This window comes from Mytilus trossulus, chromosome 1, assembly GCF_036588685.1.
Source record: "Mytilus trossulus isolate FHL-02 chromosome 1, PNRI_Mtr1.1.1.hap1, whole genome shotgun sequence".
In the NCBI taxonomy this organism is placed as follows: Eukaryota; Metazoa; Mollusca; class Bivalvia; order Mytilida; family Mytilidae; genus Mytilus; species Mytilus trossulus.
Genome location: NC_086373.1, coordinates 58,150,220 through 58,281,701, shown reverse-complemented (window position 1 = coordinate 58,281,701; position 131,482 = coordinate 58,150,220). Strand labels below are relative to the sequence as shown.

General features: G+C 31.8%; 5 protein-coding genes across 7 annotated transcripts; 1 reads left to right on the top strand and 4 right to left on the bottom strand.

The window, feature by feature from the left end:
• Positions 1-9,492: 9,492 nt before the first annotated feature.
• LOC134709137 (uncharacterized) lies at positions 9,493-13,216 on the bottom strand. Its single transcript, XM_063569340.1, has 2 exons — positions 11,769-13,216; positions 9,493-9,567 (listed from the first exon to the last, which is right to left on the bottom strand). Exon 1 carries the CDS (start codon positions 13,144-13,146, stop codon positions 11,896-11,898), a length of 1,251 nt encoding a protein of 416 aa, XP_063425410.1. The 5' UTR covers positions 13,147-13,216; the 3' UTR covers positions 9,493-9,567; positions 11,769-11,895.
• A 16,410-nt stretch (positions 13,217-29,626) lies between these two features.
• LOC134681339 (uncharacterized) lies at positions 29,627-63,620 on the bottom strand. The gene is made up of 21 exons (XM_063540962.1): positions 63,601-63,620; positions 62,886-63,009; positions 62,103-62,201; positions 61,294-61,392; positions 60,534-60,632; positions 59,948-60,046; positions 58,373-58,474; positions 57,335-57,433; positions 56,602-56,700; positions 55,526-55,627; positions 54,022-54,111; positions 51,615-51,639; positions 50,439-50,678; positions 47,649-48,206; positions 46,890-46,996; positions 43,846-44,299; positions 37,819-38,597; positions 37,058-37,088; positions 36,506-36,774; positions 31,005-31,032; positions 29,627-30,542 (listed from the first exon to the last, which is right to left on the bottom strand). Exons 1-21 carry the CDS (start codon positions 63,618-63,620, stop codon positions 30,133-30,135), a joined length of 3,933 nt encoding a protein of 1,310 aa, XP_063397032.1. The 3' UTR covers positions 29,627-30,132.
• A 7,545-nt stretch (positions 63,621-71,165) lies between these two features.
• Positions 71,166-92,228, bottom strand: LOC134681259 (uncharacterized). The gene is made up of 19 exons (XM_063540839.1): positions 92,209-92,228; positions 91,718-91,810; positions 89,675-89,822; positions 88,889-89,067; positions 87,894-88,056; positions 87,411-87,601; positions 86,357-86,440; positions 85,623-85,776; positions 85,057-85,217; positions 83,588-83,732; positions 82,441-82,715; positions 81,582-81,732; positions 80,970-81,130; positions 80,008-80,167; positions 79,075-79,241; positions 73,304-73,388; positions 72,492-72,689; positions 71,989-72,097; positions 71,166-71,554 (listed from the first exon to the last, which is right to left on the bottom strand). Exons 1-19 carry the CDS (start codon positions 92,226-92,228, stop codon positions 71,481-71,483), a joined length of 2,718 nt encoding a protein of 905 aa, XP_063396909.1. The 3' UTR covers positions 71,166-71,480.
• Positions 92,229-93,247: 1,019 nt separating this feature from the next.
• On the top strand, positions 93,248-99,369 carry LOC134728154 (uncharacterized). Of its 3 annotated transcripts, none has more exons than XM_063592647.1 (3): positions 93,248-93,359; positions 93,601-94,050; positions 96,470-99,369. In XM_063592647.1, exons 2-3 carry the CDS (start codon positions 93,640-93,642, stop codon positions 97,022-97,024), a joined length of 966 nt encoding a protein of 321 aa, XP_063448717.1. In that variant the 5' UTR covers positions 93,248-93,359; positions 93,601-93,639; the 3' UTR covers positions 97,025-99,369. The 3 variants fall into 3 exon arrangements, with proteins under 3 accessions (XP_063448717.1, XP_063448708.1, XP_063448700.1); XM_063592638.1 differs by having other exon boundaries at positions 93,271-93,392; XM_063592630.1 differs by having other exon boundaries at positions 93,342-93,471.
• Positions 99,370-101,261: 1,892 nt separating this feature from the next.
• On the bottom strand, positions 101,262-127,999 carry LOC134681187 (VWFA and cache domain-containing protein 1-like). Its single transcript, XM_063540723.1, has 25 exons — positions 127,830-127,999; positions 125,054-125,231; positions 123,655-123,781; positions 122,733-122,803; positions 121,267-121,377; positions 120,540-120,698; positions 119,076-119,253; positions 118,425-118,577; positions 117,244-117,395; positions 116,491-116,631; positions 116,025-116,156; positions 114,856-114,976; positions 111,787-111,868; positions 111,055-111,252; positions 109,750-109,863; positions 109,375-109,480; positions 108,488-108,670; positions 107,015-107,074; positions 106,126-106,207; positions 105,819-105,903; positions 105,116-105,217; positions 104,524-104,665; positions 103,876-104,012; positions 101,895-102,051; positions 101,262-101,459 (listed from the first exon to the last, which is right to left on the bottom strand). The coding sequence occupies exons 1-25, from the start codon at positions 127,997-127,999 to the stop codon at positions 101,262-101,264; spliced, it is 3,339 nt and encodes a 1,112-aa protein (XP_063396793.1).
• Between the last annotated feature and the right edge of the window lie 3,483 nt (positions 128,000-131,482).

Sequence of the window (131,482 nt, the reverse complement as noted above, 5' to 3'; positions counted from 1 at the left end):
CAGTTCCATTGTTATGATGCAATTTGGGTACATCACTATATATCTAGTTAATTTTGTTCCCTCAGATTTTATTATTTATACTGTTTACGATGTTTAGTTGTTACATTTTTCTAACCCAATTTCTGCTAACTTGTATTTTTTCTCTCATCTGTGACACAAATATGTCATAATACATTTAAACAAAGAAGCTTTGGCCAATTCAGTATAGAGAGTATACATGTGTCATTGTTTGTGTTAACCCCATTATCTGAAATAATCTTTGACTGAATCTCTAAGGTTAATCTTAAGTCTAGTTTTCGTCTTATGAATTGCATTCATTATATTTTGAACAGTTTGGTTTCAATATTTTGCAGAGAAATGATGTTGCTATTGGTAAGATTACAAGTTATAAGATGACGAACACAATTGTAAATGAAAGGAGTCACTTACGGGGATTGCGTCTTTGTCTTCAATATGAAGGTCCATCAACACCTGTTTGTTGTTGAAAGTTTAGTTGCAATATATAAAAGTCAACCCTAACTTAACACTCCAATCTACATCTACAAGGGAAATCCGATGTGAGTTGGTCGCCTCATCACATGAAAATGTTGAAATAAAAGTTGTGGTGTCCTCCATTATGTGTTCTTCTAAAAGGTGTACAGGTGTTTAACATATATTCATGTGTCAGTGCACCTAAAACATATGTGGTGATTTTTTATGAATATAAGTGTGCTAAAAGGTTGGTCTTGAATGCAAGATCAGAATCTGACAAATCATCATTATGTATTCTGGGATTGGGATTGAAATAGTTGGTGGATCACTTTTTGTAAAAGATTAAGACGCGATGTTTTTCGTCTCTCCTATAATTGTGGTAGTTGAAGGTCCTCTAATAAAGCTGTTACTATGTCTAGATCTCAAGCATACTCGTGCCTGATGAATCTGGTTACCCCCTTTATACCATTTCCAGTTGTTATATGTGGTTTTTGAGGTGTAGGTCCAAAACACTGCTTGCGTTATATAATGTGTTGGTTTCACGAGGGTTATATATGCCTGACGCATTATATTTATTGGGCATTTATCAATATTCCATTATAAAAAGCCTACATTTCTGTTTGCCTTTGTAGTGAAATTTTTTATAAACTTACAGAGGGTCTAACTACTGTATTTGTGGTTTCGATATAAGTGACGACAAACAACTAATGAAACAAATCATGCATCTCAGACTAAAAAATCAATAAATTTAGATAAGTTGAAAAGGGCAGTTCAGGAAAAGGGTTTCGACAACGAAAGTGGATAAGGGATTTCCACATATTTCTTCGTTTCTGTGTGTGTTACATTTTAACGTTGCGTCGTTTGTTTACACTTATTTTTTAGTGTAAATTCACATTGCGGCGTGTCACGGTACTTGTCTATCCCAAATTCATGTATTTGGTTTTCATGTTATATTTGTTATTCTCGTGGGATTTTGTCTGATGCTCGGTCCGTGTCTGTGTGTGTTACATTTTAGTGCTATTTCGTTGGTCTTCTCTTATATTTAATGCGTTTCCCTCGGTTTTAGTTTGTTACCCCGATTTTGTTTTTGTCCATAGATTTATGAGTTTTGAACAGCGGTATACTACTGTTGCCTTTATTGAGTATATGTTATGTATACATAAGGGCTTGGAAATACATGACTGATAACGTGTCTCGCTGATTTTAGCTTTAGTTAAGGAAATGAGAAACAAATTACTAAATTCGTAATTTTACAATCTGTTTGTTCGGAATTCACCATGACAAATAAGTGGATGGTCGATAAATGGCCCAGACTCTCTACTTTCAAGTAAAATTTAACTTTTGTTGGTAATGCTGGTCCATACAGGCTTCAAATATAATGAAGCGCTATTCAGGCAACTTGAAACAAACGATTAGACCGACAACAAAATACCTCGTCTATGATCGTGCATAGTTCTTGTTATTCACCATTTTTATTTATGCTACTGTATTTAGAAGAGGGACGAAAGATACCAAAGTGACAGTCAAACTCATAAATCTAAAACAAACTGACAACGCCATGGCTAAAAATGAAAAAGTCAAACAGACAAACAATAGTATACATGACACAACATAGAAAACCAAAGAATAAACAACACGAACCATAGGTTTATACATCTAATATAAGTACGAAAAACATGCTACTTTGACAGATGCTGATGATGTTTTTTTTATTCATGAAAAATGTGGTTTATTTCTAAGATGAATTAATGATGTGGCTTTGTACCAGCTTTCAGTCCCCTTTAATACTCTAAAATTGGCATTTTCTTATACATTTTTTTTAACAATACAGATAATAAATATCTGTAAAAATTAATTGTAGAATACCCGCCTTATTCATATGCAATTGATTTGTACAGATGTGTGCTTTTATATTGTTATCCTAGGTAAGGAGGAGGATTTTCATTAGTAAGAAAATTTATCCACGTCACGTCACCTTTGTACCTGATGAAAGCCAAAAACCTGAAGTCTAATAATGCTTTGCTTATGCTAAAAAAAACAAATATTTAAGCTACTGCAAAATGAACAACAATAGAGACTTATATTTTGAATAATATTTTTTGATAAATAAATTCATGAAATGAAACATTATATGAATTATTTCCTACCAAAGCTTCAATACTAACACATAGTGTAGTTGAATTTTGATTTAAATAATTTAGTTTTTTTAGTTGACGACATATGTTACATTTCCTTTTCACAGACATAAAGTATTCGTTCATTACAAAGACAGTCGTTCCATCCATCAATTCTCATGTATGCACAGTCTTCACCACCGTTGTCATCATTTGGTTCCCCCTTTCTCCATGCAGTGTATGGCAAACTAGTACCATCTGAGTAACTTATCCAATGACCCTCATGCCACTTGTCAATTGCATCTATCCAAACGGCATCTAAAATATAATGATAGTAAAAATATAAATTGCAAAACAGTCTGAACAGATGATAAGATCTTTTTGTTCTTATATTTACAGATATACCGTGAACGGCGTCTAGTATTAAAAGCATCGTACTCAAATGAATGTAGGTGTTATCTTCCATTTGATGGAGATTATGAGTTTACACTCAAATCGTAATACCGCAATGTAACTGTTAAATGTAGGAATGTACTTAAAAGGCCTTTTTAATAATTAATGCACCATTTCGTTTCAGTCCCACATGAATCCAGGTTAAAAACATTAATTGATTTTACAGTAGACGTGTCCTTTAGCAGTTCTAAATATTCATGTTTAGATTATTTCAAACAAGAAACAATACAGCTTTATATAGGTTTCTCTAATTCTATGGAAATTTATCTTTTTCCGAACCCACTGTATAAAAAAATTCAATCAACAGGTGGTTGCTGGTGATCTCAAAAGATCATTGGATGATTTTAAGGGTCATGACCTTCTTAGCTAACTGGATGAATCAAAATATGCGTACAGGTGTTAATGAAATTGACAACTTCGTGTAATGTGAAAGGCAATCGATGGGATTTTCGGTTAAAAAAAAAAGAAAATGTATTTTTAATTATTAGAGAAACAGATTCTTACATAGTTACGTGTGGATTATCGGATTTATCCAGTCTCGATAGTTAAATTATTAATTTCAAAGTCCGAGCCACCTCGGCTAGATAATTTAACTATCTCGATTGAATAAATCCGATAATCCACTGGTATCAGTGTAAGAATCTATATATATCATAAATATATACATATGTATCATAACAGAAAATTTTGAATAAAATCGGAGGCAAGACTACATAGTATAAATTATTCAGAGGATTGTCATGAACATTTTGTATCTGTGGCGTATTTCAAATACAACTTCATCGAACTAAACTGATTGAAGGTTGGCAGAGACAAAATACTTTCACTTTCTTCGTTATTTTTGTTCTCGTTACCTTTCCCCCCCTTATTGCTGTACCCCACCTATGATAGCTAATGTGCATTTTGTTTCCGGTCTATTGGTCCTTTTGTTCGTTCGTTCGTCCGATTGTTCGTTCGTCCGTCTGTCCCGCTTCAGGTTAAAACATTTGGTCAACGTAGTTTTTCATGAAGTCGAAATCCAATCAAATTGAAACGATGATAATGATATGATATTCAGTGTTCACCGAAGAAAGACTTTGAAAGTACGAGTGAGGCATCCGTGTAGTATGGTCACATTCTTGTTTTCAGTCCATACGTTTTTGTTTTAACAGAGTCTACAAAAAAGTGTAATTTCTTGTTAATATAATTACAACTTTATTAGTTACAAATTTACTTTTTTATTAGTGTATCTTTCGAATACAGATATTATTCTGCAAGGGACCACATTAAAAAATCATGGTACACCCAGTTATGGTTGTAAAGGATACTACAGATACAGTTAAGTCGGCTTCATATCTTGACTTACATCTAGAAATTGACAATGAGGGTCGGTTGAAAACAAAACTTTACGACAAAAGAGATGATTTCAGCTTTCCAATTGTGAACTTTCCATTTCTAAGTAGCAACATTCCAGCAGCACCTGCATACGGGGTATATATCTCCCAATTGATACGATATTTCCGTGCTTGCATTTCCTATCATGATTTTCTTGATAGAGGGTTACTGCTGACAAGGAAGCTATTAAACCAAGAGTTCCAAATGGTGAAGTTGAAATCATCCCTTCGTAAATTTTACAGACGCCATTACGAGTTGGTTGACCGTTATGGAATAACCGTTTCACAAATGATATCGGATATGTTCCTTTCGTCGTAACTGCAATGCCCTTCCCTTTCATGAATGTGACCTACCGAATTAGACTATTTCCCGGATTTGTAATCACATAAGCAACACGACGGGTGCCACATGTGGAGCAGGATCTGCTTACCCTTCCGGAGCAACTGAGATCACCCCTAGTTTTTGGTGGGTTTCGTGTTGTTTATTCTTTAGTTTTCTATGTTGTGTCATGTGTACTATTGTTTTTCTGTTTGTCTTTTTCATTTTTAGCCATGGCGTTGTCAGTTTGTTTTAGATTTATGAGTTTGACTGTCCCTTTGATATCTTTCGTCCCTCTTTGGTTCTCATACAAATATCCACGGATTTGTACTGACGTTAGTGGAATTTAAGGTACAGTGTATGTAGCATGGTAAACTTATTTCAAAGAAACACATGAGAAAATCCCCGATTTTTTTCATTTTATGTTTTGTGTTTAATGTACTGCTTTTTGGCTTTTTCGTCGATATTATTTAGTTTTTTCTATTTTGTCCGACTTTGTCCCCTTTCCCCTTTGTATCTTCTTATTTGTCTATCATGAGCAATTGATTTCGCAAAATGTACAATCCATTTACTACTCACTATTTTCATTGAATTGTAAATGAAATTAAAACTAATATGCATTCAGTAATTCGGCAGAGTCATTTGTAACAATGGAAGCTTTGTGTAATGTTTAGTATTATGCCAAATATTATTTCATCAATCATTGAATTGTTAATTTGATTTTTGTATATGCACATTGGTCTCTTCAACTATCTTGACGAATGATATTTTAACCCTGCTGTATGCCCTATCACAACAACTAAAGACATTGCAAAATAAATAAGTGGTTTCACATTTTAGATAACATAGTATTTTTATTGCTGTCTTTTTTTGTAAAGAAAGAAAATGAAGAGAATATATCTCCAAAATGAATTTATAGAGGTATCTTTTACTGAAACAAATATTTCGTTTGAACTCATTTCTTATCTTTTTTTGTTAAAAGATAAGGTAGTCCTGAGAATGGATTGCAAATATTTATTTTAAAACAAATAAAATCATTCACGCGCCATTGAGATCCATAAAACTATCATTGATTATCCTTAGCATTATATACCGTTTTCAATGTTAGTCTGTACCCATACATCTTCAGCTCTGTTGTTAACTTTGACTAAATGACTACCTTTCTTTGAACATTCATTCTGAATAACAAACATTGATGCAACTTATTATTGAAAAAACTGCAAACAGGATAGTGGGAAACTTTTTAATGAATGTTGGAAATTTTCACACGGCTTTAACCGTTATATGACAATTATATCACAAGCAGATCAAAGTAACTGGTCAGGTCATGCGGAAATGATAATAAATCAATGGCAGGTATACGTTATTTCTAATCTGATAGGATACCGTATACACCGATTAACACATCTGCGACCAAGTTCATCTATGATCCCCTCATTTGCTCCTCACGATAGGCTGCCTAACTTGGTTTTACATATTTGTGTAACCTTTACACAGGTCCGGACCACTACTTTATATGGAAATGCATAAATTAGCATACTTATGTTCTCGCAAATGTAATTGTTTATTTTCATGTGACGCAATTTATTTTTACATAGGTTTTTGACCAATCCACTAAATGAGTCACAATGCATGATGGACTACTAAGTGTTTACAATAAACCAAAAACACGTGTTATTTACTGAAATACAATACATTTTTTCGTGCAATGCGGGATTCGCAATTTCGCTTAGTTTTTTTATTTTGTGTATCCTCATTTATAGTTCGTGATATAAAGTATTACTTCGATGCTCAGATTAACGAAGAGTTGTTTCTATGCGAAGAAAAAAGGGTTTGCATTACTCGATATAAAGCCATTAGCATGTTTGATGATGGCATAGAGATTTCATGTATTTGTCCACCAGACAGCAACGAAACAACAGCGAAAAAACACAATTACCCATGAGATAAACTAACCAGTGTAACGTAAGCCGTCGATAACACCCGGTGCTGAAATTCACGAGTACAACAATTTTCGTATAGATAATTAAAGGCAAATGTGTGACCTCACGGCCCAGTCATTATCACTATCTTAGTCAATACCACTGTTCTGTGGGCAGTCCATATATCACGATAATGACCAGTTTTTCAAGAACTGTTATATAAATATGTAACACATCAACAAACGACAACCACTAAAATATAGTCTCCTATACAATATATTTTTTTTTGAAGGGATAGATTTCTTCTCCTTTTATATATTTAATTGGGCCGGGTTTTTTTGTGTGTGTGTGTGTGTTTTGAATGTTTTACACAAGTAATTTTTTGGGTATTGTAAAGCTTACTTTTCAGCATTGAACCTATGACTGCTTACTTTACTAAATTTTTGTTGGAAAGATGTCTCATTTGGCACTCATACCTCATATTCTTATTTCTATATACAAAGCACGTTTTAGAAAGAAAAAAAAAGGTAATATGGCACCCACTATGATCCAGAGACTTTTAATATTGGAGATTATGTCAACAGGACAGCAGCCAAACGATAAATAACCTCAGGTATATTTTGTGATAAAATTAGCAACAAACGGATATTATCGATCATGGATGAAACTATAAAAAAAGTATTGAGCTATATACCGTACCCGCTCAATAACGGATCAAGGGGGTGGGGGTGCGGGGGATGGACCCCCTTTCTTTGGACGGTCAGTGCATTTGGATGGGGACATGTAGTTGGAACCCCCTCCCCTTTAGTCCAGGGTTAGGACCCCCCTTTTTAAAATGGCTGGATCCGCCACTTATTCTTAGCAAACTGAATATTATGATGTTCTTAAGTTCAGGTCCTGATAAAAAAAAAATACACATTCAGTACAGAAAGAAGTGTTTCAATGAAATTTTATGTGTTTTTCTAGACAGAACTGATTTTGGAATGACATTATACCGGTTTAAAAAAGCTCAATTGATTTTCCTACTGGACAGCGGTCACTTCATTTGATATTTCACTGTTTCATGTCGTGAAATTAATTAATTAAATTAAAGGTTCAATTCATAACAATGCACAAAACCGGTTCAACTACTTTTGCCAGGCGAAAAAGAAAGTCGAATCGTGAAGCCAGTTAACAATATTTTCTTAATCTGAGCATGCAAATTGAAGAATGCGTTATATATTTTACATTAAATATATTTGCAAAATACAAACATTGGTAATGAGAGTCCCAGGCAATATATATTAGTTGACTGTTTTCCCACTAATTCCATGTATTTTAAGTAGTGGTTTACCCGTAGTAGCCCACAATGCATTGTAGTTCATTGAGTCGATTGGTCAGTTTTTCAAGGCCATATTAGCCTTGTGTTTTGGAAATTACTATGCAAATATATTCTGACGTCAGAAAATCTAGAGTTCTCGACCTGGTACATGCACTTCTAAAAATGTTCGTGACTTGGTTCGTTCCTTTGTTACATTCAATTTTCTTTTACTTTCCTTTCCTATGTTAACATTAATTCTTCATTTACAAAATTGTATCGTCCTACATATTTAAGCGCCCTGTTAAACGATTTCACCATTTAGAAAAAGGACCATTGTATCTCGACGCAGACCAGTACACATCATTGTGATCATATCTTTATACATATTATCTTATTTGACATACTCCTTACCTTAGCCTGGTCCCATTCTCACGCATTCTGTAAACTAAAGAAGTAACAATGTCGTTTGTATAATTTCCAACCACGAGGACAGCTTTCTGTAAATATAAATTTAATTGCATGTTACGCTCAGAGTTCACATATTCTACTCTTGTAGGTTTAATACCACCTAATCATAGTATTCACATCCGATTGCATACGAAAAACGGTCGAACAAATATTCTCTTGAATATGGCGTACCGACCGTGCAAGGGCTGTATAGCCAGTCAAGGTCGTTAAAAACTTCCATTTGTTGTTGAATATGACAGTTGAAGGAAATTGATCCTACATTTCATTGCAATAAAACATATCTGTGTCATAGAAAGATATCTTGAGTTTATCAAACCATCATTATTTTGTATTGGGTGTTAGTATAGAATATTTTGGAAACTTGCGGTTACTTAAGATTATACAAATGGAAGAAAAGGGTTGAACATTTGATTGATTAACTTTCATTGATGTTTATTTTCTTAAATGCATTGAAATATTATAATCCTGGACAGGATAAAAATTGATTCATGCCAAGTATTTTTTTCTTTGAAATAAAGATAAATTCTGCAAATTTTTTTGGAAATGTGCAAATTTAACAAAGACTAATAAGTAGAAAATCACTAGTGGTGCTACACCTAAAGTATAAATTGTGTATGTACATGTGCATTTCGACTGAAAAAAGACTCATACGTGACTTTCTTATAAACAAAGTTTAAAAAGGGCTAAATAAAGTAAGAAGTTGAAGAGAGTGGAGATACCTTAAAAATACAATTAAACCAAAAAAAGAATAAAAGCCAGTTTTTCATTGAATGATTGAAGGTCTATCTACATGATATTGGTAAATACTAAAGGTATGCAAAAATAGGTATCAGATACACCGATTCTGAAAATTTTTAGTTTCTGTGTGTATACGACAGTTGTTGTCCATTCGTTTGATGGTTAGGGACTTGCCGTTTTGAATTTTGCTCGAAGTTAAACTTTTTCATATCTTAATATTTGTCTGCGCCATAGTTCTATACCACACGTCTGTTAAGGTCCTGGTATTACTAAGTTTATATCACATTTAATAATATAATGTGTTTAAAGGGAATGCTAACAGATACACTTATACCTGTTAGTTCATTTTCAGCTTTCTTTTTGGTTAGCTCATGTGTCTTTTGATTCGAATCTTTGATTTGCTGGTTTTCTGCAATAGATTAATTTATAAACTGTCATTCAATTAACATTCATATAAAGATACAACTAAACGAAATTCTTAGAATAAATCTCTGATAAAGTAGAATTACAGCAATATAGATATAGAAAGATGAGGTATGAGTGTAAATGAGACTACTCTCCATCCAAGCAATAATTTATAAAAGTATTAAACCGTTATAGGTCGGGAACGGCCTTCAACATGTAACCTTGGCTCACATCGAACAGCAAGCTATTAAGGACCCCAAAAAATTAGGTCTATTTGACTTTGCCACATGTCTTAAAGTCAACTCAAAACATTTTTTATCTGACATTAAACTTTTTAATCAGAGCGAAATATGGCCCTTCCCGAACATACACCTTTGATATGGATTTGAAAATACTTAGGTAAATATTTTTCAACGCATATATATTTCGCAATTGTATAATATTACTTCGAAAATATTATAATAAAATTTGGATCAGATTGTTATCTTAAGAATTGAAAGGCCAGCTAATTCTCAAAAATTTATGATTTTATAAACAATTTGATTGCAAAAAAAGTGCATTTCTGACAAAATTTTGAAAATAACCGCTTAACACTTGTTTGATTTAAAAAAAGTATACTAAACACAAGGGCTAAAAAGATTTCTCACTGATTAGTTTACCTGTACTTTATTTAAGGAATGACTATAATATTGTGTCTGTCTATGAAGAAGTAACATAAAAAATGTGGTGCACACTAAATAACCTGCGTAACAGGTTAATTTCAAGTGTGCACCACATTTTTTTATGTTATTTCGAATACACCGACAAAATATTACCGTCATTTCTTATAATTTAATTCTAAATTAAAAAAAAAAACGGAGTAAATACAGAAAAAAACATTGATGACATCAAGGTCACATGACGAAACTATGTCTATGAGCTGATAGACAAACACTGTCAGCCAATCAGAAGACAAGTTAGACACAAAATTAAATTATTGCAACATATATATAAAACAACTACTTTGGGAATTCCAAGTTCTCCTGATAGAGGAAGGCATTACAGGAGGTATTAGGGTAACCGAAAAACTACATGTGATATATACTATAAGTATCGGTACTAGATTCGATGCGAAACTTGTTAATTATTGGTAATATTAATTATATGGAATACAAAAGGCATCGGAATGGTGCAATTTTTAAACAACACCAATTGTCATATATAATTAGTTATCAAAGGTACCAGGATTATAATTTAATACGCCAGATGCGCGTTTCGTCTTCATAAGACTCATCAGTGACGCTCATATCAAAATATAAGTAACATTTAAAGTTCATGATCAGTTGATTTGTTGTATTTACGTCTTTACGAAATGCTGGCTCACCTTGTTATTTTGGTGGTATAAATATTTAAAAAGTATGTAATTCGTAATACTAAGGATTTTCTTATCCCAGGCAGAGAATACCTTAGCCGTATTTGACATTTTTTTTTTTGAATTTTTGGTCGTCAATGCTCTTTTTAGTTCATACTTGTTTAAACTATTTTGATCTGAGCGTCACTGATGAGTCTTATGTAAACGAAACGTGCGTCTAGTGTATCAATTATAAGTCTGGTACCTTTAATGTCTATTAATGTTTTAAACAAATACTAAGTAAGTAATACATTAAAGGAATAAAAGTACTGTAGTTGAAGAGTTGCCACCGTCAATTGTAGATTTGACGGTCGCAAATGTAGTTTTACTGGCGACGCGTAGCGGAGACAGTAAAACGGAGATTTGAGACAGTCAAATCAAAATTGACGGTGGCAACTCTTCCAGTACAGTACTGTTATTCCGATTCTTATGCATTACAAAAAGAAAAAAATACGATAAAACTTGAAAAATTGTCTTAATTTGACAAATAGATAAAAATTCGCGGAACCTCATGAATGATTTTGGCACAAAGACGTCATGGCTAAACGTGACGTCATACAAATGACAACTTACAAACTGGATGTGGTTACGTTACTTGTACGCTTCAAATTCAGATAAAATAACATTAAAACGGCAAATTCGAGGTAGGTGTTGTTTTTTTATCGACTATATAGTAGTAATCGGACATTTATTGATTCAATCAATTCGAAATGGTGGCCCCTCCTTAGTTACACCTGGTATACTGTGGATTTGACGGCAACTTTTAGCCAATGAAAAAAGTTGTTACATCCAAATTGCATTAGAATTTTACATACCATTCTTCAAACTGATAACCAATGCTATTACGGTTATCATCATTATAGACAAAATACCAACTACAAAAACTTGAAAAATCTGTTTTCTTTTCCTTCTTATATAAAATTGTTCGTTTTCATCAAAATCTTAAAATCTGTATTCTGGCAAACTGTTTTCGTCTTGGATTCTTTCATAAATTGCTTCATTGTCTTCGATAAGATAAACTTGACCATCACTGTTCTCTTCATTGACTTCATCAAAACTATTTGTAATACTAACATCCGAAATTTCACATTCAACTTCATTGTTTTCGATCGCCGTGTGATTTGTAATAGATTTTAATTCGGTTAAATGATATGATTCATCGTTATTCTCGCGTTGTCTTCTTTCATCTTCGATATCGTCGAAACTGTTTCTCATTCCGTAATATTCCTCCAAATTCGTTCTGTCCAAACCTTGTTTGAATTTCGTTTCTGGATGAACGTCATTCTTAGTCTTATTATAAATGTGTTCACGATCTTCCAATGCTCTGCCAATTTTATCTAACAAATAATATTTATGTTCTTCGTTGTCCGTAGAATCTGTTTTAATGGTTTTATAAACTTGTTCAGGATCTTTCAATGCTCCATCATTTGTGTCAAATGAACAGCATTGGATTTCTACATTTTCAGCCGTAATATTTGCCAGGGTATTCGTTTTTATCTTCTTTTTCTTTTCGATGTTTCTACTTTCAGAATTGATTTCATTTCCTCTATTGTCACTCTCCAAAGTTATTTGATTAACATATTTCTTTATCGTTAATCCCTCGAAAAGGTTCATATTGCCAAATTTGTTTACAGCGTCACTCTCCTCAGTGATTTGAATGTTGGCTTTCTCATCTTTTACTGCGAAGGTTTCACATGTATTAGTTTCAGGCCGGATTTCATGTTGTCCAACAGCTCTGTCCAATTGTCCTTTTATTTTCTTTGAAATGTTATTTTCAGTATGAATAAGGCTTGAATCTCTTGTGTCCGCTGAGTCATCATCTGTGAACTCATCTTGCTCATTCAATATACTTGTCTTTTTAATTTTATCATTATTGTCTAGAATCACGAGTTCTAGTTTTTCATCTACATGGTATTCACTGCCGATATTCTGACATTCCGTTGCATCAAAGTTCCGTTTATTGCACGAAAACTTCGAATCTTGAATACATCCATGTACATCCTCATTTACTTTTGGTTCTTCTTCCGTATTTTCCCCCTCATTACAACTACTGTAACAACTTCCACGTATTGCGTTAGAGTTATTGGTTTGACCCTCTGTTTTGTGGTTGTTTAAAAGAGGTTTACATGATCCTTTAGATTGTTCTAATACTTCATCCTCAGATATGTTGATGAATGCATTATTTCTCTCCATTATGAGTTAAACTATATTGAATCTGTTATGTTGTACAGCAACTTTCCATTGATATAGTTTTTTCATGGGGGTTTATATCAATAATAGAAAACAGGAAAAAGACTTTTAAACATATACATTTATTTTGTTTATTTGTACTTGTTCTCTTATCAACATAAATATTACACAATACATGTGCTGTATGTCAATGACACATACTTCATTTTTCTTAGATAGACAAGACGAAATTACGAACAAATTTGACAAAATCTGAAAGATTTGGATAGAATTTTTTTTTTAAATTGAAAAGATAAATTGATTGTTTTGGTTTTGACCAATTTTCAACACTATTGACGATTTCGTGATGTCTAGTTTTTGTCTGCGGAAGAAACCAGATTACCCCTCGAAAACTGCACACTTTTTTAATTTTAACGACGTCGGTGTCCTGCAAACTTAACCTTCGATAACGAATGTTAATTTGGGATCTTGGTCAATATTCTAGTTGGTACTATCTACCTTATTTGAAAGAATGGAAGTTTTATAATAATAACTATATTACCATCCTGCCATATTACAAATGCAGAAAATAACAGTGACAAACAAATCCAAAATATTTGACTTCCTTTTATATATTTTCATCTTTTTTAAATAATGACAAATTCTTTCTTTGCAGTCTAGAACTACGATCTTATATTCAAGGATATTTGTCAGTGGTTAACGTTGAATATTTCTTTCGAAATGTATGTGCAGGAAATTTTTCTTGTATTTACACAAGAACTTCAGTGTTCAGATTCAAGTGGAAATCACTTATTGAACGGAAGAAAAAACACCCAGCCTATTCAGGTGCACTTTATTTTACCAAGGATGTAGTTAAACCTTCCGTTTTACACTTGTTCGCGCTTTCCCGGCATTTGTGATAGTAGGACAAAAGTCTTTGTATTACTCCTTTTGTTATTTTAAAATTATTTCAGAAGTTTTCCTTGTTATGGATTCAACAAAAAACTAATTGCGTAACTGACGCTAAATATTTAATTGAAAAAATATTCTCCTAGCGTCATCTTCCCTTTCTGAACACAACTGGTCTTGTAATAAACTTTTTTCCTTGTCTTGTTTAACATTAATTCTCAACTCAAGTAACTATTTTTGCAAAATTCACATTGTAGATGATACTGTCCAGCACTTGCCTTGAACACTCTACGTCACTGCAAGATCAGTCGAAAAACAAATGATCTACTATAAACACACGACATGATTATCGTCACTGTGTTGAGCAAACTCAAAAGGAGAATACCAAAAAAATTCAATCGAATAAACAAATAAATCTTATACTGAAAGTGTACATTAACTACGCAGGACAAAACTATAGGCTCTAAAGAGCCTGTGTCGCTCACCATGGTCTATGTGCATATTAAAAAAAGAAACAGATGGATTCATGACAAAATTGTGTTTTGGTGATGGTGATGTGTTTGAAGTTCTTCATTGAACATTCTTGCTGCTTTCAATTATATTTATACTGAACTTTGCCCATTAGTAACAGAGCAAATTATTTGGTAAAAGTTTACAAAAATTTACCAAATCAATGAAAATTGTTAAAAATTGACAATAAAGGGCAATTACTCCTTAAGGGGTCATCTAACCATTTTGGTCATACTGACTTATTTGTAGATCTTACTTTGCTGAACATTATTGCTGTTAACAGTTTATCTCTATCTATAATAGTATTCGAGATAATAACCAAAAACGGCAAAATTTTTAAAAATTACCAATTGGGAACAACAACCCATCAACTGGTTGTCTAATTCATCTGAAAATTTCAGGACAGATAGATCTTGACCTGATAAACAATTTAACCCCCTGTCAGATTTGCTTTGAATGCTTTGGTTTCAGAGTTATAAACCAAAATCTACATTTTACTCCTATGTTCTATTTTTAGCCATGGCGGCCATCTTGGTTAGTTGGCCTGATCAACGGACACATTTTTTAAACAAGATACCCTAAAGATAATTGTAGCCAAGTTTCGTTGAATTTGGCCCTGTTGTTTCAGAGGAGAAGATTTTTGTAAAAGATTACAAAAAATTATGAAAAATTGGTAAAAAATTACTATAAAGGGTAATAACTCCTTAGGGTTCAACTGACCATTTTGGTCATTTTGACTTATAATTAGATCTTACTTTGCTGAACATTATTGCTGTTAACAGTTTATCTCTATCTATAATATCATACAAGATAATAACCGAAAACCACAAAATTTCGTTAAAATTACCAATTCAGGGGCAGCAACCCAACAACCAGTTGTTCGATTGGTTTAAAAATTTTAGAGCAGACAGATCTTCACCTAATAAACAATTTAACCCCGTCATATTTGCTCTAAATGCTTTATTTTCAGAGTTAGAAGCCAAAATCTACATTTTAACCCTTTGTTCTATTTTCAGCCATAGCGGCCAATTTTGTTGGTTGGCCGGGTCACCGGACACATTTTTTAACTAGATACCCCAATGATGATTGTGGCCAAGTGTGGTTAAATTTGGTTCCGTAGTTTCAGAGGGAAAGATTTTTGTAAAAAATAACGACGAACGCCAAGTGATGAGAAAAGCTCACTTGGCCCTTTGGGCCAGGTAAGCTAAAAATGTGAACGCTAGATGCACGTTTAGAAGAAAGCAAATATGACAATGACTTCAAGAAACGTGTACGTCGTTGAAAGTACAACCCAAATATACTGTACACTTTCTCGACAAAATAAATATTTAAGTTAACAAAAAAGAAACAAAACTTTATACAATCTATAGTCATACACCCGAAGGCGTGATGCATTAATTTCGAGTCACATCAAAAGATATACGACAAGTGTGGAGTACGCTTAATATTTATCTTTTGTTTTTCTTTGTTGAAAAGTTGCTTGTTTTTAAAGGGATTAAAATAATAACACAATGTTCAGTACTGTTTTACAAATTTTTGATATTTTTACTTATTATGTGTGTTTATTTTGTTCACAAATAGTTTTCAAATTATTGAAATTTAATAAGACTGTCATACACGGGAGAGGTTAAACTGGATTAAACAACCGACCATTTTCTACAATGTCTGTACCAATTTTGAGTATAACAGTTGTTATCCATTCGATAGATGTGTTTAAGCTTTTGATTTTCCTTGCAGTTCAGTATTTTACTTTTTTTTTTAAATATAATAGTGATAACCCTAACCCAGTTTCTGCGCATTTTTCAGTTTCTGACATTTTCTTAATTACGGTAATATTCAAAAAGACTCTTTATTTGTATCGGGTGATATCAATATCCTTATTCTAATATTTTTCAGTTCATGAGTTGTCTATATATTTTCATTTTGATTGAGCTTGACGCCCTTAGTGTTTTATTTCAGCTAATTTGGAAACATCTTCTTCAAAGATAGTGAAAAATTATCGTAGATACCAGACTTATATTTTGCACGCAAGACACAAGACTTTTAGATAAGACCACCAGTGACTATCAAATCAAAATAGTTGCAAAGCCATCTACAAAATTACGATTTTGAATAATGGAGCGGTCCGAAAACCAAATTAAAAAACGAGTACTCTAAGTGTCCTTTGTCAGTTTGCCATTCAGTTATTATGCTTTCTGAGTCTATATCAAACCACTGAGCTACAAAAAGATAATATATATGCATTTGACCGCTTGTTACATGAACCATGTGTTGTTTTAATAACACTGGTTTAATCGTGAAGGGAAAACTTTTAGAAAAAAAACAGACTGTTATTCTGAAGATCATCGATCTCTACAAACTGAAATGAATATTGTCGTATAATGATCCAGTTTATATGCACATTATTTTTTGTATACATTTTTGATTTAGAAGAAATAACCGACATTGTTAGAAAATAAAAGTAATATTACCATAACAAACACAATTCAATCATAATATTCTTTTCTGACATGGTTAAAAAAAGAAAAACATAGAATAACACCACTATTAACGCAATTCCACTTTTATATTCTTGAACGTGTCTATTGTAATTTTAGAAATCTAAATGTGATAATAAAAATGTCACTTTCGTTTTTGTTGAACCATTCACGTGACGTACAGTTTACGGTTTCTTTACTTATACATCATCGGATTTCGAATGTTTGGTTTTGAGTTTCCCGATGAAGTTAAATCCAGAAAAGCGCGTCGGACGCAAGAAATTGATAACGTGTTGTTTACGATATTTTATCTTTCCTTTGTGGTTAAGTATGGCAGTTGTTATCTACATCCCGTCACTCTGTTTTCTGGCGTTTGCTTTTGTTGTAGTTCAGAGTTTCCGTATTCCATTGTTTTCCTCTTTGTGTTTCCCGATGTTAGTTTGTTACACGTTTTGTTTTTTTGCACAATCGAAATTAGACTATTGAACAGCGGTATATTACTGTTATCTTTACATTTCATACCTTATTCACGGGTGTCGTTCGGTTTATCGAGAGAAATGATCGTGAAAGAATATCTAACGGCGGTCAAGTATTGAGAGACGATCGTGTAAGTTCTGTTAACGGATCGTGAAAGACATTTAATCGAGAAGACATATTCTAATTTAATTAATTACAGAGACAAATTTGCGACAAAGTAAAACTGTCTGTCAAAATGGTTCAACATTATGATCAGTATGTGAGAATATCCAGTTTTAAAAGTACATAGTTATTACAAAACAACAAAAGGCAGATTGCTTCTCGACATTTCAGTGACATAAAAAATGTAAACAAACATGATTTTTTCACAAATTCGACTAGAAAAACATCTTTATTATGAATAAGGGCATTCTGTTTGAATTAATCAAATTGTTCTCATAGTTATTTTGTATAAACATAATCTGAAACTTGGTAGATAAAGAACAATTTACAGAAAAAATGATTTTGAAAAATCACGTACCGCATTTTTGAAGATCGTGAAAAGGATCGTGAAAGATCTGATGCTACGAAGACGTTCAAATTATTCTTCAATTATATCATAATTAAAATTTGTTATTTATATTGAGAAAAGCTATATAGGTCAACATCCCAAATAGGTTTAAGCTTTTCAAAATATTAATATTTTCAGAAAATGAAATGTAAAATAGTTGGATGATTTTAGGATGAAGCTTTTTACTGTCATGTGAAGTTATTACGAGTTATATGATACCCACATTTTGTATATTGGATCCTATAAACTACATGTCCATCAGGCAGGATTCACCTGACCCCGAATTTGCCTTATTTCTTGATTGAAGATTCAATTTTGTGGTCAATCCGTATCGCGGATTCTTAAAGCTTTAGGATGACTGTCTGTTGTTATGATTGTGAGGCGTACATTTCCGACTTCTGCAAGGTTTCAAATAACATCGAACTCATTATCATGCATCATTCGGCAATGCTCGTTTCATGTTGTCTAGCCTTTTGGATATATACCTGTATGCTATAGCGCCATGGTATTTCGTGTATGGTGTACATGTATGTCTGCATGTTTCATATATGACCATGATGACGTCAATTGTATTTGATATATTGAATGATAGTAAGATGTCTATGTCTGGCTGTCGGTCAGGGTTCATATACTTTTGACCTTATGTTTCGAATTAATTTGCCAAGCATAACTTTTACATTTGTCAGTTTCTAAGGCACTGTAACAAACGGAACACATGTATTTGGTCTACGGGATTTTTGTAGAGATCTGTTTGTCTTGGTTCATCTGACCTTGCACTCTTTTTATGAACCATTGACAATCATAATTTAGAAAAAAAGAAGATGTGATATGATTGCCAAAGAGACAACTATCCACAAAGAAACCAAAATGACACAGACATTAACAATTATAAGTCACCGTATAGCCTTCAACAATTAGCAAAGCCCATACCGCATAGTCAGCTATAAAAGGCCCTGATATGACAATGTAAAACAATTCAAACGAGAAAACTAACTTTATTTGAATAAAAAAGAATAAACGAAAAACAAATATGTAACACATACACAAACGACAACCACTGAATTACAGGCTCCTGACTTTGGACAGACACATTAATAAATGCTGTGGCAGGGTTAGACATGTTAGCGGGATCCCAACCCTCCCCTAACCTGAGACAGTGGTATAACAGTAAAACATAAGAACGAACTATAAAAATCATTTGAAAAGGCGTAACTCATCAGATGGCAAAAAAAAATTAAGCGCATTTGACACTTCTAGTAAGAACCCTTGATATTATAGACGTTCCAAACATTAACTATCATAAGTAAAGCAGACGAGACATTACAGCATTTGCGCTCTGGTACTCTATAGTCTGTAGTATACAGTTAAACCAATCCACATCTGCGAAGAAAGAAAGTACTGTTGCACAAAATGTTGGTTATCGTTCAATCTCAAACTACTCATGAAAGATGCTGTTTTGCTGTAATTTTTTGTTTGATGGATATCATTTTGCATATCCATATTATTGGCTAAATAGTGTCGGTCTGCCTTAATTGCACATGGCCGATTCTCAGAGCTGAATCTTTCAAACTTATTTAGAGACGTTTTTAGTTGTTGGGTTTTTTTTTTTAACTTTCGAGGTATTAAAAGTGTTATATTAAAACAAAATTAGCTTTAATGTTCATCCTTATCAAAATAGTTACAGGCTTCAACCAGTTGCAGGTTTATCAAATGTTAAAAGAAATACTGATTTCTGATTACTAGTAATAAGTCTGGTCACGCATTTTCTTTCACGATCAAAATAATGCGTTGCCTAATCTTTCACGATCAAGTTTGATGGATATTCAACAAATTCAAGCTTTTCATATACAAATTAATGCTTTTAAGAGAAGACCATACCTTAATTTTACTGTACTATCAGATACACCAAAGATTAAATTTCAAATATATTCCGATAAACTGAAATATGACCATTATAGGTACAAAAAGCGTGTTATATGTAATTAATTTCATAGACACGCATTGCGCCTTTTGTGTTTTTTCAAAAAGTACTTCATATTGTCTTTATCTTCTTTCACAGTTATGTTGAGGAAGTTAAACCATTTTGACAGACACATTTGTTTGTTCGGATTTGTTCCGCGTTTTGAAAATTAAGCGATTTTTTCAAAGATTCTGAACTAGAATGTACATTAAATGTCTTTCACGATCCGTTACCAGAACTTTCACGATCGTCTCTCAATACTTGACCGCCGTTAGATATTCTTTCACGATCATTTCTCTCGATAAACCGAATGACACCCGTGTTATTAACTGTTCTGTTCAAAAGTGTATTGATAGTGTTTTAGTTATAAATTATTCATTGATGTACTTTTTGTTTGTAATTTAAAACTTTTAAAAAAAAGAAACTGGAAAATTATTCAGAAACGTGGTAATCTTATTGTATACAACGGTTAATACACTTTCGGAATTAAAAATTGGTGTATCCAAATATCGGTTTCCGAATACAACAGGAAGAAGACTGGATTCGATAACTGGGAACTGCGACACCCTATGTTTTCAAAGACTAAACTGATGTTATTTGTTTGCTATATAGAATTACTGCATCACGCATTCAATGAGGTTCTAGTTTTAACCTCCTTTGACCAGTTTCGAAGCAAGAGTCTGAAGGGGAAAACACTTAAAATGTAATGCATGGCAATTTCAACTAGTGCTTTCTTACAGCTTAGTTGTTTCTTGCTTCGTGCACTAGTTAATAAATATTAGTTTAAAACGAATACAATGATATGTTACAAACGTGAAGATTTCAATTTGTCAGCATAAATATATCGTCTGCTTCATCGTTTGCTGTTTACATATTTCATATGCGGTATGCTCATGCATTTACACATTGTACGAACTTTCTAAACAGGTACAACATGTGCTGCGCTGACAGATACTGCTTAAATGGATTTATTCGGACGAATGACTGAAATCGACATAACATCAGAATAATCACGATTATGTTCTTTTCAATGATCCATCGGACTTTCAACAAAAATTTATAATTTTCACGAGGTCTTAGAAGAGAGAGACAAAAGATAACAAAATTGATATCCAAACACAAACGTCAAAAATGATCTTACAATGCCATACTGCAACTGAAGTTGTTTAAATAATATATATCTAAGTGTCATAGAGTTCTTTTTATTTGTCATTGTATATACTATTTTACCTTTACGTTTTATTCAATGTTTGGTAATATTACGGATTACAAATGTGTCGAGGTTTGTTATTGGATAACAACACAAAGCTGTCAGTATATATTCAGGAAACTGCCGGGGTATATAAGACGTTTTCGCCCGAATTGAAACCTCAAAAATGTCATCATAACTCCGGTTAATATGTGTCGTATTTAAAAGCTATACAGAACACTACGGAATGGCAGAGGCTAACAGAGGGAAAACAATGACGTGTGTCAGTCGATAATATATTTTTAATACAAAATCACGCAATTTACACTTTAAATACTTAAATATAATGCTAAAAGTGTTATAATAAATTATTACATTACACGATAAAATTATTACACAGCACTTAACAACAAATCCTTCTTGTATGTCGAAAAAATCAATTTGGGTTTTTCAATAGATGTGTATTATAAAATACAAGCCAAGAACACATACATACACAAAATATCAAATCTAAAATAAATATTAAAAAAAAGTCACCTTTAAACATTTTCAAAAAATTAATCATGAACATTTAAAGCCATCTAAGAGGTTAGCAATATCCTTTGACTTTACGTTCCGCTATATAGATGATGTTCTCTCACTAATTCTAATATGACGTTCTTCTTTAGCTTTGGGTACAAAGCCATATTCTAATTTGAATAAAACATGTGCTGCACGTGATTGACGTCACAATTGAAATTACAACGTCAGATGAATTTTAAACAACGCCTGAGATCCAAATGGACATTTTTGTTGGTGTTGCTCTCTAGGAAATTAAATAAAAACATTCTAAAAGTAAGTTTAAATGTTTCTGTTCTTTTTTTATTGATAAACTGTTGATTTTTCTATAACGTTTTTGTTCATCAAATCAAAATTGCGACATTTCGAGCGTCTACTATAAGTCCGCTTCGAATTACAAAGTTCAAAATATTCCTATTAGAACCGAAATAATTCTATCATGCTCTATGCTTATTTTAACATGGTTAGGCATTATATTTGTAAACATTTTATAGATGTTCTCTTACTAACTAATACAAAATTTGGTTACTATGTTGAGCGAATCTTTCCCATCGAACTAGAGATAAAAGATACTACATATACAGTTAAGTCTGCCTCATATCCTGACTTACATCTAGAAATTGACAATGAGGCTCGGTTAAAAACAAAACTTTACGACAAAAGAGATGATTTCAGCTTCCCACTTGTGAACTTTCTATTTCTATATAGCAACATTCCAGCAGCACCGGCATACGGAGTATATATCTCCCAATTAATACGATATTCCCGGCTTGAATTTCCTATTATAATTTCCTTAATAGGGGATTGCTGCTCACAAGAAAGCTATTAAACCAACAGTTTCAAATGGTGAAGTTTAAATCATCCCTCCGTAAATTTTACGGACGCCATCACGAGTTGGTTGACCGTTATGGAAAAACCGTTGCGCAGAAGATATCGGATATGTTCCTTATATCGTAACTACAATACCCTTTCCTTTCTACTAATGTGACCTATCGAATTACACTAGTAACCGGATTTGTAATAACGCAAGCAACATGATGGGTGCCACATGTGGAGCAAGATCTGCTTTCCCTTCCGGAGAACCTGAGATCACCCCCAATTGTTGGTGGGTTCGTATTGCTTAGTCTTTAGTTTTCTATACTGTGTCTTGTATACTATTATTTGTCTGTTTGTCTGCGGTTTTTTTTAGCCATGGTGTTGTCAGTTTATTTTCAATCTGAGTTTAACTGCCCCTCTGGTATCTTTCGTTCCTCTTTTGAAAGCTTCATTTGAAAAGGAAAAAAAATAATGTTTAAAAATTGGTCTATCAAAGTTTAAGAAAACCTCTGTCCGTCATACCTATTATTGCCATTGTATTTTCACTAGATATTCTAAAAATAACTACTTAGATAGATTTCAAAGCATGGATAGTGATCGATTGCAAAGTACAAATGACGTTTATGTTTCAGTTTGGTCTGGACTTGTTCATAAACAGATCTCTTTCCACACCAAAAGAATTGGTTTTATTAAAAAGTAGAAAATATTGCATTCTTTTTTTTAATAACATGCACTCTTTGAAAGAATGTATATATATCAAATCTGAAAATTGAATGTTAGTAGCTCAAATAACTAGTGACGGGATGATCCTATTCCAGAAAAGTTTGTACTTTGGCTACTCCTTCAATTTTTAAAGAATTTACCTGTAGTGTTACATGTATGTATGATGTTGGATTTAAAGGAAATTAAACAAAATATGATTATAACTGAATTATTTCATAACACTTCAGTTAAATATCATGAAGGGATAAATTAGTGTCAATATACAATTATTACAGATTAACAGTTCTATTTTGTCTTTGTTGTGTTATTCGCCTCGTGATTTCACTAAATAATTGAAATGCACGGTATGAATAACCAGTTTAATTCTTTTAATTCTGTTGAATGATAATACAAGAGGACGAAAACCACATTATTAATGGTTCAAATTCCCCTACATTTACAAAGAAAAGGATTATGATGGTGTAAGCTTTTGGTTATATAACACCAGCTTAACAGTTTTGGTGCTTTTTCTTCTTCTTAAAAGGATTCATTTTTTTCAAGAATGTTTTTTCTTTTCCTTTTTTCTCCACTTCAACTTCCTCCTCTTCAAGGGTATATTTCTTCACTCCTTTACTTTTAATTATCTCCTCTAAACACTGAGAACCTTTCCCGACATTAACCAAAGCATTGTGTAACACTTCTATGGTTGGTCTTACTCTTAGATCTTTTCGCCATTCAAATAATATCGCTTTACATTGTGCCACTAAATCCCGTCCATTGTTGTGCTGTATTATGTCTAGTGATGTGATCGATAACCCTAATTCTACACCCAGTTGGAAGGATACTACACCTATTACTTGTGCCAGTTCATCTAGTATTTCATCGGTTGGAATGAAATCCATGTATTCCTCCCTGCTGTCTGTAATAATTAGCAAGCACATGTATATTAAACATGACTCTGCAGTAAGATGAAAGACTGCAATTTTTCGCCTTAGAAACATTTAATCATAAATGCACGAGTTCTTGCAAAATAAAACTCAATGTGAATAAATATGAAAAGACTACTGAAGTGGCCTGATCCAATGGATAAAATTTTTAAATTCTCAAAAATAAATAAAAAAGTGAAGTGTGTTCTATAACATATCATATGAACTAATTATCGAAGAGACACGGTGACTTGTTGTAAAAACCAAAATGTGTTTCACTGGTTATATGTTATTGATAAGTTATGTTTAACTATAAAAGAACACATATACCTTGCACTAGTTACAATAGATGAACCATTGTTACTGTTACAAGTTCTTTTATATACGTTAATGACCTGATGACATTTAAACATCAGTAATTATCTATTGTTTAATATAAATAGAAATATACGTACGGCATCGTTCTATTCTGATTCTTTTTACCTGCAATGATTATTTAACATAAAATGAAACAAATCTTATTAGTTTCAGTGTCATTGGGTTGCTTTCAAACATATATCTAACTTAAGTATACATAATGTAATATGTTATTCAGGTCTCAGACAGGGCATATACTGTGACATTTCTGGCTTAGAGTTTATATCCCCTGAGCCGAAGGCGAAGGGGATATAAGACCTAAGCCGGGAATGTCACAGTATATACCCTTTCTGAAACCTGAATTACACATATATTACGGATTACCCCTGACTTAATGTTATTTGCCAGTGCAGGTATTTGTTGACAATACATATCAGTTGAAAAACCCAACCTGATATGTTTGGCATACGTGAAAGATTTTCTAATTTGCTGTGAACATAATTTTATCGTGTATGTAATAATTTATAATAACACTTTTAACATTAAATTTAAGTATTAAAAGTGTATATCGCGTGATTTTGTATCAAAAATGTATTATTGACTGAAGCAAGTTATAATTTTCCCTCTGTGAGCCTTTGCCATTCTGATGGCTTTTGACTACGTCACATAGTTACCGGTTTAATGATGACGTTTATGAGGTTCCAATTGGGGATAAAAACGTCGTATATACCCCGGCAGTTTCCTAAATATATACTGACATCTCTGTGTTGTTATCCAATCACAAACTTCGACACATTTGTAATCCGTAATATATTCTGATATTATACTTACGTACAAATAAGTTGTATAGGACTACTACACAGTGTAGCATGATACCACTGTGGTGTGTACTAAACTCACACTTGAACCATTGTTTCATTGAATCATACTCAACATGCTATAGATGGCAGGGTTAGACATGTTAGCGGGATCCCAACCCTCCCCTAACCTGAGACAGTGGTATAACAGTAAAACATAAGACGAACTATAAAAATCATTTGAAAAGGCGTAACTCATCAGATGGACCGTGGCAAAAAAAAATTAAGCGCATTTGACACTTCTAGTAAAAACCCTTGATATTATAGACGTTCCAAACATTAACTATCATAAGTAAAGCAGACGAGACATTACAGCATTTGCGCTCTGGTACTCTATAGTCTGTAGTATACAGTTAAACCAATCCACATCTGCGAAGAAAGAAAGTACTGTTGCACAAAATGTTGGTTATCGTTCAATCTCAAACTACTCATGAAAGATGCTGTTTTGCTGTAATTTTTTGTTTGATGGATATCATTTTGCATATCCATATTATTGGCTAAATAGTGTCGGTCTGCCTTAATTGCACATGGCCGATTCTCAGAGCTGAATCTTTCAAACTTATTTAGAGACGTTTTTAGTTGTTGGTTTTTTTTTTTTAACTTTCGAGGTATTAAAAGTGTTATATTAAAACAAAATTAGCTTTAATGTTCATCCTTATCAAAATAGTTACAGGCTTCAACCAGTTGCAGGTTTATCAAATGTTAAAAGAAATACTGATTTCTGATTACTAGTAATAAGTCTGGTCACGCATTTTCTTTCACGATCAAAATAATGCGTTGCCTAATCTTTCACGATCAAGTTTGATGGATATTCAACAAATTCAAGCTTTTCATATACAAATTAATGCTTTTAAGAGAAGACCATACCTTAATTTTACTGTATTATCAGATACACCAAAGATTAAATTTCAAATATATTCCGATAAACTGAAATATGACCATTATAGGTACAAAAAGCGTGTTATATGTAATTAATTTCATAGACACGCATTGCGCCTTTTGTGTTTTTTCAAAAAGTACTTCATATTGTCTTTATCTTCTTTCACAGTTATGTTGAGGAAGTTAAACCATTTTGACAGACACATTTGTTTGTTCGGATTTGTTCCGCGTTTTGAAAATTAAGCGATTTTTTCAAAGATTCTGAACTAGAATGTACATTAAATGTCTTTCACGATCCGTTACCAGAACTTTCACGATCGTCTCTCAATACTTGACCGCCGTTAGATATTCTTTCACGATCATTTCTCTCGATAAACCGAATGACACCCGTGTTATTAACTGTTCTGTTCAAAAGTGTATTGATAGTGTTTTAGTTATAAATTATTCATTGATGTACTTTTTGTTTGTAATTTAAAACTTTAAAAAAAAGAAACTGGAAAATTATTCAGAAACGTGGTAATCTTATTGTATACAACGGTTAATACACTTTCGGAATTAAAAATTGGTGTATCCAAATATCGGTTTCCGAATACAACAGGAAGAAGACTGGATTCGATAACTGGGAACTGCGACACCCTATGTTTTCAAAGACTAAACTGATGTTATGTGTTTGCTATATAGAATTACTGCATCACGCATTCAATGAGGTTCTAGTTTTAACCTCCTTTGACCAGTTTCGAAGCAAGAGTCTGAAGGGGAAAACACTTAAAATGTAATGCATGGCAATTTCAACTAGTGCTTTCTTACAGCTTAGTTGTTTCTTGCTTCGTGCACTAGTTAATAAATATTAGTTTAAAACGAATACAATGATATGTTACAAACGTGAAGATTTCAATTTGTCAGCATAAATATATCGTCTGCTTCATCGTTTGCTGTTTACATATTTCATATGCGGTATGCTCATGCATTTACGCATTGTACGAACTTTCTAAACAGGTACAACATGTGCTGCGCTGACAGATACTGCTTAAATGGATTTATTCGGACGAATGACTGAAATCGACATAACATCAGAATAATCACGATTATGTTCTTTTCAATGATCCATCGGACTTTCAACAAAAATTTATAATTTTCACGAGGTCTTAGAAGAGAGAGACAAAAGATAACAAAATTGATATAAAAACACAAACGTCAAAAATGATCTTACAATGCCATACTGCAACTGAAGTTGTTTAAATAATATATATCTAAGTGTCATAGAGTTCTTTTTATTTGTCATTGTATATACTATTTTACCTTTACGTTTTATTCAATGTTTGGTAATATTACGGATTACAAATGTGTCGAGGTTTGTTATTGGATAACAACACAAAGCTGTCAGTATATATTCAGGAAACTGCCGGGGTATATAACACGTTTTCGCCCGAATTGAAACCTCAAAAATGTCATCATAACTCCGGTTAATATGTGTCATATTTAAAAGCTATACAGAACACTACGGAATGGCAGAGGCTAACAGAGGGAAAACAATGACGTGTGCCAGTCGATAATATATTTTTAATACAAAATCACGCAATTTACACTTTAAATACTTAAATATAATGCTAAAAGTGTTATAATAAATTATTACATTACACGATAAAATTATTACACAGCACTTAACAACAAATCCTTCTTGTATGTCGAAAAAATCAATTTGGGTTTTTCAATAGATGTGTATTATAAAATACAAGCCAAGAACACATACATACACAAAATATCAAATCTAAAATAAATATTAAAAAAAAAGTCACCTTTAAACATTTTCAAAAAATTAATCATGAACATTTAAAGCCATCTAAGAGGTTAGCAATATCCTTTGACTTTACGTTCCGCTATATAGATGATGTTCTCTCACTAATTCTAATATGACGTTCTTCTTTAGCTTTGGGTACAAAGCCATATTCTAATTTGAATAAAACATGTGCTGCACGTGATTGACGTCACAATTGAAATTACAACGTCAGATGAATTTAAACAACGCCTGAGATCCAAATGGACATTTTTGTTGGTGTTGCTCTCTAGGAAATTAAATAAAAACATTCTAAAAGTAAGTTTAAATGTTTCTGTTCTTTTTTTATTGATAAACTGTTGATTTTTCTATAACGTTTTTGTTCATCAAATCAAAATTGCGACATTTCGAGCGTCTACTATAAGTCCGCTTCGAATTACAAAGTTCAAAATATTCCTATTAGAACCGAAATAATTCTATCATGCTCTATGCTTATTTTAACATGGTTAGGCATTATATTTGTAAACATTTTATAGATGTTCTCTTACTAACTAATACAAAATTTGGTTACTATGTTGAGCGAATCTTTCCCATCGAACTAGAGATAAAAGATACTACATATACAGTTAAGTCTGCCTCATATCCTGACTTACATCTAGAAATTGACAATGAGGCTCGGTTAAAAACAAAACTTTACGACAAAAGAGATGATTTCAGCTTCCCACTTGTGAACTTTCTATTTCTATATAGCAACATTCCAGCAGCGCCGGCATACGGAGTATATATCTCCCAATTAATACGATATTCCCGGCTTGAATTTCCTATTATAATTTCCTTAATAGGGGATTGCTGCTCACAAGAAAGCTATTAAACCAACAGTTTCAAATGGTGAAGTTTAAATCATCCCTCCGTAAATTTTACGGACGCCATCACGAGTTGGTTGACCGTTATGGAAAAACCGTTGCGCAGAAGATATCGGATATGTTCCTTATATCGTAACTACAATACCCTTTCCTTTCTACTAATGTGACCTATCGAATTACACTAGTAACCGGATTTGTAATAACGCAAGCAACATGATGGGTGCCACATGTGGAGCAAGATCTGCTTACCCTTCCGGAGAACCTGAGATCACCCCCAATTGTTGGTGGGTTCGTATTGCTTAGTCTTTAGTTTTCTATACTGTGTCTTGTATACTATTATTTGTCTGTTTGTCTGCGGTTTTTTTTAGCCATGGTGTTGTCAGTTTATTTTCAATCTGAGTTTAACTGCCCCTCTGGTATCTTTCGTTCCTCTTTTGAAAGCTTCATTTGAAAAGGAAAAAAAATAATGTTTAAAAATTGGTCTATCAAAGTTTAAGAAAACCTCTGTCCGTCATACCTATTATTGCCATTGTATTTTCACTAGATATTCTAAAAATAACTACTTAGATAGATTTCAAAGCATGGATAGTGTTCGATTGCAAAGTACAAATGACGTTTATGTTTCAGTTTGGTCTGGACTTGTTCATAAACTGATCTCTTTCCACACCGAAAGAATTGGTTTTATTAAAAAGTAGAAAATATTGCATTCTTTTTTTTAATAACATGCACTCTTTGAAAGAATGTATATATATCAAATCTGAAAATTGAATGTTAGTAGCTCAAATAACTAGTGACGGGATGATCCTATTCCAGAAAAGTTTGTACTTTGGCTACTCCTTCAATTTTTAAAGAATTTACCTGTAGTGTTACATGTATGTATGATGTTGGATTTAAAGGAAATTAAACAAAATATGATTATAACTGAATTATTTCATAACACTTCAGTTAAATATCATGAAGGGATAAATTAGTGTCAATATACAATTATTACAGATTAACAGTTCTATTTTGTCTTTGTTGTGTTATTCGCCTCGTGATTTCACTAAATAATTGAAATGCACGGTATGAATAACCAGTTTAGTTCTTTTAATTCTGTTGAATGATAATACAAGAGGACGAAAACCACATTATTAATGGTTCAAATTCCCCTACATTTACAAAGAAAAGGATTATGATGGTGTAAGCTTTTGGTTATATAACACCAGCTTAACAGTTTTGGTGCTTTTTCTTCTTCTTAAAAGGATTCATTTTTTTCAAGAATGTTTTTTCTTTTCCTTTTTTCTCCACTTCAACTTCCTCCTCTTCAAGGGTATATTTCTTCACTCCTTTACTTTTAATTATCTCCTCTAAACACTGAGAACCTTTCCCGACATTAACCAAAGCATTGTGTAACACTTCTATGGTTGGTCTTACTCTTAGATCTTTTCGCCATTCAAATAATATCGCTTTACATTGTGCCACTAAATCCCGTCCATTGTTGTGCTGTATTATGTCTAGTGATGTGATCGATAACCCTAATTCTACACCCAGTTGGAAGGATACTACACCTATTACTTGTGCCAGTTCATCTAGTATTTCATCGGTTGGAATGAAATCCATGTATTCCTCCCTGCTGTCTGTAATAATTAGCAAGCACATGTATATTAAACATGACTCTGCAGTAAGATGAAAGACTGCAATTTTTCGCCTTAGAAACATTTAATCATAAATGCACGAGTTCTTGCAAAATAAAACTCAATGTGAATAAATATGAAAAGACTACTGAAGTGGCCTGATCCAATGGATAAAATTTTTAAATTCTCAAAAATAAATAAAAAAGTGAAGTGTGTTCTATAACATATCATATGAACTAATTATCGAAGAGACACGGTAACTTGTTGTAAAAACCAAAATGTGTTTCACTGGTTATATGTTATTGATAAGTTATGTTTAACTATAAAAGAACACATATACCTTGCACTAGTTACAATAGATGAACCATTGTTACTGTTACAAGTTCTTTTATATACGTTAATGACCTGATGACATTTAAACATCAGTAATTATCTATTGTTTAATATAAATAGAAATATACGTACGGCATCGTTCTATTCTGATTCTTTTTACCTGCAATGATTATTTAACATAAAATGAAACAAATCTTATTAGTTTCAGTGTCATTGGGTTGCTTTCAAACATATATCTAACTTAAGTATACATAATGTAATATGTTATTCAGGTCTCAGACAGGGCATATACTGTGACATTTCTGGCTTAGAGTTTATATCCCCTGAGCCGAAGGCGAAGGGGATATAAGACCTAAGCCGGGAATGTCACAGTATATACCCTTTCTGAAACCTGAATTACACATATATTACGGATTACCCCTGACTTAATGTTATTTGCCAGTGCAGGTATTTGTTGACAATACATATCAGTTGAAAAACCCAACCTGATATGTTTAGCATACGTGAAAGATTTTCTAATTTGCTGTGAAAATAATTTTATCGTGTATGTAATAATTTATAATAACACTTTTAACATTAAATTTAAGTATTAAAAGTGTATATCGTGTGATTTTGTATCAAAAATGTATTATTGACTGAAGCAAGTTATAATTTTCCCTCTGTGAGCCTTTGCCATTCTGATGGCTTTTGACTACGTCACATAGTTACCGGTTTAATGATGACGTTTATGAGGTTCCAATTGGGGATAAAAAAAACGTCGTATATACCCCGGCAGTTTCCTAAATATATACTGACATCTCTGTGTTGTTATCCAATCACAAACTTCGACACATTTGTAATCCGTAATATATTCTGATATTATACTTACGTACAATTATTTAAGGACGTAAGTTGCATAGGACTACTACACAGTGTAGCATGATACCACTGTGGTGTGTACTAAACTCACACTTGAACCATTGTTTCATTGAATCATACTCAACATGCTATAGATGTTTCTTTCCAACTGATTTTTATAGATTGTTCTTAAATTGTGCTTTTTGATTGGGTAAGGTTGAACAAAACAAATCTTTATGTTCCTGTCCCAAGTCATGAGCTTATATTTCAGTGATTATCTTTGCTGCATGTCTGTCGTAAATTACGTAAATTGTTTTGTTATAAATTAGCTAGTTACGTTTTTTTTAAATAAATTATTCAAAGAACCTATTACAAGACAAAGCAATTTCCATGAAGCCTGCCAACAAAATTAAGGAAGGTTTCATAAGTAGCTCCGTATATAGAAAGGGTGATATTTTTAAGCATGTGTTTTAGTTATATAATAGTTCGCTAAACAGGAAGATGACGAAACTAACACCGTGTCACACAGCATAGCAAACTAAAATGACATCATGTAAAACAGTTCAGAAAGCTCTGAAAAATGTTGTTCCTTAGTAAAGTATAACGATAGTTGGCTATTATCTTTAGAATGTAGAAGTAGTCCATGAACGATGAAATAGAAATGCGTCATACGGTTGTGCATGCTGACATGAAGTCATATAACAAATTCAGGAGGCTCTGATTTGAAGTTTCTGAGAAATATGCGACGAAAATGACAAACATGACTTATATGTTAAAAACATATTTGTATTCGGTAAACAGAACAAAGATGCACAGTGAGTCTAAAACCGCGGCACAAATGTTAGTATGTTAACCTTAAAACATATCACAAATTTCAACCCGCTTTCATTTGTACTCTTTGAAGAATATGTGACAACAATTGCAAACACGGCTTTATATCTATGGTATTTAAGTATTCATTCAACAGGAAGTTGATGGCCGATGACTCTGAAACCTCGTCGCAAATGTAATTTATTATAACTTGGTTTCATTCAAAGTCAGTATTACATAAAAAGCAGTGCATTCATCTATTAAAATGTACTAATACTGAGCAAAACTGAGCAAAACCTGCATGTGAAGATTTTTTTGTTCAATATCAACCAAATTATTTCTATTGTAAAAAATATGTAAGTTGTTTAGTGGGTTTAAAATTATCCTTGGGAAATGTTGACTGAATTGCTTTATGAGCCTATATATTACAGTGTTTTATCACTATAAAACCAAACTACATCATTAGAGGTTATGCAATGGCCTTATGTGCTTACAACTATATCATTTGGTCTCTGGGGGATCGTTGTTTAATTTGCACGTCTCCTTATTTTATTTTGATATAACCTATTTCTCAAAAAGGTTTGCTACAGCTTTTTATTTACTGATCAAATGAATTTAAAATGCGTCCCTCAGTTGTTTATCATTAACGGTAAATAGTAGTTATTTCCCAATGCCCTTACACAGTGAGTAATTTTTCAGTATTGGTATTTACTGGAATATTTTTTTATAATAAATAAACTATTGTTTTTTTTTACATAGAAATTTTAAGGATCTCATTGACAGAAAACTATAGCTGTTATGTATATGTAATTTGACAATTCATGCTGCAACAATTTGAATGCTCATACGGATAGGTACCTCTTTTGGTGATAGGTTTAATTTTATCTCGTTAAATTCTTCTTATATAATGGATTTCTTAATCATCTGCAAGGTTAACCTGTACACGGCCCATATTTACTTTTGAATGTATGTCCTCAAAAGCCTTAAACTAGAAATGTTTTTATTAAAGGTAACGTTGTACAGTTTAGTTTACGTGTCAAAGATACTATCATCACTTCAAGTTATTCTTAATGCGTACACGGCCAAGAACATTTTTTCATATCGATATAGACATTTTTCAGAGTTATTCTGTATAATCCAAAAGGAAAAACATGTTACAAGCTTCAACAGATAAACTTTTATATTCTCTATCAGAGAATTATCAAGATCAATAATTCATTCAACAAGAAATATTTACACAGCAAGGAAATAATATAACTTGTCAAATAAGTATCGGAACATATGACATTAAATAAATGCAACAGTAGTATACTGCTATTCGAAAGTCATAAACCGATTCAGAGAAACTAAATCCGGGTTACAAACTAAAACCTAGGGAGATCTATCAACTTTAAGAAAAGAAAAAAAAACAGAAACAATTAAAAACCAATTGTTCAGAGAACAATTGAAAGTCTTTCCACAACAAAGAAATTTGGATAAGAAGGTAGTTTCTTCATACTGTAAGATAAATAATGGTTTAATTATCTTTTTTAGTGATTTAAGGGAGATAATATGCTACTCCCGGTCTCATATGATAGCTTCTTTCACACTGATCCAAAAATATATAGTTTCTGTATACTTTTGCATGTAGAATGGGAGATACTTGGTTACTTCCGGTTTGTTGGAAGTCATTTTTAGTCTTCAGTAATCAGTTTATGTATCTTTATGACAAAATATATGGATCCTGAGAACTTGTATGTGAAAAAACTGCAAAAAAAGCTACTTCCGGTTTTCTCAAGGTCACTTCCGGTAGCCATTTTTCAAGGTCATTTGTCACTTAACCGTTTGTATAAGGTCAAATGTCTTTATAATGAACTTAGTTGAAGTTATAATCAAATAACCTCATATCAAGACATTTCAGGGGCAACAACTCCTATAAGATGCCATCTAATTGTATAAGACTAAATGTAGCATATCTTGATTACAATGAGGCAGACATTTTGCACTTGTTCTTTTATATGTATCTCTCAAAGTGTCAGAGAAAATGCAAAAACAAGCAAAAGTCACAATTGAGAACTTGACCTTGACCTTTGACTTTGACCTCATTTTCTAAGTTAGGACCTAGGGGACTCAAATGAAAACATTCCAGGGTTATACGGTTAACTGTTTGAGAGTTAAAAAAACATACCGACAAATTTATTCAGTAAAGGTAGATAACTCCTATAAAATTTCATCGAACCGCTTCGATCCAAATACGCCAAAAAATACTGAGGATGTAACGAACAATTTGTAAAAAGAATTTTGTCGTTATCTTTTTTTGTTACAAAGGAGATGCACACAGATGGTAAACAGTGAATAGGGAGATAACTCTTACAAAGAAAATGGTTCGCCTTAGCAGGGTAAAATTTAAAAGCGCATAAACTATACGATACCATATGAGAAATATCTAAGCGACATATTGCGAAACCAACATTTATCGCAAGAACAAAATGTGGCGGAAAAAAAAATTAATAATAATCAGAACAAAAACAATAAGTCTTTCCACAGAAAAGTGGAAAGACTTAATAAAGTGGGAAAAAACGACTATGCAACACACAAAGAAGCGAATTTTAGGATAACAACTGTGAACTTCCTGACTTGGTACAGTACATGAGAAAAAAATGATGGGTTGAACCTGGTTTTGTAGCTTACCAAACCTCGCGCTTTTATGGCAATGTTAAATATAACACTAAAATGACAACGTTACATGACAGGAATGGAGTACAAATATATGCAAGAACATTCAGGACAAAGACATACACAAATAAACCATTCAATAGTACATATCGACATTCTAACAACAGAATAAAAACAACACGTAAACCAACATAGAATAGCACACAAAATCAGAACAGCAGAACCACGGACTGTCTGTCACAGACAATTAAACCAATATCAAATAAATTATATTCCGTTATAGTATATTTTGAATAATAAATATTATGGTGTTGGGTTTTTTTAACAAAATAAATGTTTATTTTGGTATGTCATATTTTGACACTGTGTGTCCATATCATATTCGGATGACAGTTGACAACATTGTTCAGTATAAGTAATTAATAATAAAAAAAACAACAGGTCATGTTTACTTATTTTAAGATCTTACTTTAATGTCATTATTGCTGTTTACAGTTTATCTTTATCTATAATAATATTCCAGATAATAACCAAAAGCTGTAAAATTTTCTTAAAATTGCCAATTCAGGGGGAGCAACCCAACAACCGATTGCCTGAATGGTCTAAACATTTGAGGGCAGATATATTTAGACCAAATGAACAATTTTATTATGTCAGACTTGCTCTTAATGCTTTGCTTTCAGAGATATGAGCAAAAAAACTGCATTTTACCCTATATACTTTTTTTTGCCATGTCAGCCATCTTGGTTATCGGGCTGGGTCATCGGACACAATTTTTAAACAAAATACATCAATGATGATTGTTGCCAAGTTAAATTAAATTTATTCCAGAGAGGATTTTTGTAAAAGTTATCGACGACAGACGACGACGGACCTCGGACGACAATGGATTAGAAAAGCTCGATGGCCCTGTGGCCTAGGTGAGGTAAACATAAGGTAATACTTGATTGCAATTTATTTGGCGAGCAAAGATATATTCAAGTTTAAATTTTATAAATTAAGTCTTGCTTCAATGATATTAATTTGACAACACAAGTAAGAAAGGTATTTAATCGCACTGTGTCATCAATTTACCCTGCTAATTAAAAAAGTTGTAAAAAATTATTTTGATTTTAGTTAAGGAGAATCTTGAAAAAGGTAAAATAACAAAAATACTGCACTCCGAGGAAAATCCGATAGTAAAGTCCCTAATCAAGTTTATATTTTGGTCAATTTACCATTTTTTGTGTTAACTATCGGCACTTTCATCTCAGAAATCAAATAATCCAAAATATGACTTCTACACAATTATTCAAATTAACAGCTAGGGTACTTAATATCCAGATACTTACCCGACAAAGCATATGGAGATTGCATTTCATATCGCTTAAAGCTTTTTCGATGTCGCTAAATTTTCCCTTATATCTATCTCTCCAGTTTACCAATATTCTACATTTAACAATCTCAATCCGATCATAATTTTCTCTGAGCTCTTCCCACTCCTTTAAAGTCATACCAAGATGTATGGCTAATTCGTATACTGTAGTAACATCACATGGTGAAACAAACCGTTGAAGTTCGATATCAGTTGGTTTCTGACCCAAGGCACCCTCATTTAAACCTAAATGAGTATAAAAGAATAATTGATAATATTACAGTGAACTCAATGTATTAAGTGAAAGATGGAGTATATGCTCGCTTGGTGCTTGGATAAATATGCATTGCCAAAACGAATTATAATGATGCCAAACTTGAAGATGTTTACCAAGTATAATTAATTCCCTGCGTACAAAACTGTTTGCCTATTTGAGGATTGAAGAACAAATAACTTTATTAATACTCATCACCTCTGGAGTAATCAACAGTAATAAACAGTTTAAGGTTATCTCATTTAAGATATTTACCTTGACAGTTCTCTTCACAATGTTCCTTTCTCTGAAAGAAAATATTGCTCAAAATAAATATACGATTCTCAAAATTGGTTATAAGATGATTTCTGCCCTGGTTGTTCCGATCAGAAGTGCTGATTGTACTGTTCTCAGCAAAAAGATAGACAAATCGTAATGCATTTAATACATTTAATGGGAATTAGATGTCAAAATCATCACATCTATTTCACCCAAATTCTCATATTTGTTTTATATCAAACTAAAAAGTGTATTTAAATTATAAATTTTCGATATAATGTATCAGGATTGATTCAGCTCATTCCTTGGTTTTCTGTGTAATGTTTCTTTTATACGGTGATTTTTTTTCCTTTTTTGGTAATTTTATTGCACGGTGTTGTCGGTTTTCCTTACACTGATATATGTATATATCACTTTGGTATATATGATTTTTGAAAGAATATACAGACATGTCAATTTCTTTTATAGCATTCAGTTTTCTAAATCCAGATGAAGATATTCACACAGATATTTTTTTAAGTCTAAATTGTTTACAAGATGTTTTAAGTAAGGTCCTTCTTAAACTGTTATCAACAAGACAGTTTCTTTCTTACCTATTCTGACCTCTACATCGAATGTCGTTTTAATGGGTTTTTGTTATCAAAAATCAGTTTGTTTTTTCTTGCCTATCTTGATCAGTACATAATATGTTCCTTATCTTACATTGTCTTCAACTAAAGATTTAAAACATATTTTGAATTATCTCATTTTATATATACCTGCTTTTGATTCCAAATATTCCACTTTTCTTTAGTATGTAAAAGCCTATGTTTATCACAGATCCATTCATCAGTTGTCAATGCTGCCTCTTCTGTGATGAAACACTCCAACTCCGAGCATGAATATTCAATGTGGAATGGTAGCTTTTGACTGTAAGGGGAGGCATGAATTGCTGATTGGTAAAACTCTGAAATTCTCTCTAATGCAGTAAACATGGTTTCCTTGATTCCAGTGGCAATATCTGGTACGATAAGTCCGTTAGAAGTTTGATGGACTATGTAAAGCAGAATCTTGTTGCCTTCAACGCATACCACAATATCATGTGCCTTATCAAATGATAATCCAATGAATCCTGAAAACAAGAGTTGTTTCCCTCCATAAGTCTTCACGGTCCACATACTGAGGCATGCGCTGATAAGACGATTTGGCAAGGCAGGTGGTATAATTGTCCCTTTAAACCTAAATGCAAGATTGATAGCTTTCTCTGGTGTGCATTCCTTTGTCATGAAACTTGTTTCATTTCTTTGTGTTAGCATACAGGGAACAAAGAAGTTTTCCACTGGTAGCCGCCTCCCTGTATCAATATCATATCTACGCTGCTCTGATATGATATCAAGATGGGTGAGCATATCAAATATGAACTCTTTATAAGGTAATATTTTATCGAAGTGCGTTTGCTTCCAAATATGATATAGATCTTTTCTTTTAATTATTCCATTTTCGGACATCTTTTCAAATGTATTTCTTATGTGACCTTTGTTTGGCCAAAAGGTTATGTCTGTAAAATAAATTGAAAGAAGAAAGTTTAGATGGTCTGCTATTATTAGTAGCCTATCATGTAAACTAATTTCAGTACACTATTTCCTACAAAGTACAAAGATAACGTTTAAATTTATTTGCAACAATTAATGCAGAGATGGATATAACTAGAACAATGACAATGCCAGGTTGGTCCCTGCTAGCACATTTTCGTATGTAGTACATAATCAAATAACAAACACATTTGATACCATCACATATATACATACGTGTCAAGTTACATAAGTGTGTGAACAAAAGTGAAAAAAAAAATGATAAAAAAAAATCCTTAGTAAATATTAAATATTAAGTTTAATAAAATCTGAAGTGACTATGATTTTGGATATAATCTGGCAGTATACTCAAGTATACTTTCCATACATATGATGATTTTAAACATATGAAATGAATTGAGAGTATCAACAGATATATTTACATTGACATTTTTGCAAAGAAAGTAGTTTCTTTTTAAAAATGTGCTTTTTAGACGACCCCTTATAAAATTACTTTTATTGCCAGAATTCGTTTGTTTAAAGCAGATATCAATTTGAAGCAGACTGTTCAACCAGCAAAACGGTTTTCATTGAAATCCGAGCACAAACATATATTACTTATTAGTGATTTTTCGCAAAACTTTTTGCATACATAATTTCATATTATGCACAACAACTATGCAAAATTTCATTGACAATGTATGCGATAAAACTTCAAAATATTGACCTCCTACCAACACTATTGGATTTTTTCTTTTGCAAAGTATTTGTAATTGGAAACAAATTTAATAAGTTTACCGAGTTTTCAACAACAAAAAGTTATATGCACATCTACATTGATGCACAGTGCGAATATGATCAGTTTAAAAAATCTACAAAGATTAATCGTTCAATTTTGAAATCATACCACTTGTGGACACTTTAAAAATATAAAAAAAGATACAATTTTTTCGTCTCTAAATGTGTTTGTAACTTTATTTTATTGGGTTGCTGTCGAAAAAATGATATTCATCCTGCATTTACTCTTATCTATAGCTTATAGTTATATACTGAGGATAAAAATTATTCATTATATACAAATGTTTATGCATTTCGTCGGTATAAATAATTCATGAAAAAAATATTCAATGAAGTGCGAATTTTCTTAAGGCTTGTGTAGAAACATTGATAAATCTACGAAAACAAATAAACAAAACTACAAATTTTATCAATCAACAAAATTGTTATTCATAAAAATTAATTAATCTAAAGTTCACTTAATATTTTCACAATTATACCATAGGCCTTATTTACCATTTGGAGAGTCTATTCCTATCATGTTGATTTTAAACCGGTGTCAACAGCGGATGGACAGTTTTTGGCCATGTTCACTTACTTGCAGCACACGAAATCCCTCTCAGTTTTTAGTTTGGTTTGTGTAGCACAATCTCCAGCTTTCTATGCTGTTTTTTTTTGTTCGTATTGAAACCATATCTGGATACCAAATGATTGGTACTTGAAACATGAAAGCGGGACCATTGTGACAAGAACTTAAATATGTTTAAGTTACTCCTCATGCATAAAGTGTACGTGCATCCACATTTCAGGACTTATTTCGCATAGTTTTTGGGGTTCGTGTTGTTTATTCTTTAGTTTTCTATGTTGTGTCATGTGTCCTATTGTTTTTCTGTTTGTCTTTTTCATTTTTAGCCATGGCGTTGTCAGTTTGTTTTAGATTTACGAGTTTGACTGTCCCTTAGGTATCTTTCGTCCCTCTTTTATCATATTCAATTAAGGAACCTTAGTGAGCACGCTCACATACCCCACGTCCCACATTGTCATTGGAGAAATAAAATATGTGTAAGAAAAACAAATTGCATCATAATTTCCTGTCAATATGCAAATCTGCATAGTATTTCCTTAATGTCTACAAAGTTTCATAAAATTATGTTGTGTGGTTTGATAGGGTTGCGATGACAAACTGTTGCAGTAGTACATTAAAGGAAATAAGTTCAAAGAGGCGTAACTCCTAGAAAAAAAATTGAAACGCAATTTCCCGTCAATATGCACAACTACATAGTATGTCCTTATTATCTGAAAAGGTTTCGTGAAATTCTGTTGTGTGGTTTGAGAGGAGTTGCGATGACAAACTGTTGCAGTAGTAAATTAAAGTAAATAAGTTCAAAGAGGCGAACTCCTAGAAAAAAAATTGAATCGCAATTTCCCGTGGATATGCACAACTACATAGTATGTCCTTACTATCTGAAAAGGTTTCGTGAAATTCTGTTGTGTGGTTTGAGAGGAGTTGCGATGACAAACTGTTGCAGTAGAACATTAAAGTAAATAAGTTCAAAGGGACGTAACTCCTAGAAAAAAAATTGAATCGCAATTTCCCGTCGATATGCACAACTACATAGAACAACATAGTATGTCCTTATTATCTGAAAAGGTTTCGTGAAATTCTGTTGTGTGGTTTGAGAGGGGTTGCGATGACAAACTGTTGCAGTAGTACATTAAAGTAAATAAGTTCAAAGAGGCGTAACTCCTAGAAAAAAAATTGAAACGCAATTTCCCGTCGATATGCACAACTACATAGTATGTCCTTACTATCTGAAAAGGTTTCGTGAAATTCTGTTGTGTGGTTTGAGAGGAGTTGCGATGACAAACTGTTGCAGTAGTACATTGAAGTAAATAAGTTCAAAGGGACGTAACTCCTAGAAAAAAAATTGAATCGCAATTTCCCGTCGATATACACAACTACATAGAACATTATAGTATGTCCTTATTATCTGAAAAGGTTTCGTGAAATTCTGTTGTGTGGTTTGAGAGGGGTTGCGATGACAAACTGTTGCAGTAGTACATTAAAGTAAATAAGTTCAAAGAGGCGTAACGCCTAGATAAAAAATTGAAACGCAATTTCCCGTCGATATGCACAACTACATAGTATGTCCTTACTATCTGAAAAGGTTTCGTGAAATTCTGTTGTGTGGTTTGAGAGGAGTTGCGATGACAAACTGTTGCAGTAGTACATTAAAGTAAATAAGTTCAAAGGGACGTAACTCCTAGAAAAAAAATTGAATCGCAATTTCCCGTCGATATGCACAACTACATAGAACAACATAGTATGTCCTTATTATCTGAAAAGGTTTCGTGAAATTCTGTTGTGTGGTTTGAGAGGGGTTGCGATGACAAACTGTTGCAGTAGTACATTAAAGTAAATAAGTTCAAAGAGGCGTAACTCCTAGATAAAAAAAATGAAACGCAATTTCCCGTCGATATGCACAACTACATAGAACAACATAGTATGTCCTTTAATATCTGAAAAGGTTTCGTGAAATTCTGTTGTGTGGTTTGAGAGGAGTTGCGATGACAAACTGTTGCAGTTTTACAATAAAGTAAATAAGTTCAAAGAGGCGTAACTCCTAGAAAAAAAATTGAAACGCAATTTCCCGTCGATATGCACAACTTCATAGTATGTCCTTCTTATCTGAAAAGTTTTCGTGAAATTCTGTTGTGTGGTTTGAGAGGGGTTGCGATGACAAACTGTTGCAGTAGTACATTAAAGTAAATAAGTTCAAAGGGACGTAACTCCTAGAAAAAAAATTGAATCACAATTTTCCGTCGATATGCATAACTACATAGAAAAACATAGTATGTCCTTATTATCTGAAAAGGTTTCGTGAAATTCTGTTGTGTGGATTGAGAGGGGTTGCGATGACAAACTGTTGCAGTAGTACATTAAAGTAAATAAGTTCAAAGAGGCGTAACTCCTAGATAAAAAATTGAAACGCAATTTCCCGTCGATATGCACAACTACATAGTATGTCCTTACTATCTGAAAAGGTTTCGTGAAATTCTGTTGTGTGGTTTGAGAGGAGTTGCGATGACAAACTGTTGCAGTAGTACATTAAAGTAAATAAGTTCAAAGGGACGTAACTCCTAGAAAAAAAATTGAATCGCAATTTCCCGTCGATATGCACAACTACATAGAAAAACATAGTATGTCCTTATTATCTGAAAAGGTTTCGTGAAATTCTGTTGTGTGGTTTGAGAGGGGTTGCGATGACAAACTGTTGCAGTAGTACATTAAAGTAAATAAGTTCAAAGAGGCGTAACTCCTAGATAAAAAAAATGTAACGCAATTTCCCGTCGATATGCACAACTACATAGTATGTCCTTACTATCTGAAAAGGTTTCGTGAAATTCTGTTGTGTGGTTTGAGAGGAGTTGCGATGACAAACTGTTGCAGTAGTACATTAAAGTAAATAAGTTCAAAGGGACGTAACTCCTAGAAAAAAAATTGAATCGCAATTTCCCGTCGATATGCACAACTACATAGAACAACATAGTATGTCCTTATTATCTGAAAAGGTTTCGTGAAATTCTGTTGTGTGGTTTGAGAGGGGTTGCGATGACAAACTGTTGCAGTAGTACATTAAAGTAAATAAGTGCAAAGAGGCGTAACTCCTAGATAAAAAATTGAAACGCAATTTCCCGTCGATATGCACAACTACATAGAACAACATAGTATGTCCTTTAATATCTGAAAAGGTTTCGTGAAATTCTGTTGTGTGGTTTGAGAGGAGTTGCGATGACAAACTGTTGCAGTTTTACAATAAAGTAAATAAGTTCAAAGAGGCGTAACTCCTAGAAAAAAAATTGAATCGCAATTTCCCGTCGATATGCACAACTTCATAGTATGTCCTTATTATCTGAAAAGGTTTCGTGAAATTCTGTTGTGTGGTTTGAGAGGAGTTGCGATGACAAACTGTTGCAGTAGTAAATTAAAGTGAATAAGTTCAAAGAGGCGTAACTCCTAGAAAAAAAAATTGAATCGCAATTTCCCGTCGATATGCACAACTACATAGTATGTCCTTATTATCTGAAAAGGTTTCGTGAAATTCTGTTGTGTGGTTTGAGAGGAGTTGCGATGACAAACTGTTGCAGTAGTAAATTAAAGTGAATAAGTTCAAAGAGGCGTAACTCCTAGAAAAAAAATTGAATCGCAATTTCCCGTCGATATGCACAACTACATAGTATGTCCTTATTATCTGAAAAGGTTTCGTGAAATTCTGTTGTGTGGTTTGAGAGGAGTTGCGATGACGAGAAAAGGACTGACGGACGGCCTGACGGACGGACTGACGGACGGACGGACGGGTCAAAAACATTATACCCTCCGCAACCCGTTGCGTGGGGTATAATAAATTATAACTTTATTGAACAAATATATCAAATGGAAATTATATAATAAAATACCTGTCACAAAAGATCTCATTACTTCCACCAGAAGTAGTGGGCTGATTATCACAAAACCTCTCAACTGTGGGGTATCAAAGTATACTATCTTTCCTAGAGAGTGTTGGAAATGAAGAAACTCGCTTAGCTCCTCAGGAAACAGAACGGACACCTTGCTTAATTTATTTAATTCGTCAAGTTCCCCCATTGACAATATTTGTTTCCCTCTAGCTACCAGCTCAGCAATCTCAAGTTCAAGGGGGACACAAGCATTTGGCATTGGCTCACCCCAGCATGGATGTTCGAACGTAAGATCTGAGATGGTTTTCTTTAGGATATCAATCTCTGAATCTGTTTTGTCTGTTGCATTGACGAATATGTGTTTATCAAGTACCAGATGATGTCGTCCTTCGTGGTCTTTGAATAACTTTTCTATTCCTTTATATAAATTGTTACGCTGTGTCTCAATTTTCTCCTATAAAAAAATACAGATTTACTACATAAACCAATATTGGTTGTTTTATACGCGTAAACGGTTAATACTTAAGGTACCAGTCTTGTATTACAACTCCAGTTTCCGATGCATGTCAAAACATGGAGGAACAAAATATTGCATTTTTTTCTGATTTTTTTTTCTGAACTCAATTTTTTCTGTTTGATTATGCAGAATTGTAACATAAATATAGACTTTAAAAAAAACCTTGAATCTTTTGTGGATATCAATCCAGGAAAGTGGAAGGATATCATGTTAACTGAAAGTGGTGAGGCCTAGTAAAAAATAGCAAACAGTCAGTAGAAAAAAAATGTTTTGACTTAAAGACTGCGTAACTTTTTATTTTTCGTGGCAAGACCCCATTTTGTCGATTAAATCACAATTTGACATTAGTACAAACATGATATGAACATGATTTTTTTTTCTATGTAGCATTTTTTATTTTTTTATTTTTAAAGATCAGATGTTTTGCATGTAAGCCTGTGGAGCAGTCAATTACAAGACTGCAACCTTAGATACATTAAACAGTTATTACGTAATATGCTAGTCCAGGGGTAACTCATTTAAGGGCTTACATTTCACTCTTAAAAATCAGCTGAACGTTTTAATGTCATTTCAGTAAAATGATACCAAGATTCTCAATTATGACAATAATAAAAGTAATTTTTTGTCAACATGTCATAGGACATTTTGCGTCTGAATTTTATTTCAAAGAGGTGGGTCCCCCAATAATATAGAATGTGTCATCTAAATCGAACACTTTTACATGGAAATAACTACAACATAGTCTACCTGCAAAGAAACATTCGTTCAGGTTGAAATTGAACATAAGACCAAGATGACGATGACTTCTTTATCATGTTAATACGTTATCCTTAATTAAAAAAAATTGGAATGAAATAAGTGAACTTTCAAAAAGGAGTAAAATAATCTTAAAGACAAAATTAAAACATTTAATATATGGATATAACATTACTGACGAAGAATATTTTAAATTTAACTATGTTTTAACAATTGTTAGTTTTTCAACTAACCAAACGTGATACATACTTGATCCATGAAAAAAAATGTATTTTTTTACTTAATTTTCATAACTGAATTCAAAAGTAGAGTAAGTGCCAATTCAAAAAATATTTAAGGAATGACTAATATTTTTTCTGTTTATGACGAAATAACCTCAAAATAGTGGTGCAGACTGAATAACATGCTTAGCAGGTTATTTTAAAGTGTTCATCACATGTGTTATGTTATTTCCAATAGACAGACAAAATATTAAATGCAGTCATTTCTAATTATTCAATTCGAAATTCCATTTTAAACCGGAGTATACCATAAAAAACCTTGATGCCGTCACGGTCACATGACAAAATTATGTTTATGAGCTGATAAAAGAAACAACGTTCGCCAATCATTCAAAATTAAAATTTATATTTCAGTTACCTTAAACATAATTGGAACAATGAGAGATATCATTATATATATATATATATATATATATTTGATGTAATATGAATGTTACAACTAATTACAGCCATAAGTAATTAGTAGAATGAAACAAGGAATATTAGGACTAGGTCTTCTGAAGAATATTGTAAGATGCCAGTAATTAAAATAGATATTTAAATTTGTTGTTAAAAAGATCTTTCAAGGGCAATAACTCCTTTAAAGGGTCAATTGATGATTTCAATACTGTTGATTAATTTGCAGGTCTTTCTATGCAAAACATTTTGGTTGCTTCAAAAACTCATTCAAGAAGTTAATTTACAAATTCTTCAAAATTAAATGACTTTAATGTCTTCTTGTGCTTGTCATTCTAATTTTTAGACAACTTCTCTCCCTCTTTTTAGAAACAAAATATTATTGTCAGATTTGCTCTAAATGCTTTGGTTTCAGACTAATAAGCCAAAATATACATTTGACCCCTATGATCTATTTTTAGCCATGACGCCATCTTGGTTGGTTTGGCTGGTCACCGGACACAAATTGTAAACTAGATACCCCAATGATGAATGTGGCCAAGTTTGGTTAAATTTGGCCCAGTAGTTTCAGAGAAGAAGTTTTTTGTTAACAACGACGGACGACGGACGCCAAGTGATGAGAAAAGCTCACTTGGACCTTTGGGCCAGGTGAGCTAAAAATAAAATGAAAAACAAGCTCTCAAATTTACTTTGGATACATGTCTTGTGTACCACGTAATCAGACTGTAAATTTTTCTTAAATCTATAATCCACAATTTCTTATTAATTGATATAATTCATCAATAGAATTTTACATAAATATAATCATGTGTGTCATATATCGAGCAGAATTGGATGACTTCTTTTTTTCTGTGTAATGCATGTTGTTTATCTCTGAGTTTAATTGCCTGTTTACTGTTGTAGTTTTTTTTTGTCTTTTGATCAATATGCTGCCTCTGTATCTAATTTCTTATTGCTAAAAAACATTCTTCTATCTTTTGTAATAAATTGTAACTAGCTTCTGTTAATTTTGAGCACAATTGTTTCAGAAAACAACAAATACAATATGTATAGAAGGCTGGTATTTATGAACCATTTCACAATAGGTCACCTACCTTTTGTATTTTGTCTTTATGTGTAGCAACAAACAAGATCTTTGGAATGCCTTGATGGACAGCTTTACAATAGGTTAAGATGCAGTTGACCCAGTGTTGTAAAAATACTAAAAAAACAAAAGTTTATTTAACTAGGGTCATTTACAGTATGTAAAATAATCTTTAAGCTTGATGATATCACAGAAGAGTTTTTTTAACTGGCAATGTTTCATGTTTAACTTATTTGTGAATCACAATTACTATAATGAGACAAGAGACCAAATAATTAAGTGTGTTACCATTATTTGCCTTTTCTTAATCAGTTTTCGAGATTTCAACATAGATAAAAACAATTTTCCCTAATTTTTTGCCTCGTCAATTAATGGTCCAGGAAGTTGATTTACATATTCAAATAACTGTCGCCTGTGATTGCTTCAATTTGAATAAAAACCCATCACGTCTGAATGTTTAGTTACTCAGTTAAATTAAACTTCCATCCTTATGAAATATTATGCTAGTTTTATAAAGATTAGACCGTTGGTTTTCTGGTTTGAATGGTTTAACACTAGTCAATTTTGGGGGTCATTTATAGCTTGCTGTTCATTGTCAGCCAAGGTTCTGTGTTGAAGACCATAATTGTGACTTTGATGGATAATTGTCTTCTTACCACTCATACCAGATCTTCGTATATATAGATATATCTTCAACAGAAACACTTAAACCTAGCATTTGAATGCGCAGGATATACAATACCTTAACATGTTATTAATATTATTGTACCTGCTGGGGTTGGTGTCGTATGCTGTCCTGGAAAACACAAGACATCGGGGACCTGTTCGTGCAATTCTTTGCTTCCATCGAATATGACAAGAAACAAAGCTCTGAAAGTCATGAATGTTTGGTGTGTTGTATAATAAACATACTGTCCACCAAAGTCCCAAAAGATGAGACGGCCCACTTTCATCTTATATTCTCCACTTTTAAGAACTTTTTCCATTTTCCTTCTGATTTCATCTTCAGTCATCTTGGATTTTATTTTCTGTTTCCGCTGTTTTTTCGATAGACGCTGCACAATGGATGACGTCTGAGTTGACGAAGCTAAGACTGATGTAGGTCGGTTGGAGATATGATCTGATATTGTAGATGAGAGAGGCAATGCAATAGCCTTTGACTGCTGTAGAAGCAGATCTTGATGAACCAGTTCCTCATCTTTTCTTTTAGAAGGGATTGTACCTGATGCTTTTGATGTGTCTAACTGGTCTGTTGACTTACTACTGACTGCGTCTACTGATCCCATTAAAACCTTGTTGTAAACAACATCACTAGCTTCATAGGTGTCTGTACGAAAAAAATATAAAGGAATAGTTTTGTTATATTTATGTGGAAAAAAAACCATTTGTGATATAAACGAATATCTAATTTGATTACCTTGATATGATAAGGTTTCTTTAAAAAAAAATACCAAGCAACCAATGACAACCAAAAGTCAATTAACATTTTTCCCTGCCACCAAAAAGTTGTTAACATAAAATCATATGTCGCCTTTCTGTCATTTTGATATCATAATTACAATAACTATACTATTCAAGAGAACACCTTATTTGTATTTCGCTTCTCTTCCTTTAACAATAAATTAGTCATTATGCCACTGTGTCCTATAGGTAAAATGCATAGTCGTAATTTTCATCGTCGCTTTAGTTTATTCAGTTTGTGTTATTTTTGGATGAAAACGAAAACAAAAGCGTTTGGATATTGTTTCCGTCATTGGAAATAATTTTGAGTCATAGACAAGGCTTTAGGACTGTTTTAAAATTACACATAATTTTCACAATTACTCTGGGTCAGGACCATTATGTTCGCGTTTTTTTCTCTGTATAATATTATCCTATGGTCATACATACACTATGAATTACGTGTATTTGCTATTTACTATCAATTCAGAGTCTCTACCTTATAGATTAGTGACAGAATATATCAGTGACCGCCGTGAATAGTAAACTTTGAAGTGATAGCAAATAGCAACTTATTAAAGTATATGTTTGTTAGTAGTATATAGAAAAACGCGAAATTAATTGAAATTTACTAAAAACAATAAAATAACAAACTAACCAAAAACAGGGGAAGGGCTAAAAAAAAAAATTGTCCAGTTCCCTAGTACCTATGACTTTTGTTACATTTCCCGAATAAACTGCTTCGCTAAGGCAACTGGATACGCCCACAGAGGTTCAACCCTGAACAGTTGGATAAAAAATTGACACAATATCCAAGCTTGATACAGGTCTGAATTTGGATTGTAATTAAATATTTGATATATAATAGGTTTCTGAATAAATATAATCAAAGAACTTGAAATTGGTTATATGAATTGAATTAATATTCAACTTAAGATATTTTGCTGATGTGCAATGCATTATACTGTTGCCAAATACTTAGTAAATCTGTTTCAGACTATAAAAAAAATATAAAAGGGAGCTTACATCAATAGATATTAACAATATACCATTTTTTTGTGAGAATTGCCGAAAACATTTTTGAGTTATTGTTCGAAAACTGTAAAAACCTCCTAATGAATAAAACCCCATAACTCGGGAATGCAAATCCTCAAATTTATAAAATTCTAAAGAGAGCTTGCACCAAAGTTTCACGAATACTGCTGAAAGCATTATTGAGTTATTATAAAAAAAAAACAGAAAATCCCCTCTGTTGTATTGAATAAAACCCTATTACTCGGAAATGTAAAATCTTAAATTAGTAAAAATCGAAAGGGAGCTCACGTCAATAGATATATACAATTCATGCAAATTGGCTAAAGCGTTTTTGAGTTACTATCAGACATTTTGACCATGGACGAACGGACTGACGGACAACGGTAAACCATAATATAAAAACACCAGTCATAAAATCTTTTACCAAAAAAATCCAACAACTGTTAACATACTTTCAACCACGCTCTAAATGTTCACGATTTCGGGGGGAGGGAGGGGTAGGGGTGCTGTAGTTCGAAATAAGATAACAACATTTTAACTAATCATGTAAATATTTAAAACTACAAAAAGGCTTCATTGGGATCAACAAAAGTTATATGTATACAGATGAATTCTTGTTTGAACAGCTTAGTACAGATAACATGTTTTCCCAGAAAAAAAACTTATACTAAGAGAAATGAAAATATAAAATGTCAACAATTTCACTTGTTAGTACTAGCTGTTACTTTAATAGTTTTATTCCCTCCAACTATAATACTTTGGAAAAGTCTTCCTCTTAAGATAAATAAAAGCCAAAGTTTAACTGTTTTAAGAGGTAGACTGGACATATTGTATATGACTGATGAGACATCCACGAAAAAAAAGGTAAGCAAATGGATTTCTTTTTTAAGAGAAAACAATGTGAATATAGCTTCAATAATTTGTAAATTTAACATTATCATTAACATCGTATTAAATGTGAGACCCCAAATATTATTATATAAGACATATTCTTTGAATTAGTGAAAATATAGCACAAACTTTAATAAAGTTACATTTGATCTATATGTAACTTTAATATAATTTCTTAAAGGGTGACATATACCTTGATCATAAAGAATCCATTGTCTTGTCTTAACATCAAGGCCACAGCGACCTTCAATAAGAGAGATTCCATCTGTAGTATGTCTCCCTTTTGGTATTACATCCCCAATTAACAGCTTTACAAGAGTTGATTTTCCTACCCCAAACTGGCCAGTCACCATACAGCGCATGTCAAACGATTCATAGGTGCCTTTGCCCATCAAACGCTTCAACATGGCTGACTTTTTTTTCTGGAAGTATTCTGTAAATATTTCAAAAATATTTACTTTTCCCCCTCCAAAAGTACTTGCTGAAAAAAGAGGATCTAGAAAAAAGATAGCCAAAACCTAGAAAAAGCTGTTGAGAAAAAAATCTTCATAGATACCAGGAATTTTGTATATACGCCAGACGCGCGTTTCGTCTACAAAAGATTCATCAGTGACGATCGAATCCAAAAAAGTTAAAGAAGCCAAATAAAGTACGAAGTTGAAAAGCATTGAGGACCAAAATTCCTAAAAGTTTAGAAAGAAAGGATACAAGATTCTTAGGAGCCTGAACAAAGTGGCAGAACTGACTGAAAAAAGATATACGGAAAGATGTAATAGAAATAAAAGAATATATACATATATTCTGAAGAAGAGCCATCCCTACTAATGGATACTTTGAATCAAGTTGAAATGTGAGTTACTGCTCAATAATGATAACAGTTATAATTGCTTGTTTAAATGATAAAGTTTGAGAAAACTTTTTGTGAACAGCCACAACTGGTAGTCAGAAAAAATGATAGAACCTAATGTTAATTTTTTTTATACGATTCACCTTCTAAAAAAATGTGTTCAATCTGGAAACAGTATAGAGCAAAGGGATATGATTGCTTTAGTAAAAATTGAAAAATCATGAAAATAAAATTTGCAATAACAAGTAAATTTAATTGTCTTATAAATAGTTTGTTTTATACTCAGGATTCATCTGAACATTAAGATCAAAGATATCTGATGACATCATATTGCCATTTTGGTCTTTACTAGGCGGTTATTCGGGTTGCTAATTATCAATGACATCATTAATAAATACATCAATATCATCATTTTTGTCTCCTTCTCATAATAAAATGTTTTTTTAATTTCTGATTTTCTATATCAGAAGCAAGCAATTACAAATTATATTGTTCAATACCAGAATAACACGGAGGACTTACCTTCGGGGGTCTTCTGCATGACAGTCTACAAAACAAAACATACAGATTATCATTTATGTCCTTCATACAATTTTCTTCCATTTTTAAAACAACTTTTGATTTTAGAAAAACCTACATGGTATTTTTCCTCAGATACTCTCTCTAAGAATTGTTGATTGTTTTCGTTAGGCGTTCAAAGAATTTTAAAAATGACGACATTTAAAACCAATCAGATACATCATATACATAAAAGTAATTATATACATACAAGTAGATCATATACATAAAAGTATATCATAACTATAAATGTACAAAATGTACATCATATACATAAAAGTACATGTACACTCCAAAGACTTTACAAGCCAACGATATGAAACAAAACATCTAAATGCAAATAAGCTTGGAACTGTTAAATGTCAGAACAATCTAATCATTAACATTAGTAAAGTGTTACCGAGGTTCATTTGCTGATGTTTTTGTATAAGTTTACTGTTGACTGTAAAAAGAAAGTGCGTTCATCAGTAAAATTTTAGATAATTTTTTTTCTAAAATCAAACTTTTTTCCGAATACTATTTCATTAAATTCCTTACAATCAATAAGATTAACAAATATGTCATGTCAAAAAATGTAATTCTAAACAGTCTGTTAATCGTAGCGTTACAGAAAACAAGCCAAACTATAACACTAAAAAATGAAAATATGAAGTTTAAAAAGATGGCTTCAGACATTATCTATCATGTAAAAGCTTCCATCAAAGTTAAATATAATTTAATGTTGGTCAAACAAACTTAAACACCAGGGCTGATATTCATAAAAATCCTTTAGATATCCTATCGTAGTACTAATTTCTCGTAGCATATGTAGAAAAATCCGTCCATTCAGAACGCACCTTAATTTAAGTAGCTTTGTGCATAATAGTCGATTAAAGATATAGGAAGATGTGGTGTGAGTGCCAATGAGACAACTCTCCATCCAAATAACAATTTAAAAAAATAAGTAAACCATTATAGGTCAATGTACGTTTGTTTTCGATCAATTTATGTACAAATCCATGCAAAAGTCTGTTTTGATTGTTAACATCATTGAACTTTTATAACAAATGTATTGAAACTACAATGGTGGTGTATAATCGATAACCTTAAAACAAACTATTCTAAATTTCTAACTGATTGTCAAACTGGGGAATAAGTGAAATGGTATTTTCTATGGACGACAGTAATGGGAGAAATATATATTCGATAGGCAAAATGTCCCACCACTACTGTTATACAGGAAAGGTGAATAAAGTGCTTGGGTATATAAATCTTACTACATACTTGAGTAGCTTTATGTACAGGGGCAAAACAGTATCTACAAATTCGTGTAGACCTTAGTAATTTTACTTGTAGAAAACGGAAAATTAAAATAAATATGTTTTTTTAAGTTTGCTCTGGACTGATTGAATGATTGATTGGTGTTTCACACCTCTTTCAGCAAAATTACTCTTTTTCGAGGTTGTGGGATTTTGTTGGTTGTAGAGCCGGATTATTCAGAGAGAACCACTAAGCTTCTGTAGTAAACCCACTGACAGTAGTATCTGAATCGAACAAACAACCTCAGTGATGACAGGCTAGTGTTACAGTAGTTGAACTACTTTAACCACTCGTCCACCGAGACGTAAATTTACTTTGAACACTGAATTTTAATCATAAAAAAACTCCTGTCCAATTTGCGTAAAATTCAATGAAGGTTTAACAAAAATTATGGTTGACTGAAAAATACCACGACTGTATCTAAAGTTAGCAGCAATAAACAGTTATAGGAGTGTTGTTACGCATTTTGAATTTGTAATATGAAAGTTTATTGCAATGAAATTTGTTTATAGATTAATGATGACTAATCAAGAAACCTTAGTGGGATTATAGGAGCATGAATATTATTGTTTGATGTGGGTTATCATTTGATATTGACGTTTGATAAGGGACTTTTTATTTTGAATTTTCCTCGGAGTTCAGTTTTTTTGTAATTTTACTTTTTTCCATGTTTTCGTATCCACACTGGCCATATGTTCAGAAATTATTGTAGTGTTCAAGTACACTTTATTTCACATGACCTTTTAACGTAATATTAAGAAAAAGTGATACGATTTGTATTTGATCCCTTGCTAGATATGTGTAAGCCACTTAAGAAACGGTATCACTTTAAGGGATTAAAATTCTACTTTTAGTCAAATGTTTGGGAAATATGTGTCATGTTACTCTATGACCCTCACTGACTGGTAAGCCCTCGTACGGTCAACAGACGATAGAAAAGTGAGATAGCCAAATCTTGCTTCTATGAAATAATGTAACCTGCTCAACAAAATTTCAACTTTAGATAAGATGAAATAAAGTCTGTTGTTTCACTTATAATTGTAAATGCAATTTTTATAACCATCATATCTACCTTAAGGAAGTCCCTCACTTCTGTTTTTTTATTTTTTTCCTTTTCAGAGTCTTTATCTTTTATTATTACCAAATCATAGGGAGTATGACCCTGAAATACACATATGAACCTTTTTTTATTTCAAGAGACAGACAAAACTCAAAATAATGTTCATAAGTTGCATAAATTTCAATAACACAGAGTAGGAATCTGTCTGATTCGAATCACCTTTATCTTTTATATTAAGATAAACATGTGAATACATATCAAGCAATATTATCAGCTATTACACTATAAAGATATAAATGCATTAGTTCCTTTAAACTAGTTTAACAACGCCGCTGTTTATATGTGCCTGTCCCAAGTCATGAGCCTGTAGTTTTGCTGTATATCACATCAGTTGTTCAAACATTATTTGGTATATAAATCAGTGTGTGAAGACAGTACGATTACATATTGCTTTTAATTCTGTGTGATATGATCTCCTCTACCGTATCGTCATATTTTAATATGTCAACAACAAAATGCAGTTTGAAACACATTACTTTCATACATAAAATACTCAACAGTCTTAATGTTGTGTAATTCTAATTCAAAAACCAATTTGTAGTAGGTTCCTTGGTAATGTATGACAAGTGTTTCCCTTTAAAATGTACGATTAGTGGTAATGTTAATGTTTTCATGATTTTTTATGTGTATGAATGTTGGTAAACATATCTAAAGCTTGTGATTGATGGAATGTGTGTAATAATTGTTTGATTGGTTTATGTTCTTTTACTATTGTTAGGATAATGATTAGTATATGATTTTGGCATCTGGAATCATAGTGTTTCTTTGTAAGTGACCGTTTTGTTAAAGAAGAGGGACAGAAGATACCAGAGGGATAGTCAAACTCATAGATTGAAAATAAACTGACAACGTCATAGCTAAAAATAAAAAGTCAAACAGACAATTAATAACACAGAAGACACAACATAGAAAGCTAAATACTAAGCAACACGAACCTCACCAAAAACTGGGGGTAATCTCATGTGCTCCACGGCAGGGTGAACACTGCTCCTCATGTGGCACCCGTCCTGTTGCTTATGTTATTACAAATATGGTTAATGTAGGATTGGTGGTAGGACTTTTGGAATTGAACTATTAGAGTTAGGTCTATAGATAGTATATGATTTGGTATGTTATTTGAATAGATAATTTAGGGTAGATGTTTGGTTGATGAAATGTCTTTTATCATTACTTGAATGGTGATGTTTGTAGATAAGGTAAGAAAAGTGGTAGCATTGGCGAAAGTATATGACTGGTGGAATGTGTGTGGATATTGAATGTTAATTGGTAGGATTGTTTCAAATTTAAGGTTGGTGGAAGATATGTTGATAGTGAACGATTGGTGACAGTGGGTGATCTATGGAATACTATACTTGCTTCATCGAATATCAATTGAAATTTAAATATATCATTCAAACAGGGTAAACAAAAAATTTAGTAATACATATGGTGCATCAGCTTGAACACTGAACATTACCTTTCGTGATTTCATCCAAGGACTGCTGCCTTTATCAATTAGACATTGTGTGATCTCAGCCTGTGTACTTCTAGCAGCATAATGCAAAGCTGTTTCTCCATCCTATAAAAATAACATATATAGATATGTTTATTTTAAAGTACAACTTTGTGCATATACATGAAATATAATATATTACAATTTTAAACATATGTAGCCAATAAATGTTTTTATCTTACCTCCTATACATTTATATTTATACCAACAAGCCCTTACATGCTTATGATGCACTGTTTTTTATGTACAAAAAATTATATGATTAAATTTTAAAATCATATTAATCCTTAGTATATCTGAGGCTTAATTCTTATTCTGGTTTCATATATTTTTAATATATATGTAAAACACATTAAATCAAGAAATAAAACAAAGAATTAATCAATATAAAGGCATATATGATATCATTTGACCTTAAAGAAAACAATAATGCTTGTAGATTTACAGCACTATGGTAGCTAGTGAAAAAAACAAATTATCACCTGAATAAAATAACCAGTCGAAATTTTGTGTATACTCTACATAAAAAAAAGGCAAATAAACAACATGTTTTATCAGGTGTTAGACGTTCCATAGAAAATATCATGTTATAAAATGAAAATATTCACATTAATATATCCAATTGAATAAGATCAGTAAAAATATTCTACACCTGGTGTTATATTTCTCACAAATATCTATTAATATTAAAGAAAGTTTCACATTAGACTGAATATGTTATTTATAAACAAAAAAGAAGATGTGGTATGATTGCTAATGAGACAACTCTCCACAAGAGACCAACACTATTACATCTACTTCTCATCATAAAGATATTCATAGGATTTATTTTTCAGAAAACAAAAAAACCTTATTATCTGATGCCTGTTCCAAGTTATGAATATTACACGTGGTTTTTATTCGTGTAATGTGTTTGAGATTTTGACAATCAACTTTCTATTTTTAATTTTCCTTAGATTTAGGTGTTTTTGCCTTTTTTCAGTACGACTGCAAGTCAAATGTAAAAATATATAAATCAGATTGAAAAGATACTATCTTACGAGGTCTCTGGTATCTAAATCACAGTCATGTGAAGCCAGATAGTGGACAATCTCCAGGTGTCCACCCTCAGCAGCAAACATTAATGGGGTCATGCCACCCTGTAATAAGATATGAAATATATAAAAAAAAAAAATAGAAAAAAATATATTAATAAGTGTTAAAATAAATAAAATAACCAGTATTAACATTCAAAAATAGCAAAAAAATACACTACATTCTATATTGTGTAATTTCAAAACCGTTTTCGTTTGTTGTTTTTTACGTAAATCAGGCCGTCGTTTTTTTTGTTTGAATTGTTTAACATTTTGTCATGTCTGGTCCTTTAAAAGCTTACTATGCGATATTGAATTTGTTCATTTTGTAAGCAAACGATGAACTACGGTGCCAACAAATAAGGTTTTAGGTGTTTTAACGCGACTTTTAAACACCGCTTTGGGTTAATTAGTGGCGGACAGTTTTTATTGGAGAGGGAGTCCCAGGAGCAAACCACCGACCTTCGATAGGAAAACTGACAATCCCAATCAATTACGATTGGAGTCGTGTGCACCCGCACACGCCGGATTCAGACTCACAACCTCAGTGTTGATTGGCTAGTGATTACAGTAGTAACTATTAAGACAAATCGACTACCGAGGCCTATCTAAGGTATTTGATCTCCGGTGAAAAGTTGTCTCTTTTGCAATCAAAACACATCTCCTTATTCTAATATGAAGAGATAGCATTGATCATTACCTTTGTTTTGGCTTCTAAGTTACTTTTGTTTGTATGTAGAGACATGACAATCTCAAGGTATCCTCCCTCTGCAGCAATTATTAATGGTGTCTCTCCCCACTGTTATATCAACATATAACATACATTAAAAGTTGTGTCATCGGAACAACACCGGATATTGATACTAGCTGAATCGAAGAGAGGTTATAAAACGCAACATGTCCTTCATTTCAAAAAAAATTTGTGGCACACTATCAAACTCTGCCTTTTTGATTTACATAAATTTTTAAGAAAATTTATTGTCTTCTGTTTTTATGATGGGCCATAATCTAATAATAGGAAAAAATTTATAATCTTTATAGCATTACACATTTTGTTTAAAGTAATCGGTGTCATCATTTCCCGGTACTAGATGATATTTTTTTTTTATCACAAGATCTAATTCGGTCTAATGTTTTACATTCCTGGGTGATTTGGGGAGCAGTTCAGTTGCCAATTTATTATTATACAAATCCATAGACATGTGCAATAATGACAGATGCATAAACAATATCAGATTATGAATTGTGGTCTCAACAACCTCTCTTCGCGTCAGCTGCACCAATATCTTTTGTCGCTCAAATACGGCGATTCACCATGCTGATCAAAGTTGTTTTTTTAAATAAAAAGACAAATATAAGAGAAGGTTACAATTTCTGATTCAGATAAATGAAAAAAGTCAAATAAGATCCCATTTTATATAATTCTAACAAGAATTTTTCACTCTCAAACATTTAAAATGTTTAACATTATATCAAGTAAGTAAATGTTATCTGACTAAGTATGTTAATGCAATTTTTCCTCATCGTCTTATCAAAATGTGATGTTTCCAAAAACCAATTTGTCAGAAAACCAATATTACCAAATTCAGCTCAACAAGTCGAGTATAATAAAATAATTAAAATAATATGTAATTAGAACAAGTATTTTTCTGATATAAAACCTGTTTGATGAACAACATTATTTTGTATTCATTTAGTATAAAGAGGAGTAAATCATACTGAAGAGTTATATCATTACCCAAGTGTCACTGGCTTCTAAATGACTACCATGTGTAGCCAAATATTCGACGATCTCAATGTTTCCTCTCTCAGCGGCATACATTAATGCTGTCATTCCTCTCTGTAATATAAATATATTACACACATCAAAACTTGTGTCATAAGCTGAACAATGTTTTGAATAAGTTATAAACTATAGTGGTGACATCCGTGATCAAATATACCCTTGCAAAAACTAAGAAATCATGGTTTTGTTAAGTGTTCGAAAACATTCTATTAAAATTTTATTCTATATAAATAAGGGGTTATCAATTTATAATTCAGAAACCATAAAAAGTTAGATTTTTTCTAATAATCGAAAACGGTTAACTCTAGAATGTTAATTAGTTACCAAAAGCACTAGACTTATAATTTAATACGCCAGATTCGTGTTTCGTCTACATAAAACTTATCAGTGCCGCTCAGATCAAAATAGTTGAAAAAAAGTAATAACATAGAAATTCAAATTTAAAATATCTTTTGTAGTTTAAAAAGTTCTGTTTCCAAAAGAGGTTCTTCATTATTCGTCCAGAGATCAAAATTTTAAAAAAAATCAAGTACCATTAATCTAGTAATGACAAAAATCGAACTTAGTTGTAACTCATAGTCAAAAATATTCAAATAACAAAAATGTGTCCAAAGTACACGGATGCCCCACTCGCATTATCATTTTCCATGTTCAATGGACCGTGAAATTTGATAAAAAATCTAATTTGGCCTTAAAAGTAAAATGATAAATCAAAAGGGAACATGTGTACTTAGTTTCAAGTTGATTGGACTTCAGCTTCATCAAAAACCTACCTTGACCAAAAACTTTAACCTGAAACTCACACTTTTAATTTCTATGTTCAGTGGACCATGAAAATGGGGTCAAAAGTTTAATTTTGTTTTAAAATAAGAAAGATCATATCATAAGGAACATGTGTACTAAGTTTCAAGTTGATTGGACTTCAGCTTCATCAAAAACTACCTTGACCAGGAAACATAATGCCCCTCTACTATCGTAGGTGGGGCATAAAAATAAAATTTTACCTGCCTTAAGAATTTTAAACCATCCATCAAAATTGTAATCAAGATTCAAACCGGGGTTCTCCATTGTCCGGAACCCACAAGATTTTGAATTTTAAACTCGTCGCATTAAGAATATGACTGTGATGATTCAATTAAAAAATACACGTAAAAACATAAATGTACAAGAAACATTACAATGAGTTATAGTATACGATACGAGGATGAAACTATCAAAACTATTCTTCACTTGACCTAGGGGAATAAAGAAATCCCAATTGCAACGTTATAAATCTTCAACGTCATAATACTGTTGCGCTCGTAATATGTATCAACTATAGAAGGATTTGCTTTAATATGATTTTAATTATTTAATGCCCTTGTTAAAGATTAGCGAAAGATACAATAGCGACATTCAAACTCATAAATCGAAAATAATCTGACAACACAGTGGCTAAAAATGACCAACAGATAGACAATAGACAATAGTAGACAATGACTAAGAGATAAATAAAACCAATATAGAATATATATTATATAATATCACCTGGGATCTGGTCTCTAAATCACAGCCCTTTTCATTTAGAAACTGGACGATATCCAGATGGCCTCTCTCAACAGCAAAATGTAATGGTGTCATACCATCCTGTAATATCAACAAATAACAGACATTAAAACGTATGTCATTAACTGGACAATGGCGTGTAATAATAAACAAAAATATATACCGTTCCACATGAAACAGTGGTAGAATCTGAATACAATGACCAGCAACACTGGTATTTATATTCTACAGTAACAGCAAATAATAATCGTGATTTGTTGTGAGATGACAGAAAATGTAAATGATATGTTAAGTTATATCAATTTAATTACTATCTGACTACAGATGTTATCACAACTTGTTCTCCTCGACTTATTATTAAAATGAGATGTATAAAAGATATTTTAGTCAGAAAACTTAAGACCCCTTCATAATCTGATCAGTTCGACGAGATGAATAAAATAAACCACTTTATATACTTCAAACAAATGTTTGTTTTATATTTAACATGTATGATTAATTATATGATTTTGTGTTGATTCAGTGTAAAGTGTAGTCTGTCAGGCTTAGAAGTATTATCTTATATCACCTTCGATTTGGCCTGTAAATCACTACCCTGTGTATCAAAAAACTTGACGATCTCTAAATGTCCTCTCTCGGCAGCGTACATAGTTGGTGTCATTCCTCTCTATAAAATTGAACCATGTTGAGAAATAAATATAAACAAAATATATATCACATGAATCAGTGATAAAATCTAAATAAAATGATAATTTGATATATATATATATTTCACATTATTAACAAACACAACAACAAATGTTGTTGTGAAATGTGAGAACTACGATCTGAACAATCATGAAAATATGATAGAGAACCAATATGTAAATAAATGATTGACTCATTTCAATGGGACCAGTAAGATGAGCTCTTAAAAACTTTATTTAATCATAATGAATATGTGTTGTTAAGCGTATCTGATCAAAAACATTACCAAAAAGAAACTTAAAAGGCAGTAACTTTTTTTTTTTCTTATACAGTAAAAAAAGAACACACTTCCTATCAGTATTTTAAAAAGGATGCTAGACAGTAGCTCAGCATAATCAGTATTTTCTAACTTATTGATGTTAACACAACTAGTTCTTACCAAATCCCAAATTACATGTTTACAAAATACTTTAAAACAATAAACATTAACTTTCTTATTCAGTATATATAAGTAAAGGCCAGACTATAATTATTCTAACTAACAACTTATTGTCCAGTAAGCCTGACTGAATAAAATCGTGTTAGTACAGACTAAAGTCTGATCACATTGAAGGGATAACAGTTATCACTACCATGACTACCTGGTCTTTGGTCTCTAAATTAACGCCCTCTTTTACCAGATAGCAGACGATTTCCAAGTGTCCTCTTACAGCAGCAAGAGATAATGGTGTCCATCCATACTGTAATATCAACATATAAAGGACATCACAACTTGTGTTATAAACTCGACAATGTAGTGAAATGAATATAGATAATATATATATTGCACGAATCAGTAGTAAAACTGAATAAAATTGGCAGTTACACTTGTATTCATTATAAACAATATATAAACGACATGGTAAATTTTGATATCTCAGAAAACCCTCAGTGATGTTAACAACATATTCTTTTTAATAAATATTATCAATATGTATATCAATGAATTACTGACAGGTCTGCCAATTTTAAATCCGGTTTTGCCAAGACAACATATAGCCATAGAGGTGAAAGTAGTCTTACACATAAATTATCTAGCAATTAATCAACTAGTACATTGAGACGAGTAAATTAAAATAACACTTTAAATAATTCCAGCAAGTTTGTATGGTCCTGTTGACATGTATGCGTAACAGCAAGAAATAAAGATTGTTCAGTATAATGAGGATTATAAGAAGTCTCCCTTTTTATATAGATTAGACTGTTAGTTTTCTCGTTTGGATGGTTTAATACTAGTCGTTTTGGTGTTTTTGATAGCTCGCTGTTCGATTTCAGCGAATGCTCCGTGTTTAAGGCTGTACTTTGACCTATAATGGCTTTCTTTTGCAAATTGTGACATGGATGGAGAGTTGTCTCCTTAGCACTGGTATCACATCTTATATCTAATAGAAGATAGCATCGATAACATCACCTTGTCTCTAGTCTCTAAAATACTGTCCTGTTCAGCAAGGTAGCGAACAATCTCCAGGTGTCCAGCCTGAGCAGCAACCATGACCGGTGTCTTTCCCCACTGTAATATCAATATATAACAAACATCAAAATATGTGTCATAAACTGAACATTGTTTGTGATAAACGCAATATAAACAGCAGTGTTCAAGATTAAATAAAATGGCCAGTCAAGCTATTTTTCTCCATTCAAATACGAAACAAACAACATAATTTGTTATGAAATCTCAAAACTTCATTCAGAACTGCTATATAATTATATTTTCGGCAAATGGAAGCAATACAGCGTATGTTATAAACTAATGTAGCATGTGTAGATCGTTTTGTCATTTTTGCTTGGTTATGATATTTTCCGTTCGTCTTCTACGAGTAACGTATGTGTTTTGATTGTCTCTTTGGTATGTTCTCTTAACTTAAGTATAATGAAGGCAGACATCAGTGATTAATATACCAATTTATCACGTGTTGTGTTAAAACAGGAATTGCATACATTGGTGGATAGAGTTGTATAATGACTTTTCTCACTGTTTGTGTTAAATACAACAGTCCTGTATATTCATGTTGTGTAATGATGTTTCTCAACGACTGTGTTGAATACAGGAATACCTGCAATAACAAGCAATAGCATTATTCCTAATAAAAATAAAATCATTTAACAATAATAAGGGCGTTTTTCAAATGATCAATAGTGTGTATACTGTATAATAAATACCTTAATATGTTTTAAATATCTTTACTTTACTCACAAAACTTCCATTTGTGTATTCTAAATTTGCTCCATTCTTTACACATAATTCTACGTCTTCAATATTTCCATCCTGAGCAGCTAAAAGAAGTTTCTGTAGGTAAAACAAAGCTATTGTATTCCCTCTTGAACATACAAATGTATTACAAAGATAACATATAAGATCGCTATCTATAATTTCAGTGGTTTGAAAGACTCTAGACAATAATTTATTGTATCGAGCTTAAGTATGGCTTTATAAAATTGTGTAATTGTAAAATGTATAAGATGTCCTTTTTCTTTCTATTTCAGCAGAGAATGCGCCACACATGTATCAGATATAATACTTTATAGGCCTCAGTGAGTATTGTACACCCCGGGTTGTACACTTGAACATGTTTGAACAGTCAATGAATTTATTAGAATACTATACATTTGTATATGTTTGTACGGTTTATAAACATCTGTGAAAACTTTACACTTGTATCTCTCTTTTTTTTGGATTCGGGCGTCGCTGATTGGTCTTTTGTAGACGAGGAGTGCGTCTGGCGTAAATATCAAGTTTTGTCCTCGTGTCTTTGATGAGTTTATTCACAGTCTATAGATATCGAAAAGTAGCGTACACTTGTATATATTTTGTGTGGTGAGTCTATTATCCTATGAGAATAGTGTACACTTCAATCTATTCGTTTGTACAGTGATTTATATAGACATGATAGACTATATAAATATTGTACACATGTATATATTTGTCCATTCTAACGACCGATAAGAGAACTGTAAACTTTTAATTGTGTGTAACACTTGTAATTGTGTGTAACAGTAAGTCACATGAGTCGGGATATGACCTTTAAACTTTAGGAAGAAAATCTTACCTCATCCCAACTTGCCATATTTCATCCTGCAAAAATTAAAAATAAGGTTACATAAACATACTTTATAGTTCTATGCTTAATTTTTTAATAAATGATTTAGGTACGGTGCAATAATTTGATTGTGATCTTTTACAAGTTTGTCAAGCTTCATCAATACCAGTCCAGTTAGAAACTAGGAGATGTGCAGACATATATAGTTATCAAAGGTACCAGGCTTAGAATTCAATACGCTAGAAGCGCGTATCGACTCATAAGTGACGCTCATCAAAATAGTTATAAAGCCAAAGAAGTACAAAGTTGAAGAACATTAAGGACCCAAAATTCAAAAGAGCTAAACCAAAAACGGCTAAGTAATCTATGCCAGGGATAAGAAAATCCTTGACTTTCGAAAAAAACATAATTTGGTAAACAGGAAATTTATAAAGATGACCAAATAATTGATATTCATGTCAACATCGAAGTGCTAACTACTGGGCTGGTGATACCACTCGGGGACGAAACGTCAACCAGCAGTGGCATAGACCCAGCTGTTTAAATATTTATCAAATGTTCCAGGCTTATAATTTTATACGCCAGACGCGCGTTTCGTCTACATAAGACTCATCAGTGACGCTCATATCAAAATAGTTGTAAAGCCAAAGAAGATCAAAGTTGAAGAGCATTGAGGATCCAAAATTTCAAAAGCTATGCCAAATACGGCTACGGTAATCTATGCCTGTGACAAGAAAATCCTTAGCATTTTGAACAAATCATAATTTTGTAAACAGGAAATTTATAAAAAATTACCATGTAACTGATATTCATGTCAACACCGAAGAGCTGACTACTAGGCTTGTAATACCCTCGGGGACAAAACGTCCACTAGCAGTGGCATCGACCCATTGGCGTAAATAGTTATCAAAGGTGCGAGGCTTATAATTTAATACGACAGACGTGCGTTTCGTCTACATAGGACTCATCAGTGAAGCTCAGATCAAAATAGTTATGAAGCCAAAGAAGTACAAAGTTGAAGTTCATTGAGGGCCCAAAATTCCTAAATTCCAAATGTATGAACATTATATTGAAGTACACTGACATTATTATTTGATTTTCATCTCTTTAACTTGCTGCGATATCTTTATGGAAGAGTTACTCTTACATCGTGCATGGATTGATTACTTGACCGCTGTTTGCGTCACGAGCGGTGCAAAATCTCAATGCCCAGTCGGATATTGAAGTAGGTTAAATGTGAAAAGCCTCTTTTAATATTTTAGATAACCAAATCAATATATGTACAACAACAACTGTTAAGTATGCGATATACTGACAAGGCAGAAAAAAACCATATTCGACCCCTAGTGACTCGAAATGAGACAACTCAACCATCCTAAAATAAATCTAAAAGTTTATATCAATCTAATTTTAGATTCATTATCTTGAGTTTTAAAGAGCTGTACTACAAGTTCTTATGAGATATAGCTACAATAATATCAGATCATTGAACGACAGTCTTCATATAATATGTATTGTCGGACATAGGTAAATATATCAACAAAGAGCAGAAAGCTCGAGGGCTGACATCAACAGAGGACCAATACGAAAAATGATACGAAGAACTAGAGGCTCATAGGAACCTGTGTCGCTCACATTATATATTTATTTAAAATTGATGCATGAAATAATGCAGCCGTCATATTGTTGCTCTAGTTTCAGAGATCATTTCAAAAACTGCATTTCCCCTTATGGTCTATTTTAGCCATGTCTGCCATGTTGGTTGGAAGGCAGGGTCAGCAGACACATTTTTAAAACCTAAATACTCTAAAACGTAATTGTGGCCATGTTTGGTTAAATTTGCCTTAGTTGTTGCAGTAAAAACCTTTTGTAATAGATTTCAAAAATTTACGAAAAATTGTTCAATTTGACTTTAAAGGGCAATAACTGAATATGTGGTCAATTGACCATTTTGATAATGGTGACTATTTGTAGATCTTACTTTGTTGAACACTATGGCTGTTTAAAAAATCTCTATCTAGAATAATATTCAAAATAACAACCAAAAACAACAAAATGTCCTTAAAATAACTAATTCAAGGGCAGCAACTTAACAACAGTTTGTCTGATTAGTCTTAAAATTTCAGGACAAATATATCTTAACCTGATGAACGTTGTTATTTACGTAAAATTTGCTCTAAATGCTTTAGTTTAAACGATATAAGCAAAAAACCGCATTTTACCCCTATGTTCTATTTTTAGCTATGTCGGACATGTTGGTTGGCAGGAGAGTTCATCGGACACATTTTTTTAAACTAGATCCCCGTATAATGATTGTGACCAAGTTTGGTTAAATTTGTCTTTTTAGTTTCATCTGAGAAAACTTGTGTAGGAGATTACAAAAATTTACAAAAACAAACCAAAGTTGCTGTTTACCTCCATCTACAAAAATATTCAAGGTTATAGCACAAAACTGCAAAACTTCCTTAAAATTACCAATTCAGAAGCAGCAACCTAACAACGGGTTGTCCAATTCGTCTTAAAATTTCAGGATTGATAGATCTTGACCTGATAAACAATTGCAGCTAAGAAACACAAGAAAATAGAGAGCACGTGGAACTCCACGGCAACACTTCCGGTAATAACAATGTCGGATTCCACCAAACAACATAATCTTATTATGTGAAGGTCAGGATTATACAGTGCAAACACAATAAAAGGTAGACCAGTAGTGGATATTTGGACAGGAGTTTTCTCCCGCTAATTGAAAAAACATGATCTTTAGTAAACGCGGTCGATATTTAAGAAAATTTTGACAAAAAACATGGTGCCAATTTTACGTGACGGCGACTATACTTTCACATTTTCATTTTTGACCTCATAAAGTGTAACAATTTACAACTTTTAGGCAAGCATCAATTTATGAAATAGTTCAAGATTTATAACTATAAAAAAAACGCCTTAAATAAAGTAAATGGTATTATGTCTTTTGCGTTTTCATAGTACATGTATATTTTCCGGTTTCTAAAAATTTGTTTTTCGTCCTTTTATTGGATATATTTTCCGGAATCTGCCGATTAAAACGAACTACCATGTGATATTCTTACGTAATGAATAACAATACAATATAAATTCGAGGTATATAAATGCTGAAGTGACGAACTATCCCATGTTTTGACATTTGCGAAAAAAGTGGTAGGAAGACGCTACAGAAAAATAAAACAAAAGCTTCGGATTTATATTTGGTTATGAAATGTCATAGTAAGAGTAACACAATTTCAGCATAAACGGAGTTCCTTGGTATATTGCATTCATGTGATATGTAATAAATATAAATAATAAAAGTGCAATTCATTATGGAAACCCGGAAATATATAGATAGATACTTTACTGTGTTAAAAAAAAGTCAAATAAAATAGCTAAAATGATTGCAAGTATTGAAAAATATTTATAAATATCAGAAATCATTTTAAATTAAATACCTACGTTTTAAAGCAGTTGAAATATCATCTTCTTGATTTAACCAGTGTGTATTTTTAAAATGTTAGTTGTACGATACTGAGAAAACAGGAAAGGATAATCGCATGTTGAAACATGGCGGAAGAGTTTAATTGACATATATATCATAAATATATATAAATTACAAATTTAAACGGACTTTTAAAACTAAACAAATAAATCCTTCCTCGTGAAATATATAAAAAGATTGATTATGAAATGCAGATTTTACCACTCAATTTCCTTATCGTGTATATAGCTATATAACACACGGCAATTCTCACAATTATTATTGTAATGCAATTTGGAACAATATTGACAGAAAGCTACCTTGTGTTATACTCTAATGTCTATAAAAACAAGGAAACCGATTTTCGACTAGTCGTTTTACAACCAAGTTAACTTGTATTTGTAAAATAAGAGAATTTAGTATTATTAATAATCATATTTTTTTTATATCTCATTATTTTATTATTAGTTAGGATAAACATCGAGCGTCCCTAATAAGTCTTTTATAGACGAAACGTTAGTCTGGAGTACAACATTGTTTGCCTGGTATCTTAAATGAATTGGTTTATGTCATAAAAGCTTCCAAATACATTTTTTGAAAATAAATTCCATAAAGGTTTTACAAAGTTATTGATGTCTAAGAAATGGGGTTGGTACAATCATTAATGTTTTAACTAGTAGCATACTCCAATTTTGGAACTGTCAAGCAAAGCAAGTCTCCAATGATAAAGAAATTGTTAAATATTATAAATATTTTGAAGTTCGTTATTCACTAAAAGAGTGTTAGTTATCTTGGATTTTTAATAGTTTTATTTATCGTTTGTCTAACACCTTATATAAATGTTGATAATTTATTATGAATATATTCAATTTCTAAATCTTCTCAACTCAAGAATAAAAAAATATAAAAACATAACAGTCACATGTACTTTAAATGGCCGTTTGAACTTTTGATGTTTTTGCAGATAAATCTAACGTAAAAAAATCATTTACACCCATCTGATCTTTGGAAAACGCCTACAACAAACCAAGTCCAGAGTATTACAGAACTTTGCATTGGTCGATAAAGAATTAGTTTTTTATAGATTTATCCTGTTATATAGTTTAGTATTTTTGTTGATAGCTATTTCAATGCGTTGATTGACACCCAAGATACTTGTCAATTATCGAAAAGATGTGTTACTATATAGAATATTAATCTGCCCTGGCTGCTGTATACCTATTTCTGACATTTTACCTATTTTGTCTGATTGTTTGGTTCACACATCGTTGTCAATGAAATGGAATTTGGTGCGACTGTCATACAAGTGAGAGTGTTGGCTAGCTATAAAACAAGGTTTAATCCACCATTTTCTACAAAAACAAATGTCTGTACCAAGTCAGGAATATGACAGTTGTTATCCATTCGGTTGGTGTGTTTGAGATTTTAATTTTTCCACTTTTAAGGACTTTCCGTTTTGAATTTCATCGAATTACAGTATTTGGTTGTGATTTAACTTTTTTCAACAGTAACATTCTCTTTTTGGTTTGGTATTAAATCGAACAACTAGCTCATGATGATGATGGGGTCTCTCGGTTTGACAACAAATGTATCCATAATTTTCTAAAGATGTTTTCGCTCTCGTAGTGGAAGTTGGTGCAGGTGCCTTTTCACTGCTTCACTATGACAGTACCCTGAGAATTTGTATACATAATATCTGATGTTGAAATTCATATCATTAATAGAAGTTCAAAATAGTAAAATAGAATCTAAACATATTAAAGCAGAGTGTGATCAACAAGTCAAGTAAAAGTTGGACTGTTAAACTAAGTATACTAACTATATTTGTCCCAGAGTACAAATAAACCATTTCAATATTAACATCATTCAAGCTAGCAGGTAACAGAATTGATGCAATTGATAAATAATAAAGAAAAAGAAACGAGGGGCTCAAAAGAGCCTGAACATTTAACTGACTTGTTTTGGATGAAACAGATACAACAAATCAATTTATTTCTGGTTCATGGAAAAAAGTAAAAACACAAAAATACTGAAGTGTGAGAAATTTAAAACGGAAAAGTCCATATTCAAATGGCAAGATAAAAGGTCAAAACACATCACATCAAACGAATGGATAACAACTGTCATATTCCAGACTTGGTACAGACATTTTCTTATGTAGAAAATGGTATATTGAAACTGGTTTTATAGCTAGCTAAACCTCTCACTTGTATGACAGTCACATCAAATTCCATTATACTGACAACGATGCGTGTACAAAACAAACAGAAATAATAGGTTATGTTATAATCTTAATCCCTAAAGAAACATACAAATATGTATTAACAAAGAAGCACAAAATGGTATATAGACCAAAATATTTCCAAAAATTAAAAACAAGAATACACAAATTTACCATACCACAATAACACAATGACAGGATGTACAGAGCCACGTCATATATGTAACAAAGAAACATAAAAAGCCATAGAGACCATTAAAGCACAAAGCAAAAAATGAAATCCAAGTAACAAACACGTTTCCGAAGCAACACCAAAATGGAAACCTTGAACACCAAAAATGACCAGGAAGACAAGAGTTTTGCGGTTTTGACTGAGTGTTTTAAGTATACCTCTATTAGTAAGGATTCTCAAAATTATAGTCCAAGACACAAAAAATGGGTAAAAAATAGTCCATTAAAAGGCAACAATTCGAAACTAAAGTTACTGATCATTTAGTAATTGATTTATTTGTTAACATATTTTGTTGTCAATAATCTCGTTCTACTATACACTTTCTGGCAAAAAAACCAACCCTTTATATGATGATTTTCCAAAGTTCTTCTCAAAATGTCTAACGAAATAGTAATTGGACAACCACACATTGAAAAATTTAAATATATCTTAAATTAAATTTATAAATATTAAACTGGAAATGAAATCCTTTTCAGGAACAACTGGAAATTTCTCTTGTGAAGTCCTTGACATAGATTTTGGTAAGAATCCACCTATTAAACTATGATGCACAAACATAACTTTTCACTTTTTGTATTACACAATTAATCATAGTAGCTGATCAACAGAGTCTTGGGACATCTTGAGAAACATTTGGGTAATACATGTTAGAAATATCTTACAATGTTATTTACTTCATTTAATATATATGTCTTAAGAAACAATATTGTGACAATAATTGTTGTTTGCTATGCAAGGACAATTTTTTAAGAATTGACAATGGAGAAGAAAACTGCCAAGTCAGCATATAAGTGAAGATGTAGAGGAAAAAATGTTTTGTTTAATTATATATTTTACAGCAGTACATAGATAATGGATCCAAGGTCATTAGCAAAATAAAAACTTACCATTTAGGTTAAAACCTAAACTTAATATTAATATGCCTACATACACATATTTTCTTTTTTTGGGTGGGTCATTGATGGGTAATTGTCTCATTTGAAATAATACCACATCTCTATATTTTCATATAGATATAACATGATATTACATATAGTGCATATGGTGTACCTGCCATTCTTTTTTACATGAGGCCGTTAGTTTTCTCGCTTGAATTGTTTTACATTGTCTTATCAGAGACTTTTATAGCTGATTATATGTGGTATGGGCTTTGCTCATTGTTGAAGGCCATACGGTGACCTATAATTGTTAATGTTTGTGTCATTTTGGTCTTTTGTGGATAGTTGTCTCATTGGCAATCATACCACATCTTCTTTTTTATATAATTTTGTCATTGGTTATCACCATCATGTTTATTAAAGGGTATATAAGTATATGGACACTATGTATGTATTCATATAATGACAGTCAATAATAAAAATATTGCAATAAATATTGTAAAATACACAAAAAGAACATTGAAGTCTATTTCCATGTTACACATATTTACATAATTATGTAATACATGTATACTAATTAAGAACTTTCACTTATTTAACAGTACATTATATAGGGTTTTCATTTTTGATCAATATAATATAATTGATAAATATGGTTATATCTTCTTTAGTCCTTTATGCTACATTAATAAGTGGAAATCATATTGGCTTGTTGTTTGTAGAAATGAAAAATAACTGACCCAACACATTATCAAGATGATTTTGTGGTTCAGTTCGATTTTAATTGTCTTAGTGTGTCAATGGTCTCAGAAGATAATACATGTATAAAATATAAAAGTTCATGGCACTAAAAATTTTATACAGAAAGGATGCAAAATGATGAGAAAGGTTCACAGCTGCACAGTTGGTCAATTGATCTAAACATGAATCAGTTCATTCTGTATCTTCAATACTGCAGTTCTGTGGAGCTGATTCTTTGGACTTGTTCTTCTTTGTCATTTCATGAACTAAAAATGAAAAAACTATTGATTATCCTATTAATATACTGTTAAACTGCTATCACAGTGGGCAATTTCACCTGTAACGTCTTTAAGAAAACCCTTTTAAAAAAAGGCTGTATGACAGTTTGTTTGACATGATGATCTCTTACTTAATAAAGGTATGCTACCGTGGCTACATCCTAATTGGTGAGGCTATGCCTAAGAATAGAATAAGAAAAGCAATCGGTCTAAAATATGTTAGTGCTAGCCCTTCCACAAACCTGAACTCACCCTTGATTTGTGGTGAGATTTGTGTTAATCACTCTCAACTTTTCTGTGAAATGTTGGGGTTTTTTTTTGGCCTTTTTTCATTTTTCACTTTTGCAATGGGATCTTTGCTTTTATTGGATTTTGCATTGCCCTTTATTATCTCATATGTACTGCAATATGTGTATACTCACTTCCTTGGATAGCCCATAAAGCTAATGCTAGAATAAATATGCCTCCCACACCAATAATGGTCCATTGGACTGGTCCAATATGGTCAGGATCTAATCTTTCAGTTTTTATCTGGAATATAGACCAATCATTAACTCATTATATATATAGAAACTACTCTTATATCTTATAATAATAAAAGTTTCATACTGAAGTTTAAACTGTAGATTAATTACTATTTGTGGGATACCAACATTTAGGTATAAGTAAACCATGATTTTAAACTCTTAATGAAAAGTTTTTTTTATAGGCTTGTATGAAATTTTGGCAATTTTATGAAATCAAATAGCCATGAAAAAACTTTTTTTTTCTAACCACAAAAATTGGTATCTATGGAATTGAATGAATTTATAGAGTACATTTTAACTGATAATCAACTGTAAAACAATAAGTATATGCATTAAAATATTCAGAGTATTGAAGGATCATCTGTTGCTTAAAAAGACTCCTTAGCTATATGACTTACTGTATTATCTTTCACTGGGGTATTAAAGGAACATGTGTTCCATGAAAAAGACTCCATAGCAACAGGACTTTTCATCATCTCAATAAAACATACATCAACATACATAGTTTCTATAACTGTTTGTAGATTAGGTACATTAGCAGTAGAGCTATTGTATAAAACCAATATAGTTGGCACAGGAATCATGGCTATTGGTATCTGGAATTAGAAATATCAGTAAACAAAGTTATATATTTTTATAGTTTGTTCTTGTGTTTTGCTATATTGAACACTACTGTCCCAGTTTAGGGGGAGGGTTGAATACTAACAACATGTTTTACCCCTCAACATTCATTACATGCCTTCCCTAGTCATGAGCCTGTACCTTTCCATGGAGTACTGAATATACATGGCTGTCACTTTTGTTTTTTTAATAAATTGTTTTGTTATAAATTAGGTACCAGTTGTTAGTTTTCTTAATTGAATTCTTTCAACTTTTTCATGTCCAACTTTACTGTATAGATTTTTCTCTTTGATATATGCTGTTCAGTTCCCTACCACTTCATTTAACCTTCCACCCTGATGGATATTTGTCTATTTAGCAATCATACCACATCTCCTTGTTTTATAAAGTACCTGGTTCTATAAAGATATCTGTTATACTTGGATATATTGCAAATTAACTACAGAGCACTCATAGTATAAATATAAGTAACATCAAGACATTTTCCTCATAAAATAAACTTATATTTTTCAACAATTTTGTTAAAATTTGAAATTCAAAATAAGTATCATGTGGACCTGCTGGTTTTAAACACCTGTAATTATTTTACCTGATGTGTTGATACATTGGAAGCCACTGTGGGTAAAGTGTTAATAACTGGTCCTGTACTCTGAACTGCTAAATTGTCACACAATCTACAATTATAATAAAAATGATAATGGTTAGATAAATCTAAAGGAGTAGGTCCAGTAAGACCCCTTTTCGGCCCCAAAATATAGCAGTTTTACAAAATTGTTAAAATGTAAACTTTTAGTTATTTATTGTACAGTAGGATGCTTCTGCTACATAGAAATGGACTGTTTTGTACAATACAATGCACATATAACAGGTACTAGCACCATCAATTCATGCTAAATTACTGAAATCTTCACAATTCTAGCATTTTAGTTATATTTTAGACGGTTTTCGTGTGAAATGAAATAGACACTTAAGTGTTTAAAAAGTGGTCAAAATCTTTCATCAGATGAACCTGAAATTTGAGGCCAAATTCGGTCCTTTCCTTACCGGTGTCATATGGTATTTTGAACCCCATGGTAAAATGACCCCGGGGTCAAAATACCGCTATGGTAAATTGAACTCCCCCATGGTAAATTGAACCCCCCCTGTATGGAAATTGAACCCCCATGGTAAATTGAACCCCCCTGTTTTTTTCATTTTAGATGATTAATAAAACATTTAACATTATATAAAAGCTAATCAAATATTAAAAATCATTTATACAAGAAGGGGAGGTCAATTTTCAATGATTGGTTAAAAGAAAAATATTTGCTTGGTATAAGTGCTCTGAAGTCTTAACCAACAAAATTTCATTCAAAAAACTTCTTAAAGCATTAAAACTAGACCATGTAGCTTGGACACTATAATTCTTTGAAATTTAAAATATTTATATAGAATGGTAGACTTTTAAGTTTGAATTCTCCATGGTAAAAAAGGGGGAGGGGGTCAAATTACCATGGCTCACTTGATTTTAAAAAGTAAAATTTTCAAAACATCTTTTCAAGCTAATAAAATAAATACAAACTACTGATTGGAGTATAATAAATATGTAAAGGAGTTACAGTAGCAAGATATTTTAACATGAAAGGTCTTTAGATGTATAGTAGGGGGTTCAATATACCATGGTACAATAACATGGCTAAGTAAAATTTTCAAAATATCTTTTCCAGCATGTTAAATACAAACAAACAACTTATTGGAGTATTAAAACTATGTTAAGGAGTTAGAAAAACTGGGATTTTTAAAATTAAAGGTCTATAGGATGGGGTTCAATATATCATGGAAGGGGGGGGGGGGGGGGTCAAAATACAATGAAATTTTTCTTCTTCTTCAAAATATCTTTTCAAGCATGTTTTAAAAATGCACTCAAACTACAAATTGGAGTATTATTACTATGTTAAGGAGTTAGAATAGCTTGAATTTTTGAAAATTAAGGTCTATAGAAGGGGTTCAATATACCGTAGGGGGTCAAAATACCATGGCTAAGTAAAATTTTCAAAATATCTTTTCCAGCATGTTATATACATACAAACAACTTGTTGAAGTATTATTACTATGTTAAGAAGTTAGAATAGCTTGAATTTTTGAAAATCAAGGTCTATAGAAGGGGGTTCAATAAACCACAGGGGGTCAAAATACCATGGCTAAGTAAACTTTTTAAAATATCTTTTCCAGCATGTTGAATACATGCATCCTACAAATTGGAGTATTGTTACTATGTTAAGGAGTTAGAATAGCTTGAATTTTTGAAAATTAAGGTCTATAGAAGGGGTTCAATATACCGCAGGGGGTCAAAATACCATGGCTACGTAAAATTTTCAAAATATCTTTGCCAGTTTGTTAAATACATACAAACTACTGATTGGAGTATTATAATTATGTTAAGGAGTTAAAATAGCTTGGGTTTTTGAAATTTAAGGTCTATACTCTATAGTAGGGGGTTCAATATACCATGGTAGGGGGGTCAAAATACCATGAAAATATTTTTCTTCAAAATATCTTTTCCAGCATGTTAAATGCATACCATGTTAAATGCATACTAACTACTTATTGGAGTATTATAACTATGTTAAGGATTAAGAATAGCTGGAATTTTTGAAATTGAATGTCTATGGTAGGGGGTTCAATATACCGCAGGGGGGTCAAAATACCATGGCTAAGTAAAATTTTCAAAATATCTTTTCCAGCATGTTATATACATACAAACAACTTATTGAAGTATTATTACTATGTTAAGGAGTTAGAATAGCTTGAAATTTTGAAAATCAAGGTCTATAGAAGGGGGTTCAATATACCTCAGGGGGTCAAAATACCATGAAAATATTTTTTCTTCAAATTATCTTTTCCAGCATGTTAAATGCATATGAACTACTTATTGGAGTACTATTACTATATTAAGGATTAAGAATAGCTTGAATTTTTGAAATTGAATGTCTATGGTAGGGGGTTCAATATACCGCAGGGGTGTCAAAATACCATGGCTAAGTAAAATTTTCAAAATATCTTTTCCAGCATGTTGAATACATACAAACTACAAATTGAAGTATTATAATTATGTTAAGGAGTTAGAATAGCTTGGGTTTTTGAAATTCAAGGTCTATAATAGGGGGGTCAATATACCATGGTAGGGGGTCAAAATACCATGAAAATATTTTTTCTTCAAAAAGATATTTTGAAAATTTTACTTAGTCATGGTATATTGACCCCCTGAGGTTGTTGAACCCCCTACCATAGTCCCCGAAGTTAAAAAAATCTTGCTAGTCTAACTCCTAAACATAGTTATAATACTCCAATACGTAGTTTGTATGTACATGTATTTAAAATTCTGAAAAAGATATTAGGAAAAAAATTAATTTCCATGGTATTTTGACCCCCCCTGCGGTATATTGAACCCCCTACCATAGACCTTAAATTTCAAAAATACTAGCTATTCTAACTCCTTAAAATAGTTATAATACTCCAATAAGTAGTTTATATGTATTTAGCATACTGGAAAAGATATTTTGCAAAATTGTATATAGCCATGGTATTTTGACCCCCCTGCGGTATATTGAACCCCCTACTCATAACCTCTAATTAAAAAAAAATAATAGCCAATAAATTGTAAATAAGATTATCTGCAATACTATTTCTCAAAAACAGGGGGGTTCAATATACCGCAGGGGGGTTAAAAATACCATATGTGAAAAATGACCCCGGGGTCAAAATACCATGCGGTATAATGACCCCGGGGTCATTTTACCGCATGGTATTTTGACCCCGGGTTCAATTTTTAGGGGGTTCAAAATACCATATGACACCGGACCTACTCCTTTGAATGATGAACCAATGTTGAGTTAATTCTCTGATGTTAAGCATGATATACCTTATTGTGATGGATTTTCAAGTCTTGAAAATTACAGACTGTTTAATCTAAAGCTGCAAAGCAAAACAAATTTTGAAAAAGAAACAAGCACATATTTAGGGACTTATCATTTTTTACCTGGGAGGGGGGGCTGGTCATTTTGAAATCAAACATGCAAAATTTCTTGATCCCCCCCTTTAATATTTCACTGTTTTATTTGATCCTCCCCAGTAAAAACATTCAAAAAAATTTGATCCCCCCCCCCTCTATCAAACATGCCAAAACTTAAACATGCAAAACACTTATCAGGTTCTTTCACGAAAATATTGAAAATGATATATTTATATATATAGTGGATTGAGTCAAAAAACATATTTGAGGGGAAATTGTCTTGAAATAGGGCACTTCCATGAGGCCTCTTCCATGAAAATAAGTAGGTGATTTGAGTAATTTTTTTCTGACTTTTGTTTTTAATTTACTGTATTGTGCTCTTAAAGAAAACTTGATCCTAATAGTAACTTTTTGAAACAGCAACAACACATTATTTACTAAGAGGAATCTATTATATGTCCTTAAGTTTTATGTGTCTTGCATGTTTAAGTTTTGGCATGTTTGATGGAGGGGGGGATTAAATTTTTTTGAATGTTTTTACTGGGGGTGATCAAATAAAACAGTGAAATGTTGATTGAGTCACTAGACTTTGCACCTGTCCTAAGTCAGGAATCTGATGTACAGTAGTTGTCGTTTGTTTATGTAATATATACGTGTTTCTCGTTTCTCGTTTTGGTTTATATAGATTAGAAGGTTGGTTTTCCCGTTTGAATGGCTTTACACTAGTAATTTTGGGGCCCTTTATAGCTTGTTGTTCGGTGTGAGCCAAGGCTCCGTGTTGAAGGCCGTACTTTAACCTATAATGGTTTACTTTTTAAATTGTTACTTGGATGGAGAGTTGTCTCATTGGCACTCACACCACATCTTCCTATATCTATTTAATATGGAGATAGTTCATGCTTTAAGCTTGAACAATTAAGTTACTCATTTATTGTCAAATGTGTGATAGTACAAATTTTGATTTATTAGACTTAAAGTACAAATTTTGCGGGTGTATAAAGAGGAATAAATGGACCCAAAGAGATCTTGTAATGAAAATAAAAAGTTACATTAGTGGTGTTCATCATCTCAAAATCATTTTGTATTCAATATTCAACTGTTTGTATGCAAATTCTAAGATGAATATTTAATCATTTATTCGAGAATTTATTACTCTACATAATATTCTTTCATGATGCGGCATGCTTTGTATTTTTGGACAATATTTTGCACAAATCGCTGTAGATTTCTCTTTAATCAATACTTAATTTCTCTCAAACTATTAAGCTGAATAAAACAAAACTTGACAGTAATGCTTGTTAATTTAGTGATCAAAGTGAGTGAAATACATGTAAATATGACTGAATTATTTGGATTATGAAGCACCTACATCACCAAATTCTTATGATGTCTAATTTAACTGGGTATATATAAATTGTGCTAAAAATATATTTCGATTTGGCTGTTGCAATGTTCTTCTTGACATGTTGTCTCTTGAGCCATGTTTAATCCACCATTTCTACATTTGAAAATGCCTGTACCAAGTCAGGAATATGACAGTTCTTGTCTATTCCTTTTTGATGCGTTTTGCTATTTGATTTTGCCATGTGATTATGGACTTTCCCCATTGATTTTTCTCTAAGTTCAGTATTTTTGTGATTTTACTTTTAAAGTATGTGAAATACTTATTTCCATGTGTAAAAAATATTGATCCCCCCCACTTTGAAATTATAAAAAAATTTGAACCCCCCTTTTCCACACACAGAAAAAAACTTGATCCCCCCTGTATTTTGACCAGCCCAGATAAATAATGATAAGTCCCTTAATTGAAAGATTGGTATCATTTTTTTAAGGCTGAATATCCAGTTAGAAATATTTTAAATGTATATGAAGTCTTAAAAAAAAAAACAATTAATCAAGAAGTGCTCAGCTCAAGTTGAAGGGCCGGTTGAACCAATATAATTGAGAATGCAAGTGAGGAATATGTTAAAGAGACAACAACTAGACCAAAAAAATGTAATGGGTAAGTTATGACATTCTGCCTTGTAATATGCTTTTCAAAACTTAAAAGATTGTTGAAAATTATAATAAACATGTCCAAAACACTCCTCCAAAGTCCAACATCAAATCAACCTAATTCTTACTCTGCATCAAATTTTAAATATAAAGCTTCTTCGAGTATCATCCCTAAATATCTGGAAATTGTGAAGAAAAAAAGTCCAAAATGACTTAAGTGGGTGTCCAATTTTAAACCAAAAAGACAGAAGAAAATTATACACCTAAACATATGGACAAATTTGAACACTTGTTGTATCATATGTATTAGAGATTTAACAGCAATAAAAAAAATCAGCAATATTAGATTAACAAACAAAGTAAACATATCATACTCATCAAATGTTCCCAGTACAGACATCCTTGTTGCTGTGACAGGCCTGATGTAATTAATATCTACATCAAAATCTCCACCTTCAACCAGATGCTTTAGTTTAGTTATCTCCCTTGATAATTCAATATGGCTGTCATATCTCTTCTTTAGGCTGAACTTAATATAATCCTTAAATCAAAATATTGAAATATCAAATACTATTGGTATCGTCAGGTAATTTGTATATCCACACTTCAAAAAAATCTATTTAGTTATAATTACTATGGAAGGATGGAGCAATGTTCTTACTCAAGTCATTTAATAATCATAAAAGAGTGCTAGCTATAAATCAGGTTTAATCCACCACTTTCTACATAAAAATATGCATGTACCATAAGGAATATGACAGTTGTTATCCATTAGTTTGAATTGTTTGAGCTTTTGATTTGCCATTTGATTCAGGACTTTCTGTTTTGAATTCTACTCAGAGTTTGGTATTTTTGTTAAATTACTTTTTGCAAAGATTTGTGTTCCTTTGATCTAACAACAAAGAAAAATGTGGCAGTTATTCACCAAAGATCAATGATTAAACAGCTTTACTCTTCTTTGCTTCATTACTACACCCATATTGTGAGATTGCTGCAAACTACATTTTTACAATAATACCACCTCTTCTTATTTCTATATAAACTCCCCCCCCCCCCTCCCCACCTTAACTGTCAAGTCATGACCCATATTGAATGTGTTGTAAGGTAAGATTATTTTTATTTCATCCCTTTGAATAACGAAACTATTGTTGTGTTGGTAAATAATATTGTACTAAAGATATTTATAAAACTCAAAAAATTTCATGGAATACTTCCACACAATATTTTAACTTCTCCAGTAAATATTACCAGTAGAAAAAAATACCCCCCTTTTTTTTTAAATCCATATTTTTTTAATAAAAGTTTACCTTCTCTATTGTCCTCACTTGGTAAGACTGTATTATTTCTCCCAACATGAACAAATTAAGCTTTCTATTTAACAATGATGATATCTGTGAATAACTAGCTAGTCCACTGTTAACTATGGCATCAAAGTCTATACTTCTAAAATTTAATGTTATATCAGCACTGAAAAATAATAAATATATACAGGTTGTAAGAAAAATTGAAACAAAATTTTAGTGTATGTATTTATGTTCCATCTCAGTTCACAACAAGTAGTGGAAGCCTTGTTGTAATTGTCATACATTTCAAAGTAATCCCATACATATCCCACTGTAGTCCGTTAACACAATAGTGTCAATGATAATTTTTCATTTAAGTTTACGAGTTTTAATTTTTTTAATAAATACAGTTGTGTCATTTTGGACATTGTGTCTGTCATTGGTGTTAAAAATGCTGTCACCATGATCAGAGGTGCATAACAATTTATTTGCTCCAGGCATCATAGTTTAAGGAGCACGGAGTTTGAACATAGTTATCATATATTTTAACAGGAGTATATGGTAACCAATAATGATTATAAAAAAGAAGATGTGGTATAATTGCCAATGAGACGACTCTCCACAACAGACCATTAACACAGAAATTAAGAACTATAGGTCATCCTACTGTATGGGATGAATTCATTCAACAGATTGAACAATTCAAAGAAGGATAAACAGGAAGTATGAATCTAACCTATGTGAAAAGGTTTATAAAACTTTTTTTGTCAGGCTACTGACCAGAAGTAATAGAAAAATGTGTTCAAAATAGGTTCATGCAGCATATTGATAAACTAGAAGTAAGACTAAACAGGATGTCCCAAATAATTTGTTGCTTATTTCAAACCTTGCTCAAACCTATTTTCATTTATAATTTTGATGATCTATGCAGAATGACTAGCATTAAAGACATATATCTAAAATACATAAATGTCAGTTTAGCTTACTTTGTAAAATCTTCCATATGCCTTGGTACTAAAACTGTTGTTTTATTTGGTGGACTAAAGTTAAATCCTGTTCTGAAGTCTACTTGTTGGTGTAACATTTCAGCATATCTTTCTAGGTATGGATATAATGGACTGGTCTGTAATTCAATGGTGACTCCTTCCTGATATATACATCATATAAGATTAAAATACAAAATACATGTAATATGAAAAAAATAATATAACTGCAAAATTATAAATGAGCTATATATTCTTAACACAGCAAGTGTTACAAGAATTTGATATTTTACAAGTTGCAGAATTTTGAAATAGGTTATAAAATTAAAGAATATTGTTCTATCATTTAAAAACTGCTTAACGCCATCCACTAAGGTTTCTGGAAGTTTACATTTTTGAGAGTAAGATAATGAAAAAATCTGTCACAAATCCCTCAGTAGAGACTTGTTATATGCATGAAAACTAAGAAAACGTTTCAATTTAATAGACCAGGCCATACCAAATATCATTGACCTACTACAAGCGGCTCCAATTTCACTGACCTAATAAAAAGCAGTACATGTCTGACCCTGATGCTAAACAGACATGAAATGCTATGATCCCTTGAATCAATACCTGTTGGATATGAACAGAATTAATTATGTGCTGTCCAGCAGGATGCAGTAACTGTAGAATCTTGTTGTACAATACAATCTCTGATTCTTTCTTTTCATCCAAGGTCAATGTCTGAGTTTGATTACATGGCAGAAGTACTTCATAAGTAAATCTACAAATGTATCAAAAATATTTACATGTATTCTATTTGTAACAATACTGAATGAGACAACTCATCTTATATCTACTTAATATGAGTAGCAGGAAAAGTGCCTCAAGTATAGCAGGATTTGCTTTCTCTTATTGAGCACCCCCCAGTTTGTTTGGTGGTTTTAATGTTGCTTAGTCTTTAGTTTTCTGGATTGTTTCTCTTTTTGTTGTCTTTCAATTTTTACCATGGGATTGTCAGTTTCTCTCAACTTGAATATCCCTTTGGTATCTTTGGCCCTTTTTTCCATTTGAAATGAATATAATGCATTGGTTTCAGATGGATTGATTTTTTTCCAAGATTCTTAAAGGAAAGAATTCTATTTGGAACTCTTATGTGCTATATATTTACAGATAAAAAAAACTGTGGTGAAGGGTTAAAATTGATGATCAACAATTAATAAGTTAGTCACAAAAAAAAACATTGTACAACCAGAGCCGATATTGTTAAAGGTTCCCTTTATGTAGTTGTAAGCTTTGTTTCACAGCAGTGATATGAATTATATGAAAAAAATATCAGATGAATTTGTGGTATTTATAAAAGTGAGGAAAAAAACAGAACCTTCTGAACTGTGTTTTAGTTAATTCCTGGTGTTTCTTTCATGCCTTTGAGATTATCACCAAGAATTACTACATGTACAACACAAAATACTTTATCCTTTGTTCAACTTACTTATCAGGATTCTTTACAGCATTACAAAACTTAACATCCCATTTTCCTTGCCAGAAACATTTTCTTTCCATTTTACAAATTTGAGTTGTTAGATTACAAATGCTACAATCTATATTGCCATTCATGAGAACATAGTGTGGTGTTACAGGATTGCTCTCTGAATGGAATGTTAATCCACCAAGGTTTATAAATGTCTGTACTTTCTCTATGTCTTTATCCAAATCAATATGGTGTGATATGTTGTTGCTTCTTTTAATATCAAAAATACTGTAATTCTATTAAAAAAAAGTGCAATATATAGCAGTTGAAATGAATACCTATCAATATGAATACAATGGATATGACATCTTGAACTGTGGATAAGGAAATCTCAGAACACCCAACAAAAAGAATATTTAAACACTTAATCAATGGCCAACTTTATTGACCTTCAATTCCTTTCTTTAATATATGTATGCAAATAACCTGTGCAGTTTTAACAATATCAGTTTAAAACAGTGTGGAAGAAAAAAACACCAATATATAGTCTGACTTAATTATTACACCTTATGATGCTTGATCTTGATTGGTTGTTAGTCTATTTCTTCCATCTAATGAACATCTTTCATATTTTTATGTAAACCAAGTAAATGCACATGGCGATGCTTCTTTTACCAAATTGTCTTGGCATTTGTCAAAGGTATACATTTCTTTTACCCTTCACAGTAACGAAATTATTATTTGTGCTTCTTTTAAAAGGCAGCTGTTTTTGCTAACATTTTTAAAGGGAAGAACGATGGAATGTAGCCATGTTTAAATTCATCCTGCTTATTGATATTCAGTTACATTAAATTAAGGAGAGATAACAAAAAATACCAGTCTTGACAAGGAATTTCCAAGTCTTCTAGCCATTCCAGAATGTTACAATCTCTTGACCTGTATTTTTTAATGAATGCCTTTCCATAACATGATATATCTGCTCAAAATAATTGTAACAAAGCCTATAAAAAAAATCAGTATGTATTAAATATAAGATTAGGATTAAAACTGAAGGTTTGAGTTCAAGCAAAGATACCCTTTTCAGTTTTCCTACCATATATTGCAACAATACATGGAATTATTCTCTTCACATCTAATCATAGCGATAATCAAAAACCTGTTTTCTTACCAAAGTCAACCACACATTGTCTACACTAACTCCATCACTAAGAATTAATTTCACTCTCCTTGATATTTCTTTTATCCAATCCATTCTTTTATATATTGATAATTCTGTGAAATTGATGTTTGAAAATTCCAGTGCTACTGAAATGCTGAAAAGAGAAGATAAGATCTATAAAATGTTGATTTCAAATTCTTATAGTCTTTGCTAAACTAACAGTAAAAATGATGTATAAATTTCAAAATGTTCTGCAAAATTATGATATACCTGTTGAAAGTCTTTTCAAATGCTGCTAGAACTCTGCACCTCAAAAGACTTCTAAATTTTGCTGTTGTCTGCATAGTTTTAAACACAATAAAGATTGGTGTCTTTAACAAAACTTTTTTTTTCTGGAGGTTGCGTTTTGAGATAATGCAAAACGTTTAACTCTCCTCTTTCAGAACACAATCAACCCTAATACATAGGTTTTATTTTCTTATGTTCAGTAACCATTTACGATTTTCATTTATCCTGATCTCTAGGATATTTATGTTTAATATATAATCATTCAAACCAGACCAAAGCATACCCATAGCCAGGGGGTTTGGACGACCCCCCCCCCCCTTGAAAACAAATAAGCACTGTTAAATTCAATGTTCTGTTGGAATTGTGACTGTTAAAGTCGAGTTTGTGAGTCCAACGAAACCCCCCTTGGAAATTCCTGGCTACGGGCCTGCAAAGGCATTGCTACGTTAATTGTCTGATAACAGTTTCTGAACTTTATGTATATTGCAAACTACTTCAAAAATGCATTAACATATTTAGTATACCCCAGTAATAAGAATAGACAAAATGTCTAATGATAATAATTTTGCATTTTCATACAAATCAAGTTTTAAGGAAATCTCATATAGTTTTTATTTTTCTGAAATCTGTTTAAGTGACCACAAAAGAGAGAGTAAAAAAATTGTTCCAATAGACAGGCGGTATTCTAATACAGGTTAAATCTATATGAAATGCACTACAAAGGGATACAAAATTAACGTTCTTATGACACAAATCTAGTTTTAAGGAAATCTCATAGTTCTTATTTTTCTGAAATCTGTTTAAGTGACCACAAAAGAGAGAGTAAAAAAAATTGTTCCAATAGACAGGTGGTATTCTAGTACAGGTTAAATCTATATGAAATGCACTACAAAGGGATTCAAAATTAACGTTCTTATAACACAGACCATGCAGTGGTCTCTGAAGCATATTGAGTCAGTAGCTTCAGCCGGTAAGGTGAAACTGAGAAAACCAATCGAGTTGAGATGACCAATGATCATCTGTTTATAACCATTTTGTCTATGACGAAGTTGATGTTTTCATTGATAGCAGCATGTGGGTCTTTAGTTTCTAGCAATAATTTTTCAAATCCCTCTACTGTTTTTAGAAAGGAAATTATCAGTCAGTAAGAGCAAAGGAAAATTTCATACAATAGCGATAATTACATTTACCTTGTAAAATCATTGATTGATCTGCCTAATACAGTGTAATTGTTAAAAGATAGATGTAAGTTCTTGTCCTTCAACCACTGTTCAGTGACCTTGTACAAATCAGATAATGGGGGAGATCTAGAAGTGGCTTGCAGGTTAATGACAATATGGTTAGGATTATCCTACAAAAGTAATTGTATTATTTCTAAAAAGTAGCTTACATTATACATTTTGTAATGACAATGTGGCTAAGATTTTCCTGAAAAAGTAATAAATTTCATCTAAAAGTGGCTCATAGGGTTAATTACTTCTAACTTATATATATAAAAGCAATTGATTATTTTACATGGATTTTCAATTTATATGCAATTTTCCATTTGCTGTGGAGGGTATGTAAAAAAAACTTATATGACACCATACTCAAACTCAGGTGCTTTACAAGAAAGAGAGATTAATTCTTGCTTCATACAAGGCATCTATGATGTTACTAAGAAGTCAAATCAAGCAAGAAATAATGAAAAGACAGGTTCAACTTTTAAAAAAATTCTTAAAGAAGTAAAAGTTTAAAAAGACCAGAGGAGGCATACCTTTTGATAATGAACAGAAGTAACAACACTTGACAATGTCTTTGTTTTTAAGTATTTGGTGATATGTTGTGTAGATTTGGACAACAAATTGTTTTTCTCTGGATCTGTCAGCTTTCTTATGTCTACACAGGGAAAAACAACATTGATTTTCTTCCTGAAGGATAAAAAAAAATACATATATCCTTTACTATAGATAATTTAGCTGATCTGTAACAATAACATCTTCATGCCTTATATATCATGTACTGTAGTACGCGGCTAGATTAAAACTGACGTGGAAAGGTAACACATGCCAACCGAAAGCTCTTTTTTTGAGAGCCCAGGTGGTCGTGTGGTCTAGCGGGACGACTGCAGTGCAGGCGATTTGGTGTCACGATATCACAGTAGCATGGGTTCGAATCCCGGCAAAGGAAGAACCAATAATTTGCAAAAGCAAATTTACAGATCTAACATTGTTGGGTTGATGTTTAGACGAGTTGTATATTTATATATATATATAAATAAAACTTAAAACATTTTGTCCTTTTTCTTATGATTATTATTGCATTTAAACTCATTATGCTTTGATGATTATTATAAAAGTTTATGATATAAACGAAACTTAAAAAACACAGATCAGATAACTTGATAAATGCTTTACAGTTATACAGTCTTGGATTCAATATTTTTTTATTTTTTTTTTATGCTTGTTTTATGTTTACTTTTAATAGTTATTCTATGCAATGTAATATTACTTTTCTGGAAAAACTATGTCCGCTAAACACTGTCCTGTGTATGACCAATCACACCCTGGGATAATACTACAAGTACTCTGTGTTCTGAAAAATAATAAGGTTGACTTATTGAAATACATTCTAAGGGAAATGTATATATCAAACTGGAATGACAATCTAAAATGACAATCTAAAACAAATGGGGAATATGTCCATGGGAAACTGATGATACCGCCGCTTGCATATCAAATAAAGTTATAGAGAAAAATTACTGAAGAACCATAAAAGTAATGTCGCCAAAATTAACTTGATCCAAGTTATGTGGTAAAAATTTTCATATTATTTGGTTGATATGACTGTGGATAATAAGTATTGCATATAAGTTTCATATTATTTGGTTGAGGCAAACTTAAGTTAGAGATTGAAACATAAAATTCAGCAAATTTCCCATTTATAGAGGGGCATAACTCTAGAACAATAAAAGTGACACCACCAAAATTCAAACTTGATCTGTATTTTGTGGTAATAAGCATTGTATATAAGTTTCAAAATATTTGGTTGTAAACAGAAGCTCAGCAATTTTTCCATTTGTAAAGGGGCATACCTTGCGGACCTATGGTCAAAAAATAACATAAGGACCTAAGAGCTACGGTTCCGCAGCTAACCTCTAGAACAGTTAATGTGATGCCACCAAAATTGAAACTTGATCTGTGTTTAGTGGTAATAAGCATTTTGCATAATTTTCATAACATTTGATTGAGGCCAACTAAAGTTAGAAGCTGAAGCCAGTTTTGGGATGTACTGACATATAGGCTTACATTGATTCTTTTTTGTGGGGAAATACCATTTCAATAACCACAGTATAGCTAAAAATATTGGGTGCAATTTACCAAAATCATCAGGATTGGCCCTTCTGATGTGAAACTTAATAAAATGTTCCTTTGTTTCCTTTTTGCTTATTGCCTCAATGTTCTACACACATATTACCTTTTAATCATGTAAAATAATTTCCAACACTTCCCCCAAAGATAAACAATATTAAACCTTTCTGATTATGTTTATCAGTAATATGTACCCTTCATCACAGCTCCTTGGACATAGGTGATCAAAACTGCCAATAAAGAAAACATATTTGACATCATAAGTCTGATCAAAGACTGTGACATTGACCTTGCCATTCGTGACAGCCTTCTGTAATATGTCATACTCTGACCTAAGGTCTATACTGTTGTCATAGCTACTGTCTACAGAAAATGTCACTTCATCCTAAAAATATATGTATATTGCTAGTAAAACATGGGCACTCAATGACAGATTATAAATTTCATGTTATTCCTTTATTTGGTTTAATAAATATAAAAATTTCGTTGACTTTCTATGGAATATTAGATTTAACTTAAATATGAAGAAAAATCGTAAATTTTAATCATAATGACCACTTTTGATAACATTTGAATAGACAGCAGGTGCATCAGCAGACCTTATACAAGATGGAAGGTCAAATCATATTTGAATGTTAACTCTATATTTGAATTTTTATCAATATTTTAATAGTTACCAGACTAGATTTGAAGTCTCTGATACTTTTAACAATTTGGGGTCTAATGTATGATTTGGCCAGCTCTATGACAGCATGTCTAATTTCTTCTCTTCCATCAAGTGGATGGTCTTGTATCAAACTATCAGCATTAAATCCATCCACAGTTAATGATATATACATACTGAAAAAAAAAATCATGACATAATTTTATTAGAAATGAAAAGAAGGTATCATAATTTGTATATCTAACCCCTAATTAATAAAATAACCAATCAGTCTGAGATTTAAGTCAAACAGATATTTTGTGTAGCAGTAGTTTTTAATCATGCCTAATAATGTCACAAAAAGAAAATAAATTCCCATCACTAGACAGAATATGTCTCATCTTAAAGATTAAAGAGAAAACTGTTTTTTGAACTTATATTTTATTAACGCTGTACAATCATACCTTTGATATTTAAAACAATCTGCAATCCTCATTTATTATTTTTTAGTTGGTAACCAGGACGTGTTTTGCTTGATTAATATATGACAATTGAACAGCAGTATACTATTGTTGCCTTTATTCAATAATCTCCAATGGTGAAATAAAATTTTACTTATTCACGTTTCAGAATCTAATGCATTCTTTTACATTGTCTTAAAGGGGCCTTTTATAGCCGACTATATGCGGTATGAGCTTTGCTCATTGTTGAAGGCCGTACGGTGACCTATAATTGTTAATGTTTCTGTCATTTTGGTCTTTTGTGGATAGTTGTCTCATTGGCAATCATACAACATCTTCTTTTTTATATATTGGTTATATTTTGGAAAGCTTACACCAAAACATTGCGATTGGTTAAAAAGGATCTAAACAATGGGAATTCAACCAATAACGTAACATGATTTTCCTTTTGGTGAACAAACAATGAGATTAACCATAGTCCTTTAGAGTCTGAAACAGTGAATTGTGGAGGTAGAATCTATATATTTTTATCAATATGATCATAGCAAACAAATATATATACAATTACTTTGTAAACTGTTGGTATGTAACAGGATGTACCATGATGTGATACCCAGTCCCATTTACAGTCACATTGTGGCTGTTATCTATTAGCTGTTGTACATCCCACCAGATTTCTGATACAGGAGGGGAAGTAACTCTTCCTTGTAATACAACCTGGATTTGTCTCCCTATTAATGTATTGTCCTGTTAAAAATATAAGCAAACATGTATTTAATACTGGAAAAAATCAAATAATCCTTTCAAGCAATTTAGGTATCCAAATCATATGAGATGTTAACTAAACAAATAATCAAAACTAAGCTGATTCACAAACTTTATAAAGGTCTGATGGATATTTAATTATCGTATATGTATAGTTTGAGAGGCAGTTACTCAGTTTACAAATCAATAATCTTATGAAAAAAATATTCAATGTTCATAATTTAAATCCCTACATTTGTAATTATTTTGTTTTAAATTCAACTTTCTTGGAACCCCAAAAATTCCATTCATATGTCAATACATTACAGTGAAAGCAACATAATGTTAACATCATTGCAAGTTAGTTTCAGCAATATGGTCTACAGTAGTGTAAATGTTTACACTGTAAACCAAATAAATCTAACGGACCAATCACATTCAAATATTTGGAAATTTGGAAATCATTTAAGAATTATTTATTAACTTATTTCCCTCTTCAGTCCCAATGTATCAAACAAACACCTTGTGTTGCATAGCCTATATATTGTAGAAAAGTTTTTCACGGGAAATCTTACCGCATCTCCCTATTGTTATATAGTCAAGTACAAACCTGAATCGTATTGAGCTGCATCATAGTCTTATCTAATGATGGAATTTCATTAACAAGAAGATCATTGAATTTTCTGATTACGTCATCTTCAGAAAATGTTTGATTTGAATATAGTCCAAGACAAGGTAAAGACACTGTAGCTTTAATTCTGGAAATAAAATAATTTAGTTATACATTTAATAAATTACAAAATGTGCAACTGATATATTTTACTGGAGGTAGTCTTTGGTCCTTGCATAGATCTCACATTTGCTGATTTTTAGAAAAGCTATGTATACATTGACAAAATCATTATTAACTTCATATTTTTTAATATTCAGGATCTAATAGGAAAACTATTGTTTTACCTATCTTCCCAAATATTAGAAAGGGGAGATAACTCAAATTAATTGAGATAGCTAATGCAAAACAATCATTTTACAAAACATTCACTCTTTTTGTCTAATATACCAAATTATCATAAATGTCAGAAAAGATGGTCATAAACCAAGGAGAAAATTTTGTTTTTATTTTTTTGGCAGAAATGACATTGAGTTAATTTTAACAAGAGTGCACACACTGAAATGTCTCGCCTTCTTTATTAACCCTTGATACTATCTTGATAGACCTAAATATAAAGCTTTATTACAACTGTCACATAAACTCAACATTAACAAAGAAAAGGAAACATTGATCAATCAACCATGAAAATGAGGTCAAGGTCAGATGAACCATGCCAGGCATACATGTACAGCTAACAATTCTTCAATACAACAAATAAACTATAGATGACTTATTGCTTATAAATAAAGAAAAACAGACCAAAACACACAAACACTTAAAACTTAGCAATGGACCGCAAAAATGAGGTCAAAGTCAGATAAAACCAGCGTAACCGACATGAAGATCATAAAATATGTCCATACACCAAATAAAGTTGACCTAATGCATAAAGTATTAGAAAAATAGACCAAAACTAAAAAACTTAACTTTGACCACTGAACCATAAAAAATGAGGTGAAGGTCAGATGACACCTGTCAGCAAGACATGTACACCTTACAATCATTCCATACACTAATTATAGAAGACCTATTGCATATAGTATAAGAAAAACAGACCAAAACACAAAAACTTAATTATAACCACTGAACTATGAAAATGAGGTCAAGGTCAGATGACACCTGTCAGCTAGACATGTACACCTTACAATCATTCTATACACCAATTATAGTACACCTATTGCATATAGTATAAGAAAAACAGACCAAAACACAAAAACTTAACTATAACCACTGAACCATGAAAATGAGGTCAAGGTCAGATGACACCTGCCAGTTGGACATGTACACCTTACAGTCCTTCCATACACCGAATATAATAGACCTATTGCTTATAGTATCTGAAATATGGACTTGACCACGAAAACTTAACCTTGTTCACTGATCCATGAAATGAGGTCGAGGTCAAGTGAAAACTGTCTGACAGGCATGAAGACCTTGCAAGGTACGCACATACCAAATATAGTTATCCAATTACTTATAATAAGAGAGAATTTAACATTACAAAAAATCTTAACTTTTTTTCAAGTAGTCACTGAACCATGAAAATGAGGTCAAGGACATTGGACATGTGACTGACGGAAAGTTCGTAACATGAGGCATCTATATACAAAGTATGAAGCATCAAGGTCTTCTACCTTCTAAAATATAAAGCTTTTAAGAAGTGAACTAACACAGCCGCCGCCGCCGTAGCCGTCGCCGCCGTCGCCGCCGGATCACTATCCCTATGTTGAGCTTTCTGCAACAAAAGTTGCAGGCTCGACAAAAATCAATTGTAGTTAAAATTGAATAACATAAAAATGCATATGCAGGTTGCCTAAAATATCTGAACTGAAACAGTACTGAACACTTGCATAAATCTTAACCAGAAAATAACCTTTATTCATTTAGCAATATCATCCATTATAGCTGCCATTTGAATACATTACCACCATGCCATGCACTTTTATATTACAAAAATATAAAAGTGCATGGCATGGTGGTAATGCAATAAGAATGTCCTACCTCTCTGGAATAAAAGAATTGTTGGTACATATTCCCTGGCTATAGACATCCCAATGGCAACCATGAACCAGGTTACAATCATGCTGATCATCACTGAAATAGTAAAACTATGATCATAAAAAACTAAAATGGCTTACTTTTATCACAGTCGCTTGCGACTGTACTTTTATAAACTGTGATTTGGATGGAGAGTTGTCTCATTGGCACTCGATCATACCACATCTATCAATCATGTACTGTGGATTAATTTTTTTATGGGTACCAATTTTCATGGATTAGGTAAAACTATCATGTTTGTGGATATTTATTTTCATGATTTTTTCACAGTCTCCATAATTCTACGTGTCCAGAACCAACAAAATCAACAGAAACTGGTATCCAACAAATAATTCTCAACTTTTATCATAATTGTTTTTTAAATGAAAGTCTAAGTTGGTGTACATTTGTCAATAGCAAAGTTTAACAATACATGTATTATACAAGCACTATACATGGTAAATTTTGAAGACATTCTTATCAAACACATAGAAAAGATAATGAAAGTAACTGATGCACTCAGGCATTTGCATCAATATTTTTACTTTTCAGATTTGTAAAATGACTTGCAGTTATCCGTCATCAAAATTAGGATTTTACTGTTATTGTCATAAATTTTAAACTGACATATATTCATTATATAGGACTTTGATTGTTTGATTTGCCTACCTTCTGAATTAATCAAGAGGCTGTCAGATAACATGAATTTTCCTGAATGAAAATGATATTTGCAAAAAAGGACACCTAAACATGACCAAGTAAAAAATACTTTTATTTTTGTAAGGTTCAGAAATGGAAAAGGTTGTTGACCTTTATCTAATCACAGGAAAAGAAACATTGTATATCTGAATTTGAAAATATTTCCTCAAGTTATTGCACAGACAGCACTTAAAAGTTTCGAAGGTCAACATCTCAAAAAAAATAAAAGCTAAAATTATGAAAATTGAATTGGTCACAGGAAACAACATCAATCTGATTTTGATAAGATTTTGTTAAAGCACTTTTAAGCCATTGCACAGACACTGTTTGTCGAATTTACATCATTGTCAGGCATAACAAATTATGAGCTGGTTATCTTTTATGTGTTTTTACAATATCAGCATTACACATTCATCTATTCTAATAACTATATTTTTTATATAAATGACAACAATGTTGTGCAAATGTCTAATTATAAAAATCTTGGTACAAAATATCTTTTTTTTAAACTTCATTTATCTTCTGTGCAACTTTCAAAATTTTTAAATTCATAATGGTTCACTGCTATCATTTCTTGGACTGAAACATAAACAGATAAAGTATAAAATATTAAGTTTATTAACTAGTTTTATTCAGCTAAAATTATTACCCCTCCCCCCTTTTTTTATATCTCATTAAAAAGAAACTAATTAATTTCACTCATTATATTTTTTTATTACTCTATTGATTTAATCGTGATTAATACCTGTCAGGTTATATTGACAATTATTTACTATTTATAGCCAAGTGGGTGATAAGATATTCACTTGTTTATTCTGCCCTTAAGCAAACTGAAGATTTGATTGGACAATTCAAGATAGAAAGCCAATGAAATCATTTCAATGGTCTCCTTCAGGTGAAAACACAGGTGTGTCATAACAAAGATAGATATTACACATAGGTTTGTGTATTGTTAATAGATTTACAACACATTGTACTGATTTCAATATTCATTCGGATTTTATAAAAATTATTCAAAGGTAATAGTTCATACTATATTATTCATGACTATATTTAAATCCACATGACTTTTTTAATTAACATTCTTTTCATTAAGGAAGTGAACATTGATTTTATGGTTGTTGTCTAACATGTCTAATTCTTTTCAGGGTCACATCATGTAAAACAAGAGACTAACAATCACAACAATGCCATCAAAGAAAGACCGACGTAAAATTCTGTCTCAGATCTGGGCTACTCCTACCCCAGTGGATGTGGATTTTTTCGACAAAGGAAATGAAATCGTTGTTACCACAGCATATAAGGGTGACAAAACTATATGGTGGTTACGTGTGTTCAAAAGTATATTCCCAGATAAAACTTATAGGGAGAAAGCAGACATCACCAAACTGAAAATTGCTCCTGCAGTGACAGTGAAAATTAATAAACGAACAGGAATAATGAAAATTTATGGTAAAAATCACTGGATATGGTTTATAGACAATTTCGCAGACATTTTGGAGCAGGCTAATGCTGACATGCAAGAATTAGCTGATGTACAATCTGTGTCAGACAATTCTGTAACAAGGTATCTACAACTGGATAAAAATGTGGAAGAGGTAACTATCAATAGCTAGAATATATTTGTAAATTTGTTCATATTCAATGGATATGAGATACTTCAAAGTACTGACATACAATGTATAAGATGAATATTGACAATGCAGGCCATTTAACAAAATGCATGTCAGTAATTCAATCCTGGCTTGTTGTATGGTGGCGCGAACTCTAAAATAGTCAATCACAAAAGACCTGCATATTACTGGCATTTAGATGAAGAGCATTAAATAAAGTGCTGTACCTTCAATATATTTCAATTTACATGTACATGTATAAAATGAACACCACTTTATTTGAAATTTCCAAAACAATTACCGTAATGCTTTGCATCATCTTATCATATTCTTTTAGGTTTATAAGTGTGTGCGCAGTAAAAGAAAATGGATACATTAAAACCATCAAAATAAATTATTAAATAACATACAGACACATATATTCAATTCTCAATTCTATTAAAATGCCTTTCATGCGAGAAATTTAGCTTTTTTGAAAGTTATATTATATTTAATTTGATTTTAGAGTTTGTGTGTTAATACCTTAAAACCTCACCTATTTTCAAATGATCTACATTTTGACCCTCAGTTAATCCTTTGACAAGATCAAATTCTAGCATACATGAAGATTTGTATTTATGTAAGAATGCGGAGCACCTAACCAAGCATGATTAAAATATAAAACATAAAATTTATTAAATCTACTGAATAGAAACTTCAAACATGTCAAAAATTACCTTGGACACTAATTAAAAAATACATAATCAAGTAGTGAATGCTACATTTGTATTTTTCAATTACATGTGTGGTTTTTGAACTACATGTAAAGTCACAGTATACTTTTTATGTAGGATAATAAAGATATACATTTACATGAACTCATAATAATCTAATTGGTCTTGGACTTTCCATGGGAAGTAAATGACTTATTTAGCCATGATAACACTTATAATATGATTAACTGCTAGCATACTATTATCTATACTTAAAGCCTAGCTTTAAAGTCCTTCAAACCATAATTGTAAATTACGTGAGTCAGAAATAAACATGGTTATTATAGTACATTACAGTTTAATTTTATAGCCTCAAGATTTTAACAACATACAGTACATATTACATTCGGAGAAAATAATAAACCACTCCAATTCACAAATGTTATTAAAACATTGTATACTCTGAACATGTCAGCATTTTATCTGCACGATAAACACTTTTAAAAACCACTTTTAAAAATATATACATGTACCTGTAACCTGTATATCTAAGTTTGAATTGTTTAGTTTTTACATATTTTAGTTATCATTTGTTTGTTATGAAAAAATTAAATTTAAGCAGGAACAACTTCATTTTTTTTTTTTAAATTTCCTCATATTTTTTTTTACAAAAGATGTCCTTAAAATTAATTGTATGATGAAACTGATCTAAAACACAATTATATTGCAATCCTGTCTGGTAAATGCTTAAGTTTGATAAATGGCTGTGTCTATCTTTATGAACAAACATTCATCATAATAGCAAATATCAACAGTACATGTAGTAAAATTATGGCAAGATATATAAAAACAAATGATGATGTATGATTACACATTGTAGTATAGTGTACTAAATAGACTTCCCTTCATGTACAATGTTTTTGTCATCTCTAGTATTGGTCCCAATGCTAACTGCATATAAAAATATTAAGATGTGGTGAGATTGTTAATGAGAACACTTTTCAGCCAAGACAAAATAATGTACAAGGTCAGCAAATATAAGTCACTTTATCGGACCACAGATGAATTATCACATTGTGATTGGTTAAACGCCGTCACGTGGTGACCCCCTATGAGACCGAATGGGGTTAGTAAGTTTCATATGGGGTTCATGACACGTTAATGGCGACGTCATCTATTAATGTTGTTGTGTTTCATTGTTTATTTTTTAACAAAACGCAGCAGAAAAAGTCCAGCGTCCGATAAATTCGTTATACCATTAACTACTGACCCCCTACGGATCCATAGAGAGTGAATAAAATTCATAGGGGACTCGGCCTCCCGCCTCACCCCCTATGGATTTTACTAACCCTCTATGGATCTGTATGGGGTCAGTAGCGAACCATATAACTTATAATATGCCCTTCAACAATGGTCAAAACCCATACAGCATAGAAAATTGTACTTATTCTTTATCCAAATGTGACTAAATAAAAAGGTATATACTGAAAGAGTTAAATTCATTTGACAACTATCTATTTTCTAGATTTCTTGAGTGAAACATGTTTATATAAAAAGAAGAAATAAACAAACATAGTTCACTGTACTGCTTTCAACAATGAGCAAAGTCTATACTGCATAGTTGTCTACAATGTATAAAAGGCCCCGAAATGTATGTTGATTTTATTTCATTAAAATGTACATGAATGTTAATCTTATTCATTGTTTTACAGGTTCAAGATTTACTAGATATGATACCAGAAGGAGGTGGCATCATGCAGCATGATTATATAATGAGACTGTGGAAAAGTTTACTAGACGACTGGTTTGGTTGTGGTGCCAGTGTTTATATAGTTACACCGAGAATTGACGAGGAACGTTTGTTTCAGATGTGTTTGTTGATGATTCGTAACAAAGGAACTGCATTTTCTGTGACTTTGGTTGTGCCAGTGAAAGGACCTAACGGTGAAAAATTCAAAAAATCACTGGATACTGCAGTCAGAATGATGAAGAAAACAAGAACTCCACGGACTCAGAAAAGACTTGTTTCGGATGTGAAAATGCAGTGGGCATTAGACAATTTACATGTTCACAATGAAAACTTTTCAACAAACTTTGTGGCAGCTTACAAAGACGACGAAGCAGAAGTGCTAACAACGACGGCTCATTTTCATAAAAGTCATTTTCACACGAATCAAAAGGACAATGTTTGCTACAACAAACTGCCAACTCAGGACCTTAAAAGGAACTATTTATTCCCCTTGGGAGTCTCAAGTGTCAATTACTGATTTGTTTCATAAAAAAAAATTTTGCATGTGAAATAACTATTATATTACACTGCATGTTACATACAAGTTGAATATAAATTTTTAGAACAAAGAAGTAAGATTGTAAAAAATCATCTTTTCATAGAAAAATCTTCATTCTATTTACTAAATTTACAAGATGTGCTTATCTTGTCTGTGTTAATTTGTTTAAATTTGAGAAAGTTGTTTTTAAATTTAAATTCACAACTAGTCTGTACTCAACACTGCATGTAATCTGTAAATTCTATTAGTAAATTGTCTTTTCAAAAGTGTCATACATTATTTTATCTTTAATCATTCCATTTACAAGCCCGTTTATTTACACATACTTTTTAATCTTGGACGTGCATAAATTTAATCTTAAAAAAAAAGGTCCTAGAATGATACTAATAAAAAGAGATTGCACAACAAATTCATAATATTCTATATCTTAAATCAATGATTTTTTTCTCCAAAATCAAGTGACAGAAAAATAAAATCACAGTTTAGTTAGATTTGATTTTCTTATTCTGTACTTATGTTCATGTTATATTTCAGTACACACATGTTGCATGTCACATCAATGATATTTCTTGTTTACAGGTGAAAAATGTCAACATGTAATACATTGTAACAACATTTCATCCATTCATGTCAGTAAATCATGCATACAATGCAGGTTATGTAGTTCAAAAGTAATCCTGTTTCAAATGTTGTCAATACATATTTTTAGTTATTCAATTTAGAATGATTTTGATAAAAGAAAATACTAGAAAGTTTTCGAACCATATCTGAAAAGAAATCCACTTGACAAACAATTGTAATATAAACATCTGAATGCATTTTATTTTTATAAGGGCATATGATACTATTGCAAGGGTATATAGAAAATCTAAAATGTAATGTGTTGGTGATGATAAGCATCCCAAATTGGCGGAAAATTCCACAAGGTCATAATATTGTAACATGAACTTGAAAGCATTTGCAAAGGGAAAAAAAAACAAACAAAGTTATTCTTAAGTGCACACAATCTACAGCAGGGCATGAGTGGCATCAAGCTTAAGGCATATGATGAGACTGTCTACTTTTTATATCATCAATGAGTTCTAATTTATGACAGTAATTTAGATAACATTTTGAAACAGGGCAAGAAAAACTGCACGAAAATGATTCATTAGGAATAACTGCATTTCAGTTTAGCTCTAGAAAACATAAATTATATCTTCACCATTAACAAATGGTTTTTGAGCTTAAAAATGAACAAAATGGACCTTATTCAATTTCCATTGCCGTCCATTGTTCTTTACTTCAATTTTTTTTTTGGAGAAAATCAATAACAGCATGATTTGTTGTAAAAATAATATACTGCTTTCTATTACATGAAACATGAAAAACTGAAATATTTAAGGAAGGACTGTAATATTTTTTCTGTCTATGAAGAAAAAACATAAAAAATTTGGTGCACACTGAATAACATGCATAGCCGGTTATTTAACAGTGTACACAACATTTTTTATGTTATTTCGAATAGACAGAAAAAAATATTACAGTCATTTCTTATAATTTAATTCTAAATTCCGTTTTAAACCGTAGAAAACCATGAAAAAACGTTGATGACGTCACGGTCACATGACTAAATTATGTCTATGGGCTCATAACAAAATAACGTCAGCCAATCAGAAGACACATTCTTTGAATATTTCGGGAAGGCAAAACAAAGATGAATTTGAGTCAAAATTTCAAGAAATATCCAGGGTAGATCCCTTTTGTATCATATGCCCTTAAATAAGTTTTATCAAAACAATGGAAATTTAAAAAAAAAAATCTATTTGGAATGAATTTGTAGATAGCAATAATATATTATACAGTTTTTATAATATTAACTACTTCCCTAAATAAATTATTCTTTCTACTTTTTAAGAAAATTAAAACAAAAAAGGGAAGCAACTCAGGATATAAATATTATATCTGACTTAGCTATTTTAGACTTCTAAATTCCTATAATATTCCTTCAAACCAAAATGATCAACCAAATGGTAGAAACTTTTATGAAAGCATAATACAATGAAAATGTCTATGAAAAGGATAAATGTTATCTATTTTTCAAAGAAATGCATACATACATGTAATGATAGCAATTGCAATACCTTCTATTTATTACAGGAATATTTTTTTATTGCTATCAATTTTTCACTTAATCTATAAAATCAACTAATATGTGATCATTTAAAGAAAAAAGCATATTATGACAAGAAATAAGTCAATCCATCATCAAAATGAATATTTCAAATGTCTTATTGCCATCTTATTGAAGTTCTGTACTTTTTTGATATTTTACACAATGCAAATAACTGAATATATTCTATTATTGTGCTTTTTGATTAAATTATGTTATATAATACTTTTTACTTGTTTGTTTTATGTGACTTGTTTAATGGTCCCTTTCTACACTTAGACCTTAAAATTTAGAAATTATTGTGTGCATTTATTATTATGATTTTTGAACACTTTTCCAGTATGCAAGATTTATTATTGGGATTTCAGTAAAACCTGCATACAGATAAATGTATTGGATATCAGTATGCAAGTTCTCAGAGGGTCACAGATACAACCCCCTTAATATAGGCACAATCCTATCCTATTTCACCCCAGAATTTGGCATATCATCATAATTTTATTCACCATGAGAAGTACAATGGGTGTCACAAGTGAAGCAAGAACTACTTCCCTCCCAGATGAGCAACATGACTTCAAACCAGGATTTGTACTTCTTTGAACTTTATTTATGGTTGACCTTTACACATGCAATCAACAAATATTTGTATCTCAAGACGAGTCAAGAATAATAACAAATCAGACTTATCCAGGGTAAAAGGGATTAAAGATTATTGACCGTTACCTGGTGGTAAACAAGTCAGTTTATAGTGCATATAAAAAAGATGTGGTATGATTGCCAATGAGACAACTATCCACAAAAAATCAAAATGACACAAACATTAACAACTATAGGTAACCGTATGGCCTTCAACAATGAGTAAAGACCATGCCGCATAGTCAGCTATATTAAAGGCCCGTTAAGACAATGTAAAACAATTCAAACGAGAAAACTAACGGCCTCATTTATGTAAAAAAAAGCCCAGATATTCAAAAGTGACCAAAAAATGGAAAATGCTTTGTGAATAATGACTATGCAATCTTTGATGATGTTGAAAATTGAACTGGATATCAGACATATGAAACAGTTGTTCCTCAGTCTAATGTCATATATTTCAATTTATAATTTAGAGTTACTCCCCCTGTGGTGTTATTTTTCAGAATCATACTTATTGATACAATATAAGTTGCAAGCAATATACTGTAGATTCAGTAAAAAAATGATTCTTATAAGATTTTATTTTCTGTGACACACATTAAAATCTAATAAAATTTCAATTATGTTCTTTCACTATCAAAATATACACCCTAGTGAAAAATGCAGATATAAAATGTCCAGTTAAGAGGCAAACACTGGAGCTTAACATTTTCAAATCTCTACTTGTGAATAAACAACTTTGTCACAGTCCTGATGACCTGAAACTTCTTATTACAAATTTTACAATCGACTTCAGAGTTAATAGATTATCACATGAACGCACTAGAGTTGATATTCGGAACAACTCTAAGTAACTCTAGAGTAAGACCCCGACCAAGCATAACAAAATAAAATATTCTCATTGGTTTGACATCATTCAAGAGTTTCTAGAGATTAACCCTGGCTCTGCGAGGGTTAGAACAAGGGTCCGATGAGTTAACTCGAGTGGTTTAACTTAAATCATTTTGTTGAAACCCGAGTAAGTAAAGTTAACTCCAGAGTTTCAAGTGAACTAGGCCTATGTGTTGGACATTTCTACCACTAAAGGGACATAATTTATGATAAATTCATCAGTATAAAAAAAAAATATTTAGTCAGATTTGCAAATAATGATAAATTATTCTACAAAGTTTAGAGTGAATAAAAAAATTGTTCTGCACAGGGGGTACTATTGTACGATAAATGAAAAAGAATATAAGACAAATTTTCATAATGGAGTTGAAAATCATTTATGGAAAACATCATTGATGTAGAACATTTGCATTTCCTGTACTTTCATACTATTTCTACTTTTATCCTAAAAATCTACCCCCTATTCAATATCACTGCAATATCCCTAGAGTTGCCTTTAAAATTGATGACAGTAATAAAAAATAAGAGCCGAAATACTCACATTTGGTGGCAGTTGACATGACAGAGCGTGTTGTGACTATGCTCAACACTGGTATTCACTAATGATAATGGCCTGCCGAACACATCTATTGTAGGTAGTGTTGATATATTCCATGTCTGGATCTGTTGCATCAAAACTGCCTTATTTGTTGTACTAGTTCTATTAGTAGTATTCAGCATACAGGATATCTCATTCTTCAATATAAATAGATAAAAAAAAAGTTAAGAACAAAAAGTAATTCTCAAAGCATTGTCTGAAAGCTATCTTTTTCGTATTTAACAATTCTATCATTTTGTTTAGTTTTTAATCTCAAAAAGGTGTTTTTTCCTGTATAATCCATACAAAATGTGTCATTTTGTCAAGTCCTGTAGCTTGAGAAAATGCGTGGTGACCTACCATTTTTATTATATTTTCCAACATATATCAATAGATACTACGTTTTGGCAAAGTTTGAACAAATTCTATCATTTTTATTTTAGACTCCCATACCACCTTAAAGGCTGTACATTGACCTATAGTTGTTATTTTCTGTATTATTTGGTGTCTTGAGAAGAGTTGTCTTTTTGGAATCTTTTTATGTATATAATAAGAAATTTGAAACCTATACAATAAAACTGTAAATGAGTTACCTGCTCTGGCCAAACATTGGAGACAGTAATGTTTCCATCACCCAAAGCTTGTAAAATAAAGTCCTTGACCTGAACATCTATGTACTCTCTCAAGGTCAATTCAGTTTCTTGTTCTCTGGTAAAGTTGACATTATCAAATGCAAGTGTCAATCTCAACCTAAAAAAATTAACAATAAAAAAAAGTATGTTTTTATTGTATTATTTCAGCTACATGATTTTTCTTATACAAATGTATTTACAATAATGTTTCTTTGTAAAAAAAAAAAAAAAAAAACATACAGAAGCATATCAAAGACTGGTTTTAGTTGATATTAGGTGCTCCATATTCCATCTAGATTAAATATCTATGTACATTATATAGATACAATAAATATTTTGAACAAAAAGTATTCTTTTTTATTGTATTTAAAATGTAGCTTAGGCCACATCAATTTAATTTCTTGTTCTACGGATTTTTGGACTCCAAAAATTGGGGCGAGCGAGCGATTTGAAAATTTTTATAAAAAAATATTTAATTTGAAAATTTTTGAGGCGAAGCTTAAAAAGTAAAGGCGAGCGATTATAATTTTTTTTTGTAAACATAAAATAGTAGGTTTTGACTATATTAAAACTTGATTTATCACTTGTACCTTGACATTTCTTTAATTTATGAAGTATTTTTTCCCTGTTCAACAAGAAATAATTGAATAATAAAATCTGGTCTATGTGTGTTTGACTGACAATGAGACAATTCTCCATCCAAGTCATAATCAGGTTCAGAACAACCCCTTAATGTTATGAATATCCCTTTTATGAGGGGTCAAAATATTAAAGTTATAATATTTTTTTTGTAAAAACACTTTAAGTACAAAAGGGCTTATATTTTCCCAAAGAACTATAATATTTGGTATTAAATGGTCAAAACATGTCCAAGAATTTTGTAATATTCCTGGACTTAAACAGTTTAATATTATTCAAAATAAGTGGACCCATATCCCTCTTTTAGAAAAGTTGTTTAAAATATAATGTATTTCTCCTCTTTTTGAGTAAAAAATTCTAAGTTGTCAAATATTTTGTATAGTAGCACTGAACAAATCCTTATCTATTTTCTTTTCTACAACAGACTGAACAGTAAACATGGTAACATGACCCCTTCAAGGCCCTTGTCTGAGGGAGGGTTGGTCCCAACCTGATAATAACAAACATAGGTCAAAGTACGGCCTTTTACACAGTGCTTTGATCAAGACCAACCAACAAGCTATATAAAGTGACCACAACTTTTATAGTATTGTACACAATTCGAACAGGAAACCCAACGATCTAAATTATATTTCCAAACGGGAAAATACCAATGAACCACATCAACAAACACTAACTGCTGAACGACGGGTCTCTGAATCAACCAGGACAGGTGCACAAACCTGCAGCGGGTATGACCGTCACCATACATTATAATTGCAGTTGAAGGCAAATCTTTCAGAAGTTCTTTGTACTTTATTTTAACAACGAACATTTTTTTATAGGGAATATAAGTTAGGGGGAAAGAAACCAACGTTTTGTTCTGTACTGGTATTTCTATTTAAATCGGAGCACTCCCGCTTGGAATAAATTGGTTTCATGCTGAAACAAATACTCTCGCAGATATTTACAGTGTTGTGGGGTGCTGATAGGTTTAAAATCGTTATATAAAGGCTAGACTGTTTTAAAAAACAAATGTTGAGATCTTTATATAATATTTACCCAAAAAAACGGTGCGGGAAATGGACATGATTTCATTTCCGGATGCGGGAAGCGGGAATATAATAAAAATAAAAAAAATCTGTTTTGAATAAAATAGGTGCGGGCGGGTCCGTCGAACAAGGAATCAAATTGGTGTGGCCTTATATATAAAAAAATATCAAAGTTTCCAATGATTCTAATATATGGATGGGTCAAACTTTATATATAATTTCAGCTATTTCATGACATGATAAGTAAATGTGTACCGATGCTTATCACTTACAATGTGAACTCAATCATACTGTTTTGATTTATAAACACAATGTTGTCTTTTGTGTAGAATGGTTTAGACAGCATTTCAGTCCAACTATTTGGTATACTTGTTCTATCTTTTGTTGAAATGGTAAAATTAATCATATCCTAAAAGTAGACAAAAGTCATAATCATCAACAAAATTCATAAACATATACCATGTATACATAAACAATTATCTTTTCAGTGTTGTTAAAGACGTAGCTTGATACACTCTGAGCTTTCACCCACTTATTATACCTTGCTTACTGTTGTTGACCCTATTTCTCAGTAAAAGATGTGAGTTTTCAGCAAACAGGATTGATACAGAAAAATGCTGAGGACTAAAAAAGGTGTAGCATGTCTAGCAGAACAAGGAGAAGCTTAGAGACACATATATTAAAAAAAGCTTTGACTTAGAATTATTGAGGAAAATGTGACCAAAAATTACATATATTTGCATAAATTTTTAAAAAGATATAGGCTTTTGCAACCAGAAATAAGAACACCTAAATAACTGAAAACTTGTCAAACAGTACGCATAACCAGATGAAGTTATGAATTAAAGTGACTGATTACAGAAAGAGGCTTTTATACCAACTTAAACATATCATCACAGACAAACTTATATGAATCTTACCTGTTGTATTATCATGGGCAGACTGATGTCAAAATTGGAATCATTGACTTTAGATAGTAACAACTTCTGTACTTCTAATGATAAATATTGATGGCTGTATTCTGTTAAATTATGGCAAGGTGTGGTCATTTTAATCTCCATTCTGTAAAACAATATTATAAACTAGTACATCACATGTGTTGTCATCTCATACAATATCAATTGCAGTTCAAAGGCATTAACTCTTTAAATCTGGATTTTAAAATATCCAATTTTAGAAGCTGACTAAAATTAAAATAAGTCCATCAATATTTAAAAGCATAGGTTTTTAGTTGTGGGACTATAAATTAAAAAGATAATTTTAACTGAAAATTGTCACATCATAAAAGTTACAGGTTAAGAACTGAAAAATTTGTTTCCAATACATCTCTTCCATTTGAAATTACCTGAAGTAAGGTATGTACATGATGGTCAATTTGCTACCATAAGAGTTGGTTTAAAACAATTTCTGAAATAAGACACATTTTTTACCTTATTCTTTATTATATATTTAAAGTTCCATATTTCTTACATCATGTAAACAGATATGTGGTCATGCAAACATAGTCCTTACCTATCCTGAGGACAGGATCTAGTACATATAGGGATGTGGTTATAGAATCCTGTAGAACACCAACTACATCCTGACATAAGTAAGCAATCCTTTTCTGTTTGACTATAATATAGCAGTATATAACTCATTTAATGTCACTTAATAGAAGTTCCTTCCTATAAAAATAAGTTTTAAAGGGGAAAATAGTCTGTAATATCATTTCCAATAGAACAAATATAACAGTACTTGTTCCTAACAGAATAGAGATCAAAGATTATTTGTTTCGACCAGTGGAACTTTTATAAGTCAAAACTAATTTACACATTTAAAAGAAAACAACATCATGTAACAAATAGGCAATTTTCTCTAAATCTGAAATGTAAAAAAAACATAATCTATGTAAGTCATTTCATTCAACTCAGTTTTATCAACTAAAATGTCAGCATCAATGAAATTTCAAGCTTCTTTTAGCTTGCATGTATGATTTTGATATTTAAAAAACAATTGTCATATCTCAAGCATATTATTTTAGGGACATTGTGGCTTACATTCTCAGTTGTCAATGCTTACAATGACAGAAAACTTTACAAATATTTCAAAATCTTATTTCATTGAGGGACACTTTGACCAACATTAAAAGTAAAACCTACAATGGAGCATGACTGATTAGAGAAATCACAATAAACTGCAACTGACATTCTGAATATGAGATGTTAAAACTTACAATGAGGGACACTGTGGTTGACATTCTGTAACGTTTGACTGATGAAGATTAATAGTCTTAACTGTCTTCCAATGTCTCAGACTTTCTGGAAAATAAGATGAAGCTTGTTTCATACATGTGCATAAGCTTTTAGATAGTAAATCTCATGTAACATAACTGAGTTAAAAATAATATTCCACTGTTGCTGAAGTTTGAGTTTTTACTTACATTATTAACAAAACGTTTAATAAATTACTTCTCATTGAACTATTTTTTGATTTTGAATAACTTTCTATCACTTGAGAACTACGTTACTTAGAATATTTACCTCTACATGGAGCATATCCTTGTGTCATTGTAAAGGTACTATTACAGTTATCTGTTGTTCTGTTAACACAAGTACATGGGCACTGAAAACAGATTGATACAAATGAAGCATATCTATATATTTTCCAAATCATTATAGTATAACTAATCGCCGTATTTGAATATCAAAAATAAGACAACGTGTGACTGAACGAAGCATGGATTAAACGTTCGGTCACAAGTTGTCTTATTTTTTATATTCAAATACGGCAATTAGTTATACTTTTTATTACATTGGCTAATGGCTTTTTTTTTGTATGAAATTAATGTAGAAAATGAAAGGAACTATATGTTTTTCCTACGCATTCCCAATTTGTTTTGATCCGACGTTATCGATGTCTTGACAACGCCTATTGTTGTATGACGTCAGAGAGTGAAATAACCACGTTTATTTCACATGTGAAATTATCGGTTTTTATCTAACTGGGAAATCAATGTAATTTATTGCCACCAATGTAATAATATCTTTTTTCATTGATACTTTTATGTGCGAATCATTTTGATATCAACATAAATTTGATTTAGTTTTCTTTGTTGTGTTTTGTAGATTGCAGTTTGTATTTTGGTCTTTTCCCTTTTTTTTTGCCATGGCATGTCATCACATCATCAGTTTTTCTCTCTTATGAGTTTAATGGCGAGTAGTTTTTTTCCAACCAACCTTGATTACCCATGAGGGTCTTGCACATTCTACTTCTAATGACATTTTTGTATCTTTGGCCTCTCTTTCACATGGAATTGAACTATGACTTTGAAAAAAATATTTCAGAACCTGGTGTATGGGTTGGGTTTACTCTTGAGACTTCTTTATATTAAAACTTAAAAATAAATGAGATGTATACTTTAGCACAAACCTGACACATAGAATTCATCTGATTATTACACAGTAAACACTTTTCTTGACAATTGCAAGTCTGAAAAAGAAAAAATGTTTTTAAAAATAAGATACAAATCCTCCTTATTTTTATATCAATTATTTGAGGAAGTGTTAACAGATGTTGTGTTTGCCTCTTATTTCCCACATCTAATTGGATTACACCATACATATTATATAGTGCAGTTTAAATAAAAACTAGATGTGTCGAAAACAACATGAATGGCTCTCTCTCAAAAAGTAGAAAAATTTGGAATTTCAACAACAAATGTGGACACAAACATGATGGTAGTCTCACACTTAATAAAAATCCGCTCAAAATCTGAAGGCTAACAGAAAAAAAGTATGTATAACTAATTTTTAAAAATTTTCAAAGTCGTAAACCCTTAACTTTGGCAAGAATTAGCTAAATGGAACTAAACTTAAACTTGATCTGTAACGCGCCATGGTTAAATGACATACCAAAATCAGGCCAATATCTGAATGCGTTAGAAAAAAAGTCTGTATAATGGTTTGTTGCAGAATGACAGACAAGTGTAAAACTATATGCCAACGACAACTATGTTGTGGGGCAGGGCCATAAAAGTAAAGTTTATAGGAGTCCATAGTTGCTGTCGTTAGATTTAAAATAAGTGCACATATTTGACATGTATCTATCAGACATAATCATAGAACAGCATTTTTGGTACAAAAAAATCACCAAAGACACAATGCTCATAAATTTAACATCAGACACATGTGTTTGTCGAGCCTGCAACTTTTGTTGCAGAAAGCTTGACATAGGGATAGTGATCCAGCGGCAGCGTCCGCGTTAGATAACTTTTTAAAAGCTTTATATTTTAGAGAGTGAGAGACCTAACGCTTCATACTTTGTATATAGATGCCACATATTACGAAGTTTCTGTAGGTCACATGTTAAATGTCCTTGACCTTGTTTTCATGGTTCAGTGACCACTTGAAAAAAAAGTTCAGGTTTTTTGTAATGTTGAATTCTCTCTTAATTATAAGTAATAGGAGAATTATATTTAGTATGTGCATACCTTGCAAGGTCCTCATGCCTGTCAGACAGTTTCCACTTGACCTCGACCTCATTTCATGGATCAGTGAACAAGGTTAAGTTTTGGTGGTCAAGTCCATATCTCAGATACTATAAGCAATAGGGCTAGTATATTAGGTGTATGGAAGGACTGTAAGGTGTACATGTCCAACTAGCAGATGTCATCTGACCTTGACCTCATTTTCATGGTTCATTGGTCTTTGTTTAGTTATCTTGGTTAATGTTAAGTTTATGCAACAGTTTTTAATAAAGCTTTGTACTTAGGACTATCAACATAATATCAATGATAAGTAAAGAAGGCGAGACATTTCAGTGTGTGCACTCTTGTTACTGCATAAGACATATCAGTGGCATTCAAATTAAAACAATAAACTGACAAATGTTTTTAATACTTACCCCTACATCCAATGAAAAACAGTTATCTGGTTGGTAACTTAAGAGGTACAAATTTGTATTGTTGATGGTCAACAAGGTGTAGTCGTGACAACCAACTTTTCTAATGGAAGAACCCTTCTGACCTAGATCTAATCTGTATGTCAGCCTTTTCACTCCAGAAGTAGCATCCATACATACCTCTGGCTGGAAAATAAAATACATGTATGTAATTGGTCTATGTTTCCCATGAGCTAACTTGCCTATGAAACTATTCAGAATGTGTATAAACAGATCACTGTTGCCATTTTCAATAATTATCAAGTTTTAGCTATTATTTACTTTAATCTGTATATAATGTGGCTCTTTAATTAAACATTCTATCATTGTGTTATTGTACTATGGTAAAATGTGTATTCTTGTCTTATATGCTTGTTCTATATGCCATTTTGTGCTTCTTTGTTAAATATTTGTTTTTTTGTTTTTTAGTGATTTAGTTTATACTACAATGTTGACTGCTGCATTGTAACAGTTTTACCTATCATGTCTGTTTGTTTTGTTCGCACATTGTTAACATAATGGAATTTGATGCCTCTGTCATACTAGTGAAAGATATAGCTAGCTATAAAACCAGGTTCAATCCACCATTTTCAACATAAGAAAATGCCTAAACCAAGTCAGGAATACGACAGATGTTATCCATTCATTTGATGTGTTTGAGCTTTTGATTTTGTCATTTGATTAGGGATTTTCCGTTTTGAATTTTTCTCAAAGTTCAGTATTTTTGTGATTTTACATTTTGTCTGAATAGTTCATTGGTGCATTTTATTTTACCTATTTTTGTCAGCATTATGAATGACAAATCAAAGGATGTGAAATAATGGCTATGGTCAACAACTGTTAGTAGTTACCTTCAGAAATCCTTGTTTCATCAAGAGAAAGCTGACAGGACCTGCTACTAGTGTTATGTGTGCCCTTTTCAAATCCATGCTTGCATTAGTTTGTCCAATTACATATCTGAAGAAAATGGTAATTATTTTGAAAAACTTTTGTCTTTATATTATTTACATGATCATGCTTTTAGATATTTGAATGAAGTTAGAATACAATTTCATCAAAATTTAGCTAATGTTTTGTAGTATTTCAAAAATAATATGCTAGATGTAAAGATGTAGTAAAGAAAAAAATTGATAGTTCTTTAAATTATTGTCTGAAAATTTAAGGCAGATTCTCTATAACATATTCTTTTCATCAATTGTATAATATCACTCCAATATAGATATTACCCAGCATCATCCAGAATATAACAGTGTAAACAGGAAGTCATCATGTTTGTAAGGACGGTAGTAAACTGACGTTTGCTCATATCTGCTGCTACAACTCCACTAACTGAACCATTGCTTAAAATATATATAATATGATCTAATCAAGGGTCGGGAAATGGTCATATATGCCAGACATGACCGATTCTGAAATCCATTTGTCCTAAACAACAGATTGGGATTTGGGTCAAATTTTATATTTTTGCAGAAATAATTTTGGTCATTTCGTTAAGATTGGTTTTCTTAATCGCCATTTTGAACTTGTTTTTTGTTTTGATATCCCTTTTCTGTCATAAAACTCCTGAGTATAGTGTTATAATCAGGAGTGCCCTCCTAATAACTTTTGTAATGTCTAATGATCGCTATTCTCTTTACCGGTGTTTCACACATGACTATTGATCACAAGCTCAGAACTAAATTGTAAATATATTAAAATTACATAACAACTGTCTTCATTATTTAATTACTTTTCAGCTAAGACAACGCCAATTCTGATTTAAAATTAAATTAAAACTTTGATTTAATTTACATAGAAAATGGTTTTTTTCCACATCTTACACACATGCTTGTTTACTATTTAATACCCATGCATGCAATTTTCCTCCACAGATTAGACACCAAATTGTAAGTTCAAAACGATTTCATGCTAAATAAAACATGCACAACTATTATCTTTAATATTTAAACACTATCAAAGGTGAAAAATTAAAAAGCGGATGATTTCCTGTAAATTTGATAAACCAACATAATCACGGAATGAGTCTGGAATTACTCGTTTTAGTATTTTCTTAAACATCTGGTCATAAGTTTGTCTTTAAAACTGAAAAAGCGATCATTTTGAGTCATTAAAGTCATTTCAGTTTATACTGTTCCCTTCCTGATTTTAGGAAAAATGGTAAGAAATTTAGAGAAGGAAATGCAAGTTTTTGTCTTGTATTTCAAAAAGTGGTGCTGATGGCAGATCTTTGAAAACTGAAACATTTTCAAACTGCAAAATTATCTTACACTATTTAACCTTATGCAATGTTAAAATTGCATTTGAACTAGTCAGAGGTATATGTGAATAATTGCATCTTTGATAAATAAATAACCAGTTTTTATAAATCAAATCTAAGGCTATTGATTTTTAAAGGAAATTAATTTAAATAAATAACTTTAAACACTTGTGAAATAGATTTCCAGAAAATAAGCAAAAGTGTATATTTTCAGTTGAGCAAATATGGTTAATACAACAAAACATTATTGTCTGCTTTTATTTAAGTTTAGTACCTTGTCTGATAAAACACCTTTGCCATGGTAACATAAGTGGAGGTATTTTGTTGTGGTGTTCCCATGTCAATGAAGACATATTTGTCAGGATTTTCTGCAGCCTTTCTATACCAAACATCATCCCTTGGATCATAATGGATATCGGACAACATTGTTCCAGGAAAAATCTTAAAAAACCCGTTCTCTGTTCCTAAATACCTATAAAACATAAAACACATTAACAAAGGCTGTCATTTTCAACATTGATTTTATTGTTTTGATACAGCTCTGATGTGATTCATAATAATTTTGTGACTTATTAGATGTGACTTGTTAGAAAATTTAATTTTGGCTTTGCATAATAAAAATGAGGTGTATCATTTCAAAATATGAATCAGTTTCTTATTTGGAGTTGAAGATATGACATAGAGGCCAAAATCAATACGAACTGTTATTTGTACCACTATAATAAAGACCCATGTTTTGCAATTGTCTTCTTCACCTGACTTTTGTTCTAAATTAAAAAGCATCGTTTGGTCATAATATACATACCCATCATTAGGGCCTGATATCAATACCAGTACATGGTGTGGTTTGTGTAATGCTTATTCTTTGGTTTTTCTATGTTGTGTTTGGAAAACTGTTGTTTGTTTTTATTCTCATGGCATTGTCAGTTTGTCTGTGACTTACAAGTTTGAATTCTTTGTGGTATCTTTTGCATCTCTTTTACAATGAAGAAGATTAATATTTTACCTCCATATCATATCATCCTGTGTCCATACTTGGTCTGTTATATCAGTTAATACAATGTCATTAGAGGCAGACTGGTGTATATCTGTTAATTGAAGATCACATTTATTATTATTTTAATTATTCATTGTTACATGTGTTTTCACAATTTTTTTCGAGGAGTGTTCATATTTTTTTAGCTATTATTTTTAAGTAATGCTTGAGAATATTGTATTAACTAATGAGACTGTCGACTGTTTCACTAATGTGTAAATTTTTATACTCTGGTTATAATGTTACGCAGTTATGCTATTGTGCATTTATATGTAGTCCAAGTGAGAACTGCTCTAGTTCATTACTTTAGAAATATTTGTCAAAAAGTAGTAAAAGAACATTTTACTATTAACAATAACCACAATAAACCTATTTCTCGTATCAAACATAAACTAAAAGAACTAGCCAAGGAATTTGTTTTTGTCCCGGCCGATAAAGCTGCTAATAATATTATTATTGTTTGACGTAAATTTTAAATTGAGGTTCTGAAAAAGGAAATCACCAATTCACCAACATTCCAACTGACTCCATTTTCAGAAAACGAAATCTGTAACAAACATAAACTTTTAGCCACCGCTTTACAAGCAGAGCCAAATACAATGAAAGTCCCAACTATGTATTGGCTTCCAAAGCTACACAAAACCCCTTACAAATATAGATTTATTTCGTCTTCAAGCCATTGTTCAACTACTAAATTGTCTATTCTTCTTACCAGCACACTTGGTACAATTAAAAACCTTATAATAAATTGTTCAAATAAGGCCTTCGAAAATAGTGGAATAAATTACTTTTGGAGTGTCAAGAACTCGTTGGAAGTACTTGATAAATTGCATGCTCATATTGGTGATTTTGAATCTGTTCAAAGTTTTGATTTTTCTACCCTGTATACAACATTGCCTCACATTCTCATTAAGAAAAATTCACACATCTAATTAAATGGGCATTCAAAAAATCAGAATGTGAATATATATGTTCAAACTCTTTTAGGTCATTTTTTAGTAGCAATAAACAAAAAAACTATGTTAATTGGACATGCTTTGATACTATATATGCCCTTGAATTTTTACTAGATAACATTTTTGTTCGCTTTGGGGATTCCGTATATCGTCAGATTATCGGAATTCCAATGGGAACTAACTGTGCACCACTTATTGCGGACCTCTTTTTGTATTGTTATGAGTTACAATTTATGACAAAAATAAGCAAAGACCCATCAAAACAACATCTGATAAACAAATTTAATAATACTTTTAGATATTTGGATGATATTTTGGCTCTCAATAATGACGACTTCAGTATGTATATTAATGAAATTTATCCTGCTGAACTTATTTTAAATAAAGCTAATACTAATAATGACCACTGCCCTTTCCTCGATCTTGATATCTATATCACTAACGGAAAGCTGAATACTAAAATTTATGATATAAGGGATGATTTTTCATTTCCTATCGTTAATTATCCGTTTTTAGATGGTGACGTTCCCTTGTCACCATCTTACGGTGTTTATATATCTCAACTTGTACGATTCGCTCGTGTTTGTAACAATGTTTTAGATTTTAACGAGAGAAATTTATGTATTACTGAAAAATTATTACACCAGGGTTTTCGATATCACAAACTAGTCAAAACTTTTACTAAATTTTATCATCGGTATAAAGACATCATTCGTAAATATAGCTCAACATGCAAACTTTTTATACGTTCAGGTATTTCACATCCAATTTTTTATGGAAATATTCTTTATAAAGCACAAAGGTGTCAGTATTCACCTCAGAAACTAACAAAACCTTTAAATAGACTGATTAAGAAGGGATATAATTACGATACTGTTGTCAAGTCATTAAAGATTGCATATTTTGGCGTTAATATTGAGTCACTGATAAGGTCTTTGCGTCGGAACTAAAGACATTTATTCTAAAAACAGTTGTTGGCATGACACGGGTTATGTTCTTCTCATATATGTTATGATGGTATGATACTAAACCCCTAACGGGAAGGATTGTGCCTGATGTTCATATGATGAAATCATAATCTTTCAGTCAGTTTAATTGAAGTCTGGAGCTGGCATGTCAGTTAACTGCTAGTAGTCTGTTGTTATTTATGTATTATTGTCATTTTGTTTATTTTCTTTGGTTACATCTTCTGACATCAGACTCGGACTTCTCTTGAACTGAATTTTAATGTGCGTATTGTTATGCGTTTATTTTTCTACATTGGTTAGAGGTATAGGGGAGGGTTGAGATCTCACAAACATGTTTAACCCCGCTGCATTTTTGCGCCTGTCCCAAGTCAGGAGCCTCTGGCCTTTGTTAGTCTTGTATTATTTTTATATTAGTTTCTTGTGTACAATTTGGAAATTAGTATGGCGTTCATTATCACTGAACTAGTATATATTTGTTTAGGGGCCAGCTGAAGGACGCCTCCGGGTGCGGGAATTTCTCGCTACATTGAAGACCTGTTGGTGACCTTCTGCTGTTGTTTTTTATTTGGTCGGGTTGTTGTCTCTTTGACACATTCCCCATTTCCATTCTCAATTTTAAAGTTGTATTTATTTGTCATTATCTGTATTTTTCAGATCTGTTGTTGCCTTCTATGCTATATTTAATAAAGTATATGAACAATCTGCATTAATTCATCTGAGCCTTATTCCACCTGGTCACACTATGAACAACTTCATTGCATTCTAAACCTCCTCTGTGGTCTAATGGAAAGAGAGTTGCTTAGTCTTTAGTTTTCTATCGTAGTGGTTTGTTCATGTAGTATTGTTCGTCTTTTGCTTTTTTAGCCAGGAATAATTTGTTTATTTTCAAACTATGAGTTTGAATATCTCTCTGGTATCTTTCACCTCTCTTCTACAAACATATTAGAACAAGGAATTATTTGAATCTGGAATAATTTTGAATTCTGAAAAATTTATGAGAAATTTATGATGAAAACTAACCCAACTAAATAGGGTTTAAGGCCGCCATGCTCGCATTCAAAGTCGAATTCAAAATTATTCCAGATTCAAATAATTCGTTGTTTTAGGTATTTCACCTGCATTCTTTGAGAATAATCTAGCATTTCTGTAGTGTTGATAGAAAGGATAGCTTCTATTTTTGTTATTCTGCTCATATTCCAAACTTTTCACAGGATTAGAATATACACTTGGGGCAAACTACAAAATATATAGTAAATGATACTTTCTAACCAAGGTTTTCAACATATCAAATTTACAACTGATTAAAGTTTTAATTCATTGTGCATACATCCTAAACAAATAATACTTATAGAATAAATCAAAATCTACATAGAACACAAATACAATCAGCTGTTAAGGTGGTACCTAACACTACAGGGAGATAACTCTATAAATTCAGCTAAACATTTTAATTATGATGTGTTGTTGAGGGAATATTAAGCTTCTCAATGATCAAAATAAGTGTTTGTCAAACTTCTATATAACCAGTGTAATTTTTCTGATAAAAAGGTTGGTTCAAATTTTTGGAAATTTTTTATATTTTTATCAGAGGGTCAAAGTAAATACTTTGTCAAAATTTAATGAAAATTAAATGAGCCAAATTAATTTTAGTTAAAGTGTTGGGTGCCACATTAAAGTATTTTAACTTTCTACTGTTGATACATTATTATGAGCGGGACTCCGATTTCATTGGATTTCACCTTACAGATGAACAACAAATTAAATGCTCAAGGAATAACAATTTTTTCTATAGGCTTGAATGCAGACTTTGGCAAAACCACTCAATAAAATATCAACAAACAGATGAGTTTTCCTTACTCCACGAAAAATTGGTATCCATGAAATGAATGAATCCACAGTTTGCAGGAACATTATTTGAGGACCTGCAAATTTAATTTACCAGTACATTTTTTGCAGCTGATACTATTTACCAGAGCTAAGAGTTGCTTCTACATATTTTAAGGGTTTCAAAAAATTATATAGCCACTATAAATATAAGATGTAACACAGTTAGTCATATGAATTTTAATTTATATATCCAGCAATCATGTGGGTAACCAACCACCATGAGTTTCTTTGCAAGACATGCATGTTGAAGTACCCTAGCTACTAAAGTACAATACAAAAGAAATGTGTAGACTTTTGTTTCAGGTTGACTTTACCCCTGTTACAATAGGGGTGAGTACATAATTATTTATCCATAACTTCCCCCATAACCATAGGAATTAGCTCAATATTGTCTCACCTTGACTGTAGCATTATTTTTTAACACAACACTGTTATCTCTAGTACAAAAGCCAGCTATATTCAGTGTGTCATTATCATAAAGATCCATACGATGATATATAAAACTTGGGAATTCTCCTTTTTCAATATCCTGAAAAATAGAATGCTTAAATTAACTTTTTAACATGTGTAGCATAAATTTGACTTTTTTGCAGAAAATGCGTGAGCCAATTTACATTTACAAGATTTTAATCAAAATTCTTTAAAAAAAAACATAAAGAGTTAAAAGCAAAATTAAATCAATAGACATGTCCTTCAAAGCAGAGGAACTTCTCTGAAAACTATAGAAATGTTTGAATTCCTAATCTTTTTATAGGAAACTTAGTCCAATTAACATTTGAAGAGAAATTACCTTATAAAAGTGAATCAAAAGTTTGACCCCCAAAAAAATTGTACTAGAAAACGTTTGATCTACAGAAAATTACCTCATCTGCCCTCAACTCTTCCATGTCCTCATCAAATATCACCAAGACAATGGTATAATTTCCACGGAAACGGAGAATAGGTTTATAGTAATATGTTGCCGGTTTTGTTCCTTGAACGTCTGGTGTTTTACAGAATGTAGCCTACAATAAATCAACAGAAACATTTTCTGTCTACTGAAACAGCATGTTTTACTTAATCATGTAAAAAAAGTATTTTAATATGTTGCTTTGAATTTCAATAGTCCATTTTTTACCTTAAAATTTTGCAAGTGAAGACTGAAATTATTTCATTTTAACTGACCATGATTGAAAATAATTAATCAACAGTATTTTCCAACTTTTCCATCTTGTCTTTATATCTAAACATGATTTCAGATGTTCAGTTACAAAACAATTCTCATCATCTAATCTGGAACCAGTCCTTGCCCTTGACAGAGCAGCTGGATCAAAAAGTTGCAAAACTTTTTTACTGAAAATTTCTAAAACTTAATTGAATTCTGATAGGACTATTGTTGTTGTACACACACGTTAAACTTCAAGTGTAACATGGTCTAATTGAATAATATAAATTCAAACATTATTGCGAGGTTTTTATTAATGCAAAATTATGGATGAGTATTGCAATAAAATGAACCCATATATTGATATCTTTAAGCAGCTTTTACTGAAATTGCAATAATTGAACTGGCATCATGTCAATTCTTCACAAATTGCAATAATAAACGTATGCAATCATTTCTTAAATACCAGTACCAGTTTTGAGTAGAAATGTCCTGGTAACCCATTGGTTATGTTGAATACAGCTTCATCACTTAATACTGGTTCTATCTGGTCAATATCATAGAATCTGGGCTGCTCCATCTGCTGCTGAGGATTGGGCATATAGGGATGTACCAACATTTTTCCTGTATTAAGAAGTATCTTATATATACTTTTATCATATATTTAGTACAAAATACAGCTATTTTGTATATCTAATAAAGGTTCTTTTTTCCAGTCTGTATCACCTACCCTGTATCGCATACCCCGTATCGCATACCCCGTATCGCATGGTAAAACCCGTATCGCATACCTTTTTTTTTTTTTTTTTTAACTAAAGTCAGTTTTTTAGGGTTTTTTTTGGCTTAAGATTTTTTTTTCTCTAAAATTAGGTAATTTTTTGGAATGACGTCATTGTTTGGTATGTAACGTCACGTACATCAAGTTTTCATATTGTATGTGACGTCACGAACATCAAGTTTTTACAACATATTTTTTGGCACACTCAATGCAACTATAAAAAATACAAAACACTTAAATATATACAATAATAAACAAAATATTTTCAAAACAACAGATTGAAAGGTAACCTAGGTGCTTCGTTTAAATAATTGAGCAGTTATTTTAAAGCTTTGAAACAAGACAAAAGCAGAACTGAAGGTTACCCAGTGCTATGGATCAGAAAACAGTTCATATACATGTACTATAATACTCTTCAGTTGAAATATATGATAAAGCGTATAATACATGGCAAAATCCGTATCACATGCCGTATCACCCTCGACCAATATCATCCCTCAGGCCTAAAGGCCCTAGGGCTGATATTGATGTCTCGGGATGATACGACATATGATACGGATTTTGCCATGTATTATTCTCTATATATATAACATGTATAATAAGTGCTGCACCCATATGTCTGTCATACATGTCATAGCAAAAGGATAAATCTAATAAAGAGTCACTAATGCAATTGATTTTTACCAATATTTCTTTGTGTTATAGAAAAGTAAATTGCTGCAAACTTAACAAAATTCTACTTTTGTCTATAATGTTCATTGTCGTCATAGTAATTTTTCACTTGTTAAATGTTGTCTATATATTTTTTTCAATAATAATTTTCAAATTTGTGTTATTAGGTGGTGTATAATTATGAATTACATTTGTATACATACCATTGTTTCCAACAACAAATCCATACCCATGTTGTCCTTGTCTAAAATGTACCACTTCATAAAACATAAGTAACAGAGATAGATCAATTCCTGCTACTCCAAAGAAGTTACCTCCCTTGTCAAGTGTGGGAATACCTAGTGTGGTGACTAGACCTAGAAAACATTAGTCAACTGTAATATAAAAATACCTAAGTCAGCTACTGGTACCGTCCTAAAATTCCCATAAGGTTTGACATTTAATGTTACATTTTTTATAAATGTTGTATCAAAATCAGTGATTCTTCCAACTGCATAACCTTTATTTCAATCAAGGATGGAAAACTGAGGTTACCATGGTTACCATCAATTAACCATATTCATCTTTTTTTCATTTTCAGTTCCATTGAGGGTGATATCTTCTATTATAAATAAATTTGCAGAAAATTAACAATGATGTTTTATATCAACAAAAAAGGGCCTGATCTTGTAATGCTGTCAGTGGGAAATGTACACTAGCACAGATTAACTTTTCTTCTACATAAGACTTTATCAGTGAATAATAGATCTATACCAGTTCTTCAAAATCAAAATTCTTGTCTCCTGGTATGAATCCCTAGTGAAGTACTTAAATTAACCATAAGTAGCATCCGATACTGGTACACAGATGTTTACCTAATTCATCTTCTATGTGTGGTAAACTTATACTGTAATCTGTATGTCGTGACAAAGGGAACTTTGTATAATAACTTCCCATTACATTTCTCAGTTGTTCTGTGTCAACATCTGGTAAAATGGTCAGATTACCCACAGGACCTATAGGTTTAGAAGTGTCTGGCAGGTTTGAAAGTTGCTGTAATAATAAACAAACTTATACATTGGTCCAAATATAAATACATGATCCAATCAATAAATTCCTTAAAGTAACCTGTTGTTTATGCCTTACCCTCAAGTTCTATTTCAGACAAGTAAGCAGTGTTCAATTCAATCCGGCCTTAAATCATTTATATAAGAAAAGAATGTGTCTATAGCACACGGATGTCCCACTAGCAATATCATTTTCATTGTTCATTGCAGCGTGAAAATAGGGTCAAAACTCTAACTTGGCATTTCAATTAAAAAGATAATTTTATAGGAAATATGTGTACCAAGTTTCCAGTTGATTAGTTATCAACTTCATCAAAAACTACCTTTACCAAAAACTTAAACCAAAAACTTAAATCTAAAAAAACAGAAGAAGAAATGAAAGAACGAAGGAACAGGCGGATGAACAAACGGACGAACATACAAATAGATTGAAAATGATAATGTCCAAAGTGGGGCATAAAAACACTATGACTATGTAAAGATATGTTACCCTAAGAACTTTCCATAATCCTTTTGCTAAAAAAAACAAAACAAAACTATACATTTTTTCTTAGTTTATTCTGACAGTTCATACATGTACTACATCTTATTTTCCCAAGATCAAATATGTATCAAACTGAAATTATCAATTGCCAATTACCGATTTGATTCTGTTATTACACACTTTTTAAACAAATTACTTCCCTTTGTCAATCTTAGACTGGTTCTATACTGGACAAAATTGGCATTTACCAATGCAAAGTTTGATGAATTGAAAGTGATGTATCAGCGGTTTAACTAATTTTGCATTAAAAAAAAATCTGATGTTGTTAGTATTTAGCTAAACAACAAATAAATGTAATTTAAAGATTTCAAAACCTTATAGATTACTCACACTACTACAGGTTAATTTGCTTTTTCTGCTAGCTCTCCATTGTTAACAAAAATTAATGTCCCTCATAAGGGAGACAACTTAAAAAAAGGTCTCTAATTACAGGGTCAATTACAGGAATTGGCAAATGGACTATTAGGCAAAAAAAACAAAATACTAGCAAAAATTGAAATTTGAATGTGTAAAGTTCATTATTTTTGTTTCAGATTTCTTTTCAACAGCATGAGTTTTATTAACTTTTATCTTCTTGCTCATCATATAAAGTGGGGAAATATAACCCAGAAAAGATTTAGGATTCTGATTGAATAGGGTATCATTTTATTTTCTTTCTTTTTTCCTGTGTTTTTTTTTTTAAAAGAATAAAGCAATCATCTCATTAGTCCTACTTTAAACATACATACTGGCCATTGAAGTTGTTTGCCGCCTGCTATTCCAAACATGGAAGACATATTCTGGTTGTTTTGGTCAGCAATCATCAGTAGTAAATCTGTTTTGCTTTGGGACTTGGAATTCAAGATCTCTTGTCCAAATCCATACACAAAAATTTTGATAGTGTTGTTCTGAAAAATACAATAATTTAGATCAGAAAAAAAATGTTTTCTACAAAGTAAACTACATATAAATTATTTGTTAGGAATTTATTTCTCAATGATTTGCTTTCGTTTCACTATAATGATTTTATTTTTGGTGGTGCATAAACAAACGTAACAATAAATGGATATCAAAGTTTAGCCATTGTGGACTAAGAAGTTTTAGAGAAAAATACATAATAGAAAGAAATAATGCCTTATTACAACAGAGTTCCATATTGATACCATTAATTTCAGTTTGCTTCCAACAAATAATAATATGCAAATATATAGACTGTTATAAAAAGCAATTAAACTGCAAAAGAATGATTTTCTCGTGTACACATGAAAGACAGACAAGCTTCTTGTATTTAATCCAGTCTTTTTTACAAAATCTAAATGAGTAAATACTGACATTCTGTTGTTTTTTTTTATTGTTTTGTCATAAATCAGGACGTTAATGTTTTATAGTTAGATTTATTAAACATTTTTTATAAACTTTTCGTCTGATTGTGCTATACTTTTGCAAAAATAAAAAGTATTATCATATCTATATTACCACACTGTCCTGTCCTTGAATGATCTCTTCTAAAATACTGTTTATGTTAGATTCTGATGGAGTTCCATCTGTTAAAAACAGAATCATGTCTAGGGAGTCCTCAAACAGTTCCTGTAAGATAGAGAGATTATGAGTACTTTGGATTCATGTTTTTCTGGGTACCAATATTTGTGGAATAAAATGTATTTTCATGGATATTTGATTTTGAGATTTTGCCCAAGTTTGCATACTAGCCTATAGCAATTCACTAAACATTGAAAATTGTGTTTCAGTTATAGCTATAGTTTAGTTTATATATTTACATATTTATTTATAGTGGATTGGGAAACAAGTTTTGCAACTTATATTTTTCAGCTTATATAATTTTCAACTTATATAATTTCCACTTTGCAACTTATATAATTTTCCACTTTGTGGGTGCGAGTGCTGCCTTGTAGCGGCAATTATAGCTATACACACAACATCCACCAACATAAGTATCTTACAAATATCAATGAATCAAAAAAGGGTGATCTGAAGCCAGGATGTATTAATTAAAGGTATATAACAGGGTATTATTTGAACTTGGAATTATTTTTAATTATAGAATTTGCATAATTTCTTGTGTTTGAAATTTTTGATAAATTCCATGTTTCTTCAGAATTATTATGTTTGGAGCACTGCATAACACTTTCAACACAATGTATTTTGTAAAGATGGTGTTGTGCGCAGCCAAGTACATTCTATTGAAAATGTCATAATTTCTTTGTAATAGATAGTTTTATGCACCTCACAGAACATTTTAATAAAGAACAGACATGGCATTCATTAAAAATTTCAAGCATAAGAAATTATTCAAATTCCATAATTAAAAAAAATTCCAAGTTCAAAGAATACCCTGTTAAATGTGTAATCCTTCAAAAGCACAGCAAAAGCATGTTTTTATGGGGTTTTTATTCGGCAGTTTTAGTGTTTTATATGAAACGTTTCTAACCAATAAGGATTCTCAGGAAAAAAAAGCATGTATTAACAGGAATTTTCAACACCAAAAGTGTTCATCCATCCTTTTTATGATGACTGACGAAGTTCTCACAAGAAATAATTCCTTCGTGTCATGCTCTATGCTCATTTTAACATGGGTAGGCATTATATTTGTCGATATTTTACACTACAAGCAGGGTAAATATATGCTGTTTTATAAAAATATATAATAAAAGTTTATGCTAGCTGCTTAAATGTATACATTTTAAAGGATAACGATGGAAATAACGTTAATATACACAGTAAGTTTGTGCGCATGTGTCAAACATATTTTTTATGCTCATTAGAACACGGCTTTGTTTACAAAGCGTAATAAGGACGTCATATTTGAATAAGATATATTTTTCATGGCTTGACCCATTAACTCATGATTATACTGTCTAGAAGTATTTGAGTGAATTTGCCTCTTGTACATCTACCCTACAGTGTGTTCTGTATATACATACTGGTGTCTGATGTTTTGCTTCTCTCAACAGTTTAAAAGCTGATCTGAATGCTTTTCCATAGTAAGTGTCCTCTGAAAGAAATTAAAAAAACTTTAATGAAGATATTGTAAACCACAAACAACAAGTGTCCAGTGTCCACATCATCAAAATTGCCTTAAATCACTTCAAATATTAAACAATTATTACACTATTGATTTCATCCGTCTATTACAATCAGCCCCTAATTATCTGAAATTTGACAAGGTTAGTTTAACCCGGCTACATTATTTATATATGTGCCTGTCCCAAGTCAGGAGCCTGTAATTCAGTGGTTGTCGTTTGTTTATGTGTTACATATTTGTTTTTTGTTCATTCTTTTTACATAAATAAGGCCGTTAGTTTTCTTGTTTGAATTGTTTTACATTGTCTTATCAGGGCCTTTTATAGCTGACTATATGCAGTATGGGCTTTGCTCATTGTTGAAGGCCGTACGGTGACCTATAGTTGTTTATTTCTGTGTCATTTTGGTCTTTTGTGGATAGTTGTCTCATTGGCAATCATACCACATCTTTTTTATAGTACACAAATGTACTAAAAACAAACTTCTACACAAGACACAAAATACACCCAATCAATGTGGAGGTCAATAAAAAGTTCAACAGGTTTTTTTTCCTGGGGTATGAACCTACAAGCTATTCATTGGAGACTCTACTCTATCATTTGTAACAGGATCTGTAGTTTCATAGGTTATATATCTCTCCAAAAGAGATGTGGCTTGTGAAATAGCTGTATTACAAAGTGCAACCTAAAAGCTTTTTGTTGGAGACTACTTCATCATTTATAACAGATCTATAGTTTTATAGGTATTATTTCCATATATAAATTAATGCCACTTTGTCAGTCTTTTTAGAAATTAGGTTTTTAAAATAATAGTTTTACTTACTCTTTGGTTTGATACTATCAATGAACTGATGGATGATTTTCTTATTCTCCACTGTAGCTCTGGCTATTTCACTTCCAAGACAACCAGATGGACTTCTTGGTTCATTACTGAAAGCTACCACACCAACCTGTTATAAATGATAACATTATAAGGCGTACACCATGTACACAGTTCCCTGAATTTCTAACAAACTATGAATAAGCATGATATTTATAGGTTTCATAACGAGTGAGAATTAGATATCGCTTGATATCAACTCGAGTTATTTAATTTCAATATAATAATAAACGAGCCTGTGGCGAGTTTGTTATTACTATTTAAATTAAATAAAGAGAGTTGATATCAAACGATATCTAATTCTCCCGAGTTGTGAAACCTATTTCTCTTATGGTAAACATGCTTTTTGTGCTTAATAAAAAAAATCCGCGAAACGTCGACCCAGTCGTTTGAACATAACTGCATTGTGACGTCATATGTCCTGTTCGTCGTCAATCTTCAACATAAGACTTTTTTAAACATTTTGTACGCTTCAGAATGTAATAATATTAGAATAAGAATATATAATAAGGTGAAAAGTGTGCGTATTTTCTATATTATTGAAGAAATCGCTTATCTCCGTTGCAATGGAGGAAATGTACATCAGTGTGACCTTTAACTGTCAACAATGACCTAAAGAATAGCCAATGAAAATGCCGCAATATCGTTTCAGGAGGTTTCGTTGGCCAATCAAATTAACGCATTTTTCGTATCACTTTTTCGTATCACACTCCGGACAGTGTGATACGAGAATTATCTATTCATGCGAGAAATAGATAACAGGCCCCAACCATAAGAGAATAAAGAGTTAAATAAAAAAGTTACATACCACCAATTAATTGTCAATACAGGGGACTTTATCTATATATGACAACTATAACGAATTCATCAACTCATGACTTAAACTGAACAAACTTCTCACAGAATATTTTAAACTGAAATTTAAAAATATAATTTTAAATGTATGTTCTTTTTATAGATTTGGTTCAGGTTTCACTGTATCAGGATTCGATTAATTCAGACTTAAGGTGGTACCTAACACTTTGACTAAAATTAATTTGGCTCGTTTAATTTTCATAAAATTTTGTCAAAGTATTTACTTTGACCCTTTAACAAAAATATAAAAATTTCAAAAACTTTGAACCAACCGTTTTGTCAGAAATATTACACTGGTTATATAGCAGCTTGACAAACACCAATTTTGATCATTGAGAAGGTTAATATTCCCTTAACAACACAATGTAATTTTAAAAACGTTCAGCTGACTTTACAGAGTTATCTCCCTGTAGTGTTAGGTACCACCTTAATGTAAATATTATCTGTCATTTAAAGGAATTTAAACTCCCAATTTATCCCAACTTACATGATCTGTGGGACTGAATGTTTCCAGTACGGTTCTTGCTGCATCTTTTGCTATATCAACTCTGAGTGTGGTATTCGGATGTTTAAATCCTCCATTAGGAATTGACATTGAGCCACTCTCGTCCACAACAATGACAACATTCTTCTTCTTGGGGGATGCTGTGAACACATACCAATCTCTGAATAAATAAAAATATACTGTGAACACATACCAATCTCTGAATACACATAAATATACTGTAAACACATACCAATCTCTGAATACACAAAAATATACTGTGAACACATACCAATCTCTGAATACACAACAAAAAGTCATTTTGTGAACACATACCAATCTCTGACTTCACAAAAATATAAAAATATACAACTCTGACATTGGACTTATTTTAAACTGAGTTTCACTGTGCTATTGCTGTGTGTATTTTTTTTCTTCATTAGCTAGAGGTATATATATCAGTGGCAGATCCAGAAGTTTTCATAAGTGGGGGCCCACTGACTGACCTAAGAGGGGGCCCGCCTCAGTCTGGCTTCAGTGATTCCCTATATAAGCAAACAATTTTTTTCCCAGAAAGGGGGGTCCCAGCCCCCTGCCCCCCCTCCCCCCCAATTCCACCTCTGTACATACACGTATAGGGAGAGGGTTGAGATCTCAAAAAAACATGTTTAATTTTTATTTGGATGGAGTGTTGTCTCATTGGCACTCATACCACATCTTCCTATATCTATCAACCTAGCTGCATTTTGGCGCCTCTCCCAAGTCAGAAGCCTCTGGCCTTTGTTAGTTTTGTATGATTTTTAATTTTAATTTCTTCAAAACTCATGGGGTATTAGGGGAAACTTCACACTTCAATAATTAATTGATAGGGGTGCGGCTGGGTTTCTGTTATACCACCCTTTTCATATAATTCGGATTTTAAAAATGTATACCCATATAGGTGTAATACCACCATATCATGGTTACGTCACATCCGGTTGCATACAAAAGTAGGTCTAAAAAAATATTCCCTTGAGTTTGACCGTTGTCGGTAATTAATCCTACATTTTATTGCAGTAAAACTATTTCTGTGTCATAAACATACGTCTTGGGTATTTCAAAACACCTTTATTTTTTATTTGTGATTTCTATAGAAAATTTTGTAATCTTGAGGTTACATGGTGACTAAACCTTGTACACAGTTAGAATAAGGGGAGAAATTTGATTGGTTAACTTCCAATGATGGTTATTTTCTTATATGCAATGAAATGTTATGTGAAACTTTTTCTATAGAACTGGACAGGATAAAACTTTACTCATGCCAAGTATTTTTTTATTTGAAACAAATATAAATTCTGCACAATTTTTTGAAAAGTGCAAATTTAACAAAGACTAATAGGGGAAAATCAATGGTGGTATTACACCTATAACCCCGACCCCTCTCCGGGTCATAAACTGCTTGGTTTTAAATATCACATTTTGATGGTTTTTTTATGTTCAGTGAACTGTAAACTTGTGATGCGGTTAAAAATCGCGATATGTTATACAAGAAACTTGAACCTGATGCAGCAGTATGGAGCAGTATCGATCATATAAAATATAAATTTATATATATCGGAGAGACGTACAAACCAGTCCTTATTTGACGGGAAAATATGTGATCACATATCAGAGGGGGTCAGGGGAGGACAGGGGTAAGGGAGACATGGAGAAAGGGGGTAGGAGAAAGGAGAGGAAGGCTGAGAGAAAGGAGAAAAAGTTGGAGAAAAAAAATAAAATATGAAAAAATAAAATATCTCTCTTTTTTCCGGTAAATTAAAAAAAAAAATAAGGAGAAGAGTGGTAGGAGAAAGGAGAAGAGGGGTAGGAGAAAGGAGAAGAGGGGAGGGAGAAGGTACCCCCTGTCCTCCCCCTCATATCAGTGCTGGAACAGTATATCTGTCATATCTGTTCCTGATCAGTGCTGGGAACCGTATATCTGTTCCTCATCAGTGCTATACAAATTCTGACTAGTTTTAAAGACCCTCACTAAAACCATGATAGATCATGATACTTTCATTTGTTGTGAAACCGAACTTGTGCATGGCAAATACCTTCAATAGGTACTTTTGGGAAAAGGGACAGAAACAGCAATTATCGTCACAGTTTTGTTTTGTTATGTTTTGAAATTTTGATAAATCATTTTGCCATTGATTATTTATAGAGTTTTGTTTTATTTTTTTCTTAAACTTTTTTTCTGTAAAAAATATGACCAGATCCCACAGTAGTCTGAGGTGGGTTAACTTAAGTTTCATATGTATACTGTTTTACGGACTAGAGGCCACTGCTAGAGGCAAGTTTTCATATTATACAAGAGTAAACATATGAACTTAAGGATAGGGAATTTGTTAACCCCTCCCCACTTTTTGTCCACAAAACGTTATTTGTGTTCTATTATTTCATTATCATAATGAAATAATAGAACAACTTGAAATATCTTCGTAGTCCTTTCAACTTATCATACGAATATAAATATACTACAAATAACTTGTATTTTATACTATTTACTATCAATTCCAAGTTTTCTATCTGGGTTGTTGATATATTGTACAGGGAGCAGATACATATAGCGGTACTTTGAGATAGGACATTTTTTCCTCCCCCCTTTTTTCCAAAATTCGTTTTTGTTTTGTTTTTCTAATAATTTCAATCATTTTCGAGTCTTTCATCATACAAACAATACCAAAATAAAGATAATACAAATTGCTTGTAATTGAACCATTCTGGTTTTGTCTTTATCGTTTTCCTATCTTTTTCTTACCGTGTACTGAAAATCTTCAGTATCTCTTGTATAAAAACAGAATTCATTATGGTAATACCTTTTCTGATAAAGTCCGACTTTTTCCTGCCATTTGTGTGATATTTACAGCCTACATGTAGGTGTTCATTACTGTTCAATTCGTATAGAATAGCGAACTCACTTGACTCCATCGTGTATGTAAAAATTACATACATGATACATATATTCGTGTGGACGTCCAAAACAAGTTCGCGTTATTTTCACTTTATCATGGACTGACCCTTTTTATTATGAAAAGTGTAAAAAAAGGTTATGATTTTTAAGAAAGGATCTTATGAGCACGATATATCGCAGTTTTTCATTGCTAGAAATCAACAGTCGAATTTATTCTCATTTGAAATATGTATGCCTCCGTATATATAATATAGTGTTTAAAAGTAAATGTTCTGAAAAGTTAAAAAAAATATTCCACTTAAATTCCAAAACATGACAAGCAAACATCCATTATTCATTTAAATGTTTGTATAATCTTTACAAAGGACTGTAAAACAGTGCAATGAAACAAAACAAATACATGTATATCGGGTTTGCACTTGTTGAACTTTGTGTGATAGTTGTCGTATTTACACTGACATTATGACTTTATACATCCGGCTTGGTCCTTGACCAGTCCTTTCTTGTTTGACCAGGAACATAGATATACTATTCCCAGTTCGATGACGGCGATAAATTAATCTACTGTACAAGATCATACAAGAGTCAACACGTATATGTCATACTCGAATACTAGTACAACGAACAAAATGAGGACATAACATAACTCATACTAACTTAATTCTATTTTCATTGACTTACTGAAATCTATGGTCCTTTGTTTTTGTACTTGAACAAACAGATTGTCTCGGTTTCCATGGATACTGATGATAATTCCCGTCTGAATCGCCAAAATATTGCCACAATAAAAGAGGAGAATTTTCTAGGTTTTTCTGATAAAACGTATCTAGATCCAAAGATGGTACAAGTGTGCTCGTAAAACACGTTTTGTACTCCTCCACTAGATTAAATCTAGCACTAAAACGGAGATTTTTTGAGATGCAACATTGAGCACTATCTATATTTGTATTGCGTGTTACATTGATATAGTTTTGTTGAATAAAATCCCGGTTTCTTTTCAGAATCCCGACTGCATTGTCAAGTCGGTCACTTATATTCCCAACAATGTTATGGAGAACAAGGAATGGGTCATATTCCTGCTTCACAAGCCGTGTTTTTTCTTCGTATATATTTTCAAGCGCTGAAATCTCCAAAGAGGCGTCCACGAGATTTTTCAATCGAGTTTCTATCTCTGTGCTTACTTTTTCTACTGTACTGACATTATATGTGCAACCAACGATCTTTAGCAAGGTAACTAGCACAGACAAAAATGTTGCACGAGAAAACTTCATTTTCATTGAAACCAGTACGGCTTACATATTTATAACTGCGTGCAAGTTTTATAGAAATTTAATAAATTGTGTACACAACGAAACATACAAATAGGGAAACGAACAAATCTTAGAGTATTATATTTGTGCAGGTAAGTGATTAAAATGACCAGGTATGCCTAACAAATCGTGAAAAACAAACCAAAACATCCAACTTAATAAAGTGGATACATTGATATGCTACGAAAAACTAACAAGGATGGTTATCTTAACAGTATAAATCTATAAATCATGATTCATATCTAAGAAGATCTAAACCTTTCCATATTCAGAACACAGTTTGTCTGTATTTAAAAATCTGCATGACAGAAGCGAACGCAATTCAAGTCTTTTTAACGGCACAACTTAGACGGAAAAATTAATGTCCGAAAAAAACATTATAAAAAGTAATTTAACCTTTCACATACAGACTCGCATATATTGATCATTTCCATATTTCAGATATTAGCTCTAGTGGAATGCTGACTGCGAACCTCTCATCATTATTAATTTTCTAGACAAAAATTAAACATGGGTTCAATAAAATACAAAACGTATTATATGTTTTAAACCGTTGGTTTTCCTGTTTGTAATTCATACTAGTATTTTTGGGGGACAATTGACAGTTATATCTTGCTGCCAGTGTTCGGTGTGGTGAAAGGCTCCTTGTCGAAGGTCGTACTTTGACCTTTTATGGTTTACTTATGACATATATATATATATATATATATATAGTTGTCACTTGGATGAAGAATTGTCTCGTTGGCACTCATCCCACATATTCTTATATCTATTTTTAACTCGGAACATGTACATATTGCATAGACACACCATGCAAGTTATTCATTTTGTTTTATAATCTATATAATTATTATCTTTAATTTATTATTTTTGTTTATTTGCGTCGTTGGGGGTCTGTCTTGTTGATGAACACCCCACATTGACATTTTTTTATGCATATACATGCAACTGCAATATAATTATTCCGCCTCAACTCATATACAGTCTTCTCTAGATCTGTAATGAAACCGTGTGACAGATTAAGATAGACGTACTGTGTTGTGTGTTTAACTTTTCGTACTATTTGTTTTACCTTTCGTACTGTTTGGTTAACTTTTCGTTTCAACATGTCAGGACCAGTTTCATTGTTGACTTTGCGATTTTGCCATCTTCGCTAGCCAAGGGTTACGATCCACTCCCGCTCTCTTCACGCGAAGAGAGCGGGAGTGGATCGTAACCCTTGGCTAGCGAAGATGCGATTTTGCTCACTGTCGACGAAATTATTTCTCAAAACATTTGGTTTGAAGAAAAAATCTTATTGTTGTGGTTATTTTCGTTATCATGAGCGTTCTAGATATAATAGGGGATTCTTTTTTTTTTCTTTCTTCTGTATAATCATTTATTTTTAATATAATATGTCAGCTTTCCGACTGTGTAACTTATTTGTCGTTTGTTTCGGTTTGCCATGGTGAGGTTTTCGTTTTTTGATTGTTTTTGTTAAAAAAATATTAGGCAGTTAGTTTTCTTAGAATATTGCCAAATGTTGTCACCTTGGAGAGTATCATGCATTACAGCTTACTATAATTATAGGTTTTATTCGATGTTGAACACCGCCTTCTCCAAACAGCTACCAAGTTTGTGTTTAATATTATGACTTCGATTTGGGGAAAAGCTCAACAAGTGCTGAAAATGTACCTGAGACCCTGCTTACTTTGGAACAGCTTGTACAGTTATTTTAAAGAATTAGAAAGTTTAATATCAGAGGAACATCATTTTTAGCCAGAGTGTAGTGTAGTCTTTCTATGTTATGAAGTTACACTATTGTTTCAGAACAGGGAGAAGGTTTGGTACCATTAAAACGTTTAACCCCGCTGCAACTGCTTGCCTCTGTCCTATATCAGGAATCTGATGTTCAGTAGTTGTCGTTTGTGGTTCATAAGTGTTTCTCGTTTCTCTCTTTTTTCATACCGTTGTTTTTTCCGTTTGAATGGTTTTTCACTATTATTTTTTAGGGCCTTTATAGCTTGCTGTTCGGTGTGAGCCAACTCTCCGTGTTGAAGACCGTATCTTGACCTATAATGGTTTTATTCTATAAATTGTGACTTGAATGTAGAGTTGTCTCATTGGCACTCATACCACATCTTCCTTCATCTAATCGAAGGAGTTTCAAACATAATACAAATCTATGTATGGCTCAATAAAAATATTTGC

Excerpts from the sequence above, each read along its gene's own strand:
- LOC134709137 (XM_063569340.1), bottom strand. The coding sequence starts at position 13,146 with ATGGAGAGAAATAATGCATTCATCAACATATCTGAGGATGAAGTATTA.
- LOC134728154 (XM_063592647.1), top strand. The coding sequence starts at position 93,640 with ATGCCATCAAAGAAAGACCGACGTAAAATTCTGTCTCAGATCTGGGCT. Across the intron at positions 94,051-96,469 it reads TGGATAAAAATGTGGAAGAG|GTTCAAGATTTACTAGATAT; the intron begins GTAACTATCAAT and ends ATTGTTTTACAG.
- LOC134681339 (XM_063540962.1), bottom strand. The coding sequence starts at position 63,620 with ATGGACAAATATATACATGT. Across the intron at positions 62,202-62,885 it reads AATACACAAATGGAAGTTTT|TGGGGAAAGACACCGGTCAT; the intron begins GTGAGTAAAGTA and ends TTGATATTACAG. Across the intron at positions 55,628-56,601 it reads ATTTAGATACCAGAGACCTC|GATGGAGAAACAGCTTTGCA; the intron begins GTAAGATAGTAT and ends TTATTTTTATAG.
- LOC134681259 (XM_063540839.1), bottom strand. The coding sequence starts at position 92,228 with ATGTCTTCAAAATTTACCAT. Across the intron at positions 86,441-87,410 it reads CCAAGGAGCTGTGATGAAGG|AACACAGAGTACTTGTAGTA; the intron begins GTACATATTACT and ends ATTATTTTTCAG. Across the intron at positions 72,098-72,491 it reads CCCCAGTGAAAGATAATACA|ATAAAAACTGAAAGATTAGA; the intron begins GTAAGTCATATA and ends TCTATATTCCAG.
- LOC134681187 (XM_063540723.1), bottom strand. The coding sequence starts at position 127,999 with ATGGAGTCAAGTGAGTTCGCTATTCTATACGAATTGAACAGTAATGAA. Across the intron at positions 104,013-104,523 it reads TGCCCATGATAATACAACAG|GATATGATTAATTTTACCAT; the intron begins GTAAGATTCATA and ends GTCTACTTTTAG. Across the intron at positions 102,052-103,875 it reads AGTATGATTGAGTTCACATT|GTTGAGATTGACACTTGCAT; the intron begins GTAAGTGATAAG and ends TAATTTTTTTAG.